At 37.2% G+C, this 130,413-nt stretch overlaps 6 protein-coding genes and 1 long non-coding RNA gene across 7 annotated transcripts; 2 read left to right on the top strand and 5 right to left on the bottom strand.

Annotated features, from left to right (window-relative positions):
* Nucleotides 1-9,429: 9,429 nt before the first annotated feature.
* On the bottom strand, nt 9,430-15,048 carry LOC110798061 (uncharacterized). The gene is given in 5 exon segments (XM_056842760.1): nt 9,430-9,668; nt 9,671-9,854; nt 10,856-11,465; nt 14,548-14,673; nt 14,816-15,048. Coding segments are annotated over 5 exon segments (1,392 nt in total).
* A 3,298-nt stretch (nt 15,049-18,346) lies between these two features.
* On the bottom strand, nt 18,347-22,813 carry LOC130472242 (uncharacterized). Its single transcript, XM_056842761.1, has 4 exons — nt 22,750-22,813; nt 20,064-20,550; nt 19,487-19,550; nt 18,347-18,468 (listed from the first exon to the last, which is right to left on the bottom strand). Exons 1-4 carry the CDS (start codon nt 22,811-22,813, stop codon nt 18,400-18,402), a joined length of 684 nt encoding a protein of 227 aa, XP_056698739.1. The 3' UTR covers nt 18,347-18,399.
* Nucleotides 22,814-26,020: 3,207 nt separating this feature from the next.
* On the bottom strand, nt 26,021-31,878 carry LOC130472243 (uncharacterized). Its single transcript, XM_056842763.1, has 4 exons — nt 31,796-31,878; nt 27,878-28,294; nt 27,301-27,364; nt 26,021-26,282 (listed from the first exon to the last, which is right to left on the bottom strand). The coding sequence occupies exons 1-4, from the start codon at nt 31,876-31,878 to the stop codon at nt 26,214-26,216; spliced, it is 633 nt and encodes a 210-aa protein (XP_056698741.1). The 3' UTR covers nt 26,021-26,213.
* Nucleotides 31,704-61,130, top strand: LOC110798071 (brefeldin A-inhibited guanine nucleotide-exchange protein 5). Its single transcript, XM_022003207.2, has 33 exons — nt 31,704-32,128; nt 32,259-32,340; nt 33,699-33,945; nt 34,159-34,280; nt 34,399-34,457; nt 37,145-37,202; nt 38,236-38,320; nt 38,413-38,646; nt 38,806-38,864; nt 38,963-39,032; nt 39,108-39,176; nt 41,483-41,605; nt 41,704-41,757; nt 41,834-41,922; nt 42,028-42,124; nt 42,222-42,320; nt 43,873-44,061; nt 44,470-44,580; nt 44,663-44,847; nt 46,345-46,971; nt 48,147-48,564; nt 48,741-48,980; nt 49,100-49,223; nt 49,308-49,456; nt 50,583-50,933; nt 53,613-53,779; nt 53,848-54,059; nt 54,169-54,299; nt 56,165-56,281; nt 57,047-57,183; nt 58,265-58,598; nt 59,355-59,450; nt 60,644-61,130. Exons 1-33 carry the CDS (start codon nt 32,020-32,022, stop codon nt 60,707-60,709), a joined length of 5,310 nt encoding a protein of 1,769 aa, XP_021858899.2. The 5' UTR covers nt 31,704-32,019; the 3' UTR covers nt 60,710-61,130.
* Nucleotides 61,131-68,295: 7,165 nt separating this feature from the next.
* On the bottom strand, nt 68,296-73,687 carry LOC130459709 (uncharacterized). The gene is made up of 10 exons (XR_008919292.1): nt 73,425-73,687; nt 73,198-73,344; nt 71,866-71,975; nt 71,081-71,226; nt 69,868-70,218; nt 69,520-69,618; nt 69,382-69,440; nt 69,066-69,134; nt 68,835-68,950; nt 68,296-68,621 (listed from the first exon to the last, which is right to left on the bottom strand). It is a non-coding gene; the product is annotated as an uncharacterized lncRNA (long non-coding RNA).
* A 9,516-nt stretch (nt 73,688-83,203) lies between these two features.
* LOC110798062 (dof zinc finger protein DOF1.7) lies at nt 83,204-84,551 on the top strand. The gene has a single exon (XM_022003193.2). The coding sequence runs from the start codon at nt 83,658-83,660 to the stop codon at nt 84,315-84,317; it is 660 nt and encodes a 219-aa protein (XP_021858885.1). The 5' UTR covers nt 83,204-83,657; the 3' UTR covers nt 84,318-84,551.
* A 7,556-nt stretch (nt 84,552-92,107) lies between these two features.
* Nucleotides 92,108-98,982, bottom strand: LOC130472390 (uncharacterized). The gene is made up of 2 exons (XM_056843137.1): nt 93,357-98,982; nt 92,108-92,372 (listed from the first exon to the last, which is right to left on the bottom strand). The coding sequence occupies exon 1, from the start codon at nt 98,582-98,584 to the stop codon at nt 97,940-97,942; it is 645 nt and encodes a 214-aa protein (XP_056699115.1). The 5' UTR covers nt 98,585-98,982; the 3' UTR covers nt 92,108-92,372; nt 93,357-97,939.
* Between the last annotated feature and the right edge of the window lie 31,431 nt (nt 98,983-130,413).

Here is a 130,413-nt window from a genome sequence, read left to right on the forward strand (position 1 = left end):
GGAATAAAGATCGAGGACGACCTCGCCAAAACCATACAGAGCAAACCCACATATAAGACCAACACCTATAATCGGGGTAACACATCCCAAGCCCAAGAAGTCCATGCTGTAGAAGAGGCTCCCGCCCGAAGAAACCCTGTAAGATGGGTCCGAGACCGAAAGTTTGCCCCACTCGGGTCAACTTTGGTACAAGCCTTTGAAAGACTAACCAATCAAGGAAAGTTGAGACCTATAGGCCCCACCCGTGACCCTCCTGTCAAAAACAAATATTGGGTCGAAGGTACTAACTGCAAATTCCATCAAGGAAATGGGCATGACACTGAAAACTGCTGGACTCTAAAACATACGATCCAGGACATGATAGAGGATGAAGTAATACCTCTCCCCAACGTTGGCAAACCCAACAACAACAAGAGCCCACTCGGCTCTTGTCACATCTCTCTTGACCAACCAGAGAATTTCGACCCCACAGTGTATATTACACCCCAAGGTGCACCACTCGCTGTGGTCCCTATGGATCGAATCGAGAGGGAAGTGTGCGGTGTGTGGAATGATGATGCTGAAGATATTTACCTGTCTCAAGTCTCGGGCCAGGACCTCTTCACTGAAACTTGGCCCGGGTATGCTCTCATTGACACCACCCCTCAGGAGCCCGAGGTCGACAACCTCACCCGATCCGGAAGGATATACCAACCGGATATTCACCCGCCTCCTATGGACGACATCCCGGTTAGGCAAACTCCTGAGAATGGACGGCACACCACCGTCGCGGAAGTCATTGAAAATCCTCTCCTGAAGCAACTAAAAAGAACCAAGGCTGAGATTACCATCTGGGATCTTATGTGTACTTCAAAAGAACATCGCGAAAAGCTTATTCTCTCACTTGACCTCATCTCAGTACCTACAGATATCACACCTGACTCATTGGTTAGCCATGTCACGAGAGATGCCGGGGAAAAGGCCATAGTTTTCACTGATAAAGACTTACCCAAAGAGGGGGGTGCTCACAATAAAGCCCTTTACCTAGTGGTTGGATGCAAAGGAAAAAACATCCCCCTAGCGCCCATTGCTTGGGGCTAGGAAACGATGATTTCCAAACCTCCACGCAAGGGGTGCGAGCTTATGATAACTCCCGAAGGCCTGTATTGGGAAAAATCAACCTTACCATACAAACCGGGCCTGTGGCACGCACCATGGAGTTTCAAATAATCGACATCAAGCCCACCTTCAACCTCCTCTTGGGGCGACCTTGGCTCCATGACTTAGGAGGTGTGGCTTCTACCTTGCACCAAATGGTTAAACTTAACCATAACGGGGTAATACTAGAAATTTGCGCCCCTCCTCTCGACGTTAGTTGTACTATGGTTGGAACAGCCGAAAATGCAGACGACCTTTATGGGTTTCAAATGGAAGAAACAATCCAGTTCATCGAAGATTATGATCCAGCATTCCTAGACCCGCATGCATCCCGAGTCATCCCTAGAATGCTGTTAGCTCAAGGTTATTTCCCAGGAACCCCATTGGGCATAAAGAAGAAGGAATACACGTTCCATCCTTTTCCCGACAAATCTACTCCCTTTGGCTTAGGTTATGAACCAACGGAGGAAGATATTGCTGACCGCCTATCTAGGCTACGCCTTAACAAAACCAAAAAAACCACCCTCCTTCCCCCATATCAAAGGACCCTTAACGGGATGTTCATTCGGGAAGGAGAAGAACACCCATGTTGTGATTTCCCTGAACCCTTCGTCCAGGATGGCTTGCTAAAACCCGGATTTGAAATTTTCCATGACTGCCACACCTTGGATGAGGCACCCCACCTCACCAAGACTAAAACAACTGAAATATTGGACAATCTGGCTCTGTGGACATTGTTTAACGAATCGAGGCCTATGGAGGACGAGACTGTGATGACTACCCTATCTTTACAAGATGAAGGTTTCGATCCAACCCGGTTAATCTCTCCTACATCAACACTAGAAGAGGTCGAGAACGGATGGGTGAAGACATATCAGTGGGTCAACACAAAAGGAATGGAATTCAAGATGAGTACCGGTGAAGGACCGAAGTTTTATGAGACTAAACCCCAGGCTTGAGCCACATAGAGCACCATTAGTAAAAAACGCCTAGTAGTTCTTTAGATTGATAGAAAAAAATAATAGAGACTTTAGATGGTCATAAGGCCCTTTAGAATATGGGTCAGTTTTATTTCAGTGTGTTTTCCTTACTTTCCGAATCAATAAAGGCGTAATATTTCTCCTAAAAAATTTTCTAACACTAAACACCAAATGTACTTGCAAAATACAAAAATAAAGAGGCGGCCCACTCTAGGCCCAACAAACAAAGTCCACTCGGTTTTGAAATAGTGCCATGGGAACCAGTTCCCGAAACCCACAAAATAAACCACACTATCCCATCCCCAAAACCTAAAGAGCCAACCAGTGTCATCATAAGAGCCAATCCATGCAACCCAAAATCAAAGGAAATCAAAAATTTAAAACAATGCAAATGTTACCCAAAAAAAATAGATTCATAAACATAGATTCCATCATATCCTTCACTAACAACCCACCTCCAAAGCCTACACAAAGATCTTCATAAATTCCGCACCCTAACTCCATTTTCAAAACTGTTTTGAGTCACCAATAGAAAAAATTAATCTGGACAAAAGTGCATTTCACGCTAACAGTCAAAAAAGCCTCCAAAATAGCCTCAAAATTAACTTTAACTATGAAGCAAAATATCAAGGCACAAAAAAAAGAGAAAGAAATAGAAATAAACGCAAGAACATGTGAAGCAAAGCGTCAAAAACAGACCGCCCAAGTCATTTTCAGCGCCCAGGGCTGGGCGCCGAAATTTCTGACGCCCCAGCCTAGGCGTTGAAACTCTCTGCCTGCCAAAAGTTTTCTTTTTGAAAGTGCTCGTCATTTTATCCGCACACAACGGAAAAATAACGAACACTTGGGGGGTACAGTACGTATCCAAATAGGTTTACCAAGAATATAACTATACAAATTGGTCGAATTTTACGCAACCTATGGCAAAAAAAACGGCAGATGAAAATAATGGCAAATACTTCACTCATTTGACCAATTAAGTAATATGTTTCCACTTCAGGACATATCTACCGAAATCCGGCATACTAGAACTTATTCTAAAGCTAGAACTACGCGCGACCTGATTCTGACAAGATACGTAGGCAATCCTTACCAAGGATTCGGTCCAAATAAAAAATGTATTCTTTGTGCAAAGAGTGTTACACGTATAAAGAGGAGAAACAAAATAAAAAGAGTGAAAATGAAAACAAAAAAAAACGCCTTTATTAAAATATAATAAGAAGGAAAACAAAGTGCTAGGAATAAAAAACAAACACAACTGAAATAAATAAAGGGCACCTACACCCTAACAAGAATTATACTACTCTAGTTCTTCTGGATCATCAAATAAAGTCTTGTAGAGAGCAATGTTCGCAGGATCCACCCCTATAGTCTTCTGCGCTGCCCCAATATCAATCTCCATAAGAACCGGCTCCTGGACACTAACTTCTAAAGATGCCAAGGCTTCAAAAACATTCTCAGTTATAGCCCGCTCAGCCTCAAGGGCACAAACAATGGTGGGAGAAGGATTATTATCATCAACTGGACCAGCCACTGTTTCTACAGGCGGCTGAGCCTTCCTAACCCGTACATTGTTCCGGCGACGATCTCCGCGAGAGCTTGCATTTCTTTTAACAACAGCAGGCCCCTTCATGTTAGGCATCTTTTTAGGCCTGAAACTGAAACGGGGAGGAACTTCCTTTCGCTTTCGATCAGGACGAGCTTTCACAGTCTTAAAACTATAGGTACGAGGTTTGGCAGAATCAGGACCCTCATACTTAACACGAATACGAGGTATCAAAAGCTCAGCCGGCTCCCCATTTCGAGCCTCGGTCCTCACATCTTTGTCATCGGAGCTCATCCACAACTTGTAGTTTTCAGAAAGACCCACGAAGCCATTTGTAGCTACGGCCCAACGCGGGAGACCATCATAATACTTGGCCCACGCTAGGACCCGTGTTTGTGCAAAGGCCGCTACCTTAGGAGGTACCGTATCAGAAAAGGGGATAGTCTGCCTTAAACCATATTGACGCATGACTCGGTAAGGGAAAATATAAATGGGACGAGATAGCCCCAACAAAGAAACATAAACCGATACATCAGACCCCCCTGTCATAGTAGTCAAACCCCACCATGGTACCACCCACTTAATAGAACAAATGCCATAAGTAAAAAAGGAGGTCCATTCGGCCTCGTCCTGGCCTTGGTGCAAGTATTTTCGGTTACCCAAAGCTATAGGGCGATAATGTTTAGGATCGGCAGGAGCTTCCAAAAGTCTAAGCCGTTCCGCAAGCCAAATCTGCAAAAACAGGTACGATAGAATCAAAAGAATGAAAAGAAAGAAAAAAGGGTTCCTGGGGCGCAGTTTCAACGCCCAGGACCAGGCGCCGAATATTCCAGCGCCTAGACCTGGGCGCTGAAACTCAGCCCCAGGCAAAAAGAAATATATGCAAAAAAAAACATACATGTGCGCAAGGAAAAGATCGATTACCTCCAGTAATAGGGGGCTTCCCTTAAAATGTTCGGATTTGGCATCCTTCTTCAGCTCATCCGCACTCAGCAAAGTCTCAGCAACAACCAACGGCATAATAGAATAGCAACTTTCCATCTGGCTAATCAAGGGGATCAACCTTATGTCACCGAACTCACCATTATTATTCGACAGCAAATAATGATTCAACAAGCAAAATACAAGGGCTCGAATGTTCAATTTTTGTTCGGTCATATTTTTACTAAGCCTAAAGTGATGTTTTACAAGTTTTGCCAAATTAACCTTATCATCTACAACAATCTCAGCAAACATGTTATCATCTAGCCCTAGGAAAGCCCTTATGGTTGTTTTACCCTCTTCAACAGTGTCAGGGGTAACAGGAGTAGCATTAGTAGGATAACCAAGGGTCGCAGCAAATTCATCGGGCAAAGGACATATTTCATTGCCCCGAAAGGAAAAAACATGATGATCGGAGTCCCAAAAGCTTAGGGCAGCATGCAGAATATTATAATCAATATTAATTTGTTGTAAGCCTAAAAGTGCCTCTAAGTGGTATTCTTTTAACAAAGCTTTTTCTGTGGGAGTAAGGGCCCGTAGCCAACGCCTAACAGTCCGTTGGAGTGAGAAAGTAGGGATCGACACGGCAAAAGCAGTAAATAATTAGAGCACAACAAGAAGAGAGAAAGAATTTGAGAGTGGTGGAAAATAAGGACGTATCTAGCCCCTATATATAGCTGAACGCACCCCATGACATCCTGATCCCATTCGGAAACGTGTTAGGAAATCCGAAAGTCAAATATTATCAGGAAAGTACTTTCAGCGCCCACGCCTGGGCGCCGAAATGTTTGACGCCTGAACTTGGGCGCTGAAAATGCAGCCCAAGGCCCAGATTTCACGAAACACGGAACAGGAAAGGACTTAAGACCGTGTTGCTAAAACACGGGGCCCTATTGCAAGAAGGATCAAGCCGAAAGCACCTTTAACTCCCAAATAAGAAAAAAATAATAACATTAAAACTTGGTCGAAACTTAGACTCGTCTCAGAAAATGCTCATGCACACTTTTCAAAAAAGCAAGTTAAATATCATGGTCATTCTTCGAAACACCAAAAATATGTGTCGTCAAGTCATTGGTTTTCCAAATAGAAAATGTCTGTCTGTCAAAGGGATAATCCGGGCCAAGCTAAAACCGGATGTCGCCTGAAAACTAAAGTCGCACTCCACGGCTTCGCTAAAATAGCACACTACTATAGGAGGTCTCTCGCACATACGAGCGTGACCCCAAACATGATTACAAGATGCAAAAAACAACCGACGAGCCCCAACGCTTGGGGGCTCGCAAAAAAAAAATGGACTCCCACAAGGAGCGCGCAATCAAAATCACATTCCCAGACTGCGCCACACACCATATCATGTTTGGATATCTCAAAAAAATAATAATATTGTTAAACAAAAATATACACAGTGTGGACCCACTTATAGGACACATCTAATCAGGAAATATTACGACCCACCAACAGGTTGTAATCCCAAAAGCCCTTCTACATAGGCAAAATAAGAAATTCAAAATGGGCTCGCCCACCCTCAGCGGGCGGGGTGTGCGTCACTAAGCCGCGCAGGTCCTCAGTTTTCGAAAGAAATAAAATCTTTAAATAGGCTCGCCATCTTCAGCCGGCGGGGTCTACGGTGCAAACCACGTAGGTCCTTATTTTCAAAAAATCAAAATAAATTTCAAAACAGATTCGTCCACTTCTATCGGACGGGGCGTCCACCCTCAGCGGACAGGTTCGCCATCTTCAGCCGGCGGGGTCTACGTCACAAACCGCGTAGGTCCTTATTTTCAAAACATCAAAACATATTCGTCCACTTCTATCGGACGGGGCGTCCACCCTCAGCGGACAGGCTCGCCATCTTCAGCCGGCGGGGTCTGCGTCACTAACCGCGCAGGTCCTTAGTCGCTGCATCGATAACTTTTTCGGTTTTCCCTTTTTCCAAAAATTAAAGGATTGGTTTTTCGTTTTTCCAAAAAAGAACGATGTGCTGGAATTTCCTTCGTTTTACGTCCTATAAAAACAAGGGGGTTTTCTCGTTTAGCTAGCCCTGAAAATGAGAATCTTTAAAAAAGTTTTACCTCGTGATTGGGCTTGGCCAGGCCCAATTACACTTTACAGCTTTGATTTCGAAAACATCTGTAGCTACTCCCAATGACAAAGTGAGGGAGTTTCTACGCACCTTTAGATCCTTCCAATGACAAAGTGAAGAAGTTTCTATACTATCAGTTGACAAATCCCAATGACACGTGAGGGATATGTCGACGCTTCAAGTGATGACCCTTAAGTCAAATGTTACCACTCGCGGGCTCGTGAGATCCTCGCAAAGCAGGTCACATACACCATGGCTTGTGTGACGCACTCCGTCTAATACTTTGACCATCGTCTTACTCCAAGACTCAGTCAAAGTGGGGGTTAACTGTAGACACCTACTTTTGTCCCCGTTCCCGTAAGGGAAAGGTTCGATGATGAAAACGTAAAGCTCCACTTGACAACGCATCTCCTATAAAATAAACGAATCTCGATTCCCCATTTCATTTTACCCGAAACCTACTATTTATGGAAACCTGCTAAAAATAGTAACTGCCGTAAAAGGTAGCTTCTGAAAGTGGCAAGTCATAAAAGATAGAAACCTGTCAGAATTAGGTGTTGCACTCCAACATAAATCCTAAATGAGATAGAAAACCGCGAGAATCCTATTCCTAATAGGATTCGGAAATAGGAGTTACGTATTAATTAAAATCCTAACGAACCTAGAGTTCGTAACGGGCCCAGACGCATTCCGTCATAAAATTGATACGCGCTAAAAGACTCGAATTAATCTCAAACTTCCCAGACCCTATTTTCAACGCCTGGCTCTGGGCGCCGAAATCTTCGGCGCCCAGGCCTGGGCGCTGAAAATACCTGGGTACGTCTTTTTTCCTAATTCTTTGTGGATTAGAACTCTGCAATTCTATCTTTCCACGAACTCTTCCCTATAAATAGGCCCCTAATTTCGACGTGAAAGGACACACAACAACACATAATTATATTCTGAGTATTGACTCCAACCCTTAGCCTAAGCCTCTCGCTGCGAAACTGTTCACGCGTTCTGTCGCAATCGATCCATAAATCGAACAGAACGTATCCTGTCCCATAATTGAGATTCGTTATATAAAAAGGAGAAATAGCAAAGTCAAAGTGGTTAGTTTTCTGAGAATCGTGACGCACCTCTCAAGGGTGCGTCGTAATGTGTCCCTTTTCGATGATTTAACTGCTTTCCTCGCCCTTTTTATGAACTGTTAAACTAACCTAATCTGAATGTTCTATCACGCCTAACAAATATAATATTTTTGGGAAATCGGATTATCATGCTAGGTCCCTTAATGCTATTTAAATCAGATAATCGCGATCGAATTAGTATTATATGTTGCATATTGCTAAAATCAACTCAGATTAGTTTAATAGTTAACGCATGTCCTTTCAATTATTTATGCTGAGCTAGTAAGGATATCCTGCCTCTGGAGTTATCGACGAGCGAATTACTCCTCTCGGTAGTTACAGTCCCCCGAACCCTCAATCTCTACCTTGCGGGTGTATATTGAGAGATCCCCACACCAGGGATCACAAGGGAACCTACGGCCGTCGTGGTCAAACATAATTGCACTCTTTTTATGTCACGATAACCGGGTTTTGTCAGTTTTTCTCATTGTCGTTAAAAACTGAATGGCGACTCCTATATTACTAGTCAATTGGGTGTATACTCACAGGAAATCCAATTACACTTGATTGAATAAAAAGAATCGTCACACCCACGAGGGACAAGGTCACGCATTAGCCTCGCGCTTTTTCGACCCCCTCACAGGAGGGAGTATTAGCACATCTTCAACTAGTATTTTTGTTGTGTGAGTACATTCAAGTAATTTAAACGTGAACCCTCGTTCGGCAAGGTGGGATAAAATGGATAACATGAGTTACTCCATAGTATGTACGCCGTATAAGCTCCTTCCCTCGAAGAATTATAGCTTGGTCAGAAATTGAGTTGCAATAAAATTCTTGCATAACATGCATTGCCCCTTCTAAAAAAAAGAAAAAGAGTTCGAGCGCAACTTTTCGTGCTTTCAAGGGTATCTCAAATCAATATTGGAGTGTCAAAGTTATTTCTCATATACTTTGTATTAATATTTTGCAACTATGAGTCGATCTCTTCACCATATGGCATATAAACAAATCTGACATTTGCAATTGCTTCTCACGTGCAGTGTAAGTCAATGACCGAAAAAACTTAGTCAATGCCGGAAACTTGTCTTTGGTTGTCTTTCGCAAATTAAATTTACATGGATGTGTTATTTCACAAAAAAAAGTATATAAGGTCCTCAACCATACGCAAGTCTACTTCTCTTATTCCTGTATCTCCGCTCTTCCAACTCGCAAATTTTAGGTTATAAAAGGTTCTTTTATAACAAAATAAAGTCACACGTGCTGCTCACGTGCAAGTCAATGGCCGGAAAAGCTCAGTCAATGCCGGAAACTTGCCTTTGGTTGTCTTTCACAAATAAAAATTACATTAAGGTGTGATTTCACATAAAAAAGTATATAAGGTCATTTCTCGGTAAATTTGGAATATAAAAGGTCATTTTTGACAAATTTGTCAAAAATCAATAAATATATCGATGTGAAACTAATAATATCTCAGATGACTACATTTTTTCTTAATTACGTGTAAATTACAAAAGATAATTAAAAGTTATACCGTGAATAGTGTAAAGTTGAGATAGTGCCATATATGGGGAGCGGAGAGAGGGAATCCAAGAATCAAATGCAGAATGGAAACAATGACTTTCCAGCAGTCCAATAACCATTAGCAACATATACACAGCCATCACCAACTGATACACCCCCATATACTTCTGATCCAGTCTCATATGACCACAAAACAACCCCTGTCTTGGCATCCATTGCATATATATTACCTTGCTTATCGTACGATCCGGCGAACACAACACCATTAGCTATCGTTACAGGGCCGAAGCTAACACCGTCGCTAGTGTTAGCGTGGTCCATAAGATTTCACCACCTCGAGGATCGATGGCCACCCATCCTCCTGCTTTTGTGGTTATGTTCGAGGGCTTAAGAGTGAAATTCTTGAAGTCACTATTGGAAATGTTGGTGTATACTCTTCTTCCATCTGTAGCGGCTCCCCATATGGCTCCTCCCTTCATGCCTCCTGTTCCAGCCTCCTACACGACCACAACTTTGTTAGAACATGGATTGAATATATATAGAGAGAAGATTTCACATTACATAATTCGTCTAGTCTTAATACTTGAGTTGCTCTGACATGCATGGCATTTAATTCATCTAGTCTTAAAATCATGTGGAGAAATTTGAATCATTGAAGTGAGTTTTGATAAACCAATGTATAAGTTGAATAAAATAATAAAATACAAAGTAACATGATACATATATTTACAAGTTTTAAATGGATCTGAGGGGTGAAAAGCTAAATTTGTTTGAATCTTAAGAAAAAATTAACAATAGTTTTATTAAATACTTCCTCCGTTCTTATTTACATGACACAATTGGGTTTTAGACATTATTCACACAAGCGCATTTGACTTCCTTTTGTGATTTATGCATAAGAAAAAATTCGGTGGGGTCTTATTAGATTCGTCTCAATAAAAAAAATACTTTTTAAATATCAATTTTTTTTTATTTTTTTCTTATCCACAATGGAAGATAGTACGTAATATTTGTAATCGTGCATTGGCAAACATGCCTAAATAATTGTGTCATTTAAAAATTAAAAGAACAGAGGAAGTATTAGTGGAATGGTAACATATAGCATGTGAAAAAAGTGTTAAAACAAGACCCTCTTATCATGCTCTGATGAATACAATTATAGCACGTACTAGTTATAAAAAAAATACATTTATAGCATGACTTAAATGTATGTTTTTTTTATGTGACATATATAATACAACGTCACACTTGTACCTAACATGCAGTTTATATATGTCACATTCTGCATCTAACAATGTAGACATGTAATTTGTGGTGGGAGTACACCCACACAACCTAACCAGTTACAGATTATACGTAGATTAGTATCAAATACAACCGGTACAATTTAATCAAGAACAAACAAAAGAAGTAGTCCATATATAAGAGATCGAGAATCATATACTTATATAGCAAAACAATAATGAGAATAATTAAGAAAGTAAAGATACATGCATACCGTGATCCAAATGATGTCCCCAGTATCCCTATCCAAAGCACAAGCAATCCCACTCATTTGAACAGCAACAACAACATCTAGTCTTCGTGTTGGACACCCTTTGACCTCCACACTCAACAACATTGGGGCCTCGCCAAAATCAGCATCAGGGTTAGGCCCCGGAGGACAATTAGGGGTTAAAAGATTCATACATTTAGCAAACCATACATCATACCCTCCTAACTGACGGTACCACTTAATATTTCCAGTCTCCAACTCTAATTCCAAAATAGAGTTCTCATGGTTTTCAGGCTCTATACACTCCTCTGATTGTGTAGGGATAGTCTGGTTGTTTTCTCTTTCTTGGCATGCCTCGACACAATCTGGAGCCGAGTACAGGTTCCCTGTGGCAATGTAGACAAGTTTTCTCGACACATCGATCGAAGGGCTGCTACCCCATATAGCTGCACCTGAGTACTCTCCTCTTTTGCCTTTGTTATATGGTAGCATATAGGTTTGCCATAGGATTTTACCTGTTTCAGCGTTTAGTTTTGCCAAGCTACCACGAAAGGTGCAACATTTTTCTATGCTCGCTAGCTCTTCTAGTGAGGACGTTCCTACATAAAATGCCCTACATGCACATTTGTTTTTTTGTCAAATTAAATATATATATTGACAAACATATAAATTAGAAAACTTAAACTCTGTCTCAATCAGTATCTTTTTGTTTTCAGTTTTTTGTTTTTACAAAATTAAAATCTAAAATATGGAATCACAAACATTAATTTTCAGTTTTTTGCATGTTATAAGTTTTTTACAAAATCAACATGATTAATATAAGTATGATTATATTTTATTTTATGATTCAATCTAAATCATATGACTTATAAAATAAAAACAAAAATTGAAACTGACAGTAGTACGGAACAAGCCCTTAGTTATAAGGTTGATGACATAAAAGGGGGGAAAAACAAAGGAGAGAACATATTGCACATTACAACTTGAACCGGTCGATTTTTTCCTAGTTTATATTAACCTCATTTTGAATTTATCACGGAAAGTGGATCTTTATATGTACTCCCTCCGTATTTATTTAATGGATACACTTGGGTGGGCACGGGTATTAAGAAAAATAATTGAATGAAATAAAATAATAAAGCAAGTGGGGTTGAGTAGATATTTTAATAAATAAACAAGTGGGGACCATGTCAATATTAACAATAATTATATATAAAAATTTTGAGTAAGTTCATCCATGCATGGAATTTGAGTGAGGTTTTGACATTCTTGTATTTGGTTGTTTGAGCTTTTGGAATTTGACTTAGTTGATTTCATTTTTAACCAATATGAGGAGATTTTATGGGTTAAAATGAGGAAGACAAATAATTTTAGTTGCAAATAAATAGCTCAATATTAGGCTTGTGAAATAGGGAAGGAAAAAAGAAAAAGTAAAAGTAACCATTATTGTAGATTTTCCGTAAAAATATCTTAAATATATTAGTTTTTCATTTTATAGAATCGTAAATATTAAATGTAAAAAAGTTACTACTTAATTGTATTTTTACCCAAAGTTACTATCCACTTTTCAAAGTTACTCCTCAATTTTCAACAAGAATCAACTCTTGGAGGGCTCTTGGGCAAGAGCTATCTTGAAGTAGCTCTCCATGAAGAGCTACTCAAGAGCCCATCAAGAACCACTCAAGAGCCCCAATGTTGGTCAAGAGCTAGTTCTTATTGGAGAGCTACTTGGAGAGCCACTCCAAGAGCCCCAATGTACATGCTCTTAGATTTTTTTTATATGGTTTTCCATAAAACAAACCATGTATTAATCAAAGAAAACACTAAATATGTTTTAGTTCCGCAAAAATAAAATTTTCACAACAAATCCTAAATCATGCACAAACCTTTTTAACTGCAGTGGTTTCATAACAAATCCTAAAAGAGCAAAAGGAAGCATCAAGATTGCCTCAAACCAAAAAGCCCACCTCACGCAAGATGGCTTCCGGCCTAGAATATTAAACAAGTCAATATGGTGAAAAGGAAATCAACCTAATAAGTGAATTTAAAGCAAGCACAAGAGACACTGATATAGTTGATTGATTGGTGATAATGAGACAAATTGAGATCGAGTTCAAACTTTCTCAACTTGACTTAATTTTTCATGAAATACCCCAAGTTTTTAGGAAATTCACCAAATGTCCTCAAGTTTCAATAATACATAAAATACTGCTATTTCAAAACTTAATACACCAAATACCCCTATTTCAAAACACAATACACAAAACATCCTTGATGACGTCATCAACCCCATAATGAACCAATTAACGTCTAATTAACCCACCTAAAATAACACCCCTAATCAACCCATCCGTTAACAAACCTAATTAACCCATCCATTAACCCACTAACCCACCCATTTCTTTTTCTTTTCTCTCTCCCTTCTTTTTTCCAGTAACTCACCAGAAGGAACCTTCCCCTCCCCTCCCCTCCTTGCCAGTTACCACCACCACCTCTACGAGCCCCCTGCCAGCACTGCCCTCCTAGACGGCGTTACGTTGCCGCTTCATCTCTCTCCTCTCCCCCTTTACTGTTTTTTCTCTCTCCTAAAGTCGAAAGCATTTGGGAAGGATTTTCCCTAAATTTGTTTGAGGGATTTGAAAATGATGATTTGAAGATCGACAACATCTCAATCGAATAAATTTTTTATCTAATTTGGTTTTGCCGACATACGCATCCGTATTTTTGTCCAAAAAAGCAAAAGCATCAAACTGTGGCTTCCAGATTGGGCAAACCCATATGAGATTTCTAAGGTAAATTGAATGTTAAAGCAAAATTAGTATTCAAATATTTCAACTAAAATTAAAATTAAGAAAAATACAAGTAGAGTCTTCTTGGAAGGATTGAAAACAGATGACTTAAAAAGGTTGGTTGATAGATTCCAACAAATTGTTCGAAGATGGCTTTGCATTTCCTAAAACTATGATCAATTTTAGGAAATTTAAGAATGATGGTGTTGGAGGAAGCCGATCCTTAATCGCCAATTGAACTGAAGGAAAGGAGAGAGAAAGATGGAAGAGGAGGAAGACGATGAATCATTCATGGAGGTGGCTAGAGATGGCGTTGAGGAGAGAGAAAATAAATCGGCGACGATGGAGGTGGGAAATCGGCAGCCCAAACTGGAAGAAGAAATGGGGGAGAGAGAAAAGAAAAAAGTGGGTTAATTAAGAGTTTAGTGGATTAATTGGGAAGAAACGGGTTAATGGGTGGGTTAATTGGGTTACTTGGGGTTGATGACGTCATAAGGGTACTTCGTGTATTAAGTTTTGAAATAGGGTTATTTTATGTATTATTGAAAGTTGAGAACACTTGGTGAATTTCCTAAAAACTCAGGGGTATTTCATGAAAAATCCGTTTTTTATTTGTTATAAAGTAAGTTGGATTTTTTTATTGGTCGTATTTTAATGACTCTTTGATGTCATGCGTTAGCTTTTTTTTTTCTTTTGGCAAATAAATATTGAATTTCATTTACCAAGTGGAGATATTACAATGACACTAAAGCAACAGTACCGCTACAAACAACAAGCAACCATAAAGAGCAAGCTAGCCCTCAAAGACCTCACTTAGCTCTACAAGCAATACAAAACAGAATTCTATTGACAACTACTGGAATCCAACCGATTATTAAAAAGCTTAGCATTTCTCTGCATCCAAACTGCATACACAGTTTCAGTGAACGCCATGCTATAGATGACATCGTTCTTCCTGGAGCTTTTGCTTTTCTTTGCAGCCCATCTAAATTCCTCTTGCCAGCATTGTAACCCCCTATAGATGCTAAGATCCTGCAACACCATTTTCGAAATCTCATCAGAGTAGCAACACATAAAGAATAGATGATTCTAGCTTTCATAATGCATCTGACATAAACAACAAGTGCTCATAATATTCAAATTCCAATTGATAAGTCTATCTTTAGTGGCCAACCTGTTCTGTACAACAAGCCAAGTAATGAAAGTACTCTTTGGTCTGGCCTTGTTGTTACAAATGAATTTTCTCCACTCAACATGAGCTCCCCCATCATGCAGGTGTTTGTATATTTTCTGTATTCTGAACTTTCCTGCTGTAACAAACTGACCAAATCCTCCATTTTGTATGAACACCTCTCTGTATTGACATATTTTCCTTAGTGACCAAGTAAGGCCATTAGGAATAGGCATTGTCCAGAAATTTAATATAATAAGTATGGATCCATTTAACCCATAACCTATTTTGCTTCAAATTCAGAGAGAGCCCAACAATGCTTCAAAACAACAGCCTTGTTCCATACCGTGAGGTCTTTAAGATTCCACCCACCACAACTTTTAGGCAAGTACAGTTGCTCCCAATACACATGAGCCTTCTTGGACCCAGCATCAGACCCAGTCCACAAGAAACACCTACAGATTCCCTGTATTTCTTTCATTACCTTCTTTGGGAGAACAAAGATGTGACACCAATATAATTGTATTCCAATATGAACTGATTTTATCAGTTGCATTCTTCCAGCATAAGAAAGCATTCTGGCAGACCAGCTCTTAATCCTTGCCACAGTCTTTTCAATAAGGGGTTTACACTCAGTATAACTGAGTTTCTTAGTGGTTAAAGGCACACCAAGATATTTTACTGGGAAGCTTCCTTTAGGTATACCCAACACCCCCACAATATGGTCAGCAATATCACCTGAAACACCAACTATATAAACCTCACTCTTATGAAGATTATTCTGCAGACCAGAAGCTTCAGAGAATTTACTAAAGGCTGCTAATAGGGAAGTAACAGAAGGGATATCAGCCCTAGAAAACAACAAATGATCATCTGCAAACATCATAAGGGTGAGATCTACCTTCTTAAATCTTGGATGGTACCTGAACTTTGTATCAGCAGTCAAAGAAGCTAGGCACCTAGACAAGTACTCCATTCCAATAGCAAAGAGGTATGGAGACATAAGATCTCCCTGTCTTAAACCCTTTTTTGCAGGAATGGGAGAGGTAGGCAAATCATGTGTTAGCTTTACTTACATAGAACTTGTATTTTTTTAATTCTAAAATAAATTAGAAATCCTATTTCTCATTTGCCAAAATCTAATGAGTTTCTAATAAATTATAAATACCCGCTTTAATTTAATATATTAGATTAAATTGGAAACTTCCCTTAAAAAATCCATATATGAAAATAATACAGATTGAAATAATTTCAGGTCGAATTCGGACTCCGATTCGGATTCGGGTCGGAGTCTACGCAGACTTCATATCCACCCGCCTCCAGTTCGGATTCAAATTCTGACTTTTTTTAATCGGATTGGATGTGATTTTCCTTCGGATCGGGTCAGACTTGGTTCGGATTCGAATGTGATTGCCATCCCTAGTCACAGAATCACATGAACTATATGCCATGTAAATGCTCACATGTTCCTTGTTATATGCATCAGGTGAAAGGCTGAGTCTGTGGGTGGCTGTAGGATTCTTCACAATAGGTGTATCAATAATATTTTTCTAAAAGAAACCAAGTCCGTGTATGCAAATTTGTTCGTTACAAGCTGTTGTTGGAATTAGAAGTAGGGTTCTTCCAAAATGGCTTACATGTAGAAGATTTTTTTGCACTGTTCTTTTGTGGATGATCAAGGTGAAGGTTTTAGTGGTTGTCAGCGTGAAGTAGACAATATAGTGGTGGTTGTCGGTGTGGAGGGGAAAGGTGAAGGGTGAAGGGGAGGGATGGGGTTGATGTTTTTATAAGGATATTAATATACTTTCACAATTAATACGAGGACGATTTAGTGAAATAGGACGTCAACTATAACCTTTTTTTTATATAAATTTGCCTAACAAATACGGAGTATCAAAGTATCATAACCAATTGCCTGTTGGTTTAGTGGTGATTAGGGCTGAACATGATGGGGAGGACTGCACATTCTATCCCCCCACAACAACAATTGGGAGGGACTGAAATCTATCCACCCAGAACTTATCCCGCATTCGGATTAACCTAAGGGAGAACCAGATGGTAACACCAAAATAAATAAATATCAATGTATAGTATGAGCTCCACCCAATCAATCTCCATGATTGGTGAGTGAAACATATCAAAGGTATTTTCGTAAATAAATTGTCAAAATATACAATCTACATATTTAAATGGAAATTTTGTGAAACACTGCCTTAATGTTGGGACGTTTTATGAATTACTACCTTATAATTTTTTTTTTATATTTTCCTACCTTGTAAGTTTGATATGTTTGAATAACACTACCTTGTAACAGAAAACGTTAAATCTCTCCGTTTGTGGGCCCCATCCCCAACGATTTTATTTCATTTATCATTCCTCTTTCTCAGTCTCTGTTCTCTACTCCGCTTTCTCAATGTTTATCCTCCCATTTCTCAATGTTTATCCTCCCATTTCTCAATCTCATTCTCTTTCTCAATCTTTGTAGAAGAAGACCCACTCAAATACCCACTAAATCAGTTTTCTACAGCCAAGTTTATAGCAAAAGACAACGAGTTTTCTGGTTTGTTGGAGGGTTTTAAATCAGAAGGTGGGAGGCAGCATTATCAACACAATTTACCAGGATTCGCTAGAAAACTTGCACAAAGTTTGATTTGTCAATACTCTTCAGTTCAGCTTCCAGAAAGAAAACTGTTAAAAAACACTCTGACGTAAAACAATGCTAAACAAGGAAGAGCATGGAAATTTGAAAGTAGCTATACAAATTTGCACAAGAGTTACATTGCCCTTTTACTCGCTTCTTTGCTGTTTGTGGACCAAGGAAGTTCACATAGACATTTAAATATTTAATCTAATGGTATGTGGCAACGAAATTCTTTCATAAAACAAAAAAATCTCAAGATTCTAAAAGCAAATCAGAGGTGCCCTCATGTCAACTTTAATAAGAAGAGGAAATCATATGACATATGCGATTTTTATTCACTGGCTCTCAAATTTCAGGTTAAAACACATTCTGTCAGACATTCAGACGAAAGACAAGAACACTTCTAAGAACAAATTGAAGTAATCATTATAGTGCCCTCTAAAATCTTAACAAATGATAAAAAGGAGGAAAGTATGAGTGCACGACGTCTGAACAAAATATAGAGAAAAAGGGGAAGAAAAAGGCATCAAATAGGTTCATCTCTTAGTCTCACATTATTCAGAATTTAGCTAATTCACGTGAAGAAACACAACAAAAGAAAACTGAATGTGCCATTTCGAAGTCCTATCTATGTGTCAGACATTGGAAAATTCATCAAGATGAAACCAGATTTGTAACACCCCGACAATTATCTCTTTTCTAAAATAATCTTTTAATATAAAACGTAGAGAATTATCAAGGCATTATCGCCCGTGTAAAAACGTAACGGCTTATTCAGAATTTTGCAGCGGAAAACATAAAACTAACTTTTAGGTTCATAAATAATCTATTACATATTAGGTCCAAACCAATTAACTGAAATAAGGAAATACGAATAGTACGACAAATTTTAAATCCAAGTTAACAAATTAAATCACTCAAGTAAACAAATAGAACAACAAGCTCTCTAATCCCGATCCCAATGGTGCATCATCTTCAAACCTGTAGATGGGCAACGCTTATTGATCCTTAGAGACTGCTCACCAAAGATGGGTCATCACAGGATCAATAAGGCATAGCCATGATCAACACACACAAACAAAGCACGTAATCAGCAAAGCTGAGTACTACATACTAAAACAACAACAATCCTAGCATGATACTATCAAACCAACAACCCTAACATGATACTAATAAATATAAGTAAGGACAGACAAAACATAATAATTTGACGATTATACTTGACTAGACTAAGCTAGGCTTAATAACCATAATATTATTTTAGTTGAAATAGACAATGGACCGAGTTGACCATCCAGAAGTCTTCACTAAGGAAGACGAGGTACGGGCGCGACTCCGTAACCTCAGTGACCTGCGATATCGAGGAACGTTTAAATAAAAATAGGACACGGTGATCAATCCGGTCCCAGAAAAGGCCATGGGCTACCACCATGAACCCCAACTCCTGTTTGTCCGTCACTTCAGACGTGCACAGTCTAAAGCTATTGCTATTCAGTTTCACTTTACATGATTTACAAATTGAGATTCCGTTATGACTCAACCATTACATAAGACAGACAATTCACATTTGTTCACAACTGTTTTTATCTTGGAATTAAGTAAGTGATCATAAAAGCATCAATCAAGACTCATTCCAACTTAACCAACCTTTCCTTTAACCATGAGCAACCCTGTATATGGGCATAAAGTTTCAACTTACTAAACAAGGTCCTCCGCCCTTATAAAGTAGTGAAAAGATAGAAAGGGAACAACAACCAATTGATCCAACCCAATCATATAGAATAATCTAGTGTTCCCAACCAACATGTTTGTATCAAACATCCATACTAACATGTTACAGTTCTTATAGTGCAAAATAAGTTCAATAAGTTTGTCCAACAGTATTAAACATGCACATTCAATATAACCCAGTTCGTCCATAATATCAACATCACCAAGTTCAACAATAATATCAACATAACCAAGTTCAACAACAAGATTCAACATGGTTTCATCAATTAGCACACATTCCAAGCACACAGGTATGTACGTACCTTGCATAAACAACTAATAGGCCACTTTAACACTTTCAAAAGTCGCCTAAAGAGAATTCTCCGCCTAAAACAACCAACAAGGATTCCCAATCAATTTCTAATCATTCACAACTATAATAAAGCATTCTAAATACATCCTAAACATATTTAGAACCTTCCCCAATATCCAAACTTGAATGTTTGATTTCCTAACATCATAATTATTAAATTACTGATTGAAATTCGTTGAAAACTCTTCGCAAACATCATACTTTAAATTTTCAGCAATATAACTAATTTCAAACTACTCCCAAAACTTTGAAATCATAAAAACAATAACTTTAATAATTTATAATCATTCTACCATGATTTCAAAACTATTAAACCTTTAAAACCTTAAAATTTCATGCTTTAAATAATTAAAATTCAAATTCCAATTCAATTACATAATCTGAAAATTAATAATTTGATTATGCAAAACATATAATCTGAAATTCATAATTAAATTATAAAACTATAAAATTTAATTCAAGAAAACATAAATTAAATTAATTAAACATAATTAAAACATTAAATTAGCTTAGGGTTAGGAGTAAACCAAAAAGTGAAGGGAGGAAGAGCTGACGGCGGTTGGTGCAGCAGCACGGCGATGCCACAGTGGCAGCGCGGCGATGGGTGGTGGCGCAGCAGGGTGACCGAAGGTGGCTGGTGGTGCAAGCAGGAGGAAACGCACGCAGAGGAGAAAGAAAAGGAGGAGTGTTGATGCTTCGCGAAGGAGAAGGGAAGGGGCCAACGGCCGGTGCTGGTTGGTTGGCGGCAGCGACGGGGTGCAGGTGGCTGTCGCAACAAATGAACACAAGCATTAAGGAGGAGAGAACGAAAGGGAGAAGGAAAACCGAAGGAGAAAAGGAGGAAGAAGAAGTTACCGGCGAGGAAGGTTGCACGCGACGGAGGAGGAGCGTCTGAGGTGGTTGGCCGGCGGCGTGAGGGACAACAGCAAGGAGGGCGGCGGTGGCTGAAGCAGAGAGAGTTTGCTTGCTTTTCACGTGAATTGGAGGAGAGGAGAGAAGAGGGTTTTTGGCTTTCTTGATTTTACGTGAAGTTGAATTATGGGTTGATAATATGGGTTTTCTTGTTTTGGGCTTTGTCAATTTGGGCTAGGATTAGAATTGAGTTTGTTTGAATCCAAAACCAGTTAATATTGTTTTCCAAATTCAATCGAACGTGTTTTCGCAATTCAAATTCTTTTCAACATAAAATTCTAAAATTATTTTTTTGATTTCATAAATCGTTGAAATATTTAGAACGTATAAAAATAAATTACGTTAAATATATATTTATTACTAAACTTCATAAATTCTATTTAATTATAAATAATATACGTTAAAATATATTTAATAAAATTTATAAATTTACGGGGGATTACAATCTACCCCTCTTAAAAGAAGTTTCGTCCCGAAACTTGACACGAAATTTCCCGCATTTTTCCCAAAAGCTTTTAACTTATTCTTACTAGAGAAGTACTTGTGCCACCGATGTGCACTCTTTTGCCAACTCAAAGCTATTTGTGTTACTCATGAACACCTTTTCTTATGCCGAGAATCTATTTGCTTTGCATTAACTTGTAAAATTTGCTAAAATAAGCAATAAAATGCATAAAAATTCCATAAAATAGGTAAAAAGCGCGAATTTCTATCGCATTCTACCCCCTTAAAGAAAACGAGTTACGCCCTCGTAACTCACCCCAGGGAATGACTTTGGATATTTCTACTTCAACGAATCATGCCCCCAAAGCTATATTTCCACTAAAATCATAGCAAGTGGGATTTCTACACTTCTTTCCACACAATGCCTCAACAGGTTCCATCTTAAAGCTCGCATAGTAACTATTGTTGCAAGAAATTCAATCACTCTAGTTGGTCTTCCCAATTACCCTTAAAGTCAATAACACAGGATCTCAACATATATTCCGTTAGTAATCTCAGTCTGTCTATCGGTTGCAGGGTGGAAAGAAATACTCATTTCAATGTCGTTCCCAAGATTCACTGGACCTTTTTGCCAAACTTTCGGACTTTTATGGTCGGTAAGGATCTTACATGTTTCCCCAGAAAAGTAATGTCTCCAAATCTTCAAAGCGGACACAATAAAGTTAGCTCTAGGTCATGGGTAGGGTAATTAGTTTCATAAGGTTTCAATTGACGCGACAACAGTTAAATCTAGAAAGCTTCCTCACATTTCTCAGTTCACTTGAATTTCGATTCCTTTTTCAACAAGTTGGTCATTGGTTTGCTTTCTTCCAAAAGTCCTTCACAGCCTCCTACAATGGTCATATAGGCTTAGAAAACTTCAAGTATCGGACACGTTCTTTGGAGTAGGTCACTCACTCACAGCTTGAATCTTAGCAGGATCTACAGAAACTCCTTTTGTTCAACTTTTCCTTTTTACCGAACCTCATTATGCTTTTCATGGGTGTATAACTTTTGGGCTTAACTCTTAGCTCTTGCACCAATTCATGTATTTCTTTTCATCTTTTCCAGACAACAAATGATTTCTAACGATCCTGGACCACTGGAATCTTCTCTTAAATTTATTTCCTTACGTAACATAGTTCTCAATCAATTTAGTCCTTCACTTTTCCGTCGGTGTAACTTATACACATATGACTTCAAGATTTGTATACTTTATTTAATAAAACTAGATTCTTTCTAAGCGTCTCCAAGTAATTCTCAAGTGTTTGTCATGCTCTTTTTCATTCCTTGAACAAATCGGGATATCATCAATAACATAATAACGAACTTAATTCGGAATTCGTGGAAAATCTTATCCATCAAATCCATAATTATGGCAGGTGCATTGGTTAACCCAAAAGACATTACTCTAAACCCATAATGACAATAACGAGTCCTAATGAGGTCTTATAGGCCCTTATCAGCTATCCTCAATTGGTGATACTTCAAACACAATCAGTCTTCAAGAACACACTCGCCCAATTCGATTGACCCAATATGTCATCTATCCTAGGCAAAGGATACTTGTTCTTGATGGTGTTTAGCTCCCTAAAATCGATGCATAATTCCATACTCTTATCTTTTCCTTAACAAACACACAGGAGCTCCCCACGGTGATGCACTAGGCCTAATACACCCCTTAACGAAACAACTCTTGCAACTGTGTCATAATTAGCTCATTTCAGGAGGTGTTATTCTATATGGTGCTCTAGATATATGCGTCATTCTAGGAACTAAGTCTATATGGGACTCAACGGCTCTTAGCAAGTGGCATACCTGCAATCTCACTAGGAAACACATCCATGAATTCATTCACAATTGGAACATCCTCGATCTTCATTCCGACTTCTTAACTCACATCTAGCTCACACAACCGAAAAAAATAGTTCACAAGGCAAGTTCTTAAACAATTTGGTACACCTTATGGTTACAGCAGTAGGAATACTAACGGGTAAATCAATCACCTCAAAATCTACTAACTTCGAACTCTTAATAAGAGATGACGAAGCAAAAGAATAAGCTTTCCCTGAATCAAATAACTTTCTAACTAGCACGGAGTTAATAGAAAAGTAATAGAAACTAAGTCAACAGGTCGTTCACCTTCATTTCGACTTATCACAGACAGTTTACCCGGGGCCTTGTTATGGTTGTTATTCTAATTAGCAGACTTATGGAGGTTTCCTTGGCTGTCTTGCGACCCTATAGGCTTCGAACTCTAATTTCTTGACTGGTTAAATCCCGACTTCACCCGGTTACCAATCTCATTACCATTTTGTTCCTTTTTCCTGCTTAATAAAGCACTCATACTTCCTATGCCCCTTTTTCTGACAATAGTTGCAGGTCACTAATTCTCCTTTGCAGTTCTTGCCAGGGTGATTGTTATTGCACATCTTACAGTGATACACTCTTTCAGATTGGTTCCTATTTTTGTTCCCCTGATTGTTCCTTCCTTGAAAATTTTCATTTCCATTCCCATTCCTATTCTCATTCATATTCCTCTTGAAATTCCCTTGGTTTTTCCAGCATTAAACTCTTTTCTTTTCTCCCCAACAACATTTTTCTTGTCCATTCTGGACTACAGGCCATAAATATGAGCAGCTCCCCCCATACACAATATATAAAGACGTAAAGGTTTCCCCACCTAATCCTAAGGTGGTCATGCTATAAGTCTGCATAGTATTCAGCTATGGTCATGCTCCCTATGCTAAGGTTTATGAATTCCTAAGCTTTTTGCTTTCTCATAAAAGGTAGGGTAAAACTTTCCCCTTAAGACAGTAACAATTGAATCCTAATTGAATCTCTCAGCAGCGCTAAGCCTAGCTCTATTTTCTCTCCACCATAAATCAGCTTCATCTTTCAAGTACATGACAACTTGACCCACTCTCATGTTCTCAAGACATTTTACATCCCCAAACAGTTTCTCAAACTCTCTAACCTAGTTCTCTAAAAAAGTAGGATCAACTTGCCCCTTAATTCATGGTGGCTTAACTTTGGCTAGTCTCTCAAACATGTCCCCAGCAGGATCGGGACGCTCAATTCTCTCCTGGGTTAGCTTTTCCGCCAATAGGCGAATAGCAACAACTAGGTCATTATTGTTGGTCATCCTAGAGCGCGACCTGAGATTAATATACTCTACTTTAGGTATAAACATCACTTAATAGTATCCTGTACCACGTAATATCGCCTCAACAGACATAATTCACGTAAATCAAACAATCATTTACGAATATGCAACAATTATTTCAAGGTAATCTCCTTGAACATTCCTGAACGATATTCACATAGGAGACATTCAATTGAGGAACAAGGAACGAAATTCAATCATCACGAATAATAAGGTAGAATAAAGGAAGAAAACATTCTTCATCGTGTCCCAAAATGAACTCTTGATCCTTTGAATAATCAATAATCTAACTTTTATTCCTCAAAAGAGTGTGAAGAATAATTTCTAAACCGTAATAACGCATTTGTCCTCAAAATACCATAAAGGGGCTATTACATCCTTGAAAAGAATAAAGAATAACTCAAACTCCTATTGCTTTAACTTTAAACTGTTTTAGCTTTGCTACTTATTCTTTAAAACATAAAAGAACTAACTAACTTTACAACTTCAAATACTTGTGGCATCTTGCCTATCTGTTCTTTCCTAGGAAACTTGCGGAGTGAAATCTAGATCTTCAAGATTCGTCGAACTCTTCCTCTAGCTCCCTATCTGAATCACTAGAGATCTCAATGGTAGGCTCATGGGCCCCTGGGTTAGGGTTTCTCTGCCTCAACACCTACATTCTCATTCTCCACAGCTACATCATTTTCCTCTAGGTCATTATTTACACTTATTCCCATAGGTTCTTCTGTAACTGAATCCCCAACATGACTTCCTACGATTTTATCGTCTCTAAACCCACTTTCTGCTGCTTCAATAATGGTGGTCAGAATTTCTGAATCATATTTCCATCTACCATCCCAAGTCCCATACTTAGTCAAGTTTGGAGTTCCATTATCAGAATGCATGTCTTTAAACTTTTCCTTGAGTTCTAGGTATGGAAATTTGTTAGGTAAGCAATTAATGATAGTGGCTGCTATGATATCCTTTCTCATTAAGATAGGTTGCCCTTGAACTTTAGCATAATATTCACATCCAAACATGATTTTCTTCACGTAAATATCAGGGGTTTCTATATCAAGTTTCTCGAAGGATCCTATGTTGGTATACTTGGAAAGAAATATTTTATTCCTGAAATAAACAATTCCATGTCTCACTAACGATTTTCCAACCAAATCATAAACAAAGTTCAATAACGCAATAAGTTTGGTGGAAGCAAACAATTCTTTATGCACATGTAAATGTAACACTTAAACAATTAGCACACGCACGTACATAACAATCAATTTCTAAAGTTAGCGTTGACTAGCTACTAATGCACATATAATTCTACCTTATATGCCCTTCTTATACTACCCATCTCTCATAAACTAAAGCATTGGAATAATTTAAATAACAAGGTAAAAGGACGCTAATATAATAAAATTATAACATAGAATATTAATATAAATAAAAAATATAAAATAAATAAAGTAAAATAAATTAAGGAAATGCGTAGCGAATAAATTAGAAAATAAAGTTATTAATTCGAAAAAGATTTATATTTTCTAATAACGAATTCTAACTCTTGAAACAACTTAAAAAATGTACTCATTTTTTTTTTTTTGAATAATAAATAATAAGAAAAATAAAAATGTCGAAAGTATCACTTTAACTTTAATAATAATTTGATTTCGAACTTAAATAAGAAATATTATATACTTTCAAACAGGATAAAAGGAAATCGGTCCCCCAAAAAAAAGTACCAATTTTTGAACACTATAATACGTAGAATCTCGATTTTTAAGAAATTTATTTTAAATAACTAGATAGTTAGGCGCCTAAAATTTATTAAAGTAAAACCTTAGCTTCTAGATACCACTTTGTAACACCTCGACAATTCTCTCTTTTCTAAAATAATCTTTTAATATAAAACGTAGAGAATTATCAAGGCATTATCGCCCGTGTAAAAACGTAACGGCTTATTCAGAATTTTGCAGCGGAAAACATAAAACTAACTTTTAGGTTCATAAATAATCTATTACATATTAGGTCCAAACCAATTAACTGAAATAAGGAAATACGAATAGTACGACAAATTTCAAATCCAAGTTAACAAATTAAATCACTCAAGTAAACAAATAGAACAACAAGCTCTCTAATCCCGATCCCAATGGTGCATCATCTTCAAACCTGTAGATGGGCAACGCTTATTGATCCTTAGAGACTGCTCACCAAAGATGGGTCATCACAGGATCAATAAGGCATAGCCATGATCAACACACACAAACAAAGCACGTAATCAGCAAAGCTGAGTACTACATACTAAAACAACAACAATCCTAGCATGATACTATCAAACCAACAACCCTAACATGATACTAATAAATATAAGTAAGGACAGACAAAACATAATAATTTGACGATTATACTTGACTAGACTAAGCTAGGCTTAATAACCATAATATTATTTTAGTTGAAATAGACAATGGACCGAGTTGACCATCCAGAAGTCTTCACTAAGGAAGACGAGGTACGGGCGCGACTCCGTAACCTCAGTGACCTGCGATATCGAGGAATGTTTAAATAAAAATAGGACACGGTGATCAATCCCGTCCCAGAAAAGGCCATGGGCTACCACCATGAACCCCAACTCCTGTTTGTCCGTCACTTCAGACGTGCACAGTCTAAAGCTATTGCTATTCAGTTTCACTTTACATGATTTACAAATTGAGATTCCGTTATGACTCAACCATTACATAAGACAGACAATTCACATTTGTTCACAACTGTTTTTATCTTGGAATTAAGTAAGTGATCATAAAAGCATCAATCAAGACTCATTCCAACTTAACCAACCTTTCCTTTAACCATGAGCAACCCTGTATATGGGCATAAAGTTTCAACTTACTAAACAAGGTCCTCCGCCCTTATAAAGTAGTGAAAAGATAGAAAGGGAACAACAACCAATTGATCCAACCCAATCATATAGAATAATCTAGTGTTCCCAACCAACATGTTTGTATCAAACATCCATACTAACATGTTACAGTTCTTATAGTGCAAAATAAGTTCAATAAGTTTGTCCAACAGTATTAAACATGCACATTCAATATAACCCAGTTCGTCCATAATATCAACATCACCAAGTTCAACAATAATATCAACATAACCAAGTTCAACAACAAGATTCAACATGGTTTCATCAATTAGCACACATTCCAAGCACACAGGTATGTACGTACCTTGCATAAACAACTAATAGGCCACTTTAACACTTTCAAAAGTCGCCTAAAGAGAATTCTCCGCCTAAAACAACCAACAAGGATTCCCAATCAATTTCTAATCATTCACAACTATAATAAAGCATTCTAAATACATCCTAAACATATTTAGAACCTTCCCCAATATCCAAACTTGAATGTTTGATTTCCTAACATCATAATTATTAAATTACTGATTGAAATTCGTTGAAAACTCTTCGCAAACATCATACTTTAAATTTTCAGCAATATAACTAATTTCAAACTACTCCCAAAACTTTGAAATCATAAAAACAATAACTTTAATAATTTATAATCATTCTACCATGATTTCAAAACTATTAAACCTTTAAAACCTTAAAATTTCATGCTTTAAATAATTAAAATTCAAATTCCAATTCAATTACATAATCTGAAAATTAATAATTTGATTATGCAAAACATATAATCTGAAATTCATAATTAAATTATAAAACTATAAAATTTAATTCAAGAAAACATAAATTAAATTAATTAAACATAATTAAAACATTAAATTAGCTTAGGGTTAGGAGTAAACCAAAAAGTGAAGGGAGGAAGAGCTGACGGCGGTTGGTGCAGCAGCACGGCGATGCCACAGTGGCAGCGCGGCGATGGGTGGTGGCGCAGCAGGGTGACCGAAGGTGGCTGGTGGTGCAAGCAGGAGGAAACGCACGCAGAGGAGAAAGAAAAGGAGGAGTGTTGATGCTTCGCGAAGGAGAAGGGAAGGGGCCAACGGCCGGTGCTGGTTGGTTGGCGGCAGCGACGGGGTGCAGGTGGCTGTCGCAACAAATGAACACAAGCATTAAGGAGGAGAGAACGAAAGGGAGAAGGAAAACCGAAGGAGAAAAGGAGGAAGAAGAAGTTACCGGCGAGGAAGGTTGCACGCGACGGAGGAGGAGCGTCTGAGGTGGTTGGCCGGCGGCGTGAGGGACAACAGCAAGGAGGGCGGCGGTGGCTGAAGCAGAGAGAGTTTGCTTGCTTTTCACGTGAATTGGAGGAGAGGAGAGAAGAGGGTTTTTGGCTTTCTTGATTTTACGTGAAGTTGAATTATGGGTTGATAATATGGGTTTTCTTGTTTTGGGCTTTGTCAATTTGGGCTAGGATTAGAATTGAGTTTGTTTGAATCCAAAACCAGTTAATATTGTTTTCCAAATTCAATCGAACGTGTTTTCGCAATTCAAATTCTTTTCAACATAAAATTCTAAAATTATTTTTTTGATTTCATAAATCGTTGAAATATTTAGAACGTATAAAAATAAATTACGTTAAATATATATTTATTACTAAACTTCATAAATTCTATTTAATTATAAATAATATACGTTAAAATATATTTAATAAAATTTATAAATTTACGGGGGATTACAAGATTTATACCATAATATCCGGAAAAATGAAGAGAAGGAGATGCTATCAGCAACGAGTTTTCTGGTTTTAGTGGGTTTTCGAGTGGGTTTTTGTAACACCCTAATAATTCCTTGCTTTTTATAAAACATTTTCCAACTTAAAACACAGGAATTACCAAGATATTACCGCCACCGTGGTAACGGCTAAGGCTATTTACCAGAATTACGCAGCGGAATTAATTAACTTTCAAACATATTAAATAAATAGTTAATGGTTATTCAAACAAGTTGGAACCGTTGAGGCCATGCAAAAGCCATGTAATAAACAAACAAACATGGAGACAAGACTCGACACGAGACACGACTCTTGACTCACAGTTTAATAAAAAGTAGCTTCGAACGGGTAAAGTAAGGTATCCTCAAAAGGAAAGAAAGGGTGATGGGAGCCAACCATACACCAAAATAAGTCGGGCTACTACCGACAGTCGGGCCATACCGACAGGAATTCCAATGCAGAACGACATAAAAGAAGAATGAAACAACGTCTTGTATCATTCTAGGAGTACAAGTTTTCCGGCAAGACTCCCCCCATTGTTCATACTCAAGGTATATACGTTCCAAGAGTTTTGAAGCTCTTTGGGTTACACTTTACGTTAATTAGTATATTATGTTCAAGGCGACTCAAGACTCTACTCAAGACACAACATACAAACAATTGAACAATTAAACAATTCAACAATGACACTTCATTATTTTACTTCTTTAGGACTTGTGATCAAACATAGACTCAAGTGAAATTACTCCCATTGTTCCTTCTCAAAAACACTGTTTGAGATAACCCGACATTGCCTATGAACAAGCGGAGTGTGCCCTTAGCACGAATTGTCCTTAGTTCAATTCACATAGACTCTCTAAACATATTCTACCCCTTGGTAGAATATATATTGCTCACTGGCAATATTCGACTGGCTCAATAATTATGCTAGACATCCTGTACTATAGCATAATAATAATAATAACAACTTGCATGCGCACTACTCATACATGCAAACCAACTTGAACAACATGCTTGACATAATTTAACGATTATAAAAGTCCATAACATGATAGTTCAATAGAATCTACAAAGCATAACTCAATTAATAACATGCTCGTTCACATAGATTCAATAATAATAATAACATGCTCGTTCTCAATATCAAACATGAATTCATAACAACATATTCATTCCCAATCATCAAATATGAATTCATAACAACATATAAGTCCACATGATTCGCATTCAATACACTTCATAAAGTTCTCAAGAGATGGGTGGTCACCCTAGTCTTGTACGTACCTGGAATACCTAAGTACGGGGGCCACTGTGCCAATCACGACTCATTAGAAATCAACTCCTATAAAACAAAATAAGAGAACTAAATTATTATCCATGTTTACTAAATTTCCAGCAACTATTTAAGAAACTAAAGCTCTTAGTTTAATTAAAAATCATTCATTAAATGGTAATTTAATAGTCTCAAATAGTCAACTCAAGTCCTAGCATAAAACATTGACTTTTTTTTAGCTTTAAAACCATTAAAAACCAACTTTTTAAACCTTATAAACAATCTGAAAATTAAGATTGATTCCCATAATTTAAATCATCATTAAATTATGTAAATCAATTGCCTATACAGTTAGGATTAAAACCCTAGTAATAAACAATCATAAAAACTATGTTTTGGTAATAAAAATTGACACTTTATTAACTCATTAAATCTGAAAATAATAATTTCAATCATCAAAACCAATCTCTTTAATTAAATACAACCATAAACCAATACGGTGTTCATAACCGTTCTAATCAATTTAAATAATCCAAAACAATAATAATAATTTAATAATTTAAAAACGGAATTTGGAAAAGGTTAAAAGTATACGAGTATGAACGATAAACAACAACAAAACACACACACAACACAATTGTGTTGCGTGTGGGCAGTGGCACAAGGCAGCACTCGTCAAAGACAGGGGCGAGCCAAGCTCGTGGCTTGCTTGCGGCCGAAGACAAGGGCGGAGGGAGGAGAAGAGAAAAATTACTGCAGCAGGATTTTAGAACGCTCATAACTTCTAATCTATAACTCGGAATCGATTGATTCTTGAGGCAAAGTTCAAGAACCTTTCGACATTTACAACTTTGAAATATTTTTCTGAAAACGAACGGAAGTAGGAGAAAAACGGCCAAACATAAGTTCGACGAAAGAAAGAGGAATTTAGGGTTAGGGTTTTACTTTTAGGTTTAATGAATAATAGTTAGGGATTTTGAGGGTGAGCACTTATATTTATAAGCTTAGGAAACTCCAAGAAGGGTTAGGCTTTAGGATTCCCTTTCGGGCTTCATTTAACATAAGATGGGCTTACTTAATTTGTTTGGACTTGAACTTGGAATTGATTTGGGCTAGATTAATTAAAAATCGTTTTACTTTTGAAACCCAATTAATTCCCAACATGAAATAATAAATTCATTTTGTAATTAATTAAAATAATAAATATTCTAATTAATTAAAAATACATTTAAATAATATTTAAATGCGATTTAAATTCTAAAAATCATAAAAATGCTTTATAAATATAATAAAATATATTTATAAATACAGAAAAATACGAGGTATTATAGTTTTCTTATACAAAGATTGAGAAAGAGAATGAGATTGAGAAATGGGAGGACAAACATTGAGAAAGAGGAGTAGAAAACAGAGACTGGGAAATAGGAATGAGAAATGAAATAAAGTCGTTGGGGGTGGGGTTCACAAACGGAGAGATTTAACGTTTTCTGTTACAAGGTAGTGTTACTCAAACATATCAAACTTATAAAGTAGGAAAATATAAAAAAGTTTTTATAAGGTACTAATTCACAAAACGTCCAAACATTAAGGTTTATAATTACGAGAATGCCACTTAATATGCCATCTTTTAATCTTTTATTAATGAATTGTTTTTAATATTTATTTGAAAAAAAAGCAAGTGCGAAATGTGAATGCTACGTTGCTCTGCCATCAAATCTAAAAATTAAGCTCCTCCATCTCCCCTCTCTCTCTTCTCACTCTTTGAATCTTCAGACTCAAGACTTTCTTCTCTCCACCACCACATCGCGGTGGACTTCACCGGTGACCACCCATCTATCCACCGCAATCAATATCTCGAACCCCATATTTCTCGGATCTCCCATTTTCAACCCTTTGACCGCTTGATCTCTAACTGGGGTTTTCCCCTATCTCATTTTTTGGCACATTTGGAAGCAAAATAAGAAGAAGATCAATCAACCAATCTTTGAATTGCGCAGCAGCCGTTAATGGCGGGAGCTGCGGGTGGGTTTGTCACTCGGGCATTCGAGTCTATGCTCAAGGAATGTTCCGCAAAGAAGCTTACTTCACTTCAATCCGCAATTCAATCTTCTCTGGGTTTGTATAATTTGGCTAGCTTTTATTTGGATTTTGGTTGATTTTCATCCTTGTAATGTTATAATTGTTAGTTTTAGTAGATTTTCATTTTTTTTAATGTTTTGATTGTTGGGTTTGATGTGTTTTATAGATGGTATTAAAGAGGGGAATCAACAAACTCATGTGGAGGAGAAGCCTCAAGCAGCACCAGCGACCGCGGAAGCTCCGAAGAGGTTAGATCTATTGTGGCATTCTTGTGTTATTGTTTGATCCTTAAAAAAACTCAATTGTATTGGTGAATGGGAAAGTGTGATTGTTGGGAAATCAACTCGATAGAATTTGTTGGGAAATCAACTCGATAGAATTTGTTGGGAAATCAACTAGATAGAATTTGGACGAGTTGAAGATGATGATATTGCTGCTATATGGAATGCCATTGATAGTGTTATAGTAATAGATTAGAGAAGTAATGTACTCCGTATCTTACTAGTGGAACATAAGAGTTTTAGTGCGAGCATTGAGCCATAAACTTGAATTGTAATCTTGGGTATTGCGGCGAAAACTGAGGTCTCATTGAACAGTGGAGTACTCTTTAAGAGCGTGAGTAAAAATAACATTTTGTAGATTATTTTAAGAAAGCTATGTTGTAGTGATAGGGTGATTCTGGTTGAACGAGGAAATGACATAGAGCTCTCTCCATATGGAAGTAAATCTATATTTTTTTCTTGGTTTGATAAGAGAGATAACGTGAGAATTGGATTTACTTTCTATTGGTTTCTTTTACTGTATCAAATTAGTGTCCGACTTGCTGTTATACTGCATAGGATCTGGCACTCCCCATTTCCTCGAAGTTCTAACCACGAGACCTCCCTATGTTTCTCAAACACCTAAAAATTTATTGGAGGTATTAGCTGATCTCTTTAAGATAGATTATGTCACAGTGTCTGTTTATACTGCATAGGGTCTGGCACTCCCCATCTCTACATAGTTATAACCACGAGACCTCTATGCTACTCAAACACCCAAGAATTTGTTGGAGGTATTAGCTGATATCATTAAGAGAGATTATCTCACATTGTCTTTTGACACCCATTTATACATAGTGCATAGATATGGACACATGGTTACTTCACAAACTGGTTGTACTTATTTGATCGTTTTTTTTATCAAGCCGGTGATGAACTAATATGAAGAGTTAATATCTAAAGTCTAAAGTATCCTATGCAGCTGTGCTAGCTAGTTCGTAAAAAAAGATGATAGCCTGTCTAAATGGTTGAGTAGGGTATTGCTTTTTATCTTAGACAGTGAAACACTTTTATTTTCCCCTTCTACCTTTAAGCTGGCGAGTTTTGATTATTCTTTCGTTGCGGATAAAATTTGCTTTCTGTTTTTTATTTCCTATTATTAAGGTTGGGGTCTTGGAATGGAGAAGACACATTTACACCATGTTGCATTTGTTTCTTTTCCTAGTATTGACCTTTTAGGAATGGACTCCCTGCTTAATTCAACTAAGTTGGATGCTTTCTTTAGGATCCGATTCCAATCGCAGTGCTATTATTTAATTATATATACATATATCATTTCCGTGCAGTGAGCACAATTCTGACGAAGGTGTTGACAACGAAAAGGTGAAGCATGATGAATCTGATGGACATACATCTGAGGGGGAACAACAAGCTGGGACATCAGCAAGGATGAACCGCTCAATTGCAATAGCCTTGTCCAATGCAGGACAGACTTTAGAAGAAGCTGAAGCAGAGCTTGTTCTAAACCCTCTTCGACTTGCGTTTGAGACAAAAAATATAAAAATTGTAGAACTGGCATTGGATTGTCTTCATGTATGCATCCTATTTTTCCAGTTCAACTATTGAATTACTCAATTGTTCATGTGGTTTTGGCTTCAGGAATAGCCCTTTGTCAAAACTTTGGTAGTGCTTGAATTTTTTCCGTTTAAAGTTTGATAAATCATCTCGGTCTTTGTTAAGAATTCATTAAGTATTAGTTTTGATTTTTTGCCAAAAATATTGCTTACTTGATTCATTTTGGAACAGAAACTTATTGCTTATGACCATTTGGAGGGTGATCCTGGGATAGCTGGCGGAAAAAACGCGCCTCTGTTTGCCGACATTCTTAACATTGTCTGTAGTTGTGTTGATAATTCATCCTTGGACAGGCATGTAAAATGTGAATTTTCGTGTAGGCCAGCCAGCACCCCCCCCCCCCCCCCCCCCCCCCCCTATTTGTCCCCCTAATTTGTGTACAATTTCTAAACTCTATCTCTGTGTTTGCAGTACTGTTTTGCAAGTATTGAAAGTGCTCTTGACAGCAGTAGCATCTGCAAAATTCAGAGGTATGCATATACCTTCATGTGACTTTTCATTATTGTTTAGCTTGGATCTGTCATAGCACTTTCTCTGTATTTCTGATGGATAAAACAAATCGTACATTAGTGAGATAGACAAAACATACAGGCGTGAGATGAAAAATCTCTACAAGCGAAACAAAGAATCAATGCTTTAGAGTTTTCCAGTTCCAGTGTGAAAAGAAATTGTTTGTGAAAATCTAGTAGCTAAGGGCACGTTCGGTACTATTTTCAGTTTTTAGTTTCCTACTTTTAGAAACACAAGACTACTTTTTAGTTTTGTTATTAAAATTTTGAAAACTAACAACTCTTATGCGGTTATGCAAAAGAGTGATAGTCTTCTACTCCGTAGCTTTTATTTCTTATATTGGTTTAAATATTTTATTCGAGGCATTTCTTGTTCCAATGCCACCACTGCACCACCATATGTCAACCCATTTTCACAAGCATTTGCAGGCTACCATTTTCAACCAAGAAGAAGCGTCATCCGAATCATGCATCCTGATCTATTATGTAAAATTGAAGATTAAACCATCCCCTTTTTCTCTTCCCAATCCCTGTCCATGAAGTCTAATATGAATATGAAGAAAGAAAGAAGAGAGACAAGGTGACAGAGCGAGAGGGAGGAGAAAGCTGTGGCAACAACAACCACCAATAGTGGTTATTTCGGGAATATATTAAATAAAGGAAATTGACCTGTAAAGTTGCTAGAAATTGCACAAAACCTTCATCATATCACTGTCACCTTCCTTGCCCATCAAAATCCGATCTGGATGCCGGAGGAGAGAAGGGGGTTGGGACTTAGGGAGATGATGGAGAGGAGCTGGGGGAAGTTAACTGAGAGATAGGACAGATGAAAAGGTAATCGAAGACGCATTTCCCAAAACAAAATTCTTAAAACCACTATATGGTGTGTTTGGATACAGTCATTTAAATGAAATGATGGAATTGGCCCAAATTTTTTGTCTGGCAATTAAAAGGATTTGAATTTGGAATTGGCCCAATTCCTTCCCTCTGAAAAATAAGCCCAAACATTTGGAATTTGAAATCCATGTTTAATTGATGTCATTTGAAATCCAAAACTGTCTCTCCTCTTTCTTTCTCCCCTCTGCTCCCCTAACGCCCCAACTCTCTAAGCACCATTAACAACTTCAGCGATGGCTTCATCAACCTCGAGCTCATTGATTTCTGCTCTCCCAAAGTTGAAGGTGACGAGTCCTGGTTACAAGAGCTTAATGATGCTTTGAAGATGTATGACGGCGACGAAAATGGCTTGATTTCTGTTGTAGAGTTGGACCTTGTTTTGAGTCGACTCAGTAAGCTTGCTCTGTTTGCTCTGTTTAGGATTGCTCAAAGTCTGTTGATGTTGTTGGAGATGGTAATGTTATCTACGAGGAGTTTAGTAACATGATGACTAAGGTAAATCGGCATCGTCAAATTAGGTGCATTGATTCATCGGAATCTGCTGACTTGCCGCCTCGGAGCTTATTTTTGGGCAATCGATTTGCAGTTTGTGTCGCCGCTATTTATCGACACCACGACGAGATCAAATGCAAGTTCAAAAAGTTAGGGTTTAATATTTCCCCAAATTCTGATGCTGCTAATTAATAAGCAAATTTTGAATGAATTAACATGTTTAATTATTGTTGAGTTATCTCATATTCCTTTTTTTTTTCCATTTGTTTTGATTGCGTCAAGTTTGGTCAGAATCAATTGCAAGCGGGGATGTAATATTTTTTTTGTTATCAATGAAATGATTAGTTTATATGCTAAGCATTTTTATACAAATAAAAATTAAATTCTAGATACTGAAATTCCTTTGTTACCAAACAAGTTATTAAATTTGTAATTATGGATTTGAAATTCTTATGTTTTCCAAACACAACATTTGGAATTGAATTCCAAAATTTCAATTCCATAAATTGAATTCCGGTATTTGAAAAGAATTCCATGTTTCCAAACACAACCATAAGTGGTTTGGCCTTTTCCGTTTCAGTTTTGTGATAATTTGGACTAAAGTCTTTTTCCCCCAACACTACAACTAAATATGTTTTTTTTTTTTTTGGCATTGGGCTTCACCCTGTTCTTCTTATCCTTCTTTAGGGAGGGCTCTGTTAGAAAACTGGGAACAATGTAATCCCGATCGACCCCTTAATTACCACCCTCTATCTCGTAAATTACCTTTAGAAGAAATTGATTAAGGTAATCAATGATATGATTTTTATTCTATCCAGCGAGTCTCTTGAAAATACTTTTATTCCCTGATATTTCTACGTGTTTTGCCTTTTCAATATTGGCAGCTATAGTGGTGGAGAGTTAAAATGCAATGTCCATTGCATATTTTGTGCTATGTAAGGGTCCCCTCTCCGTCTAAAAAGTATTGTGTTATCAAAGATGAAGAATAGGTGTTGGATGGATCAACTTAATTCAGTGTGCCGTGGCATTGACCTTTGTTTTTTGTTTCTTGTTTCTATTGGTGTGTTTGGACTTATAAGTACTATGAGCTAGCATGATTAGCTAGGAACTTTGAAAAAAGGTTCAGTTATGTGTTTAATGTTATTACCGTGTCTTAGTCATTCAGTGTCATTCACTTTACCGAGGCACAATTCAAAAAAAAATTTATTTATTTTTCTTGATTATCCATCCTACTCTGCTGATACTTGCTTGAATTGCAGTGCACGGGGAACCTTTGTTGGGAGTTATAAGAGTATGTTACAATATAGCTTTGAACAGGTAATACTATCACTTTGAAATAAGTTTTTTTTCATTATATTTTGATTAGTGAGAAAAAAAGAGATCACACATCTGTAGCATTTTTTTGTAAGCCAGACTGCCAGAGGACAATCGGGGGCAGTAAACCAGCAGCGATTCTTCGGTAGTTGAACCATGTGAATCTGCGGTTTATAATCTAGTTCACTGAGACCCACTAGCCATAGATACTAAGCCCATTGGCGGTCTCTTTGGCTAGTGGAGTATCATTTCTATTATTTGAAAAGAACTTTATTTAAAAAATGAATTAGAAAATTAGAAAGGAGGACCAGAAGTCCACAAAAATGAAGGAAAAAGGAAAATAGAACCCAAATCTCACACTACTTAGAAAGAGACATGCCAGGGGACACCCCGTGAAGGTGTGCCCCCTGATAGAAATGCTGACCACGAAAAATTCTGTCATTTCACCCAACCCAAAGCAGAGAGTAGCAAATGAAGCAGCCTGCCACAAACTTCAATGTCCCTTATGCCATCTGTATTTCATATATTGAATCTGTAACAATACGATCCAGAACATCTGTTGGTAAGTGGACAGCCCCTTGAAGACCTAACAAAATGAACGGTCTCTTTCACAGAAACATCCCTGGTTGACAATGCGTATGATGATTCCCTGTCTCTCCGTAAGGAAGACATAAAGTGCACAAGCCTTGTTCTTCCCCCCAAATCAGCAAGAGTAGCAATCCAATTAAAAGCTTTCACCCACTTCAGACCCCCCAAATTAGCAAGAGTAGCAACCTAATTAAAAGCTTTCACCCACTTCAGATTTTTGGCCTTCCAAACAAAAGTTGAAAGAAAGAATAATCGCACAATATGAGTTTAGTGGGAATAATCGCAGGACTTATCTCCTGGTGGAGTTTTGACTTTGATCTTATCAGCTCCTGACCATTTTAGCAGCCAGTTCCAAGAGTTCCAACCTTTATGCCACGTATTTTGATCATACATAAGTTAGTAAATTAATTTGGAGTTGTCGTATGACATGATAACTACTGTGATGCAGCAAAAGCCCCGTAAATCAAGCAACATCAAAGGCAATGTTGACCCAAATGATCAGTATCATATTCCGCAGAATGGAGTCTGATCCGGTATGAGATATATGTCAATCTTCTACTATTATTTGATTGCTCTGAAAGGAAACGTTGAAGCACAAAAATAATGTTATTTAAAATTATTTCAGAGTATCGATAATGTCTCAAAGGAGGTTCAGGATCATAGTTCAAGGTGTTCTGATGCACACACAGAAGTTAAACCTATAAACAGTTCAAATGCAAGTGGAGAAGCGTGCTCCGCGGATGGCCAAACTGAGAAAGAGATGACACTAGGTGATGCACTTTCTCAAAACCCGGTGAAAGATGCATCTATTGCATCTTTAGAGGAACTCCAAAATCTTGCTGGTGGTTCTGACATAAAGGTGCTTAATGAAGTAGCATTTTTACTGCTGTTGTTTCTTGAAGTTTATCTTACATTTTTATTTCGGCGTCCTCTCCATTAAAGAACTATTGGACTTTGTGTTTGTTGCTATCCACAGTAACACTTTCTGGATTTTAATGAAGCTGCATCGGTTTTGCAGGGTTTGGAGGCCATGCTTGACAAGGCTGTGCATCTTGAAGACGGAAATAAGACAAAACAGTATGCAGTTCTTAGCTATTTTTCTGTTGAAGTGTGTTTGTTACTTTCTTAAGAAATGTTTCATGATGGTAACCTAATGTCATTCTTTTATGCAAAAGTGGTATGGATCTTGAGAGCATGAGTATAGGGCATCGTGATGCCCTCCTCCTATTCCGCACTCTTTGCAAGGTTTGTTTGTACAAACATACTGTTGTGAATTTTGCATTTTCCCAGGTTAATTACTAATTCTTTAACTGTCTTCAGATGGGTATGAAGGAAGACAATGATGAAATTGCAACAAAGACACGCATTTTATCCCTAGAGCTTCTGCAGGTTATTCTCAATCTTTAATTATAAATTTATAATTATGTTATATAATCTCTTAGGCTCTTACTGGTTGATGTATGGGATCTGGTTGTTTGATTGATATTTTGCTGGCTATGTAATTTAAAAATAATTTCATTGACATATTATATTACTGCATGAGTGGATGTTACTGGTTTCGAACTTAATCCGCTAGGGGTATCGCCGCCTTAGGGGGAAAAGTGGTGCTACATATAAAGCATTGGCTTCCTTGGACCTCTGATCAATTCAATCCCGTGTTGCCTGATTTGCAGAAGGGGTATTGCCGTATTGGAAAGTAATTCGCTTCCTAGGTTTTTTATATTAGTCCAAAAGTGTACCATTGTACGAATTCACGCGTATTGTGTCATACTTTGCGAGGGGGAGGGGGGGGGGGGGGCGCTAGCGAATGAGGTAACAATTTCCAACACAAATTGACCTTGTTTTTAAGGGAGGGAGGTGGGGTGCTGGGGTGGGGCCGACCATGTTCTTAAGTGTATATGTTATTGGCCGATCATGTTGCGTCATGTTTAATGTTAACATAATCATTTCATTACGCTTGCAATTGTCAGATTTGTCACTGGAATTGTATCAACCTAATCTCTATATGAAGCTCTATTTTGTGTCATGTGTCAATATTCGACTTTTGCAAATCACACATGGTGGAAGCCCTGCGCTCTTGTCAGGAAATAGGCCTTGAATCTTGTGAATGGGTTTCAAAGGTGATGCCTAATGAGATATGGAACTCTCTTTCCCTTGTTGGCTCCTAATCTGTTGAGATTGGTGGAGAGGCTCTTTTTAAAAGAAAATGCCTGTATACCAAAAAATTAAAGAAGAGATTATCAGTAAGTCAGATGTATCTAATGCCCTTAGTGATCTATGTTCAGAGGTCAGGAGTATGAGTGTCGGGTTTGTAACTTTGTGTACATGTCAAAGCTGCTAGGGCTGGAAATTTCAGATAGGGAAACACTGTCTTAAATGTTGACTCAAGTGTTAGGATACAACTTTCATTATACATATTTCTAATTTTAATAAGACATTTGCGTGTACTTCTCATCTAACTAACATATATGCACAAATCAGATCAACTAGTTTGCTTAGTCTTGCTAAATTATAATCTGACGCACTTTTATAAGCATATACTCCCTCCGTCCCTTTTTGTTTGCCCCATTTTCTATATTGGTTTGTCCCTAAAAGATTGCCCCATTACTAAAAATAACCATGGGACCACAACTTTTACTCTCACATAAAATACAATTGGTTCTACCACTTTTATCTCTTCTCATTCCATTCACCCAACTATTAATAAAGTACATTTGGTGCATGGGGCAAACAATAAGGGACGGAGGTCGTATCACATAACTTTCTCTTTTTTTTTCTTCTATTGAGGAAGTATCACAGAACAACCGCGACCTGGTCCGCGACTAGGGCATCACTTCCGTTACCGAGACACCGCAACCAATCCTGCGACCCGACCGATACTGGATTTTCGATCTGGGCTCGTGACACCACAATAGCATCGAAGGAGTGACAGGAGGATGGCTAATCCAATATGCTGAAAGACAAAGTTATTTTGGAAAAAGATTTCACAATAAAAATGTGCATGCAGTAAAATAATTTATAATGCAAGGCAAATTGTTGGCTTGCCCTCGCTCCCTACCTTCTCTCTGTTTCTCTCTCCTCTCTCCTATTCCTATCTCCAAATCCGTGAACGAGATATACCTTTTGGTTGCCAAGGAGCTAGGTCACCAATAAGGCAATAAAAGTCTATTACAAATGAATTCAAAGGATAAAGGGGGTAGGGAGAGGCAAATGAATTTATATTTGAAGAATAAGAAAGTAACAGAAAAGAACTGTATGTTTCAAAGTGTCAAACGTAATAACAGCATTTGGACTTGAAGGGCAAAACCTTCTTTAAAGCCATAATTAACCTATTGTCTGAATTTCAATCTTTCTTAAAGCGTGCTTATCTTACTTTTTTCATGTTATTGTTCTTGTCAAAATTCAGAAGTTATTTTTTCCCTACACATTCTTCTTCTTTTCTCTGGAGAGGTGTGTGGCAACATAATGTTTGGTTTGTATGGGTGAAAAATGATCTTACATTCACTGTATGTAAGGGACAACATAGACTAGGGTGTTTGTCATATCAGTTTGTTTCAGTATTGGCCTATTGGGAATATGCAATTGCCCTTCATTTCTTGTTCAGTTATAACCTCTCCTTCTCTATACATTTTATTTCTCTCTTTTTATTTTATTTTATATACATGTCTGTTTTTAAGTAGGAAATTTGGTTGCAGGGCTTACTGGAAGGTGTCAGTCATGCATTTACCAAAAACTTCCATTTCATTGACTCAGTGAAAGCATATCTTTCCTACACTTTGCTGAGGGCATGTGTCTCATCATCCCCTGTAATCTTCCAGGTTCATCTACTTTTTCTGACTCTATAATCCTATATCAATTTGTTCATTATTTTATTGCTGTTAAATATAATTGGATGGTCTACTGTTTGTGTTGATAGCACGCAGCCGGAATATTTGCGGTATTGTTGTTACGATTTAGAGAGAGTCTTAAGGTACTATTACTTTCGTCAGCTTTGAAGGGTTAGTTTCCATGATCTTCCACCTGAGTCTTTTGCTGTTTTCTTCCAGGGTGAAATTGGGATCTTCTTTCCCTTAATAGTGTTAAGGTACTTGGATAACGCAGAATGTCCATCTAATCAGAGGTTAAGTGTACTTAGGTAAGGTTCTTTTTTTGTGGCATTTCAATCATCCGCCATGATATGGTGCTCTTGTTGGCACTGCGTCTCATTTCCATGGGTTTCTCAAACGGAGGAGTTTTGTAGGATGCTTGAGAAGGTATGCAAGGATCCACAGATGCTTGTGGACATATACGTTAATTATGACTGTGACCTTGGTGCACCGAACCTTTTTGAACGCATGGTATTAGCCTTGTTCTACTTTAGTATCTGAATAGTTTCTTTAGTGGTCATTTGACATTGTTTGCCCCTGCCTGACTCTTTTTTAATGCTAATTTAAGGTTACAACTCTCTCAAAAATATCTCAAGGGACTCAAGCATCAGATCCAAATTCTGTTGGTGCTGCTCAAAATGCATCAGCCAAGGGTTCATCACTGCAGGTGAACTGATTTCTACTTGGTTTAGTTATTGGCCCATAACCTTGGTAATGACTTATTACTTATATTTTCATCTGGTTTTCTTTTTCTAATTTCATTATCGTTACTTATCTATGCTGTCTTGTTTTTATGATTTTACCTCTTTGCCTATTCTTATCTCTGCCACTGAGTATTGACTTTCCCATTGTACCAAAATTTAAAAATTGGCAGCTGTACCAGATGTTGATGAAAATAGAATACTCAACTTTGTTACGATTTTATACTTCGTAAATGTTATAAACTTCAATACTGTAGTTAAATGTTTGAGAGCTGGGTAATTTTTAAAGTTTGTGTGAATTATCTGCTATCTCTGTCCTAACAGCCATTCTTTTTAATGATAACGTGGCAAACATGTCTCAACCATTGATATCTAACATTTTGTAACTTGGATAAGGTTTGTCTTTGATTAACAACTTATGGAAATTAAAATGTGCAGGGTTTTTTTCTTTGCTGCTGTTAGATTATTAAAGATCCAAAATTTCACGCTGAACCATTGCTTAGAGATTTTGTAGTGCCTCTCATGAGGCTCCTACAGTTACGAGGGAAGATCAAATGCCGAAAGAGGCTTCTTCAGACTAGATCCTTGATTTGGGAAGACATAGATTCATGTTGTTTCTCTATAAATAATAAATGAAAATAACTTTTGGGTTGTGAATTTGTGATTGCGAAAAGTTATACTTCCTCCGATTTCTAATACTCGCAACGTTTGTGATTTTTACACTATTCACATATTCTAGTTTGACCATTATTAGTTATTTATACGTAAGATAAACATAGTCATGTGGGATCTTGTTAGATTCGTCTTAATGTGTATTTTCAAAATATTAACTTTTTATAATTTTTACTTAAAGAGAATTAAAGATAATAATGATCAAAGATGTGCATTGGCATGCGTGAAAATGACAAAGGTTGCGAGTAAAAATGAACGGAGGAAGTATCATGCAACTCTTTTGTAGTCTCGTCTTTATACAACTACTAGGTCAAGGCAGTCTTTTTTTTTTTTTCTTTTTTTAATTTTTAAAACAATATTAAAGGCAGTCTTTTTAAAAAGAGAATATGTATTTTTTGCTTTGTTTTTATTTTTTTTATAAAATGGTCTCATGCCAGACACTGTTACCTGGTTCGCTAGTATGAGATTGGGTACGGGTTCGCAATTCGCTACCTAATTTGCCAAATTAGACCAAAATTATACCATTTTGATGTTGTAATTCGCTTTTTCGGTTCGCGGTTCGTGGGCTGATTGGAGGATTAGGTAAGTTAGGCAACAAGATCAGGGAAAGTGAAGATCTCGTTGTTATACCTAAGACAAGAGTCTTATGTACCCAATTCCTGATTTAAGCAATGTCATTTTTACGGTTGAGGCTTATTTGCTCATGCTTTGCTATGTAGCTTTCGACCCATGAACTGCTGAATCATGAACTTGAATGTTTAGGGTTGCCAATATGTACATGGGGTTTTTGACACCCTCTTGTAACTTTTTTGAAGTCTTATGCCTTGACGCCTACTTTCATTTCAGTGTCTTGTTAATGTGGTTAAATCGTTGGTTGACTGGGAGAAGTCACTTAAAGAATCAGAAAAGCGGAATTCCCTTGATGATGAGCTTTCTGGAAAAGGTACGGTCAACTTGGAACATAAAGAGGATGTTTCTAGTGATTTTGAGAAGGCAAAGGCTCATAAGTCCACAATGGAAGCAGCAATAGCTATGGTAAGATCCGAGAACTAGTTATCGATCTCTAAGTTGCCGTAGGATATGAAACGGACTTTAGCTTATATTTTATGTGTGCATATTGGTGAAATTCACATATGTTTTGCATTGGTATACATATTTGCAATGTCTTACAATGTCAGTAATGTTTGTCAGTGAGCAGAATATGTGAACAGCAAGCTGGTAGTACAAAAACCCTACTGGGGGAATGAATCAAAAGATATTGAATGACAAAACAAGTACTGGTATTGGGGTTTACTTGTGATGTACTATAGAGGAAGATACCCATCTTCCTTTCTTAAAAAAAGAATGAAAACCCATCACCAATCTGTCTTGTTGAAATTGTTAATTGGCTAGAGATCTGGGATTTATCATTTATGTCTTCGTTTTGTTTTCTTCCTGCTGCAGTTCAATAGGCAGTCCAGCAAGGGTGTTGATTATCTAATATCGAATAAGCTGGTTGAAAATACTCCTGCCTCTGTTGCAGAGTTTTTAAAGAATACTTCCAATTTAAGCAAGGTAAAGTAGTATGTACAATTCGACTTATTGTATGCTTGCTAGTATGTAATTGATAATATTTATTGTGCTCTCTGTTTTGCAGGCTATGATTGGTGATTACTTAGGACAACATGAGGAGTTCCCCTTGTCTGTTATGCATGCTTACGTTGATTCCATGAATTTTTCGGGAATGACATTTGCTACAGCAATAAGAGAGTTTCTTAATGGTTTTAGACTTCCTGGAGAAGCTCAAAAGATTGACCGTATTATGGAAAAATTTGCTGAACGGTGGGTTTTTGTAACTGTATTTTTTATTTCATCAGTCTAAAAATGTGTTCACATGGGAGCTTCTGGTAGGTGAATTAGCTATAATACTCGGTTCTGGTTTTTTTTTCTTCCGAAAAATGTATTGAATCCCACACATGCAACCTACTAGTTGACTATTGGATTCTCCCTGTCTTAAAACAATTCCCTCATGTTCAATTTCTTGATTTGCCAAAATGCGGTTTCATGTGCATCTTGTAACAACAGTTTTTCTTTATTTTCTGTCAGGCCTTAGTCTTCTGCCTCAGGGTGGAAGGCCTAAGTGGTTAAGTACAATTGTTTAAATGTTGCAGTATAAAATTCCTTCTAGCCTTAATGAGTGGGTGACTTCTAAGTTCTAATGGCCTCTTAGCCTTCTAATTACTCAATTCTTTAAAATTTCTTTAAGTTTACTCTTGTGATTGTTTGGTTGTTGATCATTGAATTGGTATTCAAAACTGCTGATAAATTTACTTTGATATTTAATATGACTAGTAATTTGTGTTGGGATACTAAGAGACAACTAATATGGAATTCGGGAAGTTAGTTAAGTCGGCATATAATCAGGAATGGAGGGAGTATTATTAAGGTATATAGGAACCTTTACTTTGTCATACAACTTCTTGTGGAATGCCCTTCTTCAAAATCAAACCAATACCGTTATAGGAGTCCCCATAGACTTCCGTTCCCTATCATGTTCAATCCCAAAATAAAATGTCTGCTTCTATTTTTCCTTATCCTAAATTTCCATCTTCGTGAAAGAATACATTTTTTAGTTTAACCATTAGATCATAACTTCTTAAGGCTACCCTTCATTAAGGTGAACTTTTTTTTCTTGTTGATGGAGGGATGTCATATACTTCCTCCGCTCTTGTTAACTTTTAAGGAAGTTTTACAAATATTGGGACATTTCCTTTTAAGGAAGGAATTCCATCATCTCTCTTCATACGCAAATACCCAATTTACTCTTGCCGACATTTCCTAAGTTCTTTTCTAACATGGGTCTTATAGGCAATTCACATGGTTTTTGTGGTCCCTCTCACCTTTGCCCACTTTTTTTTTTTTTTTTTTTTTTTTTTTTTTTTTTATTTTTTTTATGTAAAATTCGTGTGCCTTCCACCCATGTTGCAGTATGTGAAGAATTGAGGAAGTATAAAACTATGTGGAAGGGGGTTATTTTCATCAGTTGGTTTTATTAGGGGCTTTTCTTAGTGTTGTATAAATTCATTGGATAAGTAATAAATCAATGAAGACAAACTCCCAAATTATTTTTCCCGCTAACATTAAGTCCTTCCAAATGGGTATCATTTGGGTGTTTGTAGCGACTTTGTGCTAGATTTGTGGCTAAGTGCTTTGTTTATCTATATCTGTGAGTGTTTCTACTGTGATGTTTAATCTTGCTACCAGCCTTTATTCATTCTTTTGAACTACCTTTTTGTTTTTCTGGATGTTTACTAAGTGTTTGAACTCTGTCCTTTGCAGCTATTGTGCAGACAATCCAGCTTTATTTAAGAATGCAGATACAGCATATATTCTTGCCTATGCGGTCATTATGCTGAACACAGATGCTCATAATCCTGTGGTGCCAACAAGAATGTCGAAGGCTGATTTTGTTCGTATGAATACCATGACTGATGCTGAAGAGACCGCACCTCAGGAACTCTTAGAAGAGATTTATGATTCTATTGTAAAAGAAGAAATAAAAATGAAAGATGATCTGCCAAGCATTGGGAAGAGTAGCAGACTGAAACCAGAAGCTGAAGATAGAGGGCGCCTGGTCAGCATCCTTAATTTGGCTCTTCCTAGAAGTAGATCTTCAACAGAATCAAAATCTGAGACTGATGCTATAGTTAAGCAAACACAAGCCATATTCAGAAATAAGGGTACAGAAAGGGGGGTTTTTTATACCTCACAGAAAGTCGAACACATAAGGCCCATGGTAGAAGCAGTAGGGTGGCCTTTACTTGCCGCATTTTCGGTTATCATGGAGGAAGGAGACAATAAGTCAAGGGTTGTGGCATGCATGGAGGGATTTAAGTCCGGAATTCACATTACACATGTCCTAGGAATGGATACGATGCGTTATGCCTTCTTAACGTCATTAGTCAGGTAACTTGTATTGCCAAGCGATTACACTTAAAAGATGATGTTAAACTTTCTCTGAATTCATTTCTGTCATTTGTCTGTTAACCTTCTCTTTCTCTCCTTTTCTCCCCTCTTGTTTGTAAGTTGTGTGTACAAGACCTATAACTACGATTCAGTCACATTTTAGACGGGATTCTCCTAAATGTCAGCTTTACTCTTAATCTCGAAATCAGTCCCTGTGGATGTTTTGCATGGTTTTCCTAGATTTTCGTTCATACCTGGGCATACGGGCAACATGCTCTTGACAAAGGCCTTGTTTGTTAAATGATTCATTGGCTCTTTGATTGGCTTTTGGCACCAAAAGTTATGTTTTGTAACAACCAGCTAAAGAGTTGGCTTTTAAGCCAAAATGAAAAAGCTGCTTGGAGTATCTTTTGTCGTGTTACTTTTGGCTTTTGAAGTTGTTAATAATATCCAACAACCCATTTTACCAAATGTAATTTTATATCAAATGAAAAGTCAAACAGCCAACAAAAAAGCCAATACAAACTAGTCAAACAAGCTAAGTGAACCAACCAACCGCCAATTTACCAAACAAGGCCAAAGCTGCGAGGCTTACGCCGCTTACCAGAAAAACCTCCACTGATAGACCTGACGCTCTTAGTAATCAGGCAGGCAGAATTCATCTCTCAAAAAGGGCGATTTTCTTTTACAATGTTACTCTCAGTTGTTTCTTCTTGGTCTTGAAAGTTGAAAACTGTCTCTGAGAATAGTATTCAGAATTCTTAATGAATTTAGATTCTGAATTATCTGAGAATATATTACATGATCCTTCATCATCTTGAAAGATTCTGGGAAATTTGTATTAACTTATCTTGCCCTGAAGAACATACGAAACACGATCACTGAAATTAATATTTATAATTTTGAATTCTGTTCATCTGATGAGAGTTCTATCTTATTAACACAGTTTGTTGCTTCCGATTGTTTGAAAAATGTAGTATTATTGAGAAAACTTTACTTTTGTTAATGAATTAAGGACATTTAAGATGCTTTTTGTTTTCAGTTGACCTTTCATTTCTTATGTGATTACCAGTTCTAAAGAAAAGTGTTTTGAATTTGTTTGGAATTTCTTCTAAAGTTTTTAGGTATCAATAATACCATGTAACAGTTTTAAATTGATTGATCTTTTTGTACAGGTTCACATTCTTGCATGCACCCAAGGAAATGCGAAGCAAAAATGTTGAAGCTTTGCGAACATTGCTAGCTTTATGCGAGTCTGATACAGATTCTCTTGAGGACACTTGGAATGCCGTTTTGGAATGCATTTCTAGACTAGAGTATATCACCTCAACTCCTGCTATTGCTGCAACTGTAATGCATGGATCAAATCAAATTTCTAGGGATGGACTTCTTCAATCTCTAAGAGAGTTAGCAGGAAAACCTACGGAACAAGTATTTTTGAACAGCGTTAGGTTGCCCAGCAGTGCAATAGTTGAGTTTTTCACAGCTCTTTGTGGTGTTTCTGCGGAAGAACTAAAACAAACACCAGCTCGTGTTTTTAGTCTACAGAAACTCGTTGAAATAAGCTATTACAACATGGCCCGTATACGTATGGTATTCCCTCAAGCCCCTACGACATGCATGTTTTTTGTGTACTTATATAGCTATGAACTTTATCATAGGTTAACACTTAAGAGGATATTTTTTATTTTGAAGTGAGATTAGAGGATACTTAAAAGATCTTCTTGATTCACGAACATGCATCTGAATTGGATGTCTGAAAATTTCAGGTGTGGGCTAGAATATGGTCTGTCCTTGCCAACCACTTTATTTCTGCTGGAAGTCATCATGATGAGAAGGTGGCTATGTATGCTATTGATTCCCTGCGACAACTTGGCATGAAATATTTAGAACGCGAGGAGCTCACCAATTTTACGTTCCAAAATGACATTTTGAAGCCATTTGTCGTCCTTATGCGGAATAGTAGAAGTGAATCCACGAGAAGGCTCATTGTTGATTGCATTGTTCAGGTTGCTGAGTGCCTGAGTCAACATTTCAATTGTTCTCTCTTTCTCTTCCTGTGTTTACAGGAATTAACTTTGAGTATCACCCTAGTTATTAAAATTTATGTCGTGTTTGTCATTTACAGATGATAAAATCAAAGGTGGGAAGCATAAAGTCAGGTTGGCGAAGTGTATTTATGATTTTTACCGCTGCTGCAGATGATGAATCAGAACCCATAGTTGAAAGTGCATTTGAAAACGTGGAGCAGGGTGAGCATTGCTGTCATGATTTTTTTTGTCTTTGCTTGATGTACTAGAGGAAGTGATGTTATCTGACACTCCTGTCACTATCAGTGATCTTGGAACATTTTGATCAAGTTGTTGGAGACTGCTTTATGGACTGTGTCAACTGTCTTATTGGGTTTGCCAACAATAAAAGTTCCCATCGCATAAGTCTGAAGGCTATTGCACTATTGCGTATTTGTGAAGACCGACTTGCAGAGGTTAGGTTTACTCTAGTCAACAAACAGCATTACAGCAGTTATAATTTTGTTTTTATTTTTTGTGTATGGTCATTTGATGATTCTGATCTTATCTGCTAGCGGCCATATTTCTGGGTAACTGCTGGTCTGCTGTCGTCATTTGCTATAATATTATTTCCCTGTAAATATGAAAAAGAAGTTTCATGTTTGGTTTCTAACTATGAGAAACTAAGATATTTGTCTATAGGGGAATTACTTTGGTGCGTGTGACACAATAGGGGAAAAGTTACCCATCAATAACATTGCAAACATTCTTCTGCTAAATATTTTCTTTTTTCTTTCCAACTTTTTTTTGATCCTATTTTATTATAAATCAGTAGAATTATTTGCTACAAAAACTACTGCACCTGAGAATTGTATTTTATTGATTTTGCAAAGAAATAACTATTTTCTAAAAATTTAATTGAGAAGAATAAAAAACTGGTTTTATAATCTTAATTAGACATTTCTCCGTTTCACCGTCTCTGCATATCCAATTTCGTTTCTGTGCAACATAGTTTATGAGTGTGGCTTTAGCGTCTATGCATTCTTCTTTGACTAGCCACGTGGAACTGCTGTCCATCAAACGTTGTTGCTTCATTCTTCTTTTCACATCTCAAGTCAAGCACCTAGTTCGTCATGTATGCATAACCATTGCATTTTGGTTAATAATCCTACAAGTATACACCCTATCTACCTAAGTGCGTCCTTCTCTGTCTTCCGCAGTAAACTGCTAAAATTGTCCAGTAACACTTTATGTCATTGATCCATAGTTTCTGTAAATCCTGTTACAGTTCATTTTTTTAATGTTGTAAATTTTTGTAGAAAGTCATTTAAGGTGTTTCATTCTGGAACAAGGGCTTGGTTTTTGATTTTGTGCGTTTGGTTTTCCTCATCCCCAATCCTTCCAGTTCAAGCCATTTGAAGTTGGGACCGGTTTGATCTTGGGGATGTAAACCATGCTTTTTTTCCAAATGCTTTCGATACTAGAATATGCCATGTAGTCTGCTTTGGCGGTATTGTATTTTGAAGTGGTGTAATATGCAAAGTCATTTATGTCTCCCTTTACTTTCATTTAAGAAATGGTTGGTGGTTTGTCAATTGTCAGGGTCTTGTGCCTGGTGGTGCTTTAAAGCCTATTGATGTGAACCCAGATGAAAGTTTTGATGTGACTGAGCATTATTGGTTTCCAATGCTGGCTGGTTTATCAGATCTTACTTCAGACCCAAGAGCCGAGGTCAGAAATTGTGCGCTAGAAGTTCTGTTTGATTTGTTGAATGAGAGGGGTAGCAAGTTCTCTCCGTCCTTCTGGGAGAGTATTTTCCGCCGAGTCCTTTTTCCTATCTTTGACCATGTAAGACAGGCTGGAAAGGAGACCGCTTCTGATGATGAGTGGCTCCATGAAACCTGCATTCACTCGCTTCAGTTGCTGTGTAACCTTTTCAACACTTTTTACAAGGTACGTTGTATCTTTGACTCTTGGCTATTTTATTGAATTGTCTCTTATGCAAAGATTTTCATGCCTTGCATGGCATGGAATAACCATCACGTGTTCTTGTGTCATGATTTGTTACTTCAAAGATTTCTTGGGCTATTACTCTCTAACATGATAAAATCATGAAATAAAAACAAAGGCCATTCCGTTACATTTGATTGAATTTGATCATCGTGAATTCATAATTGAACCCTCATAAGTTTTATGATTGAACTTGATCATCGTAAATCGTAATTCCCCTGGACAATCCCCTGCTAGACTTTCATTCATTAAAGATGAGCCATTATCTGCCAAACCTTTGTACTGTTGGAGACATTCGAGGCCAATCTGTTATCATGGTGGCTTGATTTCGTCGGTGAAACAACTTGTTGAATTGTCTTGGTTTAAAATGAAAATCAGGCCTGATTTTGATGGGCAGGTTGGAGGTTCCCCTGCTTCTGATCTTCATCCTCCGTTATTTTTCAGTTGCTACGTTTCCCTTTTATGGAAGTTCACTTTTAATTGCTACATACCCATATTTGGAATGTTTTGGATTGTGAATTGTCAGCTTTGCCTTGCCCACCCATGTGATTTACTTTCTCTCTCCTCCCTTTATGCATAATCTCTTGCCCTTGGTCATCACTTTTGTTTACTTTTGAGTTTCCTTAATATGCGTGTACAAAGAAGATGCAGCGATTAAAAAAGGAGAAAATATTTTTTTTGACAGAAGCATAGTCGGGTCACAATTTGATCAACGTGGCTTATCGGTCTTCCTTATTTGGAAAATTTGTCAGAAACTACCAAATAGGACACATTTTACAAGAAACTACATCATAAAGGCGGCACCAAACTACGTTTTATTACTTTTTTTTTTGTTTCGAAAAAGGCACTTCCAACCGGAATCCAGCCAATTGACTAAATTTTCCAGCGTTGGAACTTTTTTTTTTTTCTCTTCCTTTCCCTTTCTTCTCTTCTTCAACCCCTCTCTCTTATGTGAGAGTCTACTCCCATCTTTCTCAATTTCATTGTTAGAGCTCGCAATCTATTAATATGGAAGTGCTACATTGGTGTTACTTTATGGAATTGTGTGTTTTTGAGTTTTCAAAATCACTTTTGTAATCCAAATTAGTCCTCCTTTTTATTAGAAAAAGGTTTAAGTTTTAGCCTTTTAGGGTACTTGTTTATGCGTTTGTTTTTGTGTGGTCTTTGGTGAAGAGAGAAAATAATAGGAAGGATAAGGGAGGGAAAAGGAAGAGAAAAAGTACAAAAAGTCTTAACGCCTTAAATGCTGGCAACTGGTTTGATACCGGTGGGAGGTACCTTTTTGCAAAAAAATAATCATTAAAGGTAGTTTGCGGCCACATATTTTTATAAGGTAGTTTATCGCAATAAGTGCATTGTATTAGGTAGTTTCGGAAAGTTTTCTTATAATTAATCACTTAACAAAGTCCAAAGTTACAATATACTTCAGCCATGCATATGATCGCCAGCTATTCTTATATGACTCCTTTTCATTATCAAGAAATTGTAGTAGTTCATTGAGCTGGCTGTTGCCACTACTCTCCTTGCTAGGTGGAGTGCATGGTAGATCCTGATCTTCTGCCTGCATGTTGCCTTTCCCAGCTTATCATGTTCGTCTCCTAGTTTTCTATGCCGATATGATGATTTTACATGAAAAAGTTATATTAGGCTCACTGTTACTTAATTTTCTATTACAAGATTGGGTACGGGAACTCAATTTGCTACTACATTTGTGAATTAGCCCAAAGTGTACTACTTTCATGCATTAATTTGCCCTTTTCAGTTTGTGGATTGCCCCCCCGGGGGGGGGGGGGGGGGCTGGCTGTGCGTGTTAGAGAATTAAGTAATAATGATTATGTTTGTAATTGCTGAAGAACAACAGTCTTCTCTTTCAAAACCTCCTATACATTTTATTATCTCTGATAGTGAATCTGGCCTGATTGTTTACTGCCATGGAGGCAAAAATTAACGTTTTGCTGGATAAAAGATAGATTAAGCCTGAGTTGCTGGAGCATTTATCATAGGATCATATGGTCTAAAAATTAAAAGAGACAAAAGGCTTTAGAAGAAATACTGAAGAGAAGCTTAAGCATAGCTAAAAGCCTAATTAATAACTCAATGGTCTTATCAAAAGAAATAATACCTTGTTTCCCCTCATTTATCTAGCTTATCACTTGAGATTTGGGAGTATAAGTATCCGTATAACTTGTATGATAAAGTCACAACATATGTGACTGAAATTAAGAGAACTTGAGAAGGTTTTGGAATGATATATATATATATATATATATATATATATATATATATATATATATATATATATATATATATATATATATATATATATATATATATATATACATATGTGTGTGTGTGTGTGTGTGCGTGTGCGTGTAAATTTTTTGCGTGTTTCTTCTTCTGTATTTTATAGAGGCTGCCATACTACTTTTATCTATGTTTACATTTTTCTTTTTCATTTCTTCTTTTGGGATGTCTCACTCACGTTGAGTCACCATTTCTCACTTCATCTATCTCTCCGATTTACTTGATACTGTATGCTTAATTGCTTACTACATGCTGATGGGAATGTTTAATCGTAAATGAAAACCCTGTTTCATAATGAATTGTTTTCTATTATTTTAGGAGGTATGTTTTATGCTGCCACCATTGCTTAGTTTACTCTTGGATTGCGCCAAGAAGACCGACCAATCAGTGGTGTCTATAGCACTTGGTGCACTTGTACATCTTATTGAAGTTGGAGGACATCAGTTCAGTGATAATGACTGGGATACCTTATTAAAAAGCATAAGGTTAGTACCTGCTTTTTTCTTTCTGTTTATTTAATTCACTCTATAATGCTGCTTCCTTTGGCCTACAGAGATGCTTCTTACGCTACACAACCACTTGAACTGCTGAATGATTTCGGTTTCAAACAATCAAGTACACCCAAACAACCAGGGGATTCGAAAACTGATGTAGGTGATGGTGTGTCTGCTAATTCCATTGACCTCGAGTCTGTGAATAACAGACAATTTGATGGGAATGAAGGTGACACTAATGGCCCTCGCTTGCATTCCGAAGTGTCTGAAGGTTAGTTTCCAATTCCTTGTAGATATTAGATAGTACTAGATAGCAATCATAGCAACATGGTCAAGTTCCAACTGGCTTAGAAGGTAAAGCTAAAGTTTACACTGTACAGGATTACCATCTCCATCTCAGAGCTTAGGTCAAAGAATAATGGGCAATGTAATGGAAAACCGTTTTCTCAGAAGCTTCACCTCCAAGGCAAAGTACGATGAAGTAGATGTAGCTGTGCAACCTCTAACAGAGGTAATTATTTAACTCAAATATCTTTGAAGAATTTGGTTCCTTGCAAGAGTCCCTAGAATATGCAATTTCTGGGGTCCACACCATACTAGTATAAATTTATTATTTTGGTAACGGGATGTTGGACTTGTGGAGTCATGTTGCACTTTGCAGTCATCACACTGAGTTGACAAATTGGGAATAATTCTGATTTTTTCACTGTAATTCTATAGTAATTAAAATCATGCTTGAAATTATAACTTTTTAAACATCTAACGTGACACAAATATAAGTTTAAATCTTATAAAAAGGATCAATATGCGTAATGTTTTTAAAAATTAGTTATAGAATTGAAGCTAGAACATAATGGTCTATGACAGAGGTCGTTGTTTGGTTTTTTAACACTTTACAGAACAGCTTTGTGGAACATCAAGTTGAAATCCTTTTCCTTTACAACCGTGGAAGGGTTCTGATTTAATTTTCCGAGTCCACTAGCACACTGTATTTTTTCTGGTCCAGTTATTTGAAAACTTTTATTTCGAACCAACCTCAAAATTAGGAAACAACTCTTCATATTAATAGCTTTGCTGATTAATGGAGAGCCATTTTTTTTCCCACACTTCAACTTTATGGCTTTAGAAAGACTTTTCTTTGATAAACTAATTGGATGCTAAGAGCTAGAGAGTGAGTGCAGTTAGAATCTGTGAAGAAGGGACAGTGAGGCACTTTTCCTTTTTACGGAGTTCCTTTACAGACATCAGGAGTAGGAAGTGTACCCTTGCAGAATAGGGTGCAAGTGTAGATCAAAGGAGTGGTTGGTTTTCTCAAAATAAAGGGCTGGACTTCCTCTGTCTTTTTCTACAAGGAATGAATTTGAAGACACGAAAGAGACACTTGAGTGCTAGACAAAAGAACAACAAGCCGTCCTATCAAAAGGACACCGCTCAAAAAGAGAAACAAGAAAGTAAAAGGCACAGAGAGATTACTGATTTACCTCTTTATGTTTGCAATAGATTCTTGTTTCAATTTATTTCAATAAAGCAATTAGGGACTTTGGGGAATTGGACGACCTTTCTTTTGAGTCAGCCTCTGTTCTGCTGATCTTTCCAAGAGTGTAGTTTAAGCTGTGGGATAAAGTTTTTTAAGAGTTTGAAAGATATTATCTTGATGAGATAGACCTTGTCAGGAGCATATTTCTTAGTCTTTCCCTTGAGTTTTATGGTGTTTTAGTTCATGGTTATTTGGTATTAATTGGTTGAATTATTGAATGAATGCAAAGTAAGCTTCTTGTCTGATCCTCCTATGTGCACATATCTAAATGTATTTGAACCTAATTTGTGATCTGTGTTCCATTACCTCCCATACTCGATTCTTGCTTTCCATGGTTTTGTATTATTAAAGGACAATAAAAACATGACCACAATGTCTGATGCAAGCAGGTTTACCCATGCGACTACAGAGAGGCAGCTTCCATTGACCTTTAGTCTGGTTTGCAACAGCTGCTTGCTTAAGTCTGCTACTTCATAAATCATGATGAAAAACACCCTTGGCTGTTTAATTAACCATTTTAACATGGTCCATTATAGTCCAAAAGTCAAACGAAAAATCTTCCACTCCATTCGAAAGGGTTCCTTTCAATGAGCCTTAGCTTTATAACTCATTTATGAAATTTGCGCCCTACAATTTCTTTCTCGTTAGATACTTTTTTCTCCTTGCAAAAGTTGGCGTCTATGCTGTGGTTTTTATGCTTGATTTCTCTGAGTTAATCCCATATACTGTGCTTCCATTAGTTCACTATATTTGCATGGTTCTTTTACTTTCGATCTTGTTGCTATGCCAGTGTTCTGAACTCGTTTTTTTTTTTTGATCTGAACTTGTGTCATCGTTAGCTCCCTGAAACTGTGGAGTTTGATACAAAGGACGAAGTAGAAAGCCTGTTGTTAACAACCATTAGGGGTAAATGCATCACTCAGTTGTTGCTTCTCGGTGCAATAGATAGTATTCAGGTATGGATCTTTTTTCCTTTAGTATGTATAATGTGAACAACTATAACTTCTCATATATTCTTGAGTATACATGCACAATATTTTTTAGTTATTCCTTGCAGGGAACATCAAGGTCATGTTGGCTGTAGAAAGAGTAATGCATGCCTTAGCTTTTTTTAGAGGCAGTATAGATTGGTGTTTGAAGCACACCTAAGCTCTTAAGCCCAAGATGCCGCTGCCCCTTGGCAAGGCGTTTTCCATGAGACACAAACTGGCTGCATTAATTTTATTTCAAAATTTGTAGACAACCCTTTTTTCCACTGTTCTACGAGGCACCTTTTTTGGTAGACATAACCCAAATTTCTATAAACCTAGACGTTAGACTTATGTTAAAATCATGCTATTTGTTTTTAGAGCTGTATAAAGAGATCATTTTTTCATTGATAATAGTGTTCTTTGTGGAACCTCTTTTAGATAATACGACTGACCTTTTCTCAGTTTAAGGAACTTGTAAATGTGGTGTGTTAAATGGAGAAACAACAATAGGCTCAGCTCTAATGTTGTCTATAAAATGCTATGCACATATCCATAAATCATGAGTTCATGCAGTTGCATTAATCATGTTTAAAGATAATTTTTTGAAAGGCATGTTTAAGACAATTGTAATGTTAATGTTATTTACGTTGCAGTAGTGTGATGGGCACATCATGTTGCACCAATCATGTGCATATTGTTTATGCTCAGTTATGCTATGAATTCAGCTTTAGTTTTGATTTTTTTTTGCAGAAAAAGTTTTGGCCTAAGTTGAAAGCCCAGCAGAAGGTTACCATCATGGAAATTTTGCTATCCATATTGGACTTTTCTGCTTCATATAATTCGTACCCTAACCTTCGATTGCGCATGCGCCACATTTCTGTGGAAAGGTAACTACTGCTTGAAGCTCCTTCATGAATTTGTATTGCTTATTAGCATCGTATGAGGAGAATGTATCATCTGTGCTTTGAAATACTTGATTTGTATTACTCTCAGTACACGTTTGTTTTAATGTCAGTACGCTAATGAACTACAAAAATCTGGTGTGTTTGTTTCTTGAACTCAACCCCTGTTACTCTGATATTTTAACGCATGGGTAGCACTGCAAACTGTGCCTCAAACCTTCATATTCATATTACTCTCTGCAGACTCGTTAGCAGTCATAAATTTGTGCACAACTTAAAGACAACTGATTGGATCATCACTCTTAATTTTCTATTTCTTCAACCGAAAATCCTAGGTATGAGAAACAAAAATCTACTGGTTCCATCTTTCGTGTGCAGCTCTTGAGTGCGCACTAGCTATCTAACCTTTCTACCACCTGCATGTCCTCAAGGATTATTTAGCAGTATGACAGTGCTGGTATTACTCTTTTTGTGGTTTCAAAAAATACTTTTTCTTATCAATAAAGCAATATGATGCGTTGCTGAGTACAACCATCTCTCAATGATAATGGAAATGATTAGCTGGGAAGCCTGTCATGTTTAACTAACTTGCTACTTCGCTAGACTACACTTATCTGTTTTCCAAACTTCCCTGCAAAAGATTTTCCCGTGAAAGCTGTTATAAGCCAACAAGCTTTAACAAAAAGTTCCAGTTCCACAAACCTTTATGGGAGTTTATGGTTTCCAATTCATCTTATAGCTTCATGCAGCTGACTTATAATAGTAAAATCTACTCTTACTCTGCATGCATAAATTTTGTAGTGCTGTATAATTAGTTCAGCAATGTGTGCTGTGGGCCTGGGATTGCCTCTATTCTCTTTCACAGAAATCTTGAGAACAATAAGGATTCAGTGGTTGTCATCTCATTTTCATTGCTGATTTCTGCTTGCTTTTTCCATTACCTTCCTATGTCTGACTTGAAAATAATACTTTTGATTTGTTGATTGTATTCTCTCGTATTTGTTGCCTTTAAATTTTCTTTTCTTGGATGATAAGTACATTTATTAACACACGTTGATACTGGCAGGCCTCCATTAAATCTTCTACGCCAAGAATTGGCTAGTACCTGTATATACATGGATATATTACAAAAAAGCACCTCAGAACTTGATACTAGCAGAGAGAACAATCTTGAAACGAGTGACATTCAGGATTCAAATGCCTCCCCGACCGCTAGCAACCTAAGCACAAAGGTCTATTCTGCTGCTGAAGAGAATCTTGGTCAGGTGGCAGAAGAGAAACTGGTATCATTTTGTGGACATATATTGAAAGAGGCATCTGATTTTCAATCTGCTGCTGGAGAGACTTCCGATATGGAAATTCATCAGGTGCTGGAGTTGCGTTCTCCTGTAATTGTGAGGGTAGGTGCATCACTTTTGATTTCCAGTGCATTATTTTTTGCGCTTCCAGCCTTCCTTCAATATTTTTCTTTTTTATATAGATATGCATTAAAAGCAGTTGCCACTCAATCAAAGATCTTAACCAAACGGCTTGTTAGATTCAAATATCATTTTCTGATAAGTTCTAGTATAACTGCTTGCGATTCATGTGTGAAGAGTCGAAATATTTGACTGTAGATTGCCATCTGTTCAATTAACATGTGGCCGGATAAATAGACTTCAACATGCCATCGATTTTTTCCTTATAATTTGTTGTATAGTTTACTGTTAAATAATCTATTCGGCTAGTTATGTCACCTACAAAATAGCCATTTGACTAGTAGTTTATTGGGTGGTAAACATGATAGATGTTATTCCATTGTATTAGGTTACTTTTGGTGCACGGGGGATGTTTTTCTAGTCCCCCACTCCGCATGTCTCAATGATTCATATGTATCATCATATACACTTGTTTATTTTGATTGTTCTTTTTTGCCTCTATTGAGAATTAATTGCTATTCATGAGAGACTTTTTTTTGCTACTTGTCCAATTTTCTTCTGATCCCGAAGGTCCAGCCAATATTGGAATTTTGGAGTTTTTAAGTCTTTTAAAGGACGAAATTATGCATTTTTGTTGGTAAATATAATTAGTCCTCAAGTAATAACTATTAGAAAAACCAAATTGTCCTTGTAAATTTTATTAGCTCAAACTGACTGTTCTGTCTCTTCGTTATGCAGGTCATAAAAGGCATGTCTTCTATGAATAGTCATGTATTCAGAAAACATCTAAGAGAGTTCTACCCATTGCTTACCAAGCTTGTGTGCTGTGATCAGGTGATTATCTTACTTTGTATTGGATTTTATCATGTGAGTATGTTGAAACATTGAACTGCAAGCACCAACTTCTCTGCTACCGATATTGCTGAATGCATGAGCACGATTCAAAGATAAATACTGTTTACAGTTTACTTCTTTTCTAAGAAGTGGTGTATAACAGTATAAAAATAATCGTGTACTTCAATTGAAAATATTGTTATTTTGCCTCCCCTCTATTATTCTTGGGCTCTCACATAACAGTCTGATTTTTAATCACTATTGGTGTGCTGTTTAGTGAATTGGTTCACACGGAATGGTAAGTATATACGTATGGATCTTATGGTTTGTTTGTTACCTGAATAATTATTTCTGGTTGAGATGTTGGCTGTTTATTTGGAAAGTAGATTCCTTGTTTTGGAAGGCGGAGAAATAGTGTAGTACTCACAGAGACACAGGAGGCGTGGCCTGTGAGTGCATTTGTAATTCTGTGCTGAGTCCAAAACACGTCTTCCACTTTTATTCTGGTGTACCACCTCTGATTTTAAATTGCTTCAAGACAACTTAGTTCCTCTTCTGTATGGCACAAGCATGGTTTGCCCCTAACCTCTTTTACTTACTTGCTGCCGCCTTTTTGACTCCTTGATATCCAATGGCTCCGACCATAATAGAATTGTAAAATTTGTGCAAAGTTTTTAATGGTAGTCTTTGATGCACTTAACTCGCACAAAATTCTACTGTAGTAATTTACAATCAAATTTCAAGAGACTTGTCAGTTATCACTTCTCATGTGAGAACTGAAGCTCCTGTAGTGTGAAAAAACTGGGTAGTTGTTTTGTACGGTAGTCTTTGGTGAACTAAAACCCCATAAAAGCTCTAATATTTTGCAATCAAAGATATTTCTGATAATCCATTGCTTAGTAAGTATCTGAATTCTTCTCAGTTGTCGACATTCCTTTAGGGCAACGGCTGCAAGAAGGAAAATGTGCCTTGGACTTGTATTGATTTGGCTAAATTACTGGAATCTGACTATATTGGCTTCCAGATTCGTGCATAAATATCTAGAATGTAGGGTCAAGCATGTGATTAATGTCTTGGGTATTGTCTTAGGTTGTTCAAGTGGTGTTGAAAAAAACTAGATGCCATGCATTAGTTATGCCCTTTACAAGCATTTTGACCCTGAAAAATAATCCTGTAAATTGTGCTTGTTTCAGATGGATGTTCGTGGGGCACTTGGTGAACTTTTCAAGAGGCAACTTAGTTCTTTATTACCACAGTGATTTATTTAAGCTTGTCGGTCCATCAAGTTGCTCAGATTGGGTGCAAAGCTCTGTCACCTCACCAGTACAGCACTCGTGTATCGAATCTTCTTATTTTCTCCATACACAACCATCCATACAGACAGGAATATATTTTGGATGATGACATTTTTGCCTGATGTTGTTTGTGCATTCCCTCGGCCTTTGATAAATTTTAACACAACTCTCTGAGTTATTCTGTCCGCGAAGGGGCGTTTTACCTTTTTATTCACCATAGATTAGGAAGAGTTAATGGTAGTCTGTTATGTATAGTTGTAATTGTGAAACGCAAGAGTAGTAATTGTAGAAAGTAGTTTGTTGTTGAAGAACTAAATTACAGAGTAATGTATGCTTTATTAACAGGGTTCATATATATTTAATTTTGAGCCATCCAATATTTTTACTTCGTATTGTTCCCTTGGCTCCTTGGGTTTTTTGAGTATGTTTTTTCACTCATTCTTTACCTACGATAATATCTTGGCTGCCATGACTATTCTTTACCTTAACAGGTTCGGTATGATGGCCGGTATAAGCGTCAAAATAACAACCATCATCTTCTTCCTTGTGCAACAATGATAAGTAGTACGTTACCCATTAAATATTCCTTAAATAAATTGTCTCTGATGCTATACTGTCTCAGTAAACGATACAGTAAAACGCCTTGTATTTACCAGAATGATTAATACTGTCTCAGCAAGATTAAACCCAAAGGAGTATATCGATCTTAACAACCCAATAGCATTTGTATGTGAAACATCAACAGTGCGTCTCATGTGTGACCAGTCACACCATCAATTTGATGGTGTGACGCGCGCAACTAATATGGAGAAAGTTATAGAAGACTGTTACTTGATTTTTATGCTGGTGTTACTTATACATTGTATTCGCTGTTACCTTTTTTTGTTTTACTGCAGTTTCTTGAATTTCATGTTAGAGGTTGCTTGTATAGACGAGTGTTACTTGATATTCTATGCTGGTGTTACTTATACATTGTATTCGTTCCTTGTATAGACTAGTGTTACTTGACTTTCTATGATGATGTTACTTGTACGTTGTATTCGCTGTTATTTTCTTGTGTTTACTACATTTTCTTGAATTTCATGTTCGAGGTTCCTTGAATAGACTGGTGTTACTTGACCTTTTATTCTAATGTTACTTTTAGTTAGTGCATTTTCTTCAATTTCATGTTAGAGGCTCCTTGTATAAATTGGTGTTACTTGAATTTCTATGCTGATGTTACTTATACCTTGTATTCGCGGTTACTTTTTTTGTTTTATTGCGTTTTCTTCAATTTCATGTTAGAGTTTCTTTGTATATACTGATGTTACTTTATTTTCTATGTTGATGTTACTTTATTTTCTATACTGATGTTACTTTATTTTCTATATGTTAGAGTTTCTTTGTATATACTGATGTTACTTTATTTTCTATGTTGATGTTACTTTATTTTCTATACTGATGTTACTTTATATTCTATGCCGATGTTACTTTATTTTCTATATGTTAGAGTTTCGTTGGGTTTATTTATAAGTGTGAACATGTCACACCATCAAGTTGATGGTGTGGTTGGTCTCATATAAGACCTGAGGTTGCACAAATTCTTATTTTAAGTGGTGTAAAATAAATGCACATACACATGCTTAAAAGTTAACTCAAAATGTTAAAAAATTAAGCTTATATATGTAAAAGTTTTCTATATTTAATGATAATTTTTTAATTTTAATAAAAGTTATTTTTCAAAATCACTAATAATGATAAAATTAGTCATTAAACCCTTTAAAAATTTTATCAAACAACTTTTTTATAACATAAAAGTTAATCAAAACATATTAAAAGTTAAAAGAAAAATTAGAAGTAAAAAAAACAAGGTAAAAGATATTTTAGTGTACAATAAATTTATTATACAACTTGTGTGCGCAGGAACTTTTGTTCATATCAAATCTTGTTTTCCCTAACAAGCCCTTTGGTTTACAACTTATATAGGCTCATATTATATTGTTAATTATCGTATTACTCCATACATTTTTTTTTGAAGGTTATTACTCCGTACAATATTAGACTGCCAAAGTGCCAGTATGTCATTTTTTCATCCGCTTTCAATAATGGGCGTTTTCTTTTCATGCTTGGGAAAAGTTATACGGAGTATTTATTTTGAGCTTTTAATATTACAAATGATCTCGTATTCGGTGTATAATTAATAAATTGATTTTAAGTATTTTTGTTTTTTAATCAATAATATATACTCCTGAAAGGGTGTTCCTCAAAAAAAAAATTTACATATTGAAGGTATGGGTAAGAGATCGCATTCGCACAATCGCACCAAAAACATTTAGGACAAAATTGCTAATTCTAACCAATTACTACGTACATATTTACATCCATATATGTCTCATCTTAGCTCTAAGTTCAGAAATATTATATTTGTATCATGGATAATATGTTTAGCCTAAACTTGCTAATGTTTAATCAATTATTGATGATATAACCTATTTATTTGAGCGTCGAAATTCAGTTGTACGGGACCTCTTTGTTTTATTTGACTTATTTTGATTGAATTTATATTATTTGAAGATAATATATTTTGTCTGAAATAAAGTTATTTGTTTGTGAAAACATATGAAATTTTTTATTTCTCTGAACTTATTTTATCTTAAATAAGTCAAAATAAATCGAACAAGATACGGAGTATAGCCTTAGTCAATCAACAATTCATCATAGCTGGTTATTCCTTAAGAAGGCAATCATATCTTTTTAATTACATATTTCTAATTCAGTTTTTAAGGCAACGTGAGAACTTCATTATCATTTCAAGCCCAATTCTTTAAAAGGTCATACAAATATTGTTGTGGGTAGTTGAACGATCAATTCAATTACGGGGGAATCATTCTGGAATTTATTAGCTGCACCCGGGTATATTATGCACTTAAGGGTATTTATATGCTCATCGGTGGATTCTCTCACATTCATCTTATATGCGGAGTATACTGAGATTATTATTCAAGATAGTTTAACTTTGTTATAGAAAATTAAAATCATAATTTTATTAATACAATGTTTATCTTGATGGAAAACATTTTTCCAGATAACATTTTACGATGTACTATTTTCGTTTCAAAATGATCTTTACACCTTCTGTTTTAGTTCATTTCATAATTATCTTTACATTTTTCTTTATTCTATTTTTGGACATGAAAATTTACTGTCTTACCTTCTTAATTACTCCACAATATTTACATTTTCCCACTCACTTTCTCTTATTTTATTCATTTTTTTCTTACAAACACCCATATTTTTACACATTTCTCTTACTTTATCCGGCCATATTTTATTATATTCAACCAACTTTTCCACTTTTTTTTAATATTTGTGCAAATAGTAACCTTAAAGATCATGTGATAAATAATTTTAAGGAAAATTGCAATAGTAAAATTATTTTCTAATTAGTTTAAATGAAAATAGTATGGTAATAAAAACTTATTAAAGGAGGAGCATAATGTAATACTTTAAAGATGCCAAACACTACAAAAAATTGTATTTTTTATGACAACTTAATAACGATGGGTAAAAATCTCATCCCAAAAGGGCTTTTGCGACGGGATAACAACCCAACAAAGACGGGAACAACCGTCACAAATGTTTTTTACGACGGGTTAACGACGGAATTTTCCATTAACGACGGCCCCCTTTTATGACGGGTTCACGACGGAAAATCCCGTCGTTAATCAACAATTATTGGCCTTTAGCGACGGGATTTCCCGTCGTTAATAGTATAATTTCTTGTAGTGAAAAAAACAAAAACAAAAAAAAACCAGGCAACGCCTATATATAGACCTCATTTTACGAATAAAGATGATCAGAAATCACAATTAGCCTTTATATATATTTCTTGTGCAAGTCCCCTAAATTTGTAATATAGAGTTGGTGATTGAGATCGAGGATGAGGAAGAGACAAGTAGTGTTAAAGAGAGTTGTGGAAGATTCAAGGAGTTCAGGCAACTCGGCGAATAGAAATGTAAGATATTTGGAGTGCCAGAAAAATCAAGCAGCTAATATTGGAGGTTATGCCTTAGATGGCTGTAGAGAGTTTATGGCAAGTGGAGACCAAGCCACCAATCTAGCGCTTGTTTGTGCTGCTTGTGGTTGTAATCGTAGCTTTCATCGTCAAGAAGTCCATGCTGCTGCCGATGTTGCTACCAATGCTACTAACTGACACGTACTGATCTTCATCGACACAATATAAATAACGTGGTATATGTACGTACCAATAATGGTTCGTACGTTGTTTAAGTTATACTTTGAAAGTCTGTCGTTCTCTAATTTATGAATGTTTAAGTATTTACGTACGTACTATCATGTGTTCAGTTCTTGCTTTGTTCATCATCACCAAGCTATGTTAAAACAAGGAAATAAAGCTTGTGGCTTTTTATACACAGCCCACAAGGCATTTTAAATCTCGACTATATATATATATATATATTTTTTTTTTTGGTTCTACTACGAGGAGTTCCCACCACCTTCGACGAGTGAACTAATCTCCCGCGGGAGTTTGCATGGGTACCTGGGTGGGCAGCATCCCTCCCAGTTGAGATTTTTTCCATTCACAAGGCTCGAACCCGAGACCTTAGTTAAGTAGCAAGAGGCCCTTAACCACTCATGTCAACCTCAATTGGTTTAAATCTCGACTATATCATTGTACTATATCAAGGAAATACTTATTGTGGATTTTTATACACCAACAAACATTCTAAATCGTTAATTACATGCATGGTAGCGAACAAAATTTACAAGGAAACCTAATGACAAATTTAGACTACATCGATCCCGATTCATCTTCAAGTACATGTTTTTTTCTTCAATTTTCGTTCTCATTCAGTAGCATATGTATATTAAGGATAATATATCAAGGATATGTCATCTCCTTGATTATAAACTTAGAATGTATTTATTGTTGAATAATTACAATAAATCAAAACAACTTAATTTAGAATAGATTTTTTTTATGTATTTACTACCATGTATATAATTTAATTGTAATAATCTTATTTATTCATATTATTGAAGGTGTACGGGATACTCCCGTGGGCTAAGCCAAATTAAGGGTCCCAAGGCCCATAGACTCAAGGCCCACACCATGTAACATAATTTGGTCCATGACCTAAATCCACCAAACCCCTATAAATACTGGTTTATGGGGGAAGGTAGGGCACTCCTCCACTCTCACACTCTACTCTCTACTTTCTCTCTCTATATTATCTAATGGATACTAATGTTGGGCATCGGAGGCCCCGATCCGGGTAACCTCCCCCGGGCTCGGGGTTCACTTAGCATGAACTCACTCCACGCTCAAGATCTTGGAGCCCGACCACACCACCTGATTCCAATACCGGAACAGAAGGGTTGTATTAATACTCCCTCACAAACATTAATATACTCAAGCTTTCTCATAACTCTATCATTATTATTATTATTATTACTATTATTATTATTATTATTATTATTATTATTATTATTTTGTGCGAATAAGCCACAAGGGCAATATAAATTACAAATAAGGACGGGAGATTCGAACCTGAGACCTATTGTACACATGCCCTCATTTTTAACCATTAGGCCAAGACATCATTGGTATAACTCTATCGTTATAGACATGAGCTAAATAAGTTTTTTCTAACAAAATTACATGCAGCCTAACTACTAGAAGTCCGTTTCAAAATGATCTTTATAGTTAATACTCCTAGTTTATGGCCCGTGCAACGCACGATTACAACTAAACAATATATTATTTCAATAGTAAGTAAATAAAAGACTTGTGATATTCGGAAAACGTGAAAATAAAAAGGATATATGAAAAGGTATAAATTCAAAGTTGTGTAAAAATATATTCAAATGAACTAAATTTGCATATTAAATACAAAGCTCATGATTATATATAGTTGTGTACTTGTATGTAGATCGATCTAACAAAATAAACCAAACCTGAATGACTGGCCCAAGACTATTTTTAGAAAAGACCCGAGCATAATTGAGTCAGTCAAATGCAACATAGTTTGAATTGAATACAGTTTCGATAAATGGACTTCTAATGTTAGTCTACTTGCCAAGTATTATAATTTTAATTAATATTCGTACTTGCCATGTATTATATTATTATTAACAATAGACTAACGTTGAAATTCCTTTCATCGATATTATTTAAATTTGTTAGATTAAATAGTAATAATAATAATATAGAAATAAAATCATATCATAAAGGAGAAAATAATATTGATTCATATTTCCTGCAATAATATATTATGTAGTAACATTTATGGTAATTGGATGATATTTTTATTTCATTTTTATCTTAGTTTCCTAAAAAGGTAATGTTATTTTTTTTTTTAAAATAAATAAAAAAGGTTTTGGCGAGAAAAACTGCACCAGGATGTGACACGTGTCATTCCTGGTGTCTGTTTTAGTATAACTAGTTTTTGAGCCCGTTCATAGAACGGGCAGTTGTATAGTGGTTTTTCAGATGTCTTTTGAAGTTTTAACTAGTGAGTACTTGTGATTTTTGGTAATATATGAATTAAATAGAGGTGTAATTTGAAGATGGAAAAATATAAAAATTATATGTTGAATAAATATTGGATGTTAAAGGGGTGGGGTGGAAGAGACTAATGAGTATATTAGACTATTAATAACTTGATGTTAAATAAGGAAAATGGAGTGGAAGAGGCATTAGAAGTTGTAAATCATAGAAATAATAATAAAAAATTGGAAAAAAACAAAATAAAATGATGGATGAAAGGAGAGATGTCACATGGCTTCTAATAATCTATGGTGTTCCTTTTTAAATACTAGGTATAGACTAGGTATAGATATAATATATAATAGATAGATTTGCATAAATATTACTCGCTCCGTATTTTAAAAAGAGACACACTTTGACCGACACATAATTTTAGGAGAGTGAGTTGAATTTATTAAAATAAGATAAAGGTGAGGTAGTGGCACTACGGGAAAACACGGCATTTTTCGACGCTTTTTTGGTCATATTTCGACGCTTTAAAGCGACAAAATTAAGTATATCGACGCTTTAAAGAATAGTCGAAATATTAATGGTCGATATCTTTCGGCGCTTTAAAGCGTCGCTATTTACACAAATTTTGACGCTTTCTGGGGTCGCTGTTTTATATATAACGACGCTTCATTTGGTCGACATATTTCGACTCTCTATTTGGTCGCTTTTTACTCCACTTTCGCGCAACACCAATGCATATTTCGACCCTTCACTCTGTCATTTCTTGTGTTTACATTTTCGTTCCACCAAATCTAGACCCTTCTGAGGGTCACAATTTGATATTGTATTTTTACCGCCAAACAAATTTAGACCCTTCTAAGCGTCACAATTTCAAACCATTGTTCTTCATTCCAGCCTTTGCATAATAACAACATTTATAGTTATTAATCTAATACCATTATTGCATTTATCTCCAAAAATATATATTAAATCAGATATAATGAACAATAAAACTTTATCATAAAACAACATATATGTAAACAAAGATTATATTGTACTACTCTTTTTATCTATATGTTAAGCACAAATGACAAACAAATTTAAATTTTAAAGGACTACATTATCTTAAAAAAATTCCTAATTTATAATTGGAGATATATACTTTACAACATTTGATAATAAATACATCATTCATGCATTAATTTGCATCGTAACCGGAGACAAACCCAAATCAACCAACGAGTCTAAATCCTTCGCAAAGTCAAGTTGATACCAATACATCAGCTTCGGTATTAACAGCTTGTTATTCTTCGATACTCCAACTGCTGCCTGCATATACTCTCTCTTTGCTACTTCCAACTCGCTTCCAACTCGAGACGTTGGGCACACTCTCACCTGTGTTTAAAAGTAGACAGAACCACAGTGAGGAAACAAGAGCTTTACTCAAATCCAACACAGAGCTATACGGAAGGAGTATAATTTTCTTTGTTGGGCGCTAAAACTTTATGCAAATGGGATTGAACAATGGTCAGTCTAAGCATCCTTGAATAGTTATTTCAGAGAGTATAATTTTCATCAAACCATTCCTAAATAGGTTGGAAAACTCACAAAGGAAATGACCAACTTCCACAACATAACGCAAATGTAACAAATGGTTCTACGCACTACAAACCAAACATCTCGCTCGCTTTCAGGTCCCCGCACTTAGCAGCTTTTCTGCCACCCTGTCGAGAAGATAAGGTGCAACCAGGTTAGTAGAGTGACATCCTTAGATACTTGATTTACTAACACCCAATTAATCAATATTTTGAAGTTAAAAACAAAGATAATGCTGGTTACCTGTTCCAAATAATAGAAGCGCTCGATTGCGATCGCAATCATTCTCTGGCCTCCAACCGTAATAGTTTCCTGTTGAAAACAATTTTATATTTACTCAAACGCAATTGCTTTGAAAGAACTCCATACTATACCATTTTCTAGAATATGTTAAAGGTTATTGTCAGTATATCTGTCCCACTAGAGATTTTTGAGTTAGTTTAAAGTTTATGTATGAAAGTACGAATAATTGAATTGAATATCTAGAAACTCTACCACTTGTGTTGAGTGGAAAAACATGTTATACATAGCACAATAACACATTATCGGGAAATCTCACCTCGCGCATTAGTAAGACAGCCGTTTCTGGACTCTCGGTATTCCGTGCTCTAGGAACCCCTGAAAGTGACACAACCTTAGCACAAAGCACAACTCTATAGTTAAAGTTTCAGGATAGTACTCAGCATTGACACCTTACATTATCAAGAGGCTTTGTGCAGAAATCCTTGTAAACACTGGTATATTTGTGCTTGATTCCAGCAGAAGCTCTGTAAGGATCCTTTAACTCCTTATCTTTCTGTTGGTGAGAGATAAATGATAAAGAATAAGTGAACTGAAATAAAAAAAAAAAAAAAAAACCAAATCACCTTAGCTTGTAAAAACCAAACAGCGAAACAAATTAATTGAAATAATAATACAGATTAGATCAGCTAGAATAACTCCTAAAAGAAGGTAAACAAGCATACAATCAACTCTATTTAACATGCGTTAAGACCCAATTGCAAAAATAAGAGGCAATTATGGGAAAGAATAACAAGAAACGCACCCGGCAATTCTGTTTAACTTTTTTTTTTTGGCAATTCCGTCAAACTTGATAAAATTGGCGAGCGCATCAGAGAATCCTCTAGAAAAACCAGGTCGGGTAGGCACCCTACCTTTACTGCCTTCATAAATCAAAGGGAAATATCTGCGATAACTTCAGCTGATGTTGAACCAGTAAGGATTATACTTGGCAGCTTACTCCGGGTCAGCAATATCAGAATAACACTTCTTGAAGAACTCATAAAAATCGATTTGCAGGCACCCTCAACATTGTAACCCAAAAGAGACTGCTACTTCAAAACCACTATCTCAATCAAGCATATCATGTTATTCAGCCTTCCACGATGATATATTGCTGCAGAGAACTTTGTGTTATTCCATGAACTCATCACACCTAAAGGTCATCAACTGTTTTAATTTTTAGCAGTTTTTGAGGCAATTTTTGAGAAATTCTTATCTCATTTCCTGATTTATCAGATCAGCCAATTGCACATAGCTAATACCATGATAAGTAATCATATGTTAACCTCAATTACTTGAGACTTTTCACATTATCCCACAGTTGTTACAGGTTATAGAAAATACCCAAATTCAGGCTAAAGAGTGGCTTAGCGAGGTGGAGTTGATATGGACAAAGACCCGGGTATTTCTACAAAAATAAAACTGGGATACACATAGCAAAGTATAAGAGCTTTCAGTTAACATGGATGGTATAAACAAAATGCATGACTGAGAAGGGAAATCTATAATTTGATCTAACAATATAACACTAGAATATAGTAAGAATAATGTAGTAGTAACTTATAAAAAAAACTTATGGGCTGTAATAGACACTACCAATATTAAAATTTTGTTCCTTCCATTTTAAGTGAGATATGTAGACAGAGAAGAGAAAGCTATAATTTGAGCTAATAATACAACACCCGAATATAGATTAATGGCCAAGTAGTAAGAACAATGTATTAGCAACTTACTGGCTGTAAAAGACATTACAAATATCAAAACTTTGTTTGTAAGTCTCCGTGCACATAATTCATTGACAGTGTTTTAACTGCTAGCTCTCGCCAATCAACAGACACATCGTGAAGTTTTATTTAAGACAACACAATTAGAGCTCATAATTATCTCCTTACCAATGTAGTCTTTACTAAGAAATAATCGACAAACTTCAGAGTTAGAAAGATGAACCATTACTTTATAAACAATGCCAAATTCACCTTTTTCGATCTTATTCTCATCTGAATAATCCGCTGATGTATGTTCAATAGTCTCCAAAAAAATCCTTCCTTGATGTGATGCAAAGGAAAAGAACGACAACAATTGGGATGCCATAACACTAGTATAGACAGATTTCTTGCTTCTCCTAGATACAAACACATAAATTTATAGAAAATCGGATATCATCCACCAGTCAGAAAAATAACAAATCTTTAACAGTCAAGTGCAAAAAACATATGATTTATTAAACCTGGCATGTCCCATACTGGAATGCCTGATACAAACTCGAATTGTGTATACTTGAGATTATATAATCTGATTTTAGTACATATTATCAAGCCCCGATCAAACTCTAAGAAACTGAATTGAATGACTTATCAAACACAAATGGCCCAAAAGGAAATTCTCACATTCGACTACAAAATAGACAAACTAGTTCGATTGCATCAACACGCAAAATTCACTTCAACACATTTCAACACATAGCAACAACTTTATACTTTATACAGAAAATGTAAAATTAGTAATTACAATAATCAACTACAATTACTCCAGAAAGAGGTAAAGAAGCATACATTTAACTCTATTTAACATGCGTTAAGACCCAATTGCAAAAATTAAGAGCACTAAAACATAATGCTTAAATAAAACAACAAATTGATCCCTCAACAAACTAATCAGGGTAATAATTAAAACTCAATTGCATAAATTCCCTTTAATTTGACTAACAGAAGCTTATAATTTACTCTAAATAACATGTGTTGCAGGTATTGAAAAAACTTACAGTACACAACGCTAGTTCGCCGAGATGTACGCTTTGTCTTCTGTGTTGATGGCGTTGCAATTGTGTTCGAATCTTTGACAAAAAAATTATGAAACCATATCAACTTCAATCTGCAAAACCCAAATCAACATAATCAAGATGAAATTATCAACGAGGAATGAGAAGACGAGAACTATATATATCTCCAGATTTCTCATTTATATTATAGAGCGTGATGATAGAGAATTATTTTTAGGGATCAATTTGTTGAGATATTAAGAATAATTCATGCTAAAGAATAGATCTGGGGGGAAAGGTGAGGTGAGTCAGTTGAGGTTGAGGGTTTCGTGGGTGTGAGAAGCGGGATTAAGAATTCTTTTAGTCTTTGAAAATTTCAAAGTAGGGGGCAGTAAATGACCACGTAAGTAATACGTGTTTATTTTTACACATTTCGACTCTTTTAGGAGCTGATAAATGTTTAGACGCCTAAAAGCGTCCATATTTGGGGGAAAAAATTCATGAGAAATAAACCCAGCGACCCTCTAATAAAGCGTCTAAACATTTCTGTCCATATATGCCTTGTTTTCTTGTAGTGTAAGCGCGGCTTTCTACTCAATAATGGATTTATATTTTTGAGACTATTGAGAAACACAAAATGGTTGTTCATGACCAGTGCATTACAAGACAAAGATATAACCAATTACAGAATGTAATACATGATATACGGCAAACCAGGAAAAGGACCTAAAATACAGTACAATGGGGCAGTGGGCACTTTCTAATTCTTAACATGCAATGCGTCATCTTGAACTCAAAAAGATCCAAGAATAAGCCAACTAGAAGACGACTAGTTTAACAGACTCTTAACTTGATGGGATTTATGATGAACGAAAGTTCTTAGCAAAGAAAGTAAACCTAGTCCGGGTACTTAGCAATGAGTAGAAATGCTTAATTGCTTACAAGATATATAATAGAAGTGTGGTCTACAGGAAGTAAACCTAAACAGATGCACAAGTTCATGTTGAAGACCTTTCAGTTAGAAAATCTACCTCTATATGTTTAACATTATGTGAGCGATATGATTTTGTTCCTACAAAGCCCCCAACCCCTCCCCCTCCAAACAAACTGTAGAAACCAGCAGCAGCAGTTTATAAAATGAATATGACTTGATGAAATCTAATACTATAAACATTTTGTCCCTCCAAAGCCCCCATCCCCCCCCCCCAAAAAAACAAACAAACTGAAGAATCTAGCAGCGGTTTATAAAATGTACATGACTTAATGCTATATGATACTCCACAAACATCCACCGTAGGGGAGGGAACAATTAAGAGACGTTATAGGAAATCGTACCAATTCATCACCTTGCTTTCTTGAAAGTGTGAGCACTGAATAGCAAGGAAAAATCTGAATCTGAATTATCAACCAGCTTATACACATTTCTTAGACCGCACAATGCCTCAAATGCGTTTGAACTAACAACTGGTCCTACGAAAAGCACTATCAACAGAAAACTCAAAAGGCCAAGTCATGTTGATGTCATTGTAAGGTAGTCATAAAAGTGTAATCATAACACATACCTCCTTCTGAAGTTCTGGGTCAATCAGCAACACCAACAGAGACATAGTGACATGTGAAGGTGATTCAGAGAATGCTGGAGAGAATTTGAGATCACTAAAACTGGATCAACCAGCTGTCTTGCCAAAGCCATAAGAATCTGGTGAACCACCAACTAAATTGTAGGAGATATAAACTTAAACTTGAAATGTGAAACACAATGAAAAGAAAAGAAATTAAGTATACACACCATATGAAATCAAATGAAGATTGACAATCACTTAAATAAAACCTTGTGGCCCAAAAGTGAATAACAAATTCTTATCTAGCAATCATCACCACCACTAAACCTTGGCGGTAACGAGAATCGACTTGACAGTACACAGAAAAACAAAAGCCAAAAGAGGGAAACTATGAATGGTACCAAAAAACATACGGAATGATCATCCTAAAAGGGGTCGAGTACGGTCCCTAATTGAAGAAAAAAGGCTGCATTTCTCAGATCAACATACGACAAAAAATACCTACAAATAAATCCCAGATCAATTATAATAAAACAACAAAAAACTAACAATTAACCCTGAATAAAAAAACATAAAAATCAGTTGAATTCTCTCAAAAATATTATAAATTTGTAAAAATCAAAGTTAAATCATACAAATTTAGGCAACATAGTGAAAAATCAAACCTGCGAAAAATTCGTGGCATGGATTTTGAACGAACTTTGATGGTGAAGAACAAGAATTAGGTTTTTGAGGAGAAAAAGAGAGAGAGGTAAATTAGGGATCTTGAGAACTCGCACAAGCTCCAGCGTCAACTGCAATGTCTCATGTCAATCGTGCGTCGGCCACCATGTTATGCATCTGTATAAGAGATAAAGCCTATCCCAATATGTCATGGTTGCTAAACAATTATAACATTCATAGATACTAAAACTTGTTGGAAATCAATTGAAAAATTATGGGAGAAATGAGTGAATTGGAAAATGAAAGTATAAATTTGTACCTAGGGTTCGTGAAAGAATTGCGGTGAGAATTGCAGACGAAATTTGGGAGCAACGGCAAAGGAAGGCAGTGTAATTGCAGCGAAATTGAGGGACTCAGAGATTTAGCAACGATTCTGTGGGAAAACTTCCGATGAGAGCAGTTGATTTTGGAGCGAGGAGCCGAGTAGTGTGGGTTATTGACTCAGTTCATTGAAGGTAATCGTGGGAAGCGGTGAGGGAGATTTCAGATTTGAGCGGGATAGTGGCAAAATAAAATGTTAGGCGAAATATTCTATCTAAGCGTGTTTAGGGGAAACGTGGGTACCACGTGGCTTTTATTTGCAAATAGCGACGCTTTTTATAGTCGAAATATATTTCGACTCTTTGGTGCGTCGAAATTAGCAAATCAAATTTCGCGAAACCAAAAGTCCATCGACCCTTTCTTAAACAGTCGAAGCTATTCGGTCTAAATATTGACATTATTTTTGTAGTGTGGGTGAATTATTTATTATAATAAAAGGATGATATGAGTAAGTGTAGGGACCACAAAAAAGAGACAAATATTAATATAATTGGAAGTGGAGACCAAAACATGTCAAAAAAGGAAAATGTATCTCTTTTTAAATAGTTGTTTAAGGAAAGCGTATCTCTTTTTAAAATACAGAGGGAGTAGGATTTTTCAAAATTACCACCTCACAAAGTCCACTTTTTCAAACTTAACATCTTATAAAATTTGAATTTAAAATTATCACCTTATAAAATCACAATGCTTTTCCTCCAAAATTTCCACTCTTGGGTTTAAATTACCACCTTATAAAATCACAAACATTCAAAATTACTATCTGTTAACGGAAAAATTGGCAAAATCTGAAAACAGGTGGTAACTTTGAAGGTTTTGATTTTATAAGGTGGTAATTTTAAAGTATGGATAAAGTAAGATAAATGTATAAAAAGATTGGTGGGTATAAGAAAAAATGAATAAAGTAAGGAAATTAATTAGAAAGTTATAAATGTTTGAGGTAAGAAGGGTAATTCTCATGTCCAAAAATAGTATTTCCTCCTTTCATTGTTACTCGCAACGTTTGGCCCTTTCACGCATGCCAATGCACAACTTTGATCGTTATCATCTTTAATTCTCTTTAAGCAAAAATTATAAAAAGTTAATATTTTGAAAATACACCTTAAGACGAATCTAACAAGATCCCACATGATTATGATTTTATCTTACATATAAATCACCAACAATGGTCAAAGTATAATATGTGAATATATAGTGTAGAAATCACAAACGTTGCGAGTATTAAAAATCGGAGGAAGTATGAAGTACAATGTAAAAACCATTGTGAAACTGCCTAAAACATAAAGTGTAAACATCATTTTGAAACGGAGGTAGTACCAAACAACGGTAACCGTAGAACACTGGCCATAATTTCCTTTTTTGTTAAGAGTATGATCCACATGTGAGAATTAGATTAGTTATCCCACATTAAAGAAATATAGAGAGATTGACTAACATATATGATTGGTGGGCTACTCCACCTATCATCAATTAATTTTAGGATGGAACCCCGTCACCCTTATAGGATTTATTATATCCTGGGGAATTTCTTTATTGATAAAAACAATTAACAACAAAGGAAGTAACTACTCCGTATCTCTTTTTATTTAATCCAGTGTCTTTAAAAGAAATTAGGTTGAATTCCATCCGAGCCTGGACATTTCATTAAATCCTTATCAAAAAGGCATTCTTTAACTTCCTTAATAGAAGGAAGCTCTAACAAAGCAACATTATCATCCTTGGAAATAATAGCGTTAGGAATGATTTTTTTTTTATTTTTTATTTTTGGTGCGAATGAGTCTTAAAAGCAATATAAATTACAAATGGGAGCGGGAGAAATCGAACATAAAACCTATTGTACACATGGCCTCGGTATTAACCACTAAGCCAAGATCACATTGACATAGGAATGAAATTGACATTTCACTTTTATTAACTAGTATGTGCCCGTGCATTAGCACGGGACATTGATAATGTTGAAAACTAAAAAGATAGAAAATTTAAGGGATTAAACTACATGCAATAGTTTTTATCAATACCCTATAAAATACCAAGTATAGCGGGTAAAAACAAATATGGTGCTAAAAAGTAGTAACCTATGATTACTAAAATTTAAAGGATTAAACTACGTACAATTAATAGTACCCCGTAAGACTTTTTAAAGTATAGAATACGAATATTGTGCTAGAAACCTATGATTACTAAAATCCAGCTTGCATTCTCTTCGGTCAATTGAAAGTTTGAAACCGTTCACACCACCAACCATCGAATTATCAAATGTATACCATGTGATTTTTTTTAAGTATACATGGAATTTAGTTTAGATGTGATTCTATCGCTTTCAAATTTATATCATCTTGTGATCTTTTAATGTATATTGTGCATGAAAATTAGCTCTACTAAGCGAAGAATAGTTATTAAAATTAATAAGTCAATTATAGTTCAACACCTAGAAAGAGAAGAAATAAAAAGAAGAGATGGTTACGTTTTTTAAAAATGGATTTATATACGAAGTATATGTATAACCGATGCAGCTTAAAATACGTTTCTCAAACAACCTAGTAACTTCTTCGTCAATTGCTCCGACACGCAACATTAAGACACTAAATTTCAATATCATTACTCAAATACCATAGATAAAATGATGGTTTGATAAGTTGTAGTCTCCCTAAGATAGCTTTTTGCTGTACAATTAGTCTTTTTTTTGGTTGTTTTGCGGCTTTCATTGGTTTTTTTTGTGCCTCCTGGTTGTAGTTTGGGTGGGATCTTGAGAGGAAGTTTGCTTCGTGTTTGATCCTTAGACTGTAATCATTTGGTATGAATAATACTTCTCTCTTACTTACCAAAAATAAAAATAAAAATAAAATATAAAGAACAAAATGATGCTATGTTGTACCTATACTCCCCCAATGTCCTTCAACCTTCATATTTCTCTTCAAATAGATCAAATGTATTCCGAATTAACTGAATTTCATAAATTAAATTATTCAAAAGTTTAAAACTGATGTAATCGTAATCGAGCCAAAAACATCGAAGAGACTATTTGATTCAGTAAGAAACCAAACAAAATTCTAATTTATTTATTTTTGATGCAAAGCTAGGACTAACAAATTAAAAGAGTTAGAGTTTACACAACCACCAACTTTACGGAGGTTTGTCCTTCTTTACAGCAACTGCTACTGCATCAAAAGGGCTAAAAACCAAAGAAACCAAATTCTAAATTTAAGGACTCAAAAGGTGCTAACTAAGATTATAATCAAGTCCATTTTTTTTAAAAAATCACTCACAACTTGGATAATGAGAATGCTGATTACCGACTGATGATCGGAAAGAAATGACGAACTGAACCCATGGCAACTGTAAATATTTGTAATCTGTCCATTAATCCAAATTTATCTGCTCACATTAAAAAAATTTAAATAAGGAAGTTTTGTGTTAATAACAAAAATAAGTATAGGAAGAGCAGAGCAATATACTGAATTGAAGCCGAGTATACCTTTGGAAATTATGAGAACGATATAATAAAGCAACAAACCCACCATAGAATTGCCACTGAATCCTGAAAAAAAAATTGTCTTATCTACATGCACATATTTTCAAATTGCTCAACACCCACCATGATTTTATATGAAAGCACCTCAATTTACCTTGTATGTTTAATAAATCTATATTCCTAACATAAAAAAAACACCAAAAGATAAGTATCCAAAATCAAATTTTTACAAAATAACCGGTATTAATTAAAAACAAACAAACTAAAGTACTCCCTAGCTAAGAATACTTACTCCATGGGTATTGGAATCAAGATCGGACATCTCTGCAGTCATAATCATGGCCTTAGTTGCTTCTCAAAAAAAATTAAAATGTTAATCGATTAGACGTAACTGAATTCGATTCCATTCGGAAAATTATGAGAGTTATAATTGGACGAATATAACTGGAGAGTAAACTAAAACTTGTAAATTATACTACGTAAGACGGTAAGAGTAATAAGTAGACAAATATGCGCAAAGTTAAGAAAATATTTTCAGGCTTGCAGCAAAAGAAGGTACAATGCAAATAATTGAATCGACTAATACCATAATTACCTGTAAAATTATACTGATTGGAACTGGATTCATGATAGATATTTATTCTAATGGATTAACTTTTGGTGGAAGTTAGTAGTGGGAAGGAGACGCTGGATTGCTGGAATAATTTTTTGTTCTAAGGAGCGGTTTCTAGTCGGTTATTAAATTTCTTAGGATCATGATTATTAAACTTTTTTTTACATAATTAAGGGAAGTTACACACTATTTAATATTTTTTAAAATATTTTTTTTGGAGGGAATTGATTGTTGTTTGAATTATTTATTAAGTTTTGGCGGGATTGCATAGAATTGTTCCATTGGGGATTTGGAGACCTCGCATAGGTTAATGACATTTGTATTATTATATAGGATGTAACTTTGAAATAAATCTATACTATATATTAAAAGGCGTTTCTAAAGAAGTTTATGTGTCACGTGGCTCTCTGTTTGTGAATATTTCATTTCACGTAAACTTCATATGTATAAGATTCGAACCCGCGACCTCACGTTTAAACAATGAAGTGGTTACCATTGACCTATAACATATTACATGCTATCATTGTAAAAAAAAAAAAAAAAAAACTAATAAATGTAATAAAAATGAATTGATTAATAATATTTTCAAAATACGAAATAAGAATAATATAAATGTTACTAATGCAATAACCCGGGGCATCGCCCAGACCTAAAAACTAGTTGAATATTAAAATAAGTAACGAAGTGGCGCGTTGTAATAGTGCCACCTCTAAATTTGAGTGGGATAGCAAAATGGGGGAACTTGAGCTTTAGAGGCACTCCAACACCAACGTAACAGAGAGAAGAGAGAGCATATGGCATAATGGCATAATGGCACTATGCCACTATGGCAGAAGTACTAGTAGGAGTAGTGATGGGGTTGCGCCACGCGTCATGGATGACATTGGCTTAGCAGGTTGCTGGCTTGCTTCAACTCAACGCTACGAAAACAAGTCAACATGTATACTTCTGTAGTACTGTACATGTAATTGTACAGTATACACCTCAATCCAAAATCGTCCTTATTTATCACACAAATGGACGGCTATTATTTCACTATCTTACTGTTGAATCAACGGTCAATCGTGTCTGCTACTAATGATGCTCCCACTCAGACTCTCAGCTATCAAATCCATACCTTTGTTTTGACGCTATCTGTTTAATCATGTCGGCTTACGCGCCTGCTGCTTTCGCTTGTTTCGGCTTTAAGCTTTGCCCATCCTTAACCTTAATCCTAATTAATTAGACAATTAAACGATTGATTAATTACGAAGTTGAACACTTGAACTACTTCCTACTCGTATTACTAACTCAGTAGTGAGTACCGAGTAGTAATTACTAATTAACTAGCTCTAACTCTATATATACTCCAATACTCCATGAATCTATGACACCAACGTATGATTAAAAATTAAAATGTACGTATTTTGTTTAATTTTTGTTTATTACTCGTTTTAATCCAAATTAAGTTACTACATCTATGGAGTATAAGAAGAATTGTGTATAGTTTGAGCAAAGCAAAACCAAGGATATGGAATAAGATGAATTAAGATTCTTTGAGAACCATATCCTAAAGCGAGAACAACTAATTTAGACCCTTAGATCATCATAATCGAGTGGCCTACATAATTCTCGTATCACTAATGACATTTTCATAATTATACAAGTTCATTTACGTGTTTCAAGTTTCTTTACTTTTTTCGCAATTTTATTTACTTTTACATTTTTTTTATTTACATTTAAAAGTAAAGGAGTGAAAACTTGTTTATAATTACAAAAATGCAATTAATGACACATGATTCATTTTAACCATCCAATGTTGATGATCTACGTGCCTAAATTAGTTAATAAACTTATTTTGCCTACTACAATGTATGATAAATGATTTTGTCATTTGACCATCAATCAAATGAATTAAATTGGAGAGAGTAATTTTCTAAAATCGGATGGGTAGAATTTTTGGCCAACTGTTTTGAAAATGGTAAGTTTACAGAAAGCCACAAACTGGACAAATTTGAACTCAATTGTACGGAGTAGAAGAGAAGGACAAAATGAGGTTTGAAGAAATGTATTTGTCTTGATTTTGCTTTTAGTCAAAGAAGTTTATTTTTTTTGTGGTAGGTTTTCAACTAACTTTATTTTATTTTATTTTTTGACATAGGACTTTAGGTCTTTAGTTCTACCAAATGCGTCAAAGTTCATTGAACTTTATTTTTTAAAAAATATTTCACCTAATTTGTACTTGTAGCTTTCTTAATTTCATTATACTAATTGTTTTTCTGCAATAAATGTTGCAAAAAAAAAGTGTGTCGTTACTAGACGTTTGTGTACGATAAAATCGTCTGCTTTTGTAATGTGAAAGTACACTTTTACCCTTATAAAAATGTTAACCCCTCCCTTCAGTTTTCACCCATATTTCCCCCGTCCCCTCCCCCTCCAGCGGCCTATTCCCCCTCCCCTCCCCTCCACCAGCCATAACTTCTGGCGATAAATTATTTTTTTATTCTTTTAACACTACCTACCTAAAAATTTATTTAACTTTATTAATAATAAACGGAAATTATTATGTTAACCAATAATTAAACAATATTTTTCAAATAAAACCAATAATTAAACAATAATAATAACAGAAATAAAACAATATTAATATCAATAACAACAAATTGAGCAGTAATTACAAATTAATAACACGAATTAAAAGAAAAGAAAAATTTAAACTGCCTGTTGATGTTGCAATCCTGCGCACATGCATTACAGAGGAGTCGGGGAAGCCAAGCAGAGGTTGTGGGTCGGCGACACGAAGGTCGTGCACATACTTGCGCGGTCGTCATGTTGCCAACGCACAACCTGTGCGCGGCTGACCTGACTCCCCCTGCAAATTTCGTGCGCAACCTTGATAAACTCAACAAAAAAATCAAATTCGAACCTTTCGCGGTAGCGGTAAAAAAAAGGCGGTGGCATCAATGAAACATGGGTGGAACTAAGGGGTGTTGGGGTGCTGGCGGGTGTTATATCAATGTTGTTGGAGGTACAAGGTTAAAATCTTGCCTCCCTTGTTTTTAGATTTGTGTTTTTTTCAATTTTAATTTTGTTTTGCATTGTTATAATCGTGTGGGGCCCCCTATGTAAATTTTTTAGTTCCACCACTACGATGAAAGCCTCTTCGTTGGAGCCATTACTTGTTTATCCTCATTCAATTCATTGCTTCTACGGCGAAGAAATTTGCCCCCACTGTGGCCTCCCCTTCCCATCTTCCTCCTTTCGCAGTCTTCCTTGTTCTATTCCGGCGTTATATATAATTGGTTTTCTGACAGTGGGAGAACAAAGTCGTGGGGAAGAACAGAGCAAGCCACGATGAGGGAGATGAGAGTGGGAGCACGAAATTGATCAGTGGGGGGGGGGGGGGGGGACACGATACAGAGCAACCGTGGTTGCCTACCCGCGCCAAGATTTTTCTATATGCAGACATTTTTATGGGGTGGTCGGAATTTTTGTGCGGTGGTCAATGTTTTGGGAGGGGATGAACTGAGGTGAGGAGGGGAGGGGGTGAAAGGGTAAACACGTAATTTCACGTAAAAAATGTGAGCGTTTTTAGCTGACGCTAGCGTCGTTTTAAGCCCCAAGGAAAAGCACTTTTTTATGTAGAAAAAGTATATAATATGGTATATTTTAAAACAAAACTCTACAAAGTTTTTCATCTAATTATTGGAAGAGTTGTATAGTTATTGGTCATGTAATTAACTTGAGTTATATTGCGCAAGTCTAAAACTAGTTTTATACTTATAAGGTACTTTAAGATCTGATCCATGTTCCTTCAAATAAAGATCTAATCCATGAAACATAACGTGTGAGAGTTCCACATTGATAAAAGAGAAGAGAGTTGAACACTTAATGAGGCCAAAGGGCTACTCCCCTTATTGCCATATGGTTTTAAGGTGGAACTTCCTTTGCTCTTGTTAAGTGGGCTCTCTCTCTCTCGATGACGGGCGCAGCCCAGGCCCGTATTATTTAACGAACAGATGAGTTAGGGTTAGTGGGGAGGTTTTACCTTTTGTTTTCCCCAAACTTGAAGTTGGAGGCAACATCAATTTTTAACTTTTTTGTATGGAAGAAAAATAATTAAAATTACAGTTAATTAATGGTTGATTGGTCAAACGGTTGATATTGATTGTTAAACTATTTCATGAATTAATTAAAATACTTAATAAGGTATTTATAGTACATAGCGGTACACAACATTTATTATATTAGTGGTAAATAGCAGTACACGTTATTTATTATAGAATTTTCGGACTTCAAGTCACAACCCAAGAATCCAAGATGAACAATGTCATGCCAACCTTGCTCAATTCCCAACCCAAAAAGAACACCTTAATGAAACAACTTTACATAATGTGACAAACACATGTTGTAATAACTAGATTTGTTTAATAATCATAAAAACATGAGTTTAAAGAAACCCGATCACAAGACAGTTGACACATGTTTTCCACTAACCTAAAACATCCAATAACAAGACAAACCTTGAAATTGAAGCCATAATTAAAAATTATAACAAAATTCCCCCTAATTATTCCACCTTAATCTTTAATTAAGCAAACAATCTAGAAGCTAATTAAGCAAGGGCGGTTTAGTTATAAAGTTCACACTGTATTTTGTGGAGTAGTCTATATCAGTCGGGTGGTCAGTTTCAACGCGGACCGCCAAAGTCCAAAGATAAGCACTACACAATTCATACATAACATTAACATAGCACCCCTCAAATATCTTCTTCTGTTTTCTCATTTTCTCTCTCCTCCATTTTTGTCTTCTGAATTTGATCTTTTTTTTCTTGCATCCCATCATCTTAAGTTGAAACTCCGTAAATAAAATCAAATACAGAGTACCAAGTATTATTCGTTCGTAGTTTAAGTTTGTTTTTCAAATATTTCCTACTCGTTTTGTCGGGTTTAATACTTTAATTTAAAGGTTAAACTAGAAAAAAGTGTTGGTTTGTTTGGCATGATCTTTATTTGTAGAGGTAGAAAACAACTTTTTTGTCCAAATTTGGGTTTACCCTTTTTGCCACTTGATAAGATCGATCTTCAAATTTGTTGGGGTTTATTTCTGAAAGTAACTAAATACACAAATGCAAGATCCAGCAACAACAACAGCAGTATTTCAACAGTTGAACACGCCACAATTTCCGGAGCAAGAGCAGCTAAAATGCCCGCGTTGCGACTCAGCTAATACCAAATTCTGCTACTACAACAACTATAATCTCTCGCAACCCCGCCATTTCTGTAAGAGCTGTAAGAGGTACTGGACCAAAGGCGGTTCTCTGAGGAACATCCCAGTCGGAGGCGGCAGTCGTAAGAACACTAAACGTATTTCGTCCAAACGTTCTTCATCTTGTTCTTCAGCTGCGGCTCAGACACTGTCGCCGTCGTCGGGTCTGATTTCGGAGCACAAACCCGTTTCAACTGTCGGTCAAGAAATCGAGACGGGTTTTCGCTTTCCAGACCCGGCAGGAGGTGGGGGAGCCGGAGGGAGCTTCACCTCCATGTTGGGACTCGCTTCGGAGGGACAATTCGGTTCCTTATTCCTAGAAAGTTCAGGCCCGAATGGGTTAAGGTTGGGTCAAGATGACGATTCAAGCCGAAACCCGGGTTTGGAACTGCTTCATGGGAGTGGTGGTTCAGCATCAGAAGGGTTGTTCATGAGTGATCAATCATGTAATTGGGGGACTACTAATGGCCATGGCTGGTCTGATCTTACAATTTACACTCCAGGTTCTAAATTCCAGTAAAAATAATACACTAGTTTCTATTTTGGGTGTTTTTTTTTTAATATATAATTATAGAAAGATGATGATTTTTCCTTGCTAGGGTTATGATTAATCATCTAAAATTAGAGGAGTTAATTATTAAAATTCCTTATTAGGAATTAATTGGTTTTATGTATGGTGGGTTTAACTGCAATTTCTGATTCTAGAAGCCTAGAAGATGACATCTTATTATATTTACACATAAAATTCTCTTGATTTCTGTGTGTTGTTATATTTGGAATTTGGATAAATATGTTTATATATAACGGAGTACGTACGACTCCCTCCGTCTCTTAATACTCGACCTGTTTTGACTTTTTGCACTATTCACATAATTCACTTTGACCCTATTTTATTTCTATAGGAAATAAATATTAATATATAATATATTGTTGGATTCATCTTAATATATATTTTCAAAATATTAATATTTTATAAATTTTTATAATATGTAGTTAAAGAAATTAGTGGTCAAAGTTGTGCATTAACAAGCGTATTCGGTCAAAACAGGTCGAGTATTAAGGGACAGTATGTAATTGCAGTCTTGCAGATTGCTCTGTGTTTCAGGATATAGTGTAGATATGATTGATGTTTGTTATCTATGTTAGTTAGACACGTAACAAGTGTACGCGTTTTCATTACTCCGTATGATATACTCCGTATTTATAAGTCTTTGGCATAGAACCTTGTCTAGAATTGGATACAAGTGCGGGGATACGACATTTATTCTGAAAATCCCTCTTTGGAATACTCATGCATATGTTTTCACATTACAAATCCTGAAGAGTCTAAACATAGATAGTGAGTAGACGATTAGTGAAGCAATTATTGATGCAGATCATAATTTGGGTTGTTGGTGTTTGCATTTTTGCAAAATATAGTCCATATGCATGGAATGATGGGGTGGAGTTGTATACTTGTATGGTAGTTGAGCTAGCTGTTGAGGTGATGGGATGCATAAATACAGATTTCACATTTTTTTGGTTGTTTTTGAATTTAGTAATGAAGAGGAGATCGGAATCCATACTTTGAGTAGTTATCTTGTTGTTTGAAAAGGGCAACACATAACTCACAAGTCCCCAACGGTGTCTCGAAATCATTCATAATACTAGCATTCATATCTATTACATAGCCTTGGCCATTATCATAGTGGTTAAGTTCGTATATTCGATTTTCTCAATTGCTCAACTGTTTGGTCCAGATGAGCTTGGTACATTGAAACATTGTTACTTCTGACCACCCGTGCAACTAGAGCCATGGCACAGGGCCCTCAAATTTTGAGTGCCCAATTTTGTGTAGTTCCTTATTTTCTTCCTCCTCTCGTCAAATCTGCTAACTTTGAGCCTAAACTTTAGCTTGTCTTATGCATAGGGTTGGTTCTGCCACTTGGCGTCGATCTGAAAATCAAAGGTTAGTGCGTCTCGAAGCTACATCACCAACACAAGGTCTAGTAACTCCAAGCTCCATCCGTCATTCCCACTTTCAAGGATCTCCGCTAGTCCAGCCTCGATTCGCACCCACAAACACGTCCATGGAAGAATTACGAGACCAAATGGTCCAAATGACCCAACTTATGAATCAATTGAAAATGGAAAACGAATCCTTAGCAGCTGCGCAAGCAAAAAATGACCTCGATAACGAGAAGAAGATCGAAAAAATGGTTCTGCAGCAAACCATGGGGAGCAAGTATTTCTCCCTCGATCCTAAACCTTTTTCCGGCAAACTACCGGAAAAGTTCAGTTCATCTGACTTACCAAAGTTTAAAGCCATGGACAACCCCCATGATCATCTCTTGAGCTTTATGAATGCCATGAACTTGAAAGGTGTGGACAAGTCCATGTATTTGCGTGCCTTACCTTTGTCCTTGGAACCTGTGCCACTCAAATGGTACTACCACCAGGACCCTAAGCTCTTCCCCACTTGGGAGGACTTTGTCAATGTCTTCGTCAAGTAATACTCGTCAAACATGGATTTTCAAGTCACCATGCGCGAGTTGGAAGTCCTCTTCCAAAAGAAAAATGAAGGTTTCACGACCTATTTTGCTAGATGGAGAGACCAAGCGGCCCAACTAATCAATAGGCCTCCTGAAACTGAATTGGTCCAAAAATTCATTGACAACCTAGACCCAGCTTATAAACAACACCTTAGGTACTTGGGCCTTGATACCTTCAAGAGGGTTTATGATGTAGGAATAAAGATCGAGGATGACCTCGCAAAAACAGCACAAAGCAAACTTGCATACAAAAGTAACACCTACAACATGGGCCACACGCCTCAAGCCCAAGAGGTCCACGCCGTAGAAGAAACCCCAACCCGAAGGAGCCCTGGAAGGTGGACCCGAGATCGAAAGTTTGCCCCACTCGGGTCGACTCTGGTACAAGCCTTCCAAAGACTAACCAATCAAGGAAAGCTAAGACCCATAGGCCCCACACCCGACACTTCATTCAAAAATAAATATTGGGCCGAGGGCACCTATTGCAAATTCCATCAGGGAAATGGGCACGATACTGAAAACTGCTGTAATCTAAAAAACACGATCCAGGATATGATAGCGGAAGAAGTAATACCTCTCCCTAACGTTGGAAAACCCAACAACAACAAGAGCCCACTCGGTTCTCGTCAAATCTCTCTCGATCAACCAGAAAATAAAAACTTTGACCCTACGGTGTATATTACGCCTCAAAGTGCACCACTCGCCATGGTCCCTATGGATCAAATCGAGAGAGAAGTGTGTGGTGTATGGGATGATGATGCTGAAGATGTCTACCTGTCTCAGGTATCGGGTCAGGACCTCTTTACTGAAACTTGGCCCGGGCATGCTCCATTGACACCACCCCTCAAGAGTCCGAAGTTGACAATCTCACTCGGTCTGGAAGGTATACCAACAGGATATTCGCCCACCTCCCGGGGACGACATCCCAGTCAGACAGACTCCTGAAAACATACGGCACACCACTGTCGCAGAAGTCATCGAAAATCCTCTCTTGAAGCAACTAAAAAGAACTAAAGCCGAGATTACCATCTGGGATCTCATGTGCACTTCAAAGGAACATCGTGAAAAACTTATTCGCTCACTTGACCTCATCTCAGTCCCTACGGATATCACACCTGACTCGTTGGTTAACCACGTCACGAGAGATGTTGGGGAAAAAGCAATAGTTTTTACTGACAAAGACTTACCTAAAGAAGGAGGCGCCCACAACAAGGCCCTCTATCTAGTGGTTGGATGCAAAGGACAAAACATCCCCCTAGCACTCGTAGATAACGGTTCAACGGTAAATGTTTGCCCATTGCAAACTGCCCATTGCTTGGGGCTAGGAAGCGATGACTTTCAAACCTCCACGCAAGGGGTACGAGCTTATGATAACTCTCGAAGGCCTGTGTTGGAAAAAATCAACCTCACAATACAAACCGGGCCCGTGGCACGTACCACGGAGTTTCAAATAATCGACATCAAGCCCACTTTCAACCTCCTCTTAGGACGCCCTTGGCTCCACGACTTAGGAGGTGTGGCTTCTACGTTGCACCAAATGGTTAAACTTAACCATAACGGGGTAATTCTGGAAATACGCGCCCCTCCTCTCGACGTCAGTTGTACTATGGTCGGAACGGCCGAAACTGCAGAAGACCTTTACGGTTTTCAAGTGGATGAAGCCATCCAAGTCATTGAGGACTATAATTTAGCATTTCTAGATCCGCGTGCATCCCGGGTCATCCCTAAAATATTGCTAGCTCAAGGTTATTTCCCGGGAACACCATTGGGCATAAGGAAGAAGAACTACATGTTCCACCCCTACCCAACAAATCTACTCCCTTTGGCCTAGGCTATGAGCCAACGGAGGAAGATATCGCTGACCACTTGTCTAGGCTACGCCTTAAGCCAACCAAGACAAAACAAACCACCCTTCTTACCCCAATATCAAAGAACCCTTAACGGCATGTTTGTCCGGGAAGGAGAAGAACACCCATGCTGTGACTTCCCTGATCCCTTCGTTCAGGATGGCCTGCTAAAACCCGGATTTGAAATTTTCCATGATTGTCATACTTTGGATGAGGCACCCCACCTCACCAAGACTGAAACAGCTGAAATATTGGACAACCAAGCTCTATGGACATTGTTTAACGAATCGAGGCCTATGGAGGACGAGACTGTGATAACTACCCTAGCTCTACAAGATGAAGGTTTCGATCCAACTCGGTTAATCGCTCCTACATCAACACTAGAAGAGGCTAAGAATGGATTGGTGAAGACATGTCAGTGAGTCAACGCAAAGGGAATAGAGTTCAAGATGAGTACAGGCGAAGGACCAAGGTTCTACAAGACTAAACCCAAGGCTTGAGCCGTAGAGAGCACCTTAGCAAAACGCCTAGTAGTTCTTTAGATGATAGAAAGAATAATGCTCTAGATGTGGTCCTAAGAACCCTTAGAATATTGATTAATTTATTTAAGTGTGTTTTCCTTACTTTTCAAATTAATAAAGGCGTAAAATTTCTCCTAAAATATTATTCTAACACTAAATAAGCATTAATCATACTTGCAAACATAATTAAAAAATGTAAGGAAGCGGCCCACTTTAGGCCCAATAGCAAGGCCCACTCGATTTTGAATCGTGACATCGAAATCAATTCCCGAAAATCCACAAAATAAACCACACCATCCCCTTCATATTTCCAAGACAAAAGGTCAAACCCGTGCAACCCAAAGAAAACAAAAAAAATCAAACAATGCAAATGTTGCTCAACAAAAAAAATTCATAAAACATGAACCCATCATCCCCATTATTAACAACACGCACCTCAACCCACCCAAAAAGCCTACGCAAATATCTTCATATCTTCTGCACCCTAACTCCATTTTCAAAGCCGTTTCGAGTTATGAATAGAAAAAATTAATCCCGACGAAAATGCGTCTAACGCTACCAGTCCAAAAAGCTTCCGAAACAGTGTCAAAATTGATTTATGGCGAATAAAAAGTAAAATGAAACAAAGAAAAAGAAATAAATGCAAGAACATGTGAAGGAAAAGAAGCAACGCGCCAAGAAATCTCCCCAGGAATCATTTTCAACGCCTAAAGCTGGGCGCCGAAATCTTCAACGCCCCAGCCTGGGCGCTGATTCTCTCTGCTTGCCAAATTTTGCCCAGAAGTGCTCGTCACTTTATCCGCACACACACGGAAAAATAACGAACACTTGGGGGGGGGGGGTACAACACGTATTCAGATATACGTACCACCAAAAAATACATGTACTCAAAAAAATATAAAACAAATTTTTGGATTACGGCAAAGCAGCAGATTTAAATAATAATAAACTTCACTTATTCTACCGTTTCAAATAATATGTTTCCATCTCAGAACGTGCTTATCGAATTCGGCATCCTAGAATTTATTCTAGCTAGAACTACGCGCGACCTGATTCTAAATTAAAGTTATTTAACAAGGATACGTAGGCAATCCTATTTATGGATTCGGTCCAATCAAATGAAAATATAACGTGCGTAAGTGTTGGAAATGAGCAAATAAAAGAAAGGGAGAAGCAAAAGAAAAACAAGAAAAATAAAATTACGCCATTATTATTATTTAAAAATAATAAGAAGTAAAACAAAAAGTGCTAAGGAATGAAAAACAAACACAACCGAAATAAATAAAGGGCACCTACACCCTAACAAGAACTACACTACTCGAGTTCTTCCGGATCATCAAATAAATTTTTATATAGGGCAATGTTCGCAGGGTCCACCTCCACAGGCTTCTGCGCTGCTCCTATATCAATCTCCATAAGAACAGTCTCCTTGACACTAACTTCCAAGGATGCCAAGGCCTCAGAAACATTTTCAGTTTGAACAGATATAGCCCGCTCAGCCTCAAGGGCACAAACAATGGTAGGGGAAGGATTATCAACATCAATTGGATTAGCCACTGGTTCTACTAGGGGCTGAACTTTCATAACCCATACATTATTCCGGCGACGATCTCCGCGAGAGCTTGAATTTCTTTTGTGAACGGCAGGCCCCTTTGTGTTAGGCACCTTTTTAGGCCTAGAACTGGAACGGGGAGGAACTTCCTTTCGCTTTCGACCAGGACAAGCTTTTACAGTCTTAATACCATGGTCGCGAGGATTAGCAGTATCACGGCTCTCATACTTAGCCCTACCTCGAGGTATCAAAAGCTCAGCCGGCTCATCATTTCGAGCCTTAGTTCTCACAGCCTTATCATCGGAACTCATCCACAACTTGTAGTTTTTGGAAAGACCCACAAAGCCATCTCTAGCCACGGTCCAACGCGCAAGGCCACCATAATACTTAGCCCACGCTTGAACCCGTGCTTCGGAAAAGACCGCTACTTTAGGTGGTACCGTATCGGAAAACGGGATAGTCTGCCTTAAGCCGTACTGTCGCATGACTCGGTAAGTGTAGACACCTACTTTTGTCCCCATTCCCGAAAGGGAAGGTTCGATGATGAGAACATAAATCTCCACTTGACAACGCATCTCCTATAAAATAACGAATCTCAATCACCCTTTTCATTTCACCCGAAACTTGCTATTTATAGAAACCTGCTATTCATGGAAACCTGCTAAAAATAGTAACTGCCGTAATGGGTAGTTGTTAAAAGTGGCAAGTCATAAAAGATAGAAACCTGTCAGAATTAGGTGTTGCACTCCAACATAAATCCTAAATGAGATAGAAGTTGCGAGAGAATCCTATTCCTAATACGATTCGAAAATAAGAGTTACGTATTAAATTAAAATCCTAACGAGCCTAGAGTTCGTAACGGGCCCAGACGCATCCCGTCATAAAATTAATACGCGCTAAAAGACTCGATTAAGTCTCATACACTCCGGATTCTAAGAGTCTGAATCTGACAAAGAAACGGTCCAGACCCTATTTTCAACGCCTGGCTCTGGGCGCTGAAATCTTCGGCGCCCAGCCCTGGGCGCTGAAATTACCTGGTACGTGTTCTTTCCTAATTCCTCGTGGATTAGAGTTCTACAATTCTATCTTTCCACGGACTCTTTTCTATAAATATAGCCCCAAGTTTGACGTGAAAGGACACACACACAATTATTATTCTGAGTATTGACTCCAACCCCTAAGCCTAAGCCTCACGCCGCGAAATTGATCACGCGTTCTGTCGCAATCGATCCAAAAATCGAACAGAACGTATCCTGTCCCGTATCTTGAGATTCGTTAAATAAAAGGAGAAATAGCAAAGTCAAAGTGGTTAGTTTTCTGAGAACCGTGACGCACCTCTCAAGGGTGCGTCGTAATGTGTCCCTTTTCCATGATTTAATCGCGTTCCTCGCCCTTTTATAAACTGTTAAACTAATTAAATCTGATTGTTCTATCACGCCTAATAAAGATGATATTTTGGTAAATTGGATTATCATGCTAGGTCCCTTAAAACAATCTAAATCAGATAATCGCGATCGATCTAGCATTATATGTTGCATATTGTTAAAATCAACTCAGATTAGTTTAATAGTTAACGCATGTCCCTTCAATTATTTATGCTGAGCTAGTAAGGATATCCTGCCTCTGGAGTTATCGAAGAGCGAGTACTCCTCTCGGTAGTTACAGTCCCCCGAACCCTCAATCTCTACCTTGCGGGTGTATGTTGAGAGATCCCCACACCAGGGATCACAAGGGAACCTATGGCCGTCGTGGTCAAACATAATTGCACTCCCTTTATGTAACACCCCGACAATTCTCTCTTTTCTAAAATAATCTTTTAATATAAAACGTAGAGAATTATCAAGGCATTATCGCCCGTGTGAAAACGTAACGGCTTATTCAGAATTTTGCAGCGGAAAACATAAAACTAGCTTTAGGTTTATAAATAATCGATTACAGATTTAGTCCCCAAAAATCAACCAACGAAAATAAGGAAATATAAATAGTACGACAAGTTTAAAGTCCCAATTAACAAACCCAAGTTAACTTAGCAAATCAAAACTAAATACAAGCTCTCTATTCCCGATCCCAATGATGCAACATCTTCAAACCTGCAGATGGACAATGCTTATTGATCCTTAGAGACTGCTCACCAAAGATTGGGTCATCACAGGATCAATAAGGCATAGCCATGATCAACATGCACAAGCAAAAGCACGTAATCAGCAAAGCTGAGTACTACATACTAAATCAATAATAATCCTAACATGATACTATTAAACGATCAATCCTAACATGACACTAATGAACATAAATAAGGGCAGACAAATCATGATAATCTGAAGACCATACTTAACTAGACTAGGCTAGACTGGACTAGACTTTTATAACAATAATATTATTTTAATTGAAATAGGCAATGGACCGAGTTTTCTAGCTAGACGAGGTACGGGCGCGACTCCGTAACCTCAGTGACCTGCGATATCGAGGAACGTTTGACTGAAAATAGGACGCGGTGATCAATCCGGTCCGAATGAAAGGCCATGGGCTACCACCATGAACCCCAACTCCTGTTTGTCCGTCACTTTAGACGTGCACAGTCTAAAGCTATTGCTACTCAGTTTCACTTTACATGATTTACAAATTAACACCCTGTTATGACTCGACAATCACATAAGGCATGCAACTCACATTTATTTATAACTGTTTTTATCTTGGAATTGAGTAAGTGATCACAAGGCATCAAACAGGATTCATTCCAATTAACTCCAATCTTTTCTTTAATACTGATCAACCCCTGAATATGGGTATAAGGTTTCAACTTACTAAATGAGGTCCTCCGCCCTCATAAAGTAGTGAAAAGCTAAAAAGGGAACAACAATTAACTGATCTGAATTATATACTAAATACTCTAGTGTTCCCAATCAAACATGTTTGCATCAATCTTCCATACTAACATGTTATAATCCTCAAAATGCAATAAAGGTTTAATATGTTCATCCAACAGTATCAAACATGCAATTTCAACCTGACTAAGTTCATCAACAACATTAACATAACCAAGTTCATCAATAATACACATGGTTTCAACAATTAGCACACATTCCAAGCACGCAGGTATGTACGTACCTTGTGTAAACAAACTGCAAGACCACTTTAATAATTCAAAAGTCGCCTACAGAGAATTCTCCGCCAAAAGAGAGAGGGAAGGGAGAGTGGTTGGCCGGAGGTGGTGCTGTGGCGCGGCGGCACGGCAACGACAATGTTATGGCGGCGGCCGGCTGGCTTGCGCAAGAAACAAGCAGGGGAGGAGATGGTTTCTACGCGAAGGAGGAGAGAGATCGAAGAGGGTGTCGGCTGGGCAGGGCTGCGACGAAGATGCAGGTGGTGGTTGGCCTGGGGGTCGCGGCTGCGCACGCGGCGGCTGGCGGAAAAGGGGAGAGGAGCACGTCGACGGTGGTGAAGCAACGGCGGTCCGACGGCTTGGCAGAAGCGGCGGACGTGAAGGGAGGAGAGAGAACGGCTGAGAGGGATGAGTGTTTGGTGTTGTACGTGAGGTTGAAGGAGGGAGAGGGTTTTTTTTTTTTTCTTTTTTTTTTTTTGTTGTTTCCTTTGGTCTCACGTGAATTAGAAAAGGGAAGGGAGTATTGGTTTGGGTTTTATTGGTTTGGGCTTTCCCCAATTGGGCTAGGAGTAGGATTTAGCTTTTATGATTCGAGTCCAAAATTGAATAGGATCGTTTTCTAAATTCAATCAATTTTCGTAATTCAAATTCTTTTCAACTTAAAATTCTAAAATCATTTTCGATTTCGTAAATCGTTGAAAATATTAAAATGTAATAAATAAATGCACGTTAATTATATATTTATTTCCAAAATTCATAAATTCTTATTTAAATATATTAAATATACGTTAAAATATATAAATGAAATGTATAGAATTACGGGGGATTACAATCTACCCCTCTTAAAAGAAGTTTCGTCCCGAAACTTGACACGAAAATTCACATATCTTTCCAAACTTTTGAACTTATTCTTATTGTAGAAGTACTTGTGGCATTTATGTACACTCTTTTGCCAACTTAAAGTTTCTTGAATTACTCATGAACACCTATTTCTTACGCGAAGAATCTATTTACTTGCATCGACATGTATAATTTGCTAAAATAAGCATAGAAATGCATGAAAACACCATAAAATTAGGTAAAAAGCGCGAATTTATATCGCATTCTACCCCTCTTAAAGAAAACGAGTTACGCCCTCGTAACTCATCTCACGGAATAACTTTGGGTATTTCTTCCTCAACGAATTATGTCCTCAATACAATATTTTCACTCAAATCATTCTAGCAATGGACTTCTACACTTTTCCCTCACAATGCCTCAACATGTGACATCGTAATGCTCGCATGGTAACTATTGGTGCAAGAAATTCAATCACTCTAGTTGGTCTTCCCAATTACCCTTAAAGTCAATTAACACAGAATCTCAACATATATTTCATAGTAATCTCAGTCTGTCTATCGGTTGCAGGGTGGAAAGAAATACTCATTTCAATGTTGTTCACAAGATTCACTAGGCCTTTTTGCCAAAATTTCAGACTTTATAGTCGGTAAGGATCTCAAATGTTGTCCCATAAAGATAATGTCTCCAAATCATTCAAAGCAACGCACTAGCAGCTAGCTTTAGGTCATGGGTTGGGTAATTGGCTTCATAAAGTTTCAATTGACGCGACAACAGGTGCGGAAGTCAAACGCTCTTTCAAAATTTAGAAAGCTTTCTCCCATTTCTCACTCCACTCGAATTTTGATTCCTCTTTCAACAAGTTGGTCAATGGTTTTGCTCTCTTCGGAAAGTGTTTCACAACTCCTATAATGGTCATCTAGGCTTAGAAAACTTCAAGTATCGGACACGTTCTTTGGAGTAGGTCGCTCACTCACAGCTTGAATCTTAGCAGGATCTACAGAAATTCCTTCTGTTCAACTTTTCCTTGTTACCGAACCTCATTACGCTTTTCATGGGTGTATAACTTTTGGGCTTTTCTCTTAGCTCTTGCGCCAATTCATGTATTTCTTTACATCTTTTCCAGACAACAATGATTTCTAACGATCCTGGACCACTCAAATCGTCTCTTAGATTTATTCCCTTACGTAACATAGTTCTCAATCAAGTTAGTCCTTCACTTTTCCACTGGTGTCACTTATACACACATGACTTCAAGATTTGTATACTTCATTTAAGAAAAAAAAACTAGATTCTTTCTAAGCGTTTCCAAAGTAATCCTCAAGATTTCATTATGCTCTTTTTGCATTCTTTGAATAAATCAGGATACCATCAGTAATATAATAACAAACTTAATTCGGAATTCGTGGGAAATCTCATTCATCAATTCCATATTTATGGCAGGTGCATTGGTTAACCCAAAAGACATTACTCTAAACCCATAATGACAATAACGAGTCCTAATGAGGTCTAGGCCCTTATCATCTATCCTCAATTGGTGGTACTTCAACACAAATCAGACTTTGAGAACACACTCGCCCAATTCAATTGATCAAATATGTCATCTATCCTAGGCAAAGGATACTCGTTCTTGATGGTGTTTAGCTCCCTAAAATCGATGCATGGTTCCATACTCTTATCTTTCTCCTTAACAAACAACTCTTGCAATTGTGTCTTAATTCGCTCATTTCAGGAGGTGTCATGCTATAAGGTGCTTTGGATATAGGTGTCGTTTCAGGATCTAAGTCTATAGTGAACTCAAAAGCTCTAACAGGTAACATACTTGTAATTTCACTCGGAAACACATCAATGAATCCACTCACAATGGCAACATCCTCGATTGTCACTAACTTCTTTAATCACCTCTGACACACTACAGAAAATAGTTCGTACTCCCTATTCATCAATTTCCTCACTTGCATTACGGAAATAAGTAAAGGTTCTTGGACTTTTCAAAACATCTATATGAGGTCAATTTTCCAATAAGGTTCCTTAAACTTACTTTCTGAACTTCACAATCTACCTTAGCCTTGTACACACTTAGCTAGTCCATCCCCGAAATTACATCTAGGTCCCTCAGACTAAACTTTATCAAATCAGAAGGAAAAACACAATCTTTTGTCTTCAAAGGCAAGTTCTTAAACAACTTGGTACACTTTATGGTTACACCAGTAGGTAGACTAACAGGTAAATCAATCGCCTCAAAATCTACTAACTTCAACTTTTAACAATAGAGCACGAAATAAAAGAGCAAGTTGCCCCTGAATCAAACAATGTTTTAACTGGCACGGAGTTAATAGAAAAGTACCATAAACTACATCTGCAAAACGTTCAGCTTCACTTCTACTCATAACGAATAGTTTATCCGGAGCCTTATCCTGGTTGTTATTCTCATTAGCAGACTTATGGAAGTTCTCTTAGTTGTTCTACGCCCCTAAAGGCTTCGACCCTAATTTCCTGACTGGTTAAATCCCTACTTTACCTGGTTACCACTCCCATTACCATTTTCATTCATATTTCTCTTGAAATTTCCTTGGTTTTCCCCAGCATTAAACTCTTTTCTTTTCTCCCCAACGACAATATTTTTCTTGTCCATTCTAGACTGCAACCCATAAATATGAGCATCTCCCCCATACACAAAATCCAAAGATGTAGAGGTTTCCCCACCTAATCCTAAGGTGGTCATGCTATAAATCTGCAATAGTATTCATCGATGGTCATGCTCCCCATACTAATGTTTATGAATTCCTAAACTTTCTGCTTTCTCATAAAAGGTAGGGTAAACCTTTCCCTTAAGGCAGTAACAATTGAATCCTAATTGAATCTTTCAGCAGCGCTAAGCCTAACTCTATTTCTCTCCACTGTAAATCGGCTTCATCTTTCAAATACATGACAACTTGACCCACTCTCATATTCTCAAGACAATTCAAATCCCCAAACAATTTCTCAAACTCTCCAATCTGGTTTTCTAAAAAGGTGGGGTCATCTTTTCCGCCAAGAGGCGAATAGCAACAACTAAGTCATTATTGTTGGCCATTCTAGAACGCGGCCTGCAATTAGTATACTCTACTTTAGGTTTGAAACATCACCTATACGTTATCCCATACAATTTAATACTTGAATTGACCATAAAGTTCGCCTCAACCAACAATGTTCACATTAATACACATCATTTATGAAGGCACGACAATCGTTTATGAAGGTGCAACGATCGTCTACAAGATGCAATAATCATTGAAAAATAATCATCCTCGATAATTCACGAAAGACATTCACACACTGCACATAGGGCATAACCTTTTGAATCATATTGGTCATGAGGGTCTAGATTGGCCCTCACTTTCTTTATGTACTCAAATCATTTAATATTATTGTGGCAATTAAATTGATCCACAATTCACACTGAGTATGCAACCAATGGAAAATTAATCCATGACGTGTTACCTAAAGGTTGGGGTATTATGGAATCCTCAAAATAGAATAAAGAACAATTCCTTGAAAACTTTAACTTTTATTGCTAACTCCATAAATATTTATTACATCCTTCAAAATAATAAAGAACATTTCAAACTTCAATAAACTTTAACTTTAAACTATTGTAGCTTCGCTACTTATTCTCTAAAACATAAAAGAGTTAAATTAACTATTTATGACTTCAAAATATTTGTGGCCTCTTGCCTATCCATTGCTCCTGAAACTTGCGAAGTGAAATTTAGATCTCAAGATTATCGAACTCTTCTTCAGGGTCTTCATCGGGGTCTTCCTCAGGGTTTGCATCTTCACCCATGTCTTCATCTTGATTAGGCTCACTTGCCATCTCCTGTTCACTTTCGAGCTCTGCATCCGAATCACTAGAGATCTCAATGGTTGGCTCATGAGCCGCTGGGTTAGGATACTCTGCCTCAACACCTACATTCTCATTCTCCACAGCTACATCATTTTCCTCTAGGTCATTATTTACACTAATTCCCATAGGTTCTTCTGTAACTGAATCCCCAACATGACTCCCTACGATTTTACCGTCTCTAAACCCACTTTCTGCCGCTTCAATAATGGTGGTCAGAATTTCTGAATCATATTTCCATCTACCATCCCAAGTTCCATACTTAGTCAAGTTTGGAGTCCCATTATCAGAATGCATGTCTTTAAACTTTTCCTTGAGTTCTAGGTATGGAAATTTGTTAGGTAAGCAATTAATGATTGTGGCTGCTATGATATCCTTTCTCATTAAGATAGGTTGCCCTTGAACTTTAGCATAATATTCACATCCAAACACAATTTTCTTCACGTAAATATCAGGGGTTTCTATATCAAGTTTCTCGAAGGATCCTATGTTAGTATACTTGGAAAGAAACATTTTATTCCTGAAATAAACAATTCAAAGTCTCACTAACGATTTTCCAGCCAAAACATAAACAAGGTTCAATAATCAATAAGTTTGGTGGAATCAAACAATTCTTTATGCACATGTAAATGTAACACTTAAACAATTAGCACATGCACATACATAACAATCAATTTCTTATCATTGACTAGCTACTAATGCACATATAATTCTATCTTATATGCCCTTCTTATACTACCCATCTCTCATAAACTAAAGCATTAGAATCATTTATATAACGAAATAAAAGAACGAAGTTATAATAAAATTATAACATAGAATAATAACATAAATAAAATATAAATAAATAAAGTAAAATAAATTAAGGAAATGCGTAGCGAATAAATTCGAAAATAAAATTATTAATTCGAAAAAGATTTATATTTCCTAAATAACGAATTCTAACTCTTGAAACAACTTTTAAAAAAAAAGTTTTGAACTTTTTTAAAAAAAAATTGTACTCATTTTTGAATAATAAATAATAAGAAAAGAATAAAAATTTCGAAAGTCACTTTAATTTGAATAAATAATTTGATTTCGAACTTAAATAAGAAATATTATATACTTTCAAACAAGATAAAAGGAAATCGGCCCCCCAAAAAAAAGTACCAATTTTTGAACACTATAGGTCTATAATACGTAGAATCTCGATTTTTAAGAAATTTATTTTAAATAACTAGATAGTTAGGCGCCTAAAAATTTATTAAAGTAAAACCTTAGCTTCTAGATACCACTTTGTAACACCCCGACAATTCTCTCTTTTCTAAAATAATCTTTTAATATAAAACGTAGAGAATTATCAAGGCATTATCGCCCGTGTGAAAACGTAACGGCTTATTCAGAATTTTGCAGCGGAAAACATAAAACTAGCTTTAGGTTTATAAATAATCGATTACAGATTTAGTCCCCAAAAATCAACCAACGAAAATAAGGAAATATAAATAGTACGACAAGTTTAAAGTCCCAATTAACAAACCCAAGTTAACTTAGCAAATCAAAACTAAATACAAGCTCTCTATTCCCGATCCCAATGATGCAACATCTTCAAACCTGCAGATGGACAATGCTTATTGATCCTTAGAGACTGCTCACCAAAGATTGGGTCATCACAGGATCAATAAGGCATAGCCATGATCAACATGCACAAGCAAAAGCACGTAATCAGCAAAGCTGAGTACTACATACTAAATCAATAATAATCCTAACATGATACTATTAAACGATCAATCCTAACATGACACTAATGAACATAAATAAGGGCAGACAAATCATGATAATCTGAAGACCATACTTAACTAGACTAGGCTAGACTGGACTAGACTTTTATAACAATAATATTATTTTAATTGAAATAGGCAATGGACCGAGTTTTCTAGCTAGACGAGGTACGGGCGCGACTCCGTAACCTCAGTGACCTGCGATATCGAGGAACGTTTGACTGAAAATAGGACGCGGTGATCAATCCGGTCCGAATGAAAGGCCATGGGCTACCACCATGAACCCCAACTCCTGTTTGTCCGTCACTTTAGACGTGCACAGTCTAAAGCTATTGCTACTCAGTTTCACTTTACATGATTTACAAATTAACACCCTGTTATGACTCGACAATCACATAAGGCATGCAACTCACATTTATTTATAACTGTTTTTATCTTGGAATTGAGTAAGTGATCACAAGGCATCAAACAGGATTCATTCCAATTAACTCCAATCTTTTCTTTAATACTGATCAACCCCTGAATATGGGTATAAGGTTTCAACTTACTAAATGAGGTCCTCCGCCCTCATAAAGTAGTGAAAAGCTAAAAAGGGAACAACAATTAACTGATCTGAATTATATACTAAATACTCTAGTGTTCCCAATCAAACATGTTTGCATCAATCTTCCATACTAACATGTTATAATCCTCAAAATGCAATAAAGGTTTAATATGTTCATCCAACAGTATCAAACATGCAATTTCAACCTGACTAAGTTCATCAACAACATTAACATAACCAAGTTCATCAATAATACACATGGTTTCAACAATTAGCACACATTCCAAGCACGCAGGTATGTACGTACCTTGTGTAAACAAACTGCAAGACCACTTTAATAATTCAAAAGTCGCCTACAGAGAATTCTCCGCCAAAAGAGAGAGGGAAGGGAGAGTGGTTGGCCGGAGGTGGTGCTGTGGCGCGGCGGCACGGCAACGACAATGTTATGGCGGCGGCCGGCTGGCTTGCGCAAGAAACAAGCAGGGGAGGAGATGGTTTCTACGCGAAGGAGGAGAGAGATCGAAGAGGGTGTCGGCTGGGCAGGGCTGCGACGAAGATGCAGGTGGTGGTTGGCCTGGGGGTCGCGGCTGCGCACGCGGCGGCTGGCGGAAAAGGGGAGAGGAGCACGTCGACGGTGGTGAAGCAACGGCGGTCCGACGGCTTGGCAGAAGCGGCGGACGTGAAGGGAGGAGAGAGAACGGCTGAGAGGGATGAGTGTTTGGTGTTGTACGTGAGGTTGAAGGAGGGAGAGGGTTTTTTTTTTTTCTTTTTTTTTTTTTGTTGTTTCCTTTGGTCTCACGTGAATTAGAAAAGGGAAGGGAGTATTGGTTTGGGTTTTATTGGTTTGGGCTTTCCCCAATTGGGCTAGGAGTAGGATTTAGCTTTTATGATTCGAGTCCAAAATTGAATAGGATCGTTTTCTAAATTCAATCAATTTTCGTAATTCAAATTCTTTTCAACTTAAAATTCTAAAATCATTTTCGATTTCGTAAATCGTTGAAAATATTAAAATGTAATAAATAAATGCACGTTAATTATATATTTATTTCCAAAATTCATAAATTCTTATTTAAATATATTAAATATACGTTAAAATATATAAATGAAATGTATAGAATTACGGGGGATTACACTTTATGTCACGATAATCGGGTTTTGTCAGTTTTTCTCATTGTCGTTAAAAACTGAATGGTGACTCCTATATTACTAGTCAATTGGGTGTAAACTCACAGGAAATCCAATTACACTTGATTTGACAAAAAGAAACGTCACACCCACGAGGGACGAGGTCACGCATTAGCCTCGTGCTTTTTCGACCCCTTCACAGTGGCGACTCCACTGGGGATAGTGAAGGAAATACTCGTGCTAGTAGGTAATCAAAATAGCCGAAGGGTGAAACGATCATACCCCGCGTTTATTTCCCCATCAAGTTGGGACGACCTGAAAATCAGCATATTAATGTGAACGGACAGAACCGCATAACGAATCTGGCTCCCTTGGATGTTTCATCTCGGGAGTTGGGACTAAGGATACCCATCGCCAACCGGGGGGTGCATACGCTTCGAATGTTGTCCACTCGGCACTTTCGCTAGTAGTACACCCGTCCCAAACCCAATCGCTCGCCCACTAGGTCCCTCTCATTGGTGCATGCCCCCTTGGCTTACATCATGATTGGCCTCTTGGGCGAAATTCGTCTGTTGAAGGCACTACCTCGACCGGGGCATATGTTGGATCTGCGATAGAAGCGGTACCAAGACGACGCAAATACTACCCATAGAAGCCTATCATAAACTACATGACATATTATATCTTGCCTCATGATGTAATGTTAGTTATGTGTAGCGAAATACGTGATTGAGTGTGACAAATAATGCTAGAAAACCAACGACCTTAAAAATTGCCCAAACATTCATAAACCAATTGGCCAAAGAGTTATACCAAAATACGTGTTCCGCAAACCCGAACGATCGCCACAAAAATAAGCGACGCTCGGGATGGCCTATAACGGATCCCACAACGCTGCATAACGCGTAAAGGACGTTATTAGGCAAGCACGCAAAATTAAGTCGCATAAAACAAAAGAATATACGCGAACAGAAAACGAGTACCAGTCGGGGACGCATTTTCAGCGCCCCTGGCTAGGCGCCAATATTTCTCACGCCCACCGCTGGGCGCTGAAGTTGCTGCCTAGCCTTTTGGTCAGGCACAGCAGCCTCGGTGCCCGCGCATAAAAAAAACACGTAGCAAAAAAAAAAACTTTTCGTAAAAAAAATTGCTGCGAGGGCGTATGAAAAGGCACTCGATTCTAAAAGCGAAAATAAATAAATAACTCTTTGTGTCGTTGTTAGGCCTCCTACGACGACAATGTTCGGCACCAAAACCGAGCATACTAATTAAAATAACCTTGGATGTCACATGGGCAAAGTATTCAAAAATAATGTTCAAATAGAGTCTTCAAGGAAAAATAATGTTCAAATAAAAAATAAATCTGAGTCTAGACTAGGCTATGCCAAAGTACAATCTAAATCCTAAGTCTTAGTTGTCTTATCCATAGAATCGATCCTAATGCTTGGTGTCGTTCTGCAAGTTAAAAGGTTAAACCATATTGAGTCTCCCTTCCTAACATTTAAATCAATAAGCACCCATATGTAATTGTCATCCCTTGTTAAGAGTCTACGGCCTCAATACTCTCTCTCACCAATAAAAAGAATATATTATAGTATTTGCAAAATGGAAACAGTCACATTCTGAAAATCATTCCCCCATAGTCGCACAACCCCAAAGTGAACCTAAGGTGTCAATACCATTAGCAAAAATTAATGGCCTCAAGGCTTATGATCACATTGGGTCACGACTATCATAGTCCTCTCGAGCCACTCGTTCCTTTAAATACTCCTATGTACGGACTAAAAGATTCTCCATGAATGCAACATGACGAACCATGAAAATACCCAAGTCGGCATGCCATAAGGCTACCATCGGGGTAAAGCAATACACACTAAGAGGGAAACCGCACTAATGATTCTAGTCTTGCAAACAAAAGAAAATTCGATCTCCCCAACTAACTACTTTGCCAACATTAAGCAAAATGGCGCGTGACAAATGAACACCCAAGGGTTAAAATCTAAAGTGTCAACCAACGAAAGTTATGGTCCAATTAGCCGAAGTCTGAGAGTCGCTTGGTCAAGTATTATAGGCTTACGCCACGTCATTATTTTGAGTCTAGGCCACCTCCTTGTATTCATACATGGGTTATAATCAGAAAAATTAATGAAAGTTCGAGTCTAAATCACAACTTCCAGTTTAATCCCGGAAACTGGAATCTGAAAAGAAGCAAAAAAAATTATTTTCGATGTAATTCTTTCGTTAAATTTCAATAAGGTAAAAATAACATTTTGAATCTACGCTATTTGCACATTTTAAGAAACGACTAAATACGCTTGCAAAGTAAGACAATTAAAAGGTCCACCCTAGGCCTATTAAAGCTAAAGGTCCACCCTAGGCCTACTAAAGTTAAAGGTCCACTATAGGCCTACCAAACGAGACTCACTCAGTCTCGCCTCGTGACTCAAAGACCACAATCATCTACCTTTTAGCCCAAATAAAAAAAATTATGTTGGGGAGAAATCCCAAGCAAAAAGAGAAAATAGAAAGGGAAAAGGGAGAGCGAAGAGAGCAAGCCAAGAAATACTTAGCTCGTACCTCCCAAAGTGCGAAATTTACCCAAGTAAACGAAGGAAAAGAATTGAGTCAACCAATCCAAATCATATCACAAAAACTACATAAAGTTCTACGATGTCTACCCTTTCCAATCCTTATGTTCTTAGAAGCCTTCGCTCTGGGGCCCCTGTTCAGCTCATTTAACCCATCCATGTTCTCATCGCCATAACCCAAGAAACCATCAACTCGACTCTTGTTCTTGAACTTGTTATCAACTGCAAACCACGTACGGCCATTGACACGTGCGTCATACCCATTATTACACCACCATTAGTATAATGACCATATAACTTATTTGGATACATCCTTGAGCCGTCCCTATGCTATTCATTGGCCTTGGTTGATGTAATCCTCGTGCTTGACCAATACCTATAAAAATTATCCTATCTCATTCAACCCATCTTTCAAACCGTCTTGAGTCACGAATAAAAAAGAAGACAAATGAAAAGTACAAAAAAATAATAAATAATAAAAAAGAAAACTTTGCAAAGCGCCTTTAAAAGTTCGTCTAAAAAGAAAAAGAAGCATTTAGCGCACAAAAAAAAAGATCCTCCCAGAAATCATTTTCAGCGCCCACAGCTGGGCTCCGAAATCTTAAACGCCCCAGCCTGGGCGTTGAATCTCTTTGCTTGCCACATTTTATCCACACATGCACGGAAAAATAACGAACACTTGGAGGGGTACAACACGTAATCAGATATACGTACCAAAAAACACATGAAAAGATTTTTGTGCAAATACATGTACTTAAAAAAATAAAACAAAATTTTGGCTTACGGCAAAGCGGCAGATTAAAATAATAATAAACTTCACTTATTTCACCCTATTTCAAACATTACGATTCCACTCGAACGTACTTGTTTAAAATAGCATTCTAAGAAACCATTTTCTAGGCTAAGAACTACGCAAGGCCTGATTCCAAATTAAATCTATTTAAGGCGGATACGTAGGCAATCCATGATTCGGTCCAACCAATTTGCAAAAATATTAAAGCCTATAGAAAAACAAGAATAAAAAATAGAAGTCCCTCATTGAAATTTAATTACTTGCAATCCAAGTCGAAAGAAAAAAATTAAGTCAAAAGAAGAATCCAAGTCATCAAGATGCCAAAACGAGCACACATCGAAAAATAATAAGGGCACGTACCCTTGCCAGAAGGAGCACTCACACTCCTAGGCACTTAGCCAAGACTCAAAAGATCGCTTTACCTCAAATGAATGGGGGCTAGCGCAAGCGTCAATGACCTCTAAAGTACTCGACTTGACCCTCCCTAAAGCAAACTAACTCACTTAAAGACCTTCTTTCACCACTAGACAGAGTCATAATCGCCAACAAGTAATAAAGGCAGTAAGCTTGCAATAAAGAGGATTGTTCTACGGCGTCGCCCCATCGTTCCTTCGAACTCAGGGCACCCGTTCATGGTAATTCAAATGCTTGCGAATCCCCTTTGAAAAAAACCAGACATTGTCAATAGGAGTTGGCACTTAACCAAGGCTCACCCTACTCAGACATATGACACGGGCATCTAAAATCGAAATCTAAAAGCATCGTTAATGGGAAGACATAATAGAAACTGGGGGCTAAAAAATTGAAATGAAAGAGCTAGGGAAAGAACTAAGTATACCTTGACCTTTTGTGCAGACATACACCAAGTAAATCTAAGTCAATTTGAAAACGGTTTATATTCCCGCCATTCTGGAAAAGATGGCCCTAAAAGCCCAAAGCATGTGCCACACGGGCACAAGTAATATCTTAACGCCTGCACCCTGGCTTCCAGCAAATCCTTAGACAGCATTCCAAAAAACGTAACAGTATTTTGATTCACTCATGTAATCCTGCACGAACCCTTCTAGAAGTCAACCTACTTAGGACACCTCGGATTGTACACAGTAGGACTCGGATTTCAAATAATTTTCAAAGACTTCTTCGAACATAATAAAGAGTCGTTGTTTTAATCTAAGTATGCGTTTATCTCGACGTTGCAAGTGAGTCAAAAAGATTTCGAAATATGATTATGGGTAAAGAAGGCACCTAGCTTTTGGTCAAGGCACACTTCAACATGTGACTACCTTGACCATGGCAATGTCGCACAATACGACATTTACAAGAGAAGTAGCAGATCACTACTCGAACGTACCTCGCACTAAACGAGTCTGGTTCAAACTATTCATGATCCATGTCACCATGAATGCATAAAAACGTATGCCAAGCATTATAGCACCAAGCCAATCCCGTAGCTACAATTGGGGGCTTGAGAAAAACACTCTAAAAATGCTCGAAATGACGATTTTATCACAAATTCTCGACGCTAATGCTATACACACGTCATAGGGGCACAATCCTAAGGTCAATCGTGTAAAACAAACCTTAGAATGGCTACAACCCCTCCCAAATTCTAAGCACTACTTAGAAGATATAAAGTCACCCCACTATCAAGGGTAACTGAAAATCGCGAGTCACCAAAACTCTGATCAAACTACTGCACATAACGCTCGCCCTATAAACACCCGTTACACAGTCTACGTCGTTCCAAAGAAAAAGCGAAAGAAAAATCAAGGATAAAAACAAGAAAGAAACATCTATGAATCCTCGCATTGAACGAAGTAATAAGCCGTGCACACCCACGCAGAAGGTGCTGCACTTGTTCGAGCACCTGAACAAGGCGTGATGAAGTACTCCAATGCAAAAATAAAATAAAAAATAATGATATCCCAACACCTGGAGGAATGTTCTAAGACACGTTGTTAGGCCACAATCCTACGTCGCACCATAAGTTCAACCATCCCACGGTACAAGTGTAAAAAAAAGAGTAAGGCATATTGCACTAATGCGGGCACGACCAAGAGCATGTGTAAGAGAGGCAAAGACTACTTATCGCCCAAATTCAAAATGCAAGCCACACGACTTCTACATTAAGGATTAAAGGTAGCAAAATATTACCTACCACGGAAGGGATAGCTCGCACCTACACGAGCGGAACCCCAAGGCATCTTTCTCGAAAGAACCTACCAAAAATCGTACGCCAAAAGGAAGCATCCCAACATGCATACTTGGGAACGTAGAAAAATAAAAAAAATCTCGAAGCAAATGTTTGAACGATCGAAAGGGCACGATGCTTGAGCCCACCTCATGAATAGGCCTGAACCCTATCAAGTTTCTAAACAAACTATTCAAAATCAGTCATTGCTCAAAAAAAATGAAAAATGATTCAAGCGAACTGATTAATGGACCGCACGCAACGACCATTCTATGAACGCTCGTTCGCACATACATATCATCATTCTAAGTATCGAACATTCACGAGCGCGTTCAAAAGAAAAAAAATATATACGTTCAAAATAACAATAAGAGCGATCAAAGTCTTACGTCTCAAGGTATGTTCCTCGGGCCATATAGACTCGCCCAACTATTGCAATAACTGTACGCCTTAAGAGTGACAGTCCCTTTAAATAATCTCCCCAAAAACGACAAACACCGTAGTCCACCAATCGGCTACGGCTTCTCGAGAAAATCATCACGTTCTAAAAATAAAGAAAAACAAAAGAGAAAAGAATACGTAGAACTTCCAAGTGAAATAAACGAATGAACAAGAGGCCAACTGTGTCATCAAAAGACCAACCCAAACAACATTTTCAACGCCCCATTTGGGCGTGAATTATTTCTGACGCCCAGGCCTGGGCGCCGAAAATGAGCCCAGGCCCAAAAAGGCCCCTGACTTCTATAGGGCCCTGCCGTATCCATTCGACTCAAGAATTACCGATTTCTTTACTGAAAGTCGCACCTCACGACTTTGTTAAGAGTAGCACACCACTACAAAGATCGCTCGCACTTACGAGCACAGTCCCAAACACGATCAAGGACATTACAAAATGCGTGTCCCCAAGGAACCTCTTCAACAAGAAATGACCGTCAAGCACGAATGCTTGGGGGCTCGAAAGAAAATATATATTTCAAAAGAGAGTATGCAGAGTTAAAACAACATTCCCAGACTACGCCGTACGAAGTCCCGTGTTTGGATAATCTCAAAGGATAAAATCGGATTACGACCTCAAGACAAAGGTCGTCGTTGATACCTATACGTAGTCCCCTAATCAAGGACCCAAGTAGTGGCAAAATTGAGCCGTAAAGACTAGATCAAGACCATGAAAGATGATGACCACGAGACAATGGTCCGTCTAAGCACGTTGTCAACCCACATTCAGGTTGCAACTGAATCCGAGCATCCCTCGAAAGAATTCGCTCCTACAAGAATGAATAAAAAGAAATTCTCAAGAGAAATCACAAGAAAAAAATGAAATAGGGACTTGTCCACCTCAATCAGGCAAGACCGCGGCACGCGAATCCCAAAATCGAAAAGACGAATTCAGGTTCGCTCACCTCCAGCGAGTAGGGACGTCCACCCTCAGCGGACAGGGCTCGCCCACCTTCATCGGGCGGGGTCTGCGTCACTAGCCGCGCAGGTCCTCAGTTTTCGAAAAATAAAATCTTTAAATTCAAAATAGGCTCGCCATCTTTAGCCGGCGGGGTCTATGTCACAAACCGCGTAGGTCCTTATTTTCAAAAAAAACAAACGAACTTCAAAACAGACTCGTCCACTTCTATCGGACGGGGTGTCCACCCTTAGCGGACAGGCTCTCCATCTTTAGCCGGCGGGGTCTACGTCATAAACCACGTAGGTCCTTATTTTCAAAAAGCACAAACAAATTTCAAAATAGATTTGTCCACTTCTAACGGACGGGGTGTCCACCCTTAGCGGACAGGTTCGCCATCTTTAGCCTGTGGGGTCTACGTCACAAACCGCGTAGGTCCTTATTTTCAAATTTCAAAAACAGATTCGTCCACTTCTATCGGACGGGGTGTCCACCCTTAGCGGACAGGCTTGCCATCTTTAGCCGGCGGGGTCTGCGTCACTAACCGCGCAGGTCCTTAGTCGCTGCAGCGATAACTTTTTCTGGTTTTCCGTTTTTCCAAATAAAGAACGATGTGAGTAGTTTTCCTTTTTTCCAAAAATTAGAAGGATTGGTTTTCCGTTTTTTCCAAAAAAGAACGATGTGCTGGATTTTCCTTCGTTTTACGTCCCATAAAAACAAGGGGGTTTTCTCGTTTAGCTAACCCTGAAAATGAGAATCTTTAAAAACATTTTTACCTCGTGGTTGGGCTTGGCCAGGGCCAATTACACTTTATAGCTTTGATTTCGAAAACATCTGTAGCTACTCCCAATGACAAAGTGAGGGAGTTTCTACGCCTCTTTAGATACTTCCAATGACAAAGTGAGGGAGTTTCTATACTATCCGTTGACAAATCCCAATGACACGTGAGGGATATGTCGACACTTCAAGTGATGACCCTTAAGTCAAATGTTATCACTCGGGGGCTCGTGAGACCCTCTCAAAAAACAGGTCACCATGACTTGTGTGACGCACTCCGTCTAATACTTTGACCATCGTCTTACTCCAAGACTCAGTCAAAGTGGGGGCTAACTATAGACACCTACTTTTGTCCCCATTCCCGAAAGGGAAGGTTCGATGATGAGAACATAAATCTCCACTTGACAACGCATCCCCTATAAAATAACGAATCTCAATCACCCTTTTCATTTCACCCGAAACTTGCTATTTATAGAAACCTGCTATTCATGGAAACCTGCTAAAAATAGTAACTGCCGTAATGGGTAGTTGTTAAAAGTGGCAAGTCATAAAAGATAGAAACCTGCCAGAATTAGGTGTTGCACTCCAACATAAATCCTAAATGAGATAGAAGTTGCGAGAGAATCCTATTCCTAATACGATTCGAAAATAAGAGTTACGTATTAAATTAAAATCCTAACGAGCCTAGAGTTCGTAACGGGCCCAGACGCATCCCGTCATAAAATTAATACGCACTAAAAGACTCGATTAAGTCTCATACACTCCGGATTCTAAGAGTCCGAATCTGACAAAGAAACGGTCCAGACCCTATTTTCAACGCCTAGCTCTGGGCGCTAAAATCTTCGGCGCCCAGCCCTGGGCGCTGAAATTACCTGGTACGTGTTCTTTCCTAATTCCTCGTGGATTAGAGTTCTACAATTCTATCTTTCCACGAACTCTTTTCTATAAATATAGCCCCAAGTTCGACGTGAAAGGACACACACACAATTATTATTCTGAGTATTGACTCCAACCCCTAAGCCTAAGCCTCACGCCGCGAAATTGATCACGCGTTCTGTCGCAATCGATCCAAAAATCGAACAGAACGTATCCTGTCCCGTATCTTGAGATTAGTTAAATAAAAGGAGAAATAGCAAAGTCAAAGTGGTTAGTTTTCTGAGAACCGTGACGCACCTCTCAAGGGTGCGTCGTAATGTGTCCCTTTTCCATGATTTAATCGCTTTCCTCGCCCTTTTATATACTCTTAAACTAATTAAATCTGATTGTTCTATCACGCCTAATAAAGATAATATTTTGGGAAATTGGATTATCATGCTAGGTCCCTTAAAACAATCTAAATCAGATAATCGCGATCGATCTAGTATTATATGTTGCATATTGTTAAAATCAACTCAGATTAGTTTAATAGTTAACGCATGTCCCTTCAATTATTTATGCTGAGCTAGTAAGGATATCCTGCCTCTGGAGTTATCGAAGAGCGAGTACTCCTCTCGGTAGTTACAGTCCCCCGAACCCTCAATCTCTACCTTGCGGGTGTATGTTGAGAGATCCCCACACCAGGGATCACAAGGGAACCTATGGCCGTCGTGGTCAAACATAATTGCACTCCCTTTATGTCACGATAACCGGGTTTTGTCAGTTTTTCTCATTGTCGTTAAAAACTGAATGGCGACTCCTATATTACTAGTCAATTGGGTGTAAACTCACAGGAAATCCAATTACACTTGATTTGACAAAAAGAAACGTCACACCCACGAGGGACGAGGTCACGCATTAGCCTCGTGCTTTTCGACCCCCTCACAGTAAGGAAAGATGTAAACGGGCCGAGATATCCCCAACAAAGAAACATAAACTAATGCCTCGGAACCCCCCGTCATATTAGTCAAACCCCACCACGGTACCACCCACTTAATAGAGCATATGCCATGAGTAAAATAGGAGGCCCACTCGGCCTCGTCCTGGCCTTGGTGCAAATACTTTCGGTTACCCAAGGCTATAGAGCGATAACGTTTAGGATCCGCAGGAGCTTCTAAAAGCCTAAGTCGTTCCATGAGCCAAATCTGCAAAAAACGGGTACGATCAGAAAATGTTTGGGGCGCACTTTCAACGCCCAGGACCAGGCACCAGAAATTCCGACGCCCAGCTCTAGGCGCTGAAAATCAGTTCCGGGCAAGGGGCTATCGAGGCAAACGAAAAAAGAAAAGAAAAAGAAAAAATAGGCGTATTATTTTGCGCGAATAAACGATCGATTACCTGCAGCAATAGGGGGCTCCCCTTAAAAATTTCAGACTTGGCGTCCTTTTTCAACTCATCCGCACTCAGTAAGGTCTCGGCAACAACCAACGGCATAATGGAATAGCAACTCTCCATCTGGCTGATCAAAGGGATCAACCTTATGTCACCGAACTCGCCATTGTTATTCGACAGTAAATAGTGGTTCAACAGGCAGAATACAAGTGCTCGAATATTCAATTTCTGTTCGGTCATATTTTTACTAGGTCTAAAGTGATGTTTTACAAGCTTTGCCAAATTAACCTTATCACCCACAACGATCTCAGCAAGCATGTTAGCATCTAGTCCTAGGAAAGCCCTTATGGTTGTTTTACCCTCTTCAACTGTGCCAGGGGTAGCAGGAGTAACATTGGTAGGATAACCAAGGACCGCGGCAAATTCATCTGGCAAAGGGCATACTTCATTGCCCCGAAAGACAAAAATATGGTGATCACAATCCCAAAAGTCCAGGGCCGCATACAGAAAATTATAATCAATATTAATTTGTTGTAAGCCTAAGAATGCCTCTAAGTGGTATTCTTTCAACAAAGCCTTTTCTGTGGGATTAAGGGCTCTTAACCAGCGCCTAACAACTCGTTGGAGGGAGAAGGGAGGAATCGACATGGCAAGAGCAGGGAAAAATAAAAGCTAAGCAATCGCCAAAAAGAGGAAGATTGAGAGTGGTGAAAAAGAAAGACGTACTTAACCCCTATATATACAAGAAAGCATCGAGTGACATCCTGATCCCATTCGGAAACGCGTTAAGAAATCCGGGAACTGCCAAAATAGAATTTCCAGCGCCCAACGCTGGGCGCCGAAATGTTTAACGCCTAGCCAGGGGCGCCGGAAATGTAGCCCAAGGTCCGAATCCTTCAAAACGCGGAGCAGGAAAGGACTTAAAACCGTGTTATTAGACACGAGGCCCTGCTGTAATCAAGATCAAGCCCAAAGCACCTTTAGAGCCCGAATAGTGAAAACAAATGTTAAAACTTGTCGAAACTTAGACTCATCTCAAGAAAAAATATGTGTACATTTTTTCAAGGTAATATAGAAAAAAATAAAAAATCAAGGTCATTCTTCGAAACACAAAAACAAAAAAATCAGGTCGTTGGTTTCTCAAATTAAAAAGCGTTTATTTGTCAAAAAGATTAATCCGGGCCGAAGTAAGCTCGATGTGCTAATTATTGAAATGAAGCAAAACTTTGTCGCCCGAAAAATGAAGTCGCACTCCACGACTTCATCAAAGTAGCATACCACTACAAAGATCGCTCGCACTTACGAGCACGATCCCAAACGCGATCAAGGACATTACAAAATGCGTATCCCCAAGGAACCTCTTTGACAAGAAATGACCATCAAGCACGAGTGCTTGGGGGCTCGAAAGAAAATATATATTTCAAAAGAGAGTATGCAAAGTTAAAGCAATATTCCCAAACTACGCTACACGAAGTCCCGTGTTTGGATAATCTCAAAAGATAAAATCGGATTACGACCTCAAGACAAAGGTCGCCGTTGATACTTATACATAGTCTGTAACACCCCAACAGTTCCCTTTTTCTAAAATAACCCTTTTTATAAATATAACTATAGAGAATTATCAAAGTATTATCGCCCGTGTGAGAACGTAACGGCTTATTCAGAATTTTGCAGCAAAAACATAAAACTAACTTTTAGGTTCATAAATAATTAATTGCATATTAAATCCAAAACCAATTAACGAAAATAAGGAAATATAAATAGTATGACAAGTTTCAAGTCTAAATTAACAAACCAAGTCACTTAGCAAAACAAAAATAAATACAAGCTCTCTAATCCCGATCCCAATGATGCATCATCTTCAAACCTGTAGATGGGCAACGCTTATTGATCCTTAGAGACTGCTCACCAAAATGGGTCATCACAGGATCAATAAGGCATAGCCATGATCAACACACACAAACAAAGCACGTAATCAGCAACGCTGAGTACTACATACTAAAATAATAACAATCCTAACATGATACTATTAAACGAACAATCCTAACATGATACTATTAAACGAACAATCCTAACATGATACTAATGAACATAAATAAGGGCAGACAAAACGTGATAATTTGACGACCATACTTGACTAGACTAGGCTAGACTTATAACAATAATATTATTTTAGTTGAAATAGACAATGGACCGAGTTGTCCGTCCAACAGTCTTCACTAAGGAAGACGAGGTATGGGCGCGACTCCGTAACCTCACTGACCTGCGATATCGAGGAACGTTTGAATAAAAATAGAACACGGTGATCAATCCGGTCCCAGAAAAGGCCATGGGCTACCACCATGAACCCCAACTCCTGTTTGTCCGTCACTTTAGACGTGCACAGTCTAAAGCTATTGCTACTCAGTTTCACTTTACATGATTTACAAATTGAGACTCTGTTATGACTCAACAATCACATAAGGCATACAATCCACATTTGTTCACAACTGTTTTTATCTTGGAATTAAGTAAGTGATCATAAAGGCATCAATCAAGACTCATTCCAATTTACCCAACCTTTCCTTTAACCATGATCAACCCTGTATATGGGTATAAAGTTTCAACTTACTAAACAAGGTCCACCGCCCTCATAAAGTAGTGAAAAGCTAGAAAGGGAACAATAACCAATCGATCCAAACCAACATATAGAATAATCTAGTGTTCCCAACCAACATGTTTGTATCAATCATCCATACTAACATGTTACAATTCTCATAATGCAATATAAGTTCAATATGTCCGTCCAACAGTATTAAACATGCAATTTCAACATAACCAAGTTCGTCAATAATATCAACATCACCAAATTCAACATAATATCAACATAACCAAGTTCAACAACAAATTCAACATGGTTTCAACAATTAGCACACATTCCAAGGACACAGGTATGTACATACCTTGTGTAAACAAATTGATATGCCACTAACAATCTCAAAAGTCTTCTACAGAGAATTCTCCGCCTAACACAACCAACAAATATTCCCAATCAATTTCTAATCATTCGCAACCATAATAAAGCATTCTAAATACATCCTAAACATATTTAGAACCTTCCCTAACATTAAAACTTGAACATTTGATTTCCTAGCATCATAATTATTGAATTAGTGATTGAAATTCGTTGAAAACTCTTTGCAAACATTATACTTTAAATTTCCAGCAATATAAATTCGTTTAAAACTTCGCCAAGACCAAAGTAACATGCTTAGAACATTGAAACAATAATTTTAATAATCCACAATCATCCTACCATGGTTTAAAACCATTAAAACCTTAAAATCCATGCTTTAAGTAATTAAAAATCATTATTTCAATGCAATTACATAATCTGGAAATTAAATTATTATTTAAGCATAATATATAATATGAAAATTCTAACTACATCATAAAAAGTATAATTTAAATTCAAGAACATAATTTAAATTATTAAAACGTAATTAAAACTTTAATTAGTTTTAAGGTTTAAGAATTAACCAAAAAGAGAGACAAAGAGGGAAGGCTGGCCGGCGGTAGCTGGGCGGCGCAGCAGCAAGGAATCAGGCGGCGTGTCGCGGCCGGTGACTGGTGGTTGGCTAGGCGGCAGCATAGCGGCTGTGAGCAAGGAGAACAAACAGTTAGGAGAGAAAAAGAAAGAAGGAATGAGAAAGAAGAAGGGAAGAGAAGCTGGCGGTGGGCTGCGGCAAGGAAGACGACTGTTGGGGCATCGACGCCGTTGGAGTGGTGGTTGATGACGCGGCTGGGCGGCAGGGTGAAGGTGGTCGCACGGCTCGGTGGCTGTGGAAAACAGAACCACAATTAAGCGGAGAAGGGAACGAAGGAAATCACGAAGCAAGAGATGAAGAGGAGGAGAAATACCAGACGGTGGAGGAGGACTGGTGGCCGTGTGGTGGTTGGTCGACGGCTGTGGCGGATTGTTGCGGATTACAGACAACCTGGATTGTCGGTGGCCAGGCACTGGACAGGGGTTAGCTCTGTAAATGTGTAGTTAGTCTTCCAGACGGTGTTAAAACCGCTTCTACACTTGGACACCTTTTTTCAGGCTTCGAAAGCGCCTTTTTAACAGTTACAGAAGCCTTTGCCGCGGGCCTTAGCAAAGCGCCATTCTCATAGTCATAGCGGGGCTAGGTTTGCTTTGTGTCTTCGTAACAAATGATTTTTTGATGTGCCACTATCTTTTGTCCAAGCGATGACTGCCCTTACTCTAACAAGTAAGAAAATCTCCGCGCTGCAAGGGTGCAGCAGTTCAGCAAAGTACACGTCAAGGGAAGAGGAGGTTGAGGGTTTGCATATTCACGTGAAATTGAAACAATGATGGGGAAATATGGGTTATTTTTTTTGGGCTTTACCAATTTGGGCTAGGATTAGAATAGAGTTGTTTGAATCCAAAACCGGTTAGGATTGTTTTATAAGTTCAATCGTGTTTTCGTAATTCGAATTCTTTTCAACATCGAATTCTAAAATTATTTTTGATTTCATAAACCGTTGAAATATTTAAAATGTAATAAAAATAAATATACGTTAATTATATTATTATTTCTAAAATTCTTAAATTCTATTTAAATATAATTAATTATACATTAAAATACATTAATAAAATTTATAAAATTACGGGGGATTACAATCTACCCCTCTTAAAAGAAGTTTCGTCCCGAAACTTGACACGAGAACTCACACATTTTTCGAAAGTCTTTAACTCATTCTTACCAGAGAAATACTTGTGCCACTCATGTGCACTCTTTTGTCAACTTAAAGTTGTTTGTGTTACTCAAGAACACATGTTTCTTATGCGGATAATCTATTTACTTTGCACCAACATGTATAAGTTGCTAAAATGAGCATAAAATGCATAAAATTGCCATTAAAATAGGTAAAAAGCGCGCGAATTTCTATCGCATTCTACCCCCCTTAAAGAAAACGAGTTACGCCCTCGTAACTCATCTCAGGGGAAAACTTTGGATATTTCTCTTTCAACGAATTCTGTCCCCAGTACAATATTTTCACTCAAATCATTCCAGCAAATGGACTTCTACACTTTTTTCCACACAATGCCTCAACATGTGGCATCGTAATGCTCGCATGGTAAATATTGATGCACGAGAATTCAATCAAATCTAAATGATCTCCCAACTTCTCTTTAAAGTCAATAGTACATGCTCTCAACATATCTCCTATGGTTTGGTTAGTGCTCTCAGGCTGACCATCAGTTGCAGAGTGGAAAGCAGTATCATTTTCAATGTCGTCCCCTAGATTCACTGACCTTTTTGCCAAAATTTCAGATTGTTATGGTCGGTAAAGATCTACAAATTTCCCCATACAGGTAATGTCTCCAAATCTTCAAAGCGAACACAATACCAGCTAGCTCTAGGTCATGGGTAGGGTAATTGATTTCATGAGGTTTCAATTGTTGCGATGACAGGTGCGGAGGTCAAACGCTCTTTTAAAATCTAGAAAGCTTTCTCACATTTCTCACTCCACTCGAATTTCGATTCCTTTTTCATCAAGTTGGTCATTGGTTTTTTTCTTTGTTCGAAAAGTCTTTCACAAACCCCCTATAATAGTCAGCTAGGCCTAGGAAACTTCAGATATCGGACACGTTCCTTTGGAGTAGGTCACTCACTCACAGATTGATTCTTAGTAGGATCTACAGAAACTCCTTATACTCAGCTTTCCCTTTCTAGTGAACCTCATTACGTCGTTCATGGATGTATAACTCTTGGGCTTAACTCTTAGCACTTTCACCAATTCATACATTCCCATCTTTTCAAGACAACAATTGATTTCAAACGATCCTGGACCACTCAAATCTTCTCTTAAGTTTATTCCCTTACGTAACGTAGTTTTCAATCAATTCAATCCTTCACTTTTCCGTCGGTGTCACTTATACACACATAACTTCAAGATTTGTATACTTCATTTAATAAAACTAGATTCTTTCTAAGAGTCTCCAAATAATCCTCAAGTGTTTGTCATGCTCTTTCTCATTCCTTGAATAAATCAGGATATCATCAATAACATAATAACGAACTTAATTCGGAATTCGTAGGAAATCTTATTCCTCAATCCATACTATGGCAGGTACATTGGTTAACCCAAAAGGCATTTCTCTAAACCCATAATGACAATACGAATCCTAATGAGGTCTTAGGCCCTTATCAACTATTCTCAATTGGTGGTACTTCAAGCACAATTCAGTCTTCGAGAACACACTCGCCCAATTCAATTAATCCAACATGTCATCTATCCTAGGCAAATGGTGCTTGTTCTTGATGGTGTTTAGTTCCCTAAAATCGATGCATAATTCCATAGTCTTGTCTTTTCCTTAACAAACAACACAAGAGCTCCCCACGGTGATGCACTAGGCCTAATATACCCCTTAACAAAACAACTCTTGCAACTGTGTCTTAATTCGCTCATTTTAGGAGGTGCCATGCTATAAGGTGCCTTGGATATAGGTGTCCTTCCACGAACTAAGTCTATAGTGTAATCAAAGGCTCTTAACAGGTAACATACTTGCAATTTCACTCGGAAACACATCAATGAATCCACTCACAATGGCAACATCCTCGATTTTCACTCCAACTTCTTTACTCACCTCTAACACACTACAGGAAAAATAGTTCACACTCTCTATTCATCCATTTTCTCACTCGCATTACAGAAATAACTAAGGGTTATTGGGCTTCTCAAAACGTCTGTATGAGGTCAACCTTCTAATAGGGTTCCTTAAACTTAATTTCTGAATTTCACAGTCTATCTTAGCCTTGTACAAACTTAGCCAATCCATCCTTAGAATTACATCTAGGTCCCTAAAATTAAACTTTTGTCAAATCAGAAGGGAAAACGCAATCTTTTGTCTTCAAAGGCAAGTTCTTAAACAACTTGATACACCTTATGGTTACACAAGTAGGTAGACTAACAGGTAAATCAATCGCCTCAAAATCTACTAACTTCAAACTTTTAACAATAGAGGATGAAATAAAGGAACAAGTTGCCCCTGAATCAAACAATGTTTTAACTGGCACGGAGTTAATAGAAAATGTAATCCCCCGTAAATTTCTAAATTTTATTAATATATTTTAACGTATATTATTTATATTTAAATAGAATTTATGAATTTTAGTAATAAATATATAATTAACGTATATTTATTTTATTTTAAGTACGTTCTAAATATTTAACGATTGTTGAACTTTATTATATAGTTAATGTATATTTAATTTTATTTGAATATATTCTAAATATTCTAACGATTTATGCAATCAAAATAAATTTCAGAATTTTACTTTGAAAAGAATTCGAATTTGAAAAACGATCTAAATCGGTTTTGATCCAAACACTCAAACTCAAATCCTAATCTCAGCCCAAATTGGAAAAAGCCCAAATACAAACACCCACAATCCTTCCCCTCTTCTAATTCACGTGAAAACCAACCACACCCAAAACCCTTCCATCCTCTTTTACTTTCACTTAAGAAGAAGAAGAAAAAAAAAAGAAAACAAGAACTCTCAAGGTTGCTCCTCCTTGCTGCCGCTGCCCACACCACCGGACCACCGCCTGCACGTCACCGGCATCTCTCACCGTTGCCGCCGGTAACCCTCTCCCTCCTCTTCTTCTCTGTTTCTTCTTTCCCCCTTTCGTTTTTCTCTCCTCCTCAAGGTTCTGTTTTTTTTTCTTGCACAGCCGTCGCGGCCCAGCCGCAGCCACCAAGGCCGCCGGACCACCGTCGTTTTCCCCGCCGGTAAGCCACCGCATCATCTTCTCCGTCGTTCCCTTCTTTGTTTCGTTCACTGTTGTTCGTCCTCCCTCACTCCCCTCCTCTTGTTCGACTTGCGCACAACATCACCGCGACATCAACCACCGTTGCCGCCACGTCAGCAACCCAGCCGGCCGTCGCTGCCGCGTCGTGCACCGCCCAGCCTCTCCTCTCCTCTTTTCTTGGTTATTTCTTAAACCCTAAGTAACTAATTATTTTAATTAATTATAGTTGTTAATTTAAATTATGTTCTTGAATTAAATCTATAATTTTTATGGTTGAATATGATTTTCAGATTTGGTGTTGATAGTATAAACTAATTATTTTCAGTTTTGGTTGATTAAAATATAAGTTAGGGTTTAATCATATTTTTATTAATTCGAATTATGTTTTATTGAATTAAAGTTGTAGTTTTATGATTTAAATTATAGATTTCAGATTATACAAATTATATAATAAAGTTATTAATTTTTAGATTATATATTATGTTTAAATAATAAATTTAATTTTCAGATTATGAAATTGAATTGAAATAAGGAATTTAATTATTAAAGCATGGATTTGTAAGGTTTTAATATTCTAAAATCATAATAGAATGATTATATATTATTAAAGCTATTATTTTTATGATTTTAAGAACGTTGATTATGTTTTGTGGACGTTTGAAATTATTTTATATTGCTGTAAATTTTAAAAGGGATGTTTTATTGGAGTTTAGAACGTTTTGAGATTATTAGTTTAATAGTTATTATGCTTGGAGGTTATTTAGTTAAGTGTTCGATATTGGGGATGGTTCAAAATATGTTTAGGGTGTATTTAGAGTACTTTAGTATTGCTGTAAATTGTTGGATATTGATTGGGGAATTTTATTGGTTGTTTTTAGGCGGAGAATTCTTTGTAGGCGACTTTTGAATTCTTTAAAGTGGCCTATCAGTTTGTTTATACAAGGTACGTACATACCTGTGTGCTTGGAATGTGTGTTAATTGTTGAAACCATGTTGAATTGTTGATAAACTTGGTTATGTTGATGTTGTTGATGAACTTAGTTAGGTTGAAATTGCATGTTTAATACTGTTGGATGAACATATTGAACTTATATTGTATTTTGAGGATTATAACATGTTAGTATGGATGATTGATGCAAACATGTTTGATTGGGAACACTAGATTACTTAGTATATAATTCAGATCAGTTGATTGTTGTTCCCTTTTAGCTTTTCACTACTTTATGAGGGCGGAGGACCTTGTTTAGTAAGTTGAAACCTTATACCCATATACAGGGGTTGATCAGTATTAAAGGAAAGATTGGAGTTAATTGGAATGAGTCTTGTTCGATGCCTTTGTGAGCACTTACTTAATTCCAAGATAAAAACAGTTGTAAATAAACGTGAGTTGTATGCCTTATGTGATTGTTGAGTCATAACAGGGTGTCAATTTGTAAATCATGTAAAGTGAAACTGAGTAGCAATAGCTTTAGACTGTGCACGTCTAAAGTGACGGACAAACAGGAGTTGGGGTTCATGGTGGTAGCCCATGGCCTTTCATTCGGACCGGATTGATCACCGCGTCCTATTTTTAGTCAAACGTTCCTCGATATCGCAGGTCACTGAGGTTACGGAGTCGCGCCCGTACCTCGTCTTCCTTAGTGAAGACTTCTAGCTAGAAAACTCGGTCCATTGCCATTTTAAATTAAATAATATTATTGTTATAAAGGTCTAGTCCAGTCAAGTATAGCTTTCAAGTCAGTATGTTTTGGTTTTCCTTGCTTATGTTTTATTTAGTATCATGTTAGGATTGTTCGGTTAATAGAATCATGTTAGGATTATCATTTACTTAGTATGTAGTACTCAGCTTTGCTGATTACGTGCTTTTGCTTGTGCATGTTGATCATGGCTATGCCTTATTGATCCTGTGATGACCCAATCTTTGGTGAGCAGTCTCTAAGGATCAATAAGTATTGTCCATCTGCAGGTTTGAAGATGTTGCATCATTGGGATCGGGAATAGAGAGCTTGTATTTAGTTTTGATTTGCTAAGTTGACTTGGGTTTGTTTAATTGGACTTTAAACTTGTTAGTTGATCTTATTTTTGTTGATTGGTTTTTGGATTAACTATGTAATCGATTATTTATAAACCTAAAGTTATTTATTATGTTTTCCGCTGCAAAATTCTGAATAAGCCGTTACGTTTTCACACGGGCGATAATGCCTTGATAATTCTCTACGTTTTACATAAAAAGGTTATTTTAGAAAAGAGAGAATTGTCGGGGTGTTACAGAAAAGTACCATAAACTACGTCTGCAAAACGTTCAGCTTCATTTCTACTCATCACGAACAGTTTACCCGGAGCTTTGTTCTGGTTGTTGTTCTCATTGGCAGACTTATTGTGGTTTCCCTGGTTGTTTTGCGACCCTACAGGCTTCGAACTCTGGTTTCCGGATTGGTTATATCCTGACTTCCCTCAGCATTAAACTCTTTTCTTTTCTCCCCCAACAACATTTTTCTTGTCCCTTCTGGACTGCAAACCATAAATATGAGCAGTTCTCTCAAACACATTATCTAAAGTTGTAAAGGTTTCTCCACCTAATCTCAACTGGATCTCATTGGTCAACCCTTGCCCAAATCTTTGAGCCTTTATATCCTCTATGGCTACAATCCCAGGTGCAAACCTCGACAGCGCTATAAATTTTCTATAATATTCAGCGATGGTCATGCTTCCCATACTAAGGTTTATGAATTCCTAAGCTTTTTGCTTTTTTCGTAAAAGGTAGGATAAAACTTTCCCCTTAAAGCAGTAACAATTGAATTCTAATTGAATCCTCAGCATCGCTAAGCCTAGCTCTATTTTCTTTTCCACCATGAATCAGCTTCATCTTTCAAGTACAGGACAACTTGACCCACTCTCATGTTCTCAAGACAGTTCACAGCCCCAAACAATTTCTCAAACTCTCTAACTCAGTTCCCTAGGAAGGTAGGGTCAGCTTGCCCCTTAAAGTAGGATGACTTAACTTTGACTAACCTTTTAAACATGTCCCTAGCAGAATCAGGACACTCAGTTCTTTCCTGGGTCAGTTTTTGCGAAAAGCAGCAGCTAACTCACTGTGGTTGTTTTCCATTCTAGTATGCGGCCTGAAATTAATGACTCTACCTTAGGTTCGGTACATGACTTATAGTTCATTCCCTATGGAGGAAATATTTGATTTGATCATAGAGATCACCTCAACAAACACTTATTCAAGAAAGTACAACAATATTAGAGTAATCCGCGTCACTCATTCATGAAAAAAAATATCTCCATCAAAGACACACAATTTGAAAATCAATTAATGGAAATTCAATCACAACAAATAAGTAATAATATTCCCATTCGCGTGCCCAAAATAAACTCTGGATCATTTGGATTATCAATAAACTAACTTTTACTCCTCGAAAGAAAAATGTTGATAACACTTCCTAAACCATAACACTATATTTGTCCTAAAATAAAATAAAGGTTCTATGACAAAAACATAGACTATTGTTGGGAGAATTATGGAATTCTCACATTGGAAACGAATACTTTAACTTTTATTGCAAATTCTATAAAGGTTTAATACATCCTTGAAAAGAATAAAGAATAACTCAAACTCCTATTGCTTTAACTTTAAACTGTTGTAGCTTTGCTACTTATTCTCCAAAACATTTAAGAACAAACTAACTATTACAACTTCAAATGTTTAAGGCATTTTGTCTATCTGTTCTTTCCTTGGAAATTTGTGAAGTGAAATCTAGATCCTCAGTATTCGTCGATATTCTCGAAGGATCCTATGTTGGTGTACTTGGAAAGAAGCATTTTATTAATGAATAAATAAATAAACGATTTTTTTTAATTTTTTTTTTAAAACGAATGAATAATAAGAAATTTTTATTAAACGAATAAATATTTATTGAACGAATAAATATACTTAAGGAATAAGATTTTTTATATATATATTTAATTTAATTTCGAAAAGAAAGACAAAAAACGTACTTAATTCACATAAACAAAAAGTTTCGAATAAATAAGTTAATTTCGAACTTAAATAAGAAATATTATATACTTTCAAACGAGATAAAAGGAAATCGGCCCCCCAAAAAAAAGTACCAATTTTTTAACACTATAATACGTAGGAGCTCGATTTTAAAAATTTATTTTAAATAACTAGATAGTTAGGAGCCTAAATTTTTTATTAAAGTAAAACCTTAGCTTCTAGATACCACTTTGTAACACCCCGACAATTCTCTCTTTTCCAAAAACCAATTAACGAAAATAAGGAAATATAAATAGTATGACAAGTTTCAAGTCTAAATTAACAAACCAAGTCACTTAGCAAAACAAAAATAAATACAAGCTCTCTAATCCCGATCCCAATGATGCATCATCTTCAAACCTGTAGATGGGCAACGCTTATTGATCCTTAGAGACTGCTCACCAAAATGGGTCATCACAGGATCAATAAGGCATAGCCATGATCAACACACACAAACAAAGCACGTAATCAGCAACGCTGAGTACTACATACTAAAATAATAACAATCCTAACATGATACTATTAAACGAACAATCCTAACATGATACTAATGAACATAAATAAGGGCAGACAAAACGTGATAATTTGACGACCATACTTGACTAGACTAGGCTAGACTTATAACAATAATATTATTTTAGTTGAAATAGACAATGGACCGAGTTGTCCGTCCAACAGTCTTCACTAAGGAAGACGAGGTACGGGCGCGACTCCGTAACCTAACTAACCTGCGATATCGAGGAACGTTTGAATAAAAATAGAACACGGTGATCAATCCGGTCCCAGAAAAGGCCATGTGCTACCACCATGAACCCCAACTCCTGTTTGTCCATCACTTTAGACGTGCACAGTCTAAAGCTATTGCTACTCAGTTTCACTTTACATGATTTACAAATTGAGACTCTGTTATGACTCAACAATCACATAAGGCATACAATCCACATTTGTTCACAACTGTTTTTATCTTGGAATTAAGTAAGTGATCATAAAAGCATCAATCAAGACTCATTCCAATTTACCCAACCTTTCCTTTAACCATGATCAACCCTGTATATGGATATAAAGTTTCAACTTACTAAACAAGGTCCACCACCCTCATAAAGTAGTGAAAAGCTAGAAAGGGAACAATAACCAATCGATCCAAACCAACATATAGAATAATCTAGTGTTCCCAACCAACGTGTTTGTATCAATCATCCATACTAACATGTTACAATTCTCATAATGCAATATAAGTTCAATATGTCCGTCCAACAGTATTGAACATGCAATTTCAACATAACCAAGTTCGTCAATAATATCAACATCACCAAGTTCAACAATAATATCAACATAACCAAGTTCAACAACAAATTCAACATGGTTTCAACAATTAGCACACATTCCAAGCACACAGGTATGTACATACCTTGTGTAAACAAATTGATATGCCACTAACAATCTCAAAAGTCGTCTACAGAGAATTCTCCGCCTAACACAACCAACAAATATTCCCAATCAATTTCTAATCATTCGCAACCATAATAAAGCATTCTAAATACATCCTAAACATATTTAGAACCTTCCCTAACATTAAAACTTGAACATTTGATTTCCTAGCATCATAATTATTGAATTAGTGATTGAAATTCGTTGAAAACTCTTTGCAAACATTATACTTTAAATTTCCAGCAATATAAATTCGTTTAAAACTTCGCCAAGACCAAAGTAACATGCTTAGAACATTGAAACAATAATTTTAATAATCCACAATCATCCTACCATGGTTTAAAACCATTAAAACCTTAAAATCCATGCTTTAAGTAATTAAAAATCATTATTTCAATGCAATTACATAATCTGGAAATTAAATTATTATTTAAGCATAATATATAATATGAAAATTCTAACTACATCATAAAAAGTATAATTTAAATTCAAGAACATAATTTAAATTATTAAAACGTAATTAAAACATTAATTAGTTTTAAGGTTTAAGAATTAACCAAAAAGAGAGACAAAGAGGGAAGGCTGGCCGGCGGTAGCTGGGCGGCGCAGCAGCAAGGAATCAAGCGGCGTGTCGCGGCCGGTGACTGGTGGTTGGCTAGGCGGCAGCATAGCGGCTGTGAGCAAGGAGAACAAACAGTTAGGAGAGAAAAAGAAAGAAGGAATGAGAAAGAAGAAGGGAAGAGAAGCTGGCGGTGGGCTGCGGCAAGGATGACGACTGTTGGGGCATCGACGCCGTTGGAGTGGTGGTTGATGACGCGGCTGGGCGGCAGGGTGAAGGTGGTCGCACGGCTCGGTGGCTGTGGAAAAAAGAACCACAATTAAGCGGAGAAGGGAACGAAGGAAAGCACGAAGCAAGAGATGGAGAGGAGGAGAAATACCAGACGGTGGAGGAGGATTGGTGGCCGTGTGGTGGTTGGCCGACGGCTGTGGCGGCGCTGCAAGGGTGCAACAGTTCAGCAAAGTACACGTCAAGGGAAGAGGAGGTTGAGGGTTTGCATATTCACGTGAAATTGAAACAATGATGGGGAAATATGGGTTATTTGTTTTGGGCTTTACCAATTTGGGCTAGGATTAGAATAGAGTTGTTTGAATCCAAAACCAGTTAGGATTGTTTTATAAGTTCAATCGTGTTTTCGTAATTCGAATTCTTTTCAACATCGAATTCTAAAATTATTTTTGATTTCATAAACCGTTGAAATATTTAAAATGTAATAAAAATAAATATACGTTAATTATATTATTATTTCTAAAATTCTTAAATTCTATTTAAATATAATTAATTATACATTAAAATATATTAATAAAATTTATAAAATTACGGGGGATTACATAGTCCCCTAATCAAGGACCTAGGTAGTGGCAAAATTGAGCCGTAAAGACTAGCTCAAAACCATGAAGGATGATGACCACAAGACAATGGTCCGTTTAAGCACGTTGTCAACCCACATTCAGGTTGCAACTAAATCCGAGCATCCCTCGAAAGAATTCGCTCTTACAAGAATGAGTAAAAAAGAAATTCTCAAAAGAAATCACAAGAACAAATGAAATAGGGACTTGCCCACCTCAATTGGACAAGATCGCGGCACGTACCACGCGAGTCCCAAATCCAAAAAACGAATTCAAGTTCGCTCCCCTTCAACAGGCGGGGTGTCCACCCTTAGCGGACAGGGTTCACCCACCTTTAGCGGGCGGGGTCTGCGTCACTAACCGCGCAGGTCCTCAGTTTTCGAAAATGAAAAGAAAATAAATTCTTCAAAAAACAAAAAACAGGCTCGCCATCTACAGCCGGCGGGGTCTACGTCACAAACCGCGTAGGTCCTCATTTTCAAACATCAAAACAGATTCGTCCACTTCTATCGGACGGGGCGTCCACCCTCAGCGGACAAGCTCGCCCACCTTCAGCGGGCGGGGTCTGCGCCACTAACCGCGCAGGTCCTTAGTCGCTGCAGCGATAACTTTTCCTGGTTTCCCTTTTCCAAAAATCAAAGGATGGTTTCCCTTTTCCAAAAATCAAAGGATGGTTTCCCTTTTCCAAAAATTAAAGGATTGGTTTTCCGCTTTTCCAAAAAGAGCGATGTGCTGGATTTCCCTTCGTTTTACGTCCTATAAAAACAAGGGGGTTTTCTCGTTTAGCTAACCCTGAAAATGAGAGTCTTTAAAAACGTTTTACCTCGTGATTGGGCTTGGCCAGGCCTAGTACACTTTATAGCTTTGATTTCGAAAACATCTTTAGATACTTCCAATGACAAAGTGAGGGAGTTTCTATACTATCAGTTAACAAATTCCAATGACACGTGAGGAATGTGTTAACACTTCAAGTGATGACCCTTAAGTCAAATGTTATCACTCGGGGGCTCGTGAGACCCTCGCAAAACAGGTCACATACACCATGGCTTGTATGACGCACTCCATCTAGTACTTTGACCATCGTCTCATCTCGAGACTCAGTCAAAGTGGGGGCTAACTGTAGACACCTACTTTTGTCCCCATTCCCTAAAGCGAAGGTTCGATGATGAGAACGTAAATCTCCACTTGGCAACGCATCTCCTATAAAATAACGAATCTCAATCACCCTTTCATTTCAGCCAAAGCTGCTATTTATAGAAATCTGCTAAGAATAGTAATTACCGTAAAAGGTAGTTGTTAAAAGTTGCAAAGTCATAAAAGATAGAAACCTGTCAGAATTAGGTGTTGCACTCCAACATAATTCCTAAAAGAGATAGAATTTGCATTCCTGGTATAATTCGAAAATAAGAGTTACGTATTAATTAAATTCCTAACAAACCTAGAGTTCGTAACGGGCCCAGACGCATTCCGTCATAAAGTTAATACGCACTAAAAGACTCGGATAAATCTCAAAAGCTCCGTGTTCAAAGAGTCCAAATCTGACAAAGAACTCGGCCCAGATCCCATTTTCAACGCCTGGATCTGGGATTTCGGCGCCCAGCCCTGGGCGCTGAAAATGCCTGGGGCCGTTTTACCTCCGGATTCTTTTTGGATTCGTATCTTAAAATCTATCTTTCCACACACCCTTTTCCTATAAATACAGCCTAAAACTGACGTGAAAAAGAACACACAATTCGATAACCTGAGTATTGACTCTAGCCTTAAGCCTAAGCCTCACGCCGCGAAATTGATCCAGCGTTCTGTCGCAATCGACCCAAAAGTCGAACAGAACGCATCCTGCCCCTTGTAGCTTGATGAATTAAGCCTAGATACTGGAACATTGCTTAGAAACCCGAGATTCGTTAAGTAAAAGGAGAAATAGCAAAGCCAAGTGGTTAGTTTTCTAAGAACCACAACGCACCTCTCAAAGGTGCGTTGTAATGTGTCCCTCGTATGATTTAATCGCTTTCATCACCCTTTTATAAAATTGTCAAACTATTAACTTGATTGATCTATCACGCCTAATAAGATAATACCTTGGACAATTGAATTGTCATACTAGGTACCTTAAATCAATCTAAATAAGATAATCACGATCGATTTAGTGTTATGCGTTGCATATTGCTAAAATCAATTCAGAATAGTTTAATAGTTTAACGCATGTCCCTTCAATTATTTATGCTGAGCTAGTAAGGATAACCTGCCTCTAGAGTATTATCGATGAGCACTCCTCTCGGTAGCTACAGTCCCCCGAACTCTCAATCTCTGCCCTGCGGGTGTACGTTGAGCGATCCCCATACCATGGATCACAAGGGAACCTATGCCGTCGTGGTCGAACATAATTGCACTCCCTTTATGTCACGATAACCGGGTTTTGTCAGTTTTTCTCATTGTCGTTAAAAACTGAATGGCGACTCCTATATTACTAGTCGATTGGGTGTAAACTCACAGGAAATTCAATTACACTTGATCTGACGACGTCACGCCCACGAGGGACGAGGTCATGCATTAGCCTCGTGCTTTTTCGACCCCCTCACAGTGAGGAGTTGAATTATTGGTTGGATATATTGACAAAATTTGATTTATATATGTTACTATATTTTTTTCGTGTAACCTGAATGTATTTGAGTTGTGAAAGATTAACCTTCTAGGTACAAAGATGCAATGAGGTTGGTTTGGTTGGTAGACTTAGGCGGTGGGACGCTCATTACTTGATTAGGAATGTCCATGGGGCAGGGAGAGTTGGATAGATGATTCCTCCATCCCTGTATCCAAGTACCCAACTAAAGAGTTCATACGCATCCCCGCCCCACCACCTACTAGGTACAACGAAAAAACATCCCCGTCCCACCAGCGACATGGGCAGCTTTACTCATCTAATAATTACTGCCATGCGCCCCACCAATCTTTTAGAGGTGAGTTTAATTTTTAACATTTTATATTATTATTATGTGAAAGAAAAGTTGTTAATGAGTAAAGCCTTTAGAGAAAATCAATCATCAAATAACACATACAAAAAAAAAGATGATTATTTAACTAGTTTTTGAGCCCGTTCAAAGAAAGAGCGACTGTATAGTAGTTGTCCAGTTGTCTTTTGAAGTTAATTAGTGAAGGCTTGTGATTTTTGGTAGTATATGAATTAAATAGAGGTGTTTTGAAGGTTGAAAAAAATATAAAACTATATATTGAATTAATATTGAATGCTTGGGGTGGAATGAAAGAGCCTAATGAGTATATTAGACTATTGATAACTTTTATTTTGAGGGGAGCCTATTGGTAACTTGATGTTGAATAAAGAAGATAAAGTGAAAGAAGCGTTGAAGTTGTAAAACATAGAAACAATAAAAGAAAAATTGAAAAAAAAAATGATGGATGAAAGGAGAGATGACACATGACTTTTAATAATCTGTGGTTTTCCTTTTTAGATAATAGGCATAGACTAGATATATATAGATTAGATATAATATATGGCCAGTGTGGAGAGGCGGACCTTCCAGGGGGACCAACTGGGGCCTGACCCCTGGTACCGGCCCAAAAAATGTAACAGTAATAGTCTAGTAGATGGAGTTTAGAAATAGCCCAGCAAAAAAAAGAAGAAAAGCCCATCTCAAATTACCCAAGAAATAGTGTTTTACTTTATCCAAAACCCAACTACACACTACCGTGAATCAAGGATTACACTAATATCGTGACCCACTTTCCTAGAGGGCCTAGACTCCTAGTCTACTCCTTTTTCATTTTAATTTATTTTATTTTATTTTATTATATGTTTAGGTTTGAAAGTCGAGAATACAATTACTCCGTACCAATTTGCTCCATTGTTGGATTCTTGGAGACATTACTACACTATTCAATCCCCATCAACTATTAGGTCCATGCTGTATACATAATTATGTTAATATGTTATGAATTTCATTTGTAGTTCTTTATTAGAAATTTAATTTTGTATTGAGAGGAAAATAGCAAACACTTACCGTAGTAATAATAATTAAAAATATTTGAAAGAGTGATTAGCATCACAGAAATATGGAGTACTATAATTTATAGGATGGGATTGAGACGCTTATAAATTTTAGGGCTTATTTTTGCTATTGTTTAATAAAATTATTTGTTACAGATACTCCGTATAATATTGATTTACTGTATACTTTTATTTATGTAGCATGTTCCGTTACATTGGCCCCCGTAAGAAAATCTTTCAAGATCCG

The sequence above is a fragment of the Spinacia oleracea genome, chromosome 4, assembly GCF_020520425.1.
Source record: "Spinacia oleracea cultivar Varoflay chromosome 4, BTI_SOV_V1, whole genome shotgun sequence".
Classification (NCBI taxonomy): domain Eukaryota; kingdom Viridiplantae; phylum Streptophyta; class Magnoliopsida; order Caryophyllales; family Amaranthaceae; genus Spinacia; species Spinacia oleracea.

Excerpts from the sequence above, each read along its gene's own strand:
- LOC130472242 (XM_056842761.1), bottom strand. The coding sequence starts at position 22,813 with ATGAAGATCGAGGATGTTCCAATTGTGAATGAATTCATGGATGTGTTT. Across the intron at positions 19,551-20,063 it reads CTTCCTCCCTTCACTTTTTG|GCGGAGAATTCTCTTTAGGC; the intron begins GTTTACTCCTAA and ends TGGTTGTTTTAG. Across the intron at positions 18,469-19,486 it reads CTATTAGTTGTTTATGCAAG|TCTCTAAGGATCAATAAGCG; the intron begins GTACGTACATAC and ends TTTGGTGAGCAG.
- LOC130472243 (XM_056842763.1), bottom strand. The coding sequence starts at position 31,878 with ATGGGGTTCGAGATATTGATTGCGGTGGATAGATGGGTGGTCACCGGT. Across the intron at positions 27,365-27,877 it reads CTTCCTCCCTTCACTTTTTG|GCGGAGAATTCTCTTTAGGC; the intron begins GTTTACTCCTAA and ends TGGTTGTTTTAG. Across the intron at positions 26,283-27,300 it reads CTATTAGTTGTTTATGCAAG|TCTCTAAGGATCAATAAGCG; the intron begins GTACGTACATAC and ends TTTGGTGAGCAG.
- LOC110798071 (XM_022003207.2), top strand. The coding sequence starts at position 32,020 with ATGGCGGGAGCTGCGGGTGGGTTTGTCACTCGGGCATTCGAGTCTATG. Across the intron at positions 38,647-38,805 it reads CTGGTGGTTCTGACATAAAG|GGTTTGGAGGCCATGCTTGA; the intron begins GTGCTTAATGAA and ends TCGGTTTTGCAG. Across the intron at positions 54,300-56,164 it reads CTGTGCAACCTCTAACAGAG|CTCCCTGAAACTGTGGAGTT; the intron begins GTAATTATTTAA and ends TGTCATCGTTAG.
- LOC110798062 (XM_022003193.2), top strand. The coding sequence starts at position 83,658 with ATGCAAGATCCAGCAACAACAACAGCAGTATTTCAACAGTTGAACACG.
- LOC130472390 (XM_056843137.1), bottom strand. The coding sequence starts at position 98,584 with ATGTTTCTTTCCAAGTATACTAACATAGGATCCTTCGAGAAACTTGAT.